Source organism: Mytilus edulis, chromosome 5 (assembly GCF_963676685.1).
Source record: "Mytilus edulis chromosome 5, xbMytEdul2.2, whole genome shotgun sequence".
Classification (NCBI taxonomy): domain Eukaryota; kingdom Metazoa; phylum Mollusca; class Bivalvia; order Mytilida; family Mytilidae; genus Mytilus; species Mytilus edulis.
In genome coordinates, this window is record NC_092348.1 from 27,254,577 (window position 1) to 27,394,562 (window position 139,986).

The 139,986-nt window shown below is 32.8% G+C and overlaps 3 protein-coding genes across 7 annotated transcripts; 1 reads left to right on the forward strand and 2 right to left on the reverse strand.

Annotated features, from left to right (window-relative positions):
- Nucleotides 1-17,421: 17,421 nt before the first annotated feature.
- On the reverse strand, nt 17,422-87,225 carry LOC139523352 (coiled-coil domain-containing protein 191-like). Of its 4 annotated transcripts, XM_071317243.1 has the most exons (17): nt 87,022-87,225; nt 84,892-84,930; nt 83,557-83,674; nt 82,131-82,316; nt 60,625-60,794; nt 59,119-59,223; nt 52,520-52,638; nt 50,378-50,552; nt 48,837-49,027; nt 48,199-48,484; nt 42,827-43,541; nt 39,578-39,660; nt 36,115-36,216; nt 32,629-32,807; nt 22,296-22,413; nt 18,761-18,915; nt 17,422-17,690 (listed from the first exon to the last, which is right to left on the reverse strand). In XM_071317243.1, the coding sequence occupies exons 1-17, from the start codon at nt 87,097-87,099 to the stop codon at nt 17,528-17,530; spliced, it is 2,982 nt and encodes a 993-aa protein (XP_071173344.1). In that variant the 5' UTR covers nt 87,100-87,225; the 3' UTR covers nt 17,422-17,527. The 4 variants fall into 4 exon arrangements, with proteins under 4 accessions (XP_071173344.1, XP_071173346.1, XP_071173345.1 ...); XM_071317245.1 differs by lacking the exons at nt 82,131-82,316; nt 83,557-83,674; nt 84,892-84,930; nt 87,022-87,225 and adding an exon at nt 65,855-65,908; XM_071317244.1 differs by lacking the exons at nt 82,131-82,316; nt 83,557-83,674; nt 84,892-84,930; nt 87,022-87,225 and adding an exon at nt 62,785-62,856.
- LOC139523351 (PR domain zinc finger protein 10-like) lies at nt 87,155-108,308 on the forward strand. Of its 2 annotated transcripts, none has more exons than XM_071317241.1 (15): nt 87,155-87,275; nt 90,898-91,125; nt 91,974-92,175; nt 92,560-92,730; nt 93,750-93,981; nt 94,873-95,073; nt 95,415-95,557; nt 95,971-96,067; nt 96,791-96,946; nt 97,484-97,602; nt 98,048-98,227; nt 98,705-98,777; nt 99,766-99,998; nt 100,701-100,762; nt 102,800-108,308. In XM_071317241.1, the coding sequence occupies exons 2-15, from the start codon at nt 90,899-90,901 to the stop codon at nt 104,814-104,816; spliced, it is 4,113 nt and encodes a 1,370-aa protein (XP_071173342.1). In that variant the 5' UTR covers nt 87,155-87,275; nt 90,898; the 3' UTR covers nt 104,817-108,308. The 2 variants fall into 2 exon arrangements, with proteins under 2 accessions (XP_071173342.1, XP_071173343.1); XM_071317242.1 differs by having other exon boundaries at nt 87,180-87,291; nt 90,856-91,125.
- Nucleotides 108,309-113,136: 4,828 nt separating this feature from the next.
- Nucleotides 113,137-116,991, reverse strand: LOC139523353 (chitin deacetylase 1-like). Its single transcript, XM_071317247.1, has 6 exons — nt 116,556-116,991; nt 115,734-115,832; nt 114,896-115,045; nt 114,254-114,371; nt 113,634-113,760; nt 113,137-113,408 (listed from the first exon to the last, which is right to left on the reverse strand). The coding sequence occupies exons 1-6, from the start codon at nt 116,935-116,937 to the stop codon at nt 113,313-113,315; spliced, it is 972 nt and encodes a 323-aa protein (XP_071173348.1). The 5' UTR covers nt 116,938-116,991; the 3' UTR covers nt 113,137-113,312.
- Nucleotides 116,992-139,986: the final 22,995 nt, after the last annotated feature.

Genomic DNA, 139,986 nt, shown 5'->3' on the forward strand with positions numbered 1-139,986 from the left:
AGTAGACATATTGTAACTATATAATAATCGGTACATGTGTTGCTAAAAGAATAGTTTGCACGCATATTTCGATGAATTGCATTTAAAACTCCGAGCCTGAAGACAGATCATAGCAACTTAAGTTTATATCATATAAGTGCAGGGCAGCTTAAAAGGTAAAATCTGTACCGAACGCCGAGGAAAATAAAAAAAAAAACCCGGAAAAATCCCTAATCAAATCAAAAGCTCAAATAATTAAACGATGGAATAGAAAAGGTCATATTCCTTACTTGGTACAGTCATTTTTTTATATTGCATTTTTCCAAAGAAGTATTTTCTAACACAGGAATGGATTATCTTAGCTTTATTTGGCAAAACCTTTCCGAATTATTGTCCCCAATGTTCTTCTCTTTAACTTCGCATCGATATTGACCCTCCTACAGATCTATATCTGTTTTGAAAACGTACTTAATTAAAGGTGATTTGAAAGTTTCAAGGACTTTTGTTCCATAAGTTTTAAATAAGGACATAATTAAAAATTTGGGCGATAAAGTTTTAGCGGGTAAATAGTTATGATGAAGTATTTCCGTATCACGGAAATTTATGTCGGAGCTGAAGGAAGCTGACAGATGACAAATCACAAGGTTACTACTGATTAATAGGTCATTATGTACTTAAGAACTTGGCAATAAAAAGGAAATTTTTAAGTTATAAATACATATTTTACTAACAAACACGTGAATTGCTATTTCTGTCAAAAACGTAACAAATATGTGAATCATACCTTTATATCATATTCTAATTTAAAGGTTTTCGAAATAGAAAATTCAGAGCAAATTTATACGATTTATGGGGAAACTTGCTTCCTGAGCTGTAGTCTTATTCTACTTAACACAATACCATGATCATGTTAGTGATAACGCTATTTGTTTTCATGAACAGGAAAATGACAGCATATGAACAAAGTTCTTAGTGTTGTTGAAGTATAAAAAAGTAAAATAATAAAAATACCAAACTCCGAGGAAAATTTAAACGAAAAGTCACAAATGGCAAAATCAAAAGCTCAAACACATCAAACAAAATTGTATGTATATAAGAATTTTTTAATAAAGAAAATGGTGGATTAAACCTGGTCTTATAGCTTGAATAATCTCTCACTTGTATGGCAGTCCCTTAAAGTTCTATTATAATGACAACAATGGGTGAACAAAACAGACATAATAGGTAACAATGTCAAATATAGGGGCACAACAGTTAACATTGTGTTATATTTTAATCGATTTAACAAAAATATATATATATCAACGTAGAACTACAAGAAGGCGTATAGACAAAGTACATAAGCAAAAACGACAAGACGAGAAAAAATTAGCACAATACCAGAATTACAGGATGTATAAGCACCGACAATGGATATTACCAAGAAATAGACTTAACATCAAAAGTGATAATTTACAATGTATACTTATTGACTGGATATTAGTGAAATGGTAAGTTTATTGTCCCCGAGGTGTAATTATTGTCCTGAGGCGTAGCCGAGGGCAGTAGTTGTATCTGAGGGGACAATAAACTTACTATTTCACGAATATCCAGTCAGTAAGTGTTTTATTTTATCGAAAGAAAAAAAAAACTGACAATAAATAGCGGTTAGGGACTTTCCGATTGAATTTTACCCGGAGTTCAGTATTTTTGTGATTTTACTTTTTATAAATCAACTATCGTAATATATAAAGCAGAAACCCAACCATAACATTTGCTTTATAGATATTCTGAACTGCTAAGACTACGTCTTGAACTGACGTCAACCCTATATATACAATAAGGTAAAAAGCGACGTCGCTACTCCCGCGGTATTTTCAAAATCTTCAAATCCCATAGACAGGTCCAATAGTTCAACGCTTGCAATTTGAAAAAATAGTAATAATATTGTGTATTCATTTTATATTGAAAATGATAACTGAGTTATAATAAAAACAAATAAAATAACACTATAACACGTTATTGAGATGATAAACAACGTCAGTTCATAAATTCTATAATTCAAAACCATCGTGTTTTATTAGTTGATAAGGAATATTTATCAAAGTATTAGTATCTTCCTTTTACAAAAAAGGACGAGACGTTTTTGTCATCACTGTGCTTCGTCAATTTTTTTGCTCCGACACTGGTGATGTTTTATTAAAGTTGGTATATTGCTACTATGGTGGTGGAAATATATAATTTCAAAATTGAAATCGTCTCTTTGGTACAAATGTATAAGCCTGGTACCTCTGATAACTAGTGTCATAGATTCTGGTACTTAGACGACTGCTTATGTCAAATTTGAGGAATAAGTCTAAAAATTAGCCAGAGGAAGCCGTGTCAGTTGTTTCTTTCATTTCTAGTTCTGGAGGATTTATCAATGGAATTCAATCAGAAAAGTTTGGACTGTTAATTTAAAGAAAATCATCAATATATTTGAATGTGAAATTAAAGGATCTGGCTTCTTTGGTCTTATTTTTGACAAGTGTTTAAAGAAACTCGGAGTCATTCTAAATAAAATGATGCTCACAGTTCATACCCATAGGAACGGCGACAATTTATTGAAAACATAAACATAAACCTACAAATTCAACAAATATGTTGTCAATAGGAAACTCCAGCATACTGATCACTTAATCCTCTGTGTATCATTATTTACTTTTTTGTTCACTATTAACAAAGTGTACCGTATGGTATCCCAAAGTAATAGATTATGCTATCATTTTTATGTTGCATTATGGATTATTTCTTTTAGACGAGTTTTCGTTGTGGTATACATGGTTGAAAAATCATAAGTTTTGATAGAACTTATTTTAGAGAAAGATCGAGATCTAAAATTATCCGGAAGTTCTTTTTAGAATTCACATGTGGTTAATACCACTTGCACGAAATCAGTTACACCAGTTTTGGTGTTGTTTGTGTTTCTTAGTTTTTAGTTTTCTATGTTGTGTCTTGTGTACTATCATTTGTCTGCATGTCTTTTTCTTTTCTTAGCCATGGCGTGGTCAGTTTATTTTGATCTAGGAATTTGACTGTCCTTCTTGTAACTTTCCCCCATTTTTCACAGTATTTCTTGGGATTATACCACAAATTGGATGCACTGTCTTAAGCTGGCAGTAGATCGCGGTTTGGCTGTGTTGTCTATGTTATTTTGATTTTTCCTCAGGAAAAGTTGAAATGTGGCTGATCTGTCTAGGTTCTTTTGATGTTCCCTAAGATAACTATTTAACATAAAGTGGCAAATCAAAAGCACATTCACGACGATAGGATGTTAGCGTTATACGAATATGAATCCTACTATGTATGAAATCGAAACGATGCTAATTCACAAGGTTATACTAGTTAGTCTGTGTGATAACATGTCGTCCCGACAGATTATTCTGACTCCGAGCGGACCAGTATTTGCGGTCCCTCCTTAATGCCGCGTTCTTTTTAAAGAAAAAAAGAGTACCAATTCTAAAGTATTTGGTTCAACCCGGCCTGAGTTCAACTCATGACCTCCCACACACGATGCAGACACACTAACACAAGACCATCGCGGCAGTTTATATTCATGAAATAGTGCAAACCAAACAGTCGTTACATAAAGCAATTTCTCAATACATATAAGCGACATTGACGCCAAAAATTGCTTTTAATTAAAAATATAAAAATGGTTGTGCTTTAAAGGTTTTGGACTCATATACAGAAATTAGCTTCAATAAAGTCGGAGTGGATTGGTTTTTCTTTCTTCCTTAGCTCGATATTAATAATTGTATAGATCAAAATGCAATATTAGAATTTTAATATCTATTTTTAATTTTGTGGTAAGACCTATATTTACAATGCACTTGAGTCTATAAGATCCACTTCAACTGAAATTTTCCATTTCTTTTTTTAACATTTCAATTATACATATTAATTAAGTATGATGTAATAACAGTGTCTTTGTATTTTGTTGTACAATTTTATATAAGAGTTAAAATTAGCTTCAGATTTAGATGATAGCGTATACATTTTTTTGAATGTGTACTAAATTTCAAAATGAATAAGTTAAGGGGGTGTGGTATGTATTGAAAATGAGTAAAATATCAGTCTGAAAAACAAAGGACTCGGATGTAAATAAATATAGGTTATCGTACAGCTTTCAACAATGAGCTTAGCAATCCTCACAGGATCATACAGTAGAGTTATCTGTAAAAGACTCCGCATGACAAATTTAAAAAAAAAAAAAAAAAAAAAAACTTGATTTATGCTAAGTACTAAAAAAACAAAAACATTTATGAAATGCAAAAAATAATGTATTCCAAAAGCTAGACACGTCACAAACTAGAATACCACATATATGATTTATTCATCACATCAACTAGATTCCAATTTGTATAATAAATACTGACACACCTTGAATAGAACAAGACAACCAGCACGTTTCGTGATTCAAAGCCCTGTGAGACAAAACTGCTCAGATATAAAATTAAAGTAATTAAAAATGTATATATTTCTTAACAGGTGTTAACTTGACTGTTTTGTCTTTTCGGATATAGTACTTTAAATTACGTCATACGAGAAAATAGGATACGAGGAAAAGCAATTAAGATTAAACAAGACCGTTTGGAGTACACCGAAATATTTCCTTACTATGTGATGCAGTTAATATAGGTTTGTTAGTACTTAACAGTTAACACCCCCCCTCTCCCACCATTCAAATTATGGAACCGAAAAGGAGGCGTTTAAAACGAACAGAAAAAAATCAAACCAGAAAATTCATCTCATTCACCTTATATTATAGAAAAAATTAAAGTAAAAAAAAAAAAACTCCGGGAAAAAATTCTAAACGGAAAGTCCCTCAGCAAATGGTAAAATCAAAAGATCAAACACATCAAATGAATGGATAACAAGAGTCATAATCCTGACTTGGTACAGGTATTTTCTTATGTAGAAAACTGTGGATTAAACCTGGTTTTATAGCTAGCTAAACTCGTCACTCGTATAACAGTCGCATAAACATCCATTACATTGACAACGATGCGTGAACAAAACAAGCAGACAAAGGTAAAAATGTCAAAAATAGGGTACAGTAGTCAATATTGTGTTATAAACTTAATCACTTTAATACAAACAAATATGTAAACAAGTAAGTATAATTCACAAGACATTATCAGTTACTATTAATAAGTGAGATCTTGTCAAGGATGTAAAGGTAATTTGGCATTATCGTTTTTACGGAAAGGGACATGAAATGTGCACAGTCATTCAGTAATTATAGAATAAGAAATAGCGTCACACCTTTATCAGACTACGTACACATTGACTTTTAATTAAGATGTATATGTAGTAGCAATTTCCCCTCTATTTGTTTCACTAACATGACCAACATAATAAAGTTGTTGAAATATATCGTAATTAGAATACAAGTCCAAAATAAACTTAAATCTGTATAATTCGAAAAAATCTGAAAGAAGATTATCGAAACCCATTCACTTTTGAAGACACATTTGATGAAATATGAAACATATTTCTATAAAATTTTACATCAAAAGACAGCGTTAACAGTAATGAATTAAATTCAATAAAAGGTATTAATTCAGTTAAGAATGTCTTTATTCCGTTTCAGGAAAAATACTTAAAATATGTCACAAATCCGTCAAAATCACAGTTTTTGATGATTCTTTCGATGGATTCACAGAAACGCGCTATTGCGTTGTTCAACACTCAAAGTTCCTACATAAAGTTTGATACTCTGAATTAAGGAATAAACTAAGACTTAATAATGACCCCGACATAAAATAAGTTCAAGGGGGATTTAGCTGTTCTTTTTTTATGTGGCTATTTATTTAAAAACGAGTTTCCTTTTAACAACGTATTATAGTTAATAGTTTTCCTGTAAAGGATGTGCGTTTTGTATTATGTTTTTTTTTTATACAGTATAGTTAAAACCTGATTTTCTCGAGTAATATGATAATGTAGCAGCTACTGAAAATGTTAGGCTGTACTATTACCAATTTATCCCTTCTAATTCTTATTGGTCATAATACCAAGTTTTTTGTGTTTATAATGTAGTTTGGTAAATTCATAAAAATTACTTGTTTAAATGAAAAACACTCTTCATGACAGCTTATGTAAATCTTTTAACTATTCTTTATCTTTATATATTCATTGTCAAGTTATATGTACTTATAAGTACCAGGATACTTCTAGATTTTATAGGATAAGCAATTATATGTACTTTGTGTAGAATTACTTACAAAGAAAACAGATTTAGAACGATTATCAAATTTCTTACAAAATACCACCCCATGAGTGAATGGGGTATAGAAATATGGTCACTTGGTCTTCTCCCGACCGACAGTAAAACGCTTGCCGAAGTGGGGCGTCCGTTTGGCTGTGCGGGATGTATCAAGTTCGCAGTCACGTCCGGTCAGAAGGGGGACGTTAAATCCGATGCCTCGTGTAAAGAGAGTGCCACGCTCTTTGCACGTTAAGAACCCTTGCAACAATTCTATGAGGGGTCCGTAGGTGGCCTGTTGCAAGGCAAAATTTCTGTCCCTATCCAATACACCCTCATTTTCCGGTGGCAGTCCGAATTTCCCCGACCATCATCCCAGATGGCCTCTATTGTATCAACCTACCTATTGTGATTATTCTGAACTTGTTCTCGTTCTGAATATGCATGAAATATTTGCCACTGGACGTTAAGCAACCAACAATCAATCAATCAATCTTACAAAATACCAAAACAATCGCTTTTATAAATTTTACTTTCAAGGTCCAAGAATATATCATTATTTTTTTCAATTGTTATATCTTGTTAGATGAACTTTCTCTACTGCTGTTTTTCCAACTGACTATATTTTCAATGTGAGAAAAATAATTTTCTTAAACCAAATTACAAACCATGTTTGGACATGTACAGTACATTCACAATCATAAACTCACAACATTGCTATATTTTAAGGTTGTGTTTAGCTAATTTTCTGTATCTATATTTGTGCATATTGCTATTACCTGAATACATTTGATTATTAAATTAACTTGAATTGTTTCTTATTTATAACCTTACGAATAGATGAATCAGCTTTATTGTCTTGTTCTAGAGAACATCCTGTTCAAGAGGTTGAAAGTATACATCTTGAGAACTTGTCCATATTGAAATCTTATAGATGCATTGTTACTTAACAAATTAGTTAATAGTATTATCTTTATAGTTATACATTCAAACCTTACAATCACAAATCATTTGGTGGAAGACTACCATGGGTTGTTAAACAACGTTGATTAACAAGGGCATCAGGCAACAGTCTGTAAATGATATAAGAGCATGCATGTATACCAGATATCAGTAAAAAGAAAAGCGATACGAAATAACATGTCAGAAATGACCATCTTATAGATGTACCTGCGACCTTGATCAAATAGAAAGGATATTTCATTAGTAATGACCGTTTTATCTTTCCGGAGGTATTTTGCATAACGTCATACGAGTAAATTAAGATACGAGGAAAAGCAATTAAACATCATCGTTTGGAGTACGTCGAAATGTTTCCTTACCATTCAACGAGCACTCACATTCTAATGTATATCTGGTGCAGTTAATTTAGATTTGTGAATACTAAACACCCACTCCCTCACCCACCAGTCAATTCATGGAAACATTCGTAAGGGTTCCGCGGAACCAAGTGTCTCGCCTATTTTTGCTGTTAATCGCAGCCTCAGCAAAAAATGAGGAAAATAATTCACAAAAATATTCCCCTCGCTACTATCTTTTCGTTCTGTCCAAGTATAGTAAAAATCCAAGAGAGTTTAAGAATCTTACAAATGTTTCAAAAACTTAAACTGCAGACTGTTTGTAAGGTTAACTGGAAGAAAAACGAAGTCCATTTATAAATAAAATACGGAAAAACATAAACAAAATGTAAACGAAATTTTTTCTAGATACTACCTTTAGATTATAAACAAGCTTCTTTTCAAGTTTGATACAAATTCGGGATAGTTTAAGTGAGTTATTAAAATTTGAAAACTTTAACCACAGAGGGAATAAAATGTTGTCTGGCAGAAAAAAAAAAAATAAGTCCACTTATAAGTAAAAACTGAAAAATAGATTTTTTTTTAATTTACCTCTAGATACTATCTTATGATCATAAACAAGCTTCTGTCCAAGTTTTGTACAAATCCAGGATAGTTTAGGGAAATTATTAAAATCTTTAAAATTTATCAACACAGTGAATGTAATGTTTGCTGGCAGAAAACACTAAGTCTCTATATAAATAAAATACGGAAAACAGGATTTTTTTTTCAATTTTTATTTCTGGATACTATCTTATGATCATTAACAAGCTTCTGTTCAAGTTTGGTACAATTCCACAATAGTTTAAGAAAGTTATTAAAATTTCAAAAACTTCAACCACAGAGTGAATATTTGTGGACGCAACCACAGCCGCCGCCGACGACGACGCCGACGACGACGCCGACGACGGAATGTAGAATCGCTATGTATCGCTTTTTCGACAAAAGTCGAAGGCTCGACAAAAAGAAAGCAATTGTTTAAAACGAACAGAAAAAAAATCAAACCATAAAATTCATTTCATTCATCTTATAGAAAAGATTAAACGTAAATAGTAAATACAACAATACTATGAATTAAATTGAGAATGGAAATGGGGAATGTGTAAAAAAGACAACAACCCGACTAAAGAGCAGAAAACAGTCCAAGGCCACCAATGGGTATTCAACAAAGCAAGAAAATCCCGCGCCCGGAGGCGGGCTTCAGCTGGCCCCTAAACAAAAATGTGTACTAATTCGGTGAGAATAGGCGTCATACTAAACTCCAAACATATAAATGAACTTAAATTGAAAATCATACATATCTAACAAAGGCCGGAGGCAAAAAAATGCGGCGGGGTTAAACATATTTTGTGAGATCTCAACCGTCACACTATACGTTAAGACAAAATAGAATAAACAAACACACAGCAATACGCACAGTTAATCTCAATAGCGCGAGTTCGATGTCAGAATAGGTAACAAAAGAAACCAAAGAAAATGACAATAATACATAAATTAATATTTTCTCGTGGGTTTGAACCCACCCCCAGTGAAAAATGGTAATTTTCCGTCTATTTTCCGATTTCAAAACGACCTTGAGAGGTGAACACTGACACGACTGTGTTTTTTTGTCATTCAAGTATTACCCATTAGTTACAGTAGTCCATTCATGCTAGCTGGGAGTATATTGGACTTTAGTGTCTTGCTTGGGAATTATTATTGTCAAGTCAGGTCTGCCTAAATGTCCGTTTTTATGGATTTTTGACAAAACGGTGACCTAGATTTTACAGACTAGATTCCAATTGGCCATATTATACCTCGTTGTGTTCCTATACCACCTATGCATGCATATATGCTAATAGTTTTTACCAACAGTCACTTCCAGTCATACTTTGGACTGAAATTTGGATTAGTGTTGCATTCTTCTAAAATTAATGTAATTTGTTAACAGGTAAAAAAACAGAGATTGGTTAATAGATAATGGTGCGACTTCAGCACGAGTATTGAGCGCAAATCAAAAGAACTTTATCGTTACTATATTTCAGATAGATCTGGAGTCGAGTTCATGATTTACGATCAATCTTAATCCTAAGATTTTTTTGTGAAACAGACTCCGTGTCTTGTCAAGGATGTTGAAGGGTAATTGTGCATTATCATTTTTACGGAAAGGGAAACAAATGCCTGCTATCATGGAATTTGCATAGTGATTCAGTGATTAATCAATAGCAATAATCTCACAGTTCTTACACACATTGACTTTCAATTAAGATGTAGGACCAATTTCCCCTGTATTTGTTGCACTTACAGGATTAAAATGACAAACCTGTTGAAATATACTTAAATTCAAATATGAGTCTAAAATGTATCTAATTATATATATTTCGAAGAACTCTAAAAGTAAATTAACGAAACCTATTCAGTCTTTTGAAGAGACATTTGAGAAAATATGAAAATTTAACATATTTCTATAAAATTTTACATCGAAGGAGATTGTTAATAATAAGGAATCAATTTGTATTAAACAGGTTGGGGATAACCCGTCAAATGGTGATTTATTCCCCGTATGAGTAACAATCCCTCATTTGAGTAATCATTTCATAGTGCTAAAATCTAAATTTTCTAAAAATAGGTCTTATAAGGTAAAATTCCAAATTTATAGAAAATGGAACAACTTCTTCTAAAGAATTATATTTTGATTATGGGTTTAAAAAAAGTTAGTAGCCTTGAAAATAGACAAATTTTCTAATTTTTCATAGGCTTGTATCTTCTCAGTAAATCAAGATTGGGATAATCGTCTTTTGGGAAAATTTCTTCATTTTTCATGATTATGTGCCATTTCAAGAGAAAAGACTCGGTATGAAAATGTTGATTTTTAGCACCATCAAATGATTACTCAAATGAGGGATTGTTCCTCATTTGGGAAACAGTTCCCCATTTGGTGGGTTGTCCCAAACTTGTTAAAGCTATAGATTATTTTAGGAATGTCCTTTTTCCAATTAAAGGGAAATACTAAAAATATGTCACAGATCCGTTAAAATCGCAGTTTTGGTCATTCTTTAGACGTTCTTAATCTAGATGGAGGCTTAGAAACACGTTATTGTGTTGTTCAAAACTCTTCTTACAATAAGCTTGTATATTGTGAATTAAAGTAGAGATTGATACATAAAATTATTCCCGATATATAATTAATTCTATGGGGATTAAGCCCTTCCTCTTCATTTTTAACCGGTTTCGTAAATTAACTAATAGAGTTCCTCAAAATATATATAATTCAGGACATTTTTGACTCGAATTCTGGTATGTTTCAAAAACTTTATTGTTTGAGTCCCCATTTTTATTCTCATTTTTTTTTGGTTAAAAATCTTAACAACGTATTATAGTTTATTTAGTTTTTATGTAGAGGAAGTTCGTTTTGTTTCATGTTTTTTTATGCAGAAGTAATATGCAGCTACAGAAAATTGTAGGTTACACCCAGACAACATTTGTAAGTTAGCACATTATTGACCCAACATTGTTTTTAAACTTTGGCCAAAAGTTTTAGTGCAAAATTGCCCAACGTTGAACGGTTGTATGCAAAACACAGGTCCAATGTTGGCTCAATGTGATGGCTTAACAACGGCCCAACGTATTGCACTCGTATCAATTGTCCTTTCTATTTCTTTTGACCATAGTACCAATTTTGCGTGTTTAACCATAGTATGGGCATGTAGATTATGGGTTTTATATATTCATAAAAATGACTTTGTTTAACTGCCAGTATTTTCACGTTAGTCATTTAAGTTTGTCGACATTTAAGTCAGGAATATGATAGTTGTATCCATTCGTTAAATGTGTTTGCATTCTAAATTTTGTCATTTGATTAGGGACTTTCACACAGGCACTTGAATCTAAAAAAGCAATTCCTATATACCTTTATGTTATTCAAGGTGTATGAGTTATTTTCAAATTATGTTATGAATTTAATACCCTGATTTAAATTGAATCTGTGAAAAATTTCTAAATCTTATTAGTTGCAGATGCTTTTAATTTGGTCAGCAACTATATTATATATTTTATCTTAATTTCTAGACCTTATCATATATACTAATGATTGGAAAAGGTTATCTATTCCAGCGGCTCATCCCAACCAAAAATTACATAGTTAGGGGTCCCTCACCCCCACCCCCACCCCCACCCCACCCCCGAACAGTGCTGAAATAATTAACAACCAAAGCAGTTGTCAATAGAGCAATTTTGAAAGAAAGAAAAAAGCCAAAGCATTCAGAGAAAATCCTTGGATGATATATCTAAACAATCATAATGTTATAAAGCTGAATGCATCCATTTATATTACAAATTAAAAAAAAGTATTTAATTGTATTGTAAGCTGTTCATAAAGATTTATTTTCGTGTTATGAATATCACTTTAATAGAATTAATACATATCATTGACTTATTGTGATGTTGCTTTTTAACAAACCAATAAAATAAAAACTGAAATGCAAACTCATAAAACGTTTTCTCCATTATCATTTCAAAAAAGTAATATGTGCAATTTCATAACAGTTATAAATTGTAAACCTCGAGAACAGACCGATGATTAATATGGGGTCGGGTGGGGTTCATTTATTCCTGAACCTAAAAAATTTTAAAGAGTAAAATAAAAATGTTAAAAGCATCATATTCTCTCTCAATATTGATTGATTGTTTATTGAATTACAGCACTTTAAGCATTCTTGGCTATATGGAGTTTGATAGTTATTATTGGTGAAGGAACACATGGTGCCTGGAGAGAACCACAAAGGAAGATTTGGAATCCTAGACTACAGGGTCATGAATGCCCCTCCTGTCACAAGTTCTACATTCACAGTATTACAAATTTATATGTATTCATTTTTGTGTGATATCCAAAGTATTTACACTCTGAATGCATTTTGAACTAAACTAAGGTTATGATAAAATATGTCCTATCAAAATTGCCAGAAAACTGTGCGTCATTGGTTGTAAACAGGTCTGAAAAAAATAATATTTCAGTGTATATGGTAGTGACATACTTTTTGATAGATCAAGGTTACCAACTCTTTTGAATCAAATAACAATGAAAACACACACTTAATAAAAGTTGATGAACATCTTTTTACTTTTCGTTATCTATCCATATTTTACAATTGTCAAGTTATATGTACTAATGAGTACCAGGATACATCTAGATAGTATAAGATAAGAAGTTGTATGTACATTGTGAACAAATGACGTAAAAAAAATAGGAACAGATTGTGCTTTGTCAGAGTCAGAGTGATTAAAATCTTACAAAATTACAAACAATTGCTTTTATGATTTTTTTATTGTTTATTGATCATCGTCTTTTTCAAGTGTTAGATCAAGATGGAGATGTCCCTCTTGTTGTTTTAATCAAAACTTTCACATGGAAAGGTTATTTGCGCTAAACCAAATTAAACAAACCCTAGTTGGAAATACTGTACAGTACATCAGTTTGACTTGTTTCTTAAACTTACATATACGATTCAGCCTTATTGTCTTGCTTACATAATGATATCTAATTGTTATTTTACAAACTAGTTCATAACTTTGTCTTTATAGTTGGTCATTCAAAACTTACAATGACAAATCCTTAAGTAAGAGACTACAATGGGGATGGGGAGGGTGTCCAACAACCTTGATTCCCCATCTGGGTATGGCACAGTCAGGTGGTGATAGAGGGCATTACATTTTACTGTTTTGTCTTTTCGGTTATATGGCAGTACTTTATATTAAATCAAACGAGTAAAATGAGGATAAGCAATTAAACAATACAGCTTAGAGTCCATCGAAATATTTCTTTATTATATCCCGAACACACACATTCGAGTTTTTATATAGTGCAGTTCATTAAATTTGGACTTGTGAGTAATTAACACCCATTCTCGTCAACTTATGGGAAAATAAAGTAGCTGTTTAAACAGAAAATAAACCCAGAAAATGCATTTCATCAGCTTATAGAAAAGATAAAACGTGAACAGTTTACAAAACAATACTATGTAGACTACTGCATAATTATTTAAGGCAAATTCACAAAGCTGATCGGTTACTGCTCTTTTAGTGAGATCTGGTCTTGTCAAGGATACAAGGATAATTTGGCAGTATCGTTTTTACGGAAAGGAACACAAATGGCTGCCGTCATGAAATTTGCACAGTCATTCAATTATTATAGAATTGCAAATAATCTCACAGCCCTTATCGTACTACACATTGACTTTTAATTAACATGTAGGACCAATTTCCCCTGTGTTTGTTCACTAACAGGATCAAAATGATAAAGTTGTTGAAATATACCGGAATTCGAATATAAATCTATAAATATATACTTACATTCTATATTTCGATAGGTAAATTATCGAAACCCATTCAGTCTTCCTGAAGACATATTTGATAAAATATGAAAAGTTTACATGTTTCTGTTTAATTTTTCATCGAAGGAAATTATTACAATAATGCATCAATTTGTTAAAAAGCTATTGATTCATTTAGGAATGCAAAAAAAAAACTTTGAATATGTAACAAAACCGTCAAAATCGAAGGTTTGATAAGATTTAAGACGTTCTTAGATTGGATGAATTCTCAGAAACACGCTATGGTAATGTTCAAAACCCAAAGTTCTCGCAATAAGCTTTTTTTTTTACTGTGAATCAATGTAGAGATTGGGATTTAAAGACGACCAAGATATGAAATAATCAGGGGGATTTAGACCTTACTTTTTTCGATGCTATTTATTATTTTAAACAAGGTCTCATTTTTACAACGTATTATAGCTAATAGTTTTCCTGTAAAGGAAGTACGTGTTGTATCATGTTTTTATGCAGTTATAAAGCTAAATCACCCTGTATTTCTCAAGTTATAAAGATATATAGCAGTTAATGGCATTTTTTATGCTATACTTATATGAAAGTGTTTAAGGTATCATATGCTGTCACAATATTAATTGATTGTTGGTGAATAACACCACTTTGAACACTCTTGGGTGTATGGAGTTGAACATTTATAATTGGTGAAAGAATCCAGAGTGCATGGAGAGAACCTCAGAAGAAAACTTGCAATTGTATACCATTCGGCCATCAAGGCCCCTCCTATCACAATAAAAAGTAATGGCCATCAAGGCCCCTACTATCACAATAAAAAGTAATGGCCATCAAGGCCCCTCCTATCACAATAAAAAATAATGCATGTACAGTATTATATTTTATATGATTTGCCAATGAGACAACTATCCACCATAGTTCAAATTAAGTTAATGCAAGCCATTACAAACGACTGTATGGCCTTCAACAATGAAAAAACAAATACAGTATGGTCGGCAAACTAAGGCCCTGACAAGAAATATAAAACAACTCAAGGAGAAGAAAAACGGTCTTATTGAAATTAAAATAGCAATACTTTAACATGTTACATAAGTTAGGCAAATATTCAAAGTCGATGAACCATGACTGATGTACATGGATAATCAATCTCCATGGAAATAAGATGTGCTAATGCTAATACATCGAAACCAAATGTCATTGAATTATTATAAGTCGTTCCTTTTAAACAAACCAAAGAACAAACATTGAACTTGTAAACTATAAAAAAGTTTCAATGTCAATGAACCAAGAAGAGGGGGTGGAGCTATATAGTCTCCATGGAAACGATTTTTACAAATGTCAATAAATTTGCATCCCAAACATCATTGACTTAACATAAGCAGTTCATCTAAACTGATCTAATCACAAATTAATACATGTAAACTAAGCAAAAGTTTCAAAATCAATAGACCAGGACTGAGGGACCAGGCCTAATATTTTGCATGGAAATGAGATGTACTAAACTTCTACAATTGATTACCATTTAACTCTAGCCTACCACTAATGGTTCCTCTTAAACTGACATAATCACAAACTGATACATGTTAACTAAGCAAAATTTTCAAAGTCAATAGACCATGACGAAGGGAGCAGAGCCAAACAATCTCCATGAAAATGAGTTGTACCAATGCTTATACAACTGCATACGAAATATGATTGACCTACAACTTGTGGTACCTCACAAACTAGACCTAATCACTAACTAATACATTGTTGTTTTGAAATACTGTACAATACTTTAATTTAACTTGTTTTTTAAACTTACAAATGTATGATTCAGCCCTTTTGTTTTGTGATAAACAACATCCTATTGAAGAGGTTGAAAGTGTGTATCTTAAGAACTTGTCCATATTTAAATCTTATATAGATATAAGAAGATGTGGTATGAGTGCCAATGAAACAGCTCTCAAACCAAGTAACAATTTGTAAAAGTAAACAATTATGTATTCTTATTTAACAAAATAGTTCATATCTGTGTCTTTATAGTTGGAGGTTCAAACCTTACAATGACAAATCCTTTTGTGTGAGACTACAATGGGGTGTTAAACAACATTGATTCACCATGAGGGTTCAGCAGTCATGGGGGAGGGGGTAGGGTGATAGAGAGCAATACACCCAACTTCAGTAAGAAGAAAAGCTATTAGGTAATAACGTATCAGAAATGACTATCTTATACATGTACATGTGACCTTGATCTGATAAAAAGGACAACTGATTTTACGTCGTAGTACTTTTGTTGTGGTGAAAAACTACCAAAACAAGAGTCATTAATACTGAAGAAAGGACTTAGAATTTGCACAGATAGAAATAAAAATTTAAACAATTGGAATGTTTCTGTAAATATTTTTAAAAATATTTTATATATTATTTTGATGAGGCGACAAGACAGGTGCCACATGTGGAGCAGGATCTGCTTACCCTTCCGGGGCACCTGAGATCACTCCTAGTTTTTGGTTGGGTTTGTGTTGCTTTTTCTTTAGTTTTCTATGTTGTGTCATGTGTACTATTGTTTGTCTTTTTCATTTTTAGCCATGGTGTTGTCAGTTTATTTTTGATTTATGAGTTTGACTGTCCCTTTGGTATCTTTCGTCCCTCTTTTGTATACCTTCTCTGTGGCAGTAAAATGCTTATCTAATTTTTTGGGTTATTTACCACGCCTCATTAGTACATGTACCATCATAACCACAAATTGAATTACTGAGTATGTTAAAATTGTGGATAGTATCATGACAGAGACCAACAGATGCTTCAGATGATTGTCAAAATCCAAAATCAATCTATGAGCATGTGCTTGAAAAAAATAATCTTAACACTTATAAAGGCAAAACATAAGGTGTTCTTACAAGGATCACTAGTCCTTCACCTTTCATTTGATACCCAAATTACCAAAACATATTCTTAATCATTTGATACTTACACATACTTACTAGTCCGAATGAAATTTTACTAGTCTGGGGCATGGGACTAGTGGCTAACCGTGCAGACTGAGTATGTTCTTTTTGACAAGTCCAAAACTGTAATCAAAGTGTTTTGGCTGTGCTTGTACTAATTTTGTATCATGGATGCATACCCCATATTTTTTGTTTCTCTATTTCAGAGTAAGACACCCTGTTATATATGCTCAAAGAATAAAAGATGAATGTGTCTATGGACATGAATCACTCTAGCAAGTTGGCTTTTCAAATGAAACTTTCAAGAGGAACACGTAATGCCCCTATTGCCTTGTGGCAGGGCCATTGAAACAAAAGAAAACTAAAGGCACTGTAAAATTTCTCACTTCCTATATATAAATAAACACTCATTTTTTCACTTTATAAAGGGCAAAATTCCAAAATGCCACAGAACAATCTGTTCTTTAAATGTAAACCCTAATACGCTATTTAAGGTTTCTACATTTCATTGTGATAGGATTATCCTAATAAACAATACAATGCAAACCCCCACCATTAAGATGAGATTTGGATAATGACACAGTTAAATGTGATGAACACAACAACCCATTAGGCATAAAGAAATACATCAACTGTAAGACAGCTAGATTTTACTAATGCATATTTAAATTAAAAAAAAACAGTTTGTATCAAGCATGTATTGAATAATATAAATAATTACTAAAATGTATCATTACTCAATTATAAAAGATCATTTGATTCCTTAAGAGATGATGCAGAAAAATCTGGTAATAGTGCTGCCACCTTTTGTCTCATTTCCGATATTCTTTTCACTCGTTCAATTTCTTTTTTCTCTTCTTCTGGGAATGTTCTTATGGCATCAAAGGACTTCTGCTTCAATTTCCTAAAGGAATACAGAAATTAAGTTTACTTCAGAAAATATCCTTACTATACACAATATAAATATGAGGTAAACAACACTCAGATGGGAAACAAATTGTAAGGAAAAATGAAAGTGGATTTATTTATCTTAAATAAATATGTATATCCAGAAATACATTAGTTGAATTTCACCAAAAACAATTATTTGCATTCTATTACAAAATGAAATATCTTATCATTTCCTACATTTCTCTAGTAGTCTTAATGACACTACCCAATTGTACGTTTACATTTAGTAACAATAGTAGTCTTAATGACACTACCCAATTGTACTTTTACATTTAGTAACAATAGCAGTCTTAATGATACTACCCAATTTTACTTTTACATTTAGTAACAATCAATAAGTTTTTATTTTGTTAACTAACATAAAAAATAAGCTAAAACTTTTTTAATTGTCTTTTCATTTGTTTTTGTTTGTTTAAGACTGATATACATAGGTTTTTTGCAAAATAAATAAGCATGTAATTTGGCGCAAATGACTCCTGTTTTAAATTCAAATTTAGTCACATGGCAACAGTTGACCCTTGATCTAACATCCCATGTGCATTTGATCACTTTTTCATATCAAGCCAAAAAGAGACTGTTTTTTTCTTAAAACAAAAGGTGCAATATAATAAACATAGACTATGTTCTAAAGATAATAGCTGCTTTTTTGCCAACAAATTAAACTTTTACCCTCACTCTCCAGTTTAAAAGTAGTATTGCCCTCTAACAAGGTCAATAACCATGTAATATAAACATCGGTAGTTAAAGGTGATGACCTCACTTAAACAAACGTATAACAATGCTTCAATTGTGTTTTGAATAGATAAAGCTACATGTTCAAGTACTTTATTTTTCAATTATATTGTAGTTAGTTCTTAATGTACATTTAAAAACATGTCCGGCTTCAATTATTTTCATGATACCACACTATTCATTTCTAAACGTTTAGGTTCTAGCATTCAAAGACTTGATTGAATTTTAAATTTAAGGCATTGTCTCTTTCTTTGTTAATGAGAGATATATACATCTTGAACAATGTCTTACCAAATGTAATATTCCCTTGCTTTCTGATCTTTATTTATAGAATCTAGAACTTCTTGACATGCCCAGTCACTCCAAACAGAAAATATTTTATTTTTCAAATTTCTCTCATGATATCGTCTAGCTCTGCCTTCCAGTATTATTGTATGATGTTTAAACTGTGGAATAAAAAGATAATCAAAATTAAACATAACAATATATACTTCGAAATATCAATGGACAAAAATACAATTTACAGTGTATCTCACTAGCCAACTGCTTTGAAACAATTTTAGAAGAAGAGGAGGAAGAAGAGGAAGAAGAGGAAAAAGAAGAAGAATAATAAAAATCATAAGAACTGACTAAAAACAATAAGTCTTCAAACCTTGTTTGGGAGACTTCATTAAGATTGTTCAGAACCTTTTAAACCAATCAAGACAGTTTGGTGTACACTTTGAAAAAATTATCCAGAATGCTATTATGCATTAATTTTGAAACGGCGAAACTGTGATAAATGAATTAAAACAAGAAAGCATAACAATTATTTCTATTGTGTTAATATACCGGGGTACAAAGAATATGAAAAACATTTTTAGGTATGATCAATTAAACAAGCAACAGTTTTTTTTTAAGGAATCACTATCTTTAAACATATAGTTATAAAAGCATTTAAGTTGTATAAACATTCAATAAACTAATGCAAAAAGTATTTGACCTTGTATATGTTGTGTACAAGATGTAAGTTTGTACAAATTATAATTTGTACAGGGTTTTTGTACAAGTTATAATTTTTTTGACACCTACCTTCTTGCAACAGGAGGTACAGGTTTAACTTATAAAATGTAGCAGTGTAATGTTTTAAATTCAAATAAATATACGTCAACCTAACATTTAGTGCTATTCTCCTTGCCTTCAAACTGGAAATGAGGATACCAAAATGGTTTAAAATATAATTTTCTTTTTTTCCTTATACCATATTCATATCTATACAAAATCTTTGTGAGGTCTTATAATGTTTTTTGTATCAATGCTCAGTATTAGACTGTATCATAAAGTTGTGAAAAAATGACAGAAATATGCGGAGCAAAAGACTGTGTGCTTGCATCCTCCATTTTTGTTCAGCAGGTCATAAAACACTGATAACTTGTACAAACATTCTGTACAAATTATAATTTGTACAACATTACAACTTGTACACAACATATATAATTTTGACCAGTATGTTTCTTGCTATACATTTATAGCTGTCAACATGTTTTTCATTTAAATTGAAGGTAGAGTAAAGGGGTTTATTTCACAAATTTAAGTCCAATTTTGTTAAACAACTTCATGTCATTGAACTATGACTGCAAATCGAAAATCTGAAATTTAATTGAATGATTTTTTTCAAACTTGGTTAACGTTTGTATAGAAAACACAAATCAAATCAAAGAAAAACTTTCTTCAATTTCTCTTAAAATGATAAAATCCATAATTTTTTTAATTAAAAAAGGATATGTTGTTGGTATATACATTTCCTTTTTAATGATGTACAAAATATACATTTCCTTTTGATGTAAAATAATAATTATGTCACTAACTTGTTTTTTACAGTATGCATCATTCAAAGTGGTGTTCAAGTACAAAAATACAACATAACTTTAAATAAGCTTAACATAAAAAAAAGAAGATTTGGTATGATTGGATTGCCATTGATAACTTTACACCAGAGAACATACAACATAGAAGTTAGAAACTTGAGCTCATAATGCAGCCTTAAACAATGAGCAAAACCCAAAATGATAGTCATCTATAAAAGGTCATGAAAGACAAATGTAAAATAATGCAAACAACGAAAAATGGCCTGATTCATGTACAAAATAAAAAACGATATAAAAACATGATATACAACAACAGACAACACTGAAATAAAGCCTAGGTTGGTAAAAACAAATACAGAATGTGGCAGGGTTAAACATGTTTGAAGTTGCAAATACCTCTTTTTCACCTGGGACAGTGATGTTACAGTATAACTTGAAGAATAAATTATAAACATCAATTGAATAAGGCTTAACTAATCAGATCTATACAAAGTACCAAAAAACTAACAAAAATACAAAAGTCACAAAGTACAGATCTGAGACTACTTCCTGTAACTGAAAGCTAGTTCAAAGCCAACTATAACTAATGATATGTATGGCTTTGCTCATTATTGAAGGCCGTACAGTATATAGGTATTAGCATTTTGTATGACCATGAATATACATGTGTTTAACAATAATATTTCACTATTGATAAATAAGAATGTTCCACTTGCACTATCATTTTCTATGATCAGTGGACCTTGAAATTGGGTTAAAAACTCTAATTTGGCATTACAATTAGAAAGATCATATTATATAGAACATGTGTACTAAGATTCAAGTTGATTGGACTTCAACTTCATTAAAAATACTGTGATCAAAAGATTTGAAGCGATCATTATTTATGCTAATAAAAACAATATTCAAATATCTATGAAGATAAGAAACTTTTAGAATAAGTTTATTTAAAGGATCAATAAGTTTAATAGGATCATAACTAAATTTCAGGGCTAGGTAAACAACATCATACTAAAAATTTGGATGTGCTATTGAAATATTGTTTTTTACAGATACAGCCAAACTTTAAAATCAAATCTTTATATTTATGAAAGAATTTATTTAAGGTTTTAAGTAATTTTTGGTAATGAAATCCTTGACTTAATAATTGACCAGTAACACATTGATATAAACATTGTTGAAATCCAAAACATCACTACAGTTGGGATATAAAAACAAGGTAAGATGGTTCAACAAAAACATCATCTTCCAAAAAAGGAAAATTAACAAAAGGAAAAGGAGTCTATCCCCCTTTGTCAAATTTTTTGTGATGAGTTGTCCATGAAAAACTGGTATATCTAAATCTACGAAAGAACGGTTATTGCTGTTTATATTTGAATTATTTGAAGCAAGTTCCTAGGATTGAATTTCTTCCGTCTATTTATAAAATTCTTAATAATAAATTAACTCATCAAATTTTGATATTTTTCACTACTGACTAGATGACAGATCGGTTAATACATCAAACATGAAGTCAGTGACCACATTATTACTTTATCATTAATTACCATTTTTTTTTAATGTTTTTCTTAGTTTCCATCTCATTAGTTAAGCCTCTTTCAAATGATTATTATAGGTTTGTTCTTATGTTGTGATGTTACACCACTTACCCAGGTTAGAGGAGGGTTGATCACTCACAAACATTTCTAACCCCACCACATTCTTTATATGCCTGTCCCAAGTCAGCAACTGGTAGGTCAGTGGTTGTCATTTGTCATATTTAAATTTCTTTGTAATAAATTAGGCACTCAGTTTTCTCAATTGATTAGTTTAATATTTTTCATGTTGGGGTCTTTTAAAGCCAACCATACAGTATGGATTTTTCTCATTGTTAAGGGCCATAGTGTTGCCTATTTTTGAACTTTAGTCGATAGTTTTCTTATTAACAATCATACCACATCTCCTTTATATTTTTTTTTCATATATTAATAAAAACTCACATTTCTCCAGTTGTTAAATGAGCGTTTGACAATTAAGTATTTATACATGTTGTCTGCCAGTTTTTCTTTCTGAGCCTTGATATACTGTACATAATCAAACCAAGCACTAAACACATGTCTGTAAATATATAATAATGAACATTTAACCATGTTTAATATATAAAATAAAATGCAGAATCAGTATTCTTTAGAGTCATTTAATGCATGGAACTAATTAATTCAAAATAAGTTTTATACAAGAAAGTCAGATGATTCAAATAAATAAATTTAATTGTGTTTCTTTCCTTTACCCAATAAATATTTTCAGCCTACATTTAAAAAGTATATGGACATTTTTGGTAAAGCACAATTCAGCTCCATACTTTTTTGGTAAAACACTAATCCCTGTAAGCATTGTTCAAGCTCAAATATTTTTGAATACACATTGTCAAGAATATTTCCCATAACTTTTGTGTGAAATATTTTTTCAAAATACCAGTACATGTAATATTATTTAAATTCCTACCCGCTTTTTTGCCAGGTAGAAGGAAACAGTCAATATAATATTTGGGGAATTAGTTTGGCGATTTACAATATCATTGGGTTCTTATTTCATAATATTTTTACAAATGGTAAACAATATTCATATATGAGGAAGAAACTAATGTCTCATGTCAGATTATCCAAGAACTCTTATTTAAGAATCTGGTCATTTAATGAATGGCTATTATTTATTTTGAATTTATTGAACCATAAAACTAATTTTTGACTCTTCACATTGAATAATCCGCAAAGTGGATTATGTAAAATGTGAAGAGTCAAAAATTAGTTTTATGGTTCAATAAAATCAAAATAAATTATTGCCATTCATTATAAATAAATTTCTATCAAAAATAAGGCTCAAAGAACTTTTTATATTATCTATATTAACAATAACAATGCACACACATATTGGCGTATGAAAACACAACGTCAGAGTGGGCGTGTCACCATTAAAATTGACAACATTGAAAATAAAACTTATAATTTTAACCAATCAGAAGACAGTAAAAACACCAAATTTATTTATTAAAACATAAAAGAGTTCTAAGGATGAATTCCTACAAAAATGACATGATAATACACTAGTACACTACTATAAATTCATTATTATTCCTTGGATGCCAATTTACTTGGATTTTGTGGGTACAGGTGAACCATGAGATTAAATGTTGAACATATTACAAATTTTATATAAGGTTTTATGAAGACTTTGAAAAACCATGAAAATCAAATAACCATGACAATGCAAATTTTCCTAAATCCAAGAAAAATTGGTTCTCCTGAAAATAAATGAATGAGGGGGGGGCGAGACCATTTTCGGGACGCCGGGATTGACCAATTTTAGCAACGGGAAATTGGGATTGCCTTTTTTAAAGATCGGGAATTCGGGATAGAAAAACATCGGGATACGGGAAACCCACGTTTTTAGCCATGGGAAATCGGGATTTTTATGTTGAAATATAACGGGATTGACAAAAAACTGTACCTTGGACAGATAAAAGTGCCATTTTCATAATACTTCAATCAGAATCGCATCTAGAAACAGAGTAGATCCAGATCTTATTGTTATTTTCTGCTCGTTTTTTTAAAGTAACCATAGCCAGTGCCATATTTAATATCCACTGTACGTGAATGAAAAGCTAACCAAAATTCATGATAAATGTCTAATCTCCTTGGTGTTAGTGTCGCTCTGATTTAGAGGATCAGTATACCCAAAGAGGGTGGTAAAGGTTTTTTTTTCGTGCAACGTGTTTTACCATTTTTAATTTCAACCTTCCGTGAAAACAGTTCGTGCTTCACTGTGAAATTGGTAAAAACGGCAACGTGCAAGCAATTTTTTATATTTTTTGTTCATCGTGAAATTTGAATTTTATTTCGCGTTTGTCCGTGAACATAATGCCTCTTTACAACCCTTCCTAAAAGTTAGACTTGATTTTGATATTTTCAATAAGAGTAAGATTATGTAAGACCTAAAAGAAAACACATGTGTTTCCGGTACCCTTAAATAAAAATGTATATCTATCCCAATTTTTTAAGTACCTATAATCTAACTCTACAACTAAAGTTTTTTGGATGTCAGTATGTGGACAAGCACTTATAAAGTCAGAATTTTTCTTCCATATGAACCAGTCAAAAACGTATGAAAAACAAATAATTTTGCTTTCCTACCTATCCTAATTTTTTAGGGGATGTTACCTGAAACACCTGTATTTTTTCTTGGCCTCACTACACATATAATTTCACAGACACAGTCTTCTCTATAATCGAATATCAGATAAAAATATTTATGACATTCTACAATTTTGAAGAAAACAAATACCCCAACTTGACGTGTTTAAAATGTACGTACTGAATATATTGTTCAAAATGCAGGGAATGAAATAACCCATATATACCAAAACATTTTCAACCAGATATTTAAGGAAGGAAAAGTTGCAACCAGCTTTAAAACAGGCATAATAACACCAGTTCCTAAAAAGGGGAAAGATTTAACTCAAGCTACAAATTATAGAGGCATAACAGTTACATCTGCTCATGGGAAAGTATACGAGTACGTGCTGATCGAAAAGGCTGGTTTAAAGAATATCAACCAATCAAACCTACAATTCGGCTTTACTGAAAGACTCTCACCTACTATGGCGGCATTGATATTATCAGAAGTATGCTCAGAAATCAATGGAAAAGATTTATTATTCATAACAACATTAGACAGTCAAAAAGCATTTGATGTACTCAATCATCAAATCTTGCTAGACAAACTCTACTATCTAGGAGTAGATATTGAATATTTGGATGTTATTGAGGATATGTACAATGGTGTCACATCAACTGTAAACTGGCAAGGAGACACAAGTCTCTCGTTTAGTATTGATCAGGGAGTAAGACAGGGTGGAATCCTATCTTCACATCTATACAAACAATACATCAATGAATTACTCTCTGAATTAGAAACTCATAACATGGGCATATCCATAGGGAATACTTATGCAGGCTGTCCTAGCTGTGCAGATGATATTGTACTTCTCTCAAACGACCAAAATGAAATGCAAGAAATGCTCAACACGGTGTATGATTACTCAAGCGACCATAGATTCTTAATCCATCCAGTAAAAAGCAATACAATAGTTAAAAGTGTCAACAAAAGAACTAGTGAAAGAATACAACAATCAACAGAAAATTTTACTTTAGGCGATAACATTATGGAATTTAAATCAGAAACAACACATCTAGGTCTTAAAAGAACAACATCTGAGGAAACTAAAATTAATATCAATGACAGGATATCAATAGCACGAAGAACTCTGTACTCTCTGATCAAGACTGGCGTTCATGGTACAAATGGACTCAACCCAAGAACTTCATGCAAGATTTACCAAGTATACGTCATTCCACGTCTTCTATATGGCTTAGAAACTTTAAATCTCCAAAACAAGGACACAGTAGCACTATGCAGTTTTCATCTTAGCACTCTGAAGCATATCCAATCACTTCCAAATAGAACAGCTACATCAGCAGTCTACTTGCTCATTGGAGCGCTGCCAATAGCTGCTGAGCTCCACAAAAGACAGTTGAGTCTGTTACACTCAATAGCAATGAGTCACACTAACTCAATACGTGAAATTGCATGGAGGCAACATACAGCAGGTCGACCAAATAGCTTCTTCAAAAGAATAAATGACATACTGGACATGTATCAACTCCCATCATTCAACGAAATAATGAATCAACATTACAACAAGCTTGACTGGAAAAACATCGTACGAACAGCTATTTCATCTCACTGGACAGTCAAACTAAAAGCAGATTGTGAAGAAAAATCAACACTCAACTTGCTATCAAAAAGAAACCTGAATATTGGACAAACTCACAACGTATGGGATACAATATTGAGCTCCGTCAAAGATGTTAGAAAAGCAGCGACAAAAGTACGCATGTTAACTGGAACATACATGCTTCAAACCTTAAAAGCAAAATTCAATCAAGCAGAGATAGATCCTACCTGCCCAATATGTAAGATTGAAGCTGAAGATCTTCAACACCTTCTAACAAGCTGCCCAGCGTATAGACACATTCGAAAATCGCACTTTCAACAGATAAAAGAATATATTGTTAGCAAAATTGGAAGTAGTGCATGCGCATGGACAATCAATTTCAATAACAAATTGCCGGGCTATCACGCAATTATGGAAAATTACTAAATACTAAACTTGTTCAAAGGGTATCCACACGTCTCAATCTTCAAAATCGGTTATCTAAAAATACTACCATCGCTAACATTTTTAACAATAAAAAACGTGGTTACCCTTCTATCGATAAGTGTCATGCCAAAAAATGACTTACATGTCCCCGTCTTTCAACCAACAATACGGTAAGGTCCACGTTTAATGGTCGCACATTTTCTTTAAATTTTGAAACTGATATAACTTGAAAAACAAACAGTATTATTTATTTACTCACATGAAACAAACCGGGGTGTGGTATTCAGTACGTAGGAGAAACTGGACGATATTTATCTAAACGCACTCAAGAACATCTGTATCGTTTTAAAAGACCCAATAAATTCAAAAGTATCATTTACCAACACCTTAAGAAGCACAACCATCCTTTTAAATATTTAGCAGTTCAACCTTTAGAAGTAGTAAATAAGCAGCCTGGTGAATCACATTCAAAGTTTGTACGATCACGGAAAATAATTGAATTAAATTGGATTAAAAAATTACAGACAGTTTACCCTCTCGGTCTAAATGATAATATCATGGGAATTGGTAATATATCTAGAACCAATTCCGTTAACATTTTGGATATAGTTTCTAAAACTGTTCGTAAAAAACGTTCTCACGGTCGTAGAACAAATCGCAATCAAAGAAGATTTCGGGCCAATCATACCAATATTTCGGACCTAATTTCTATTTCAAAAAACAACGGCAGACATTATCTGTTAACAAAACTCTGTTCGTTACCGGTTAATAAGTTAAATAAAATTTTGGAGGATTGCAACACAATTTCATATAGCAGTCCTAAGTATGAAATTGTTCAAATTATTATGGCATATTGTTATTCTAAATTATTTCCCAAAATTGATCGCCCTGAAGATCATAAAAAACATTTTGTTAAAATTAAGTATGTCAATAAAGGCTTTGATTTTGTAAATATTGCCGGTATATTTAACGACCATTCTGTTAAAGAACAAATTCCTGGATATTTTGACAATACTGACCTACTTCTTATTTGTTATATTTACAAGAAATCTACCCGGAAATTTGTGTTTAATTATAGTCAAGTGTGTAAAGATGTTAATATCAGTGAAAATACACCTACTTCATGTAATTGCAGTAATTCCGAATATATTTATGGCCCCATTTCCCATGTTATAACAGGAGATCTTAACATCGTTCAAGACCGAGAGTTAAAATCATTCCTCAGTAAAGGACCTAAATATCGTCCCCCGTCAATTATTAATTGGAATGAGTGTCGTAATATCATCCACGACTCACTCCATACTTACTGTATGAAATGGATAAAACGGGAAAAAGCTGACAAAAAATCTTTGGACTCTTTTTTTAATTCAGTAATGAAGATAGTTGATATACGTATTCAACATTTTAAAGAACATTTTACTATAAACCCTTACAACAATAAACCTATTTCTCGTATCAAACATAAACTAAAAGAACTAGCCAAGGAATTTGTTTTTGTCCCGGCAGATAAAGCTGCTAATAATATTATTATTGTTTGACGTAAATTTTACATTGAGGTTCTGAAAAAGGAAATCACCAATTCACCAACATTCCAACTGACTCCATTTTCAGAAAACGAAATCTGTAACAAACATAAACTTTTAGGCACGGCTTTACAAGCAGAGCCAAATACAATGAAAGTCCCAACTATGTATTGGCTTCCGAAGCTACACAAAACCCCTTACAAATATAGATTTATTTCGTCTTCAAGCCATTGTTCAACTACTAAATTGTCTATTCTTCTTACCAGCACACTTGGTACAATTAAAAACCTGATAATAAATTGTTCAAATAAGGCCTTCGAAAATAGTGGAATAAATTACTTTTGGAGTGTCAAGAACTCGTTGGAAGTACTTGATAAATTGCATGCTTATATTGGTGATTTTGAATCTGTTCAAAGTTTTGATTTTTCTACCCTGTATACCACATTGCCTCACATTCTCATTAAGAAAAAATTCACAAACCTAATTAAATGGGCATTCAAAAAATCAGAATGTGAATATATATGTTCAAACTCTTTTAGGTCATTTTTTAGTAGCAATAAACAAAAAAACTATGTTAATTGGACATGCTTTGATACTATATATGCCCTTGAATTTTTACTAGATAACATTTTTGTTCGCTTTGGGGATTCCGTATATCGTCAGATTTTCGGAATTCCAATGGGGACTAACTGTGCACCACTTATTGCGGACCTGTTTTTGTATTGTTATGAGTTACAATTTATGACAAAAATAAGCAAAGACCCATCAAAACAACATCTGATAAACAAATTTAATAATACTTTTAGATATTTGGATGATATTTTGGCTCTCAATAATGACGACTTCAGTATGTATATTAATGAAATTTATCCTGTTGAACTTACTTTGAATAAAGCTAATACTAACAATGACCACTGCCCTTTTCTCGATCTTGATATCTATATCACTAATGGAAAGCTGAATACTAAAATTTATGATAAAAGGGATGATTTTTCATTTCCTATCGTTAATTATCCGTTTTTAGATGGTGACGTTCCCTTGTCACCATCTTACGGTGTTTATATATCTCAACTTGTACGATTCGCTCGTGTATGTAACAATGTTTTAGATTTTAACGAGAGAAATTTATGTATTACTGAAAAATTATTACACCAGGGTTTTCGATATCAAAAACTAGTCAAAACATTTACTAAATTTTATCATCGGTATAAAGACATTATTCGTAAATATAGCTCAACATGCAGACTTTTAATACGTTCAGGTATTTCACATCCAATTTTTTATGGTAATATTCTTTATAAAGCACAAAGGTGTCAGTATTCACCTCAGAAACTTACAAAACCTTTGAATAGACTTATTAAGAAGGGATATAATTACGATACTGTTGTCAAGTCATTAAAGATTGCATATTTTGGCGTTAATATTGAGTCATTGATAAGGTCTTTGCATCGGAACTAAACACATTTATTCTAAAAACAGTTGTTGGCATGACACGGGTTATGTTCTTCTCATATATGTTATGGTGGTATGATACTAAACCCCTAACGGGAAGGATTGTGCCTGATGTTCATATGATGAAATCATAATCTTTCAGTCAGTTTAGTTGAAGTCTGGAGCTGGCATGTCAGTTAACTGCTAGTAGTCTGTTGTTATTTATGTATTATTGTCATTTTGTTTATTTTCTTTGGTTACATCTTCTGACATCAGACTCGGATTTCTCTTGAACTGAATTTTAATGTGCGTATTGTTATGCGTTTACTTTACTACATTGGTTAGAGGTATAGGGGGAGGGTTGAGATCTCACAAACATGTTTAACCCCGCTGCATTTTTGCGCCTGTCCCAAGTCAGGAGCCTCTGGCCTTTGTTAGTCTTGTATTATTTTAATTTTAGTTTCTTGTGTACAATTTGGAAATTAGTATGGCGTTCATTATCACTGGACTAGTATATATTTGTTTAGGGGCCAGCTGAAGGACGCCTCCGGGTGCGGGAATTTCTCGCTTCATTGAAGACCTGTTGGTGACCCTCTGCTGTTGTTTTTTATTTGGGCGGGTTGTTGTCTCTTTGACACATTCCCCATTTCCATTCTCAATTTTATGTCAAAACTTCGTTGAAAGGAATATTCTCCCGAATGACAAACTGATACTAAGAACAATAGAAATGAAATCAAGGGACTACTGCCACCTAATCCACATGAAAAGAATGAACATTACTAATAAAATTGAGAAAGGAAATGGTGAATATGTCAAAGCGACAACCACCCGACCATAGAGCAAACAACAGTCGAAGGCAACCAATGGGTCTTCAATGTAGCGAGAATTCCCGCACCCGTAGGTGTCCTTCAGCTGGCCCCTAAAATATGCATAATAGTACATATAATGCCTAGCTAGTGCGTGGAGTTAGGGGTATATCTCTGTGTAAGGTCAAGCCAATGTCATTTCAAAAAACTTAAAAGTAGTACGCCATACGAACATTATTAAACTAATCAAAATAAAACTACTATAACATCAAAGTCATAATTTCAGATTATATAAATTTTCATCTTATAAGAAAACTTAGATAGTTTATTCTTACACTAAAATTACATGATAATTATACTATATCTTTGCAGTTTAAATTAACGTTAAGCCTAATTAAATAATGTAACTCAACATCCAAATTAGTCATGCTTATGTTTTATATTGCATTGAAAAGCACCTGTTTAAATTTATGAGTCTGCCAACATGTAATTTATCTAGTATATCTCTTGCCAATTTAATACTACATTACTTTAAAAGTCCCTATATTAATGCTTATATATAAATTCACGACTTGTTGTAAATACACTGGTTTTTATGGTGGAGGATGCTGTTCATTCATATTTTACAGAGGATTTATTGAGTTTTAATGTACATAAACTGTTAACATTTATCGGTCTCATCCGAGTGCTCCTAAACAGGAGGGAATTACGAAAGAAGAAGAAATGCACAAATTCAGGAAAGCAAATAATTAAGAACAACATTACTCAGAGGGTTTAATTTTCAAAGTTTACCAGGACGGCCTCCTTTAAAAGATGTGTCAGATGTGTCTATTCGTTACCTAAAATAGTGGAGGACCTCTTTAATAAATAAATGGTGATTTCTTGTTTATCGGGATCGGGATTTTTAACAAAATATGTCCGGGATTGCGGGATTTTCTGATATTAAAACCGGGAAATCGGGATGAGACCCCCTCTAGCCCCCCCTCATGAATCCACAGTATATAAACTATAAGAGATAGATATTGGCCATACATCTGATACATGTATAATTCAAAAGCAATAATGAAATTGAACATATAAAAAGGTTAAAGGTCCTATAACTACTGAAAAGTAGAGTGCTAAATCATATACAAAGGGATGTAACTCTAGACAAGAGGCTGTCACAACGACAGCAAACCGGATTTATTTACATTTATTTGTGTCCTGGCAATATCACAAGAACCATTACTGATGAATGGTGAAAGTGAAAATCATCAATATCAAATTTGACCTCCATTTTGTCATCAGTATCAACATTTTGAAATAATAATATTTGAAAAGCTTAGATTGAATGGTTCATGAGTAAATGCAACAACGTGAATGGAAACGTCATTTTACGATCTTTCAAGAACCATAACTCCTGAACAGTAAAAGTCAAAATCGTCATTATGGAACTTGACCTCTATTTTGTCATCAGTAACAACATATTAAAATTTCAAAAGCTTTGGTTGAATGGTTCATGAGAAAATGCACGGACACGACGGGAAACACCATTTTTCAATCTTTCAAGAACCATAACTCCTGAACGGTAAAAGTCAAAATCGTCGTTATTGAACTTGACCTCCATTTTGTCATCAGTAACAGCATATTATAATTTCGTAAGCTTTGGTAGATCAGTTCATGGATAAATGCACAGACACGACTGGAAACTCCATTTTTCAATCTTTCAAGAACCATAACTCCTGAACGGTAAAAGTCAAAATCGTCATTATTGAACTTGACCTCCATTCTGTCATCAGTAACAACATATTAAAATTTGGGAAGCTTTGGTAGAACAGTTCATGAGTAAATGCACGGACACGACTGAAAACTCCATTTTTCAATCTTTCAAGAACCATAACTCCTGAACGGTAAAAGTCAAAATCGCCATTATTGAACTTGACCTTCATTTAGTTGTCAGTAACAACATATTAAAATTTTAAAAGCTTTGGTTGAACGATTCATGAGTTAATGCACGGACAACATTTGATTGCCGCCTTTCAAGAACCATAACTCCTGAACGGTAAACGTCAAAATCGCCATTATTGAACTTGACCTTCGTATAGTTGTCAGTAATAACATATTAAAATTTTAAAAGCTTTGGTTGAACGGTTCATGAGTTAATGCACGGACAACATTTGATTGCCGCCCGGCCGCCCGCCGTACATCCCCAAATCAATAACCGACATTTTTGTCACAAAAATCCGGTTAAAAAATGGTGATCTTTGTCAGTAAAAGTTAAATATCATATGTTAATTTGAACAAAATACATGAATAATTATATGTTTGAGATTTAAAAAAATGATATATAAAACTTAAAAACTAATCTACAAACCTTTTAATAAGTGACTTATGGTGAGCTATAGCAACAAATTTATTTTTCTTTGCCATGTCAGCTAATTTTTTAAATGGTACAAGTCCACGATATTTCATTATAGACCGGATATAATGTTCATCTGCTTTCGCATTTAATAGTTTGACTTTTTCATCTCGTTGTTGCTTTTCCATTTCTTTCTACAAATTACAATAAAAGTATGTTTATGAGTAAATTAGTTTATTAAAGTTTTTCTGTATAAAAAAGTATGCCAATGTCGTAGTCATGTTTTGACAGTTCTACCTTTTGAAAGAGCTTTATTCCTAATTGAATTATAAACCAACACTTAAACCCTCAAAAATGTATCTTAAAAGAGGAAAACAAAGACAGGCTAAATCCTGCAGGTGTTTATTTTTTTTAATCATTTTGAGGAAATTTTGTGATTTCATCTACACTTCAAAGCAAGCGTGATCATTTTAAGTTGACATCAAGATTGACTCATCATCTAGAGAAAGGGAAGTTTGATTTATAAAAGAGACTCTTAAAACCGTATATGAGCCATATCGTATAGAAATCCACATTATGGAAGTGCACCTATACATGTATATATAAAAGACTTTGATTGATTTTTCAACATTCAAGTATGAAATAAAGGTTGAATTGTGGTGTGTTTTGTAGGATTCTTATAACAACTCAGTTACAGAATTGTGGTGTGTTTTGTAGGATTCTTATAACAACTCAGTTACAGAATTGTGGTGTGTTTTGTAGGATTCTTATAACAACTCAGTTACAGAATTGTGGTGTGTTTTGTAGGATTCTTATAACAACTCAGTTACAGAATTGTGGTGTGTTTTGTAGGATTCTTATAACAACTCAGTTACAGAATTGTGGTGTGTTTTGTAGGATTCTTATAACAACTCAGTTATAGAATTGTGGTGTGTTTTGTAGGATTCTTATAACAACTCAGTTACAGAATTGTGGTGTGTTTTGTAGGATTCTTATAACAACTCAGTTACAGAATTGTGGTGTGTTTTGTAGGATTCTTATAACAACTCAGTTACAGAATTGTGGTGTGTTTTGTAGGATTCTTATAACAACTCAGTAACAGAATTGTGGTGTGTTTTGTAGGATTCTTATAACAACTCAGTTACAGAATTGTGGTGTGTTTTGTAGGATTCTTATAACAACTCAGTTACAGAATTGTGGTGTGTTTTGTAGGATTCTTATAACAACTCAGTTACAGAATTGTGGTGTGTTTTGTAGGATTCTTATAACAACTCAGTTACAGAATTGTGGTGTGTTTTGTAGGATTCTTATAACAACTCAGTTACAGAATTGTGGTGTGTTTTGTAGGATTCTTATAACAACTCAGTTACAGAATTGTGGTGTGTTTTGTAGGATTCTTATAACAACTCAGTTACAGAATTGTGGTGTGTTTTGTAGGATTCTTATAACAACTCAGTTACAGAATTGTGGTGTGTTTTGTAGGATTCTTATAACAACTCAGTTACAGAATTGTGGTGTGTTTTGTAGGATTCTTATAACAACTCAGTTACAGAATTGTGGTGTGTTTTGTAGGATTCTTATAACAACTCAGTTACAGAATTGTGGTGTGTTTTGTAGGATTCTTATAACAACTCAGTTACAGAATTGTGGTGTGTTTTGTAGGATTCTTATAACAACTCAGTTACAGAATTGTGGTGTGTTTTGTGGGATTCTTATAACAACTCAGTTACAGAATTGTGGTGTGTTTTGTAGGATTCTTGTAACAACTCAGTTACAGAATTGTGGTGTGTTTTGTGGGATTCTTATAACAACTCAGTTACAGAATTGTGGTGTGTTTTGTGGGATTCTTATAACAACTCAGTTACAGAATTGTGGTGTGTTTTGTGGGATTCTTATAACAACTCAGTTACAGAATTGTGGTGTGTTTTGTAGGATTCTTATAACAACTCAGTTACAGAATTGTGGTGTGTTTTCAGAATTGTGGTGTGTTTTGTAGGATTCTTATAAAAACTCAGTTACAGAATTGTGGTGTGTTTTGTAGGATTCTTATAACAACTCAGTTACAGAATTGTGGTGTGTTTTGTAGGATTCTTATAACAACTCAGTTACAGAATTGTGGTGTGTTTTGTAGGATTCTTATAACAACTCAGTTACAGAATTGTGGTGTGTTTTGTAGGATTCTTATAACAACTCAGTTACAGAATTGTGGTGTGTTTTGCAGGATTCTTATAACAACTCAGTTACAGAATTGTGGTGTGTTTTGTAGGATTCTTATAACAACTCAGTTACAGAATTGTGGTGTGTTTTGTAGGATTCTTATAACAACTCAGTTACAGAATTGTGGTGTGTTTTGTAGGATTCTTATAACAACTCAGTAACAGAATTGTGGTGTGTTTTGTAGGATTCTTATAACAACTCAGTAACAGAATTGTGGTGTGTTTTGTAGGATTCTTATAACAACTCAGTTACAGAATTGTGGTGTGTTTTGTAGGATTCTTATAACAACTCAGTTACAGAATTGTGGTGTGTTTTGTAGGATTCTTATAACAACTCAGTTACAGAATTGTGGTGTGTTTTGTAGGATTCTTATAACAACTCAGTTACAGAATTGTGGTGTGTTTTGTAGGATTCTTATAACAACTCAGTTACAGAATTGTGGTGTGTTTTGTAGGATTCTTATAACAACTCAGTTACAGAATTGTGGTGTGTTTTGTAGGATTCTTATAACAACTCAGTTACAGAATTGTGGTGTGTTTTGTAGGATTCTTATAACAACTCAGTTACAGAATTGTGGTGTGTTTTGTAGGATTCTTATAACAACTCAGTTACAGAATTGTGGTGTGTTTTGTAGGATTCTTATAACAACTCAGTTACAGAATTGTGGTGTGTTTTGTAGGATTCTTATAACAACTCAGTTACAGAATTGTGGTGTGTTTTGTAGGATTCTTATAACAACTCAGTTACAGAATTGTGGTGTGTTTTGTAGGATTCTTATAACAACTCAGTTACAGAATTGTGGTGTGTTTTGTAGGATTCTTATAACAACTCAGTAACAGAATTGTGGTGTGTTTTGTAGGATTCTTATAACAAATCAGTTACAGAATTGTGGTGTGTTTTGTAGGATTCTTATAACAACTCAGTTACAGAATTGTGGTGTGTTTTGTAGAATTCTTATAACAACTCAGTTACAGACTTCGCTTAAGATATTCTATCAACCCTGGTCTAAGTTAACAGATGTATTAATATTTATTTGAATTAGGTAGATTTCTATCTGATGCAGCCCATATATAGTCATGAACTTTCATTGAAAAGTATTAAATGTGTGAAATAATAAAATGGTACTAGGTGATCTGTCATCAATAAACACCTTATTTATTGTCACATAAACTGCTGAGAAGAGCCTACTAAAAAAGCTCTGAGCTTCCTTATTAGAATAAATCTATGATCCCTAAACTGGTACTAGGTTCTTTTGTCATCAATAAAAACCTTATTTCTTCTTACCTGTTTATCTAATCTTTTCTTTTCTCTATAAGCCTCAGCTCTGGCACGTTTGTCTTCCTCTAATTCCTTTCTCCTTAATTCTTCCTCTGCCTCTAATTGTTTCTGTTAAAAGAATTCATTTAAAATTTAAATGATCTGATGTAATGAAAGCAACTTTTTGCTATTTAAGCTACAAATTTATAAGAAAATATTTTTTGCATTATTTTGAGTCGCAAAAGTTAAATTCCTCAAAACATTATATATAAAATATAGTTCTTAAATTTCTATTGGTTTAAGTTTATCTAAAAATGATCAGGATAAAATTAACTATAGTACAAAAACATGGTCAAAACTTTGAACGATGAACGTTTTTAAATGTAGGCTTTGGTTGTCCCTATGAATTTCAATTTTTTAAAGAAATTTTTGAGGACTACTTAATTATTTGCTAGTTTAGTAGTTGCATTTATAGACCAGGTGCTCCGCAGGGCGCAGCTTTATACGACCGCAGAGGTCGAACCCTGAACAGTTGGGGCAAGTATGGACAAAACATTCTAGCGTGATACAGCTCTGAATTTGGATTGTGATCAAATTTTTGACATTACATGGTTTTTTTTTTACACAAAACAAATGTCAAGATTTTACAAATTTTACAATTAAAGATTTCTTCTTCAAACTTTTTAAATCTAAAATGAAATAGTTGACACAGCATAGGTTTCTGACACAGAATGAATGTGGTCCAATGAACTTAAAAGTTTGTTTTTGCCTTTTAGCAATTCACTATGCTGTTGAATATTAATCCTCTCAAAAAAATGTTTGAAGAAATTTTCTTTTTATTTATGAAATCTGAAATGAGAAAAATTTAACCCCCCCCCTTTTTTCACATCCCTGTTTCCCTTTTTCCAAAACTGATATCAATTCAAATTTCTAATGGAGTTTGCAACAATAACTACTCTTTTAAATACATCATAAAATATTAAAATGTAATATAAAGTGCTTGTTATCACTGAATGGTAAAGATTGGTTGGTAGTAAAAGTGAATATACATTGTTTATTGTATAAAACAATAAAAAAAACTTCATCAGCAACATTTTATATTATGCAAATTTCCAATGAAGTTATTTACATAAAGTTATTGGCAAATAAAAATAGAAAATGACATCATAGTCATGTCTGGCAAATGTCCAACATACATTATCTAAAAACATTTTAGATAAGATAAGGAAATAAGATGTAAAAAAACTGCTTGTTATCACTGAATGGTAAAGATTATTTTAATTTATCAGTTGGTAGTAAAAAGTGAATATACATTGTATATTGTATATAACAAAGATTTAAGTTGATTCTGGACAAAGAAAGATAACTCCAATTAAAAAAAATCTTGCTATTGCACAATATTTTGCAATTAGATATTTCTTGCTTACTATTCTGGACAAAGAAAGATAACTCTAATTAAAAAAAAATTTTGCTATTTCACAAGATTGTGCAATTAGATATTTCTTGCCATTGCGCAATACTGTGCAATTGAAAAGACTTGCTATTGCACAATACTTAATATAATAATTTTAGATCCTGATTTGGACCAACTTGAAAACTGGGCCCATAATAAAAAATCTAAGTACATTTTTGGATTCAGCATATCAAAGAACCCCAAGATTTCAATTTTTGTTAAAATCAGACTAAGTTTAATTTTGGACCCTTTGGACTTTAGTGTAGACCAATTTGAAAACAGGACCAAAAATGAAGAATCTTCATACACAGTTAGATTTGGTATATCAAAGAACCCCATTTATTCAATTTTTGATGAAATCAAACAAAGTTTAATTTTGGACCCCGATTTGGACCAACTTGAAAACTGGGCCAATAATCAAGAATCTAAGTACATTTTTAGATTCAGCATATCAAAGAACCTAACTGATTCATTTTTTGTCAAAATCAAACTAAGTTTAATTTTGGACCCTTTGGACCTTAATGTAGACCAATTTGAAAACGGGACCAAAAGTTAAGAATCTTCATACACAGTCATGACAATTAGATTCGGCATATCAAAGAACCCCAATTATTCAATTTTGATGAAATCAAACAAAGTTTAATTTTGGACCCTTCGGGCCCCTTATTCTGTTGGGACCAAAACTCCCAAAATCAATACCAACCTTCCTTTTATGGTCATAAACCTTGTGTTTAAATTTCATAGATTTCTATTTACTTATACTAACGTTATAGTGCGAAAACCAAGAAAAATGCTTATTTGGGTCCCTTTTTGGCCCCTAATTCCTAAACTGTTGGGACCTAAACTCCCAAAATCAATACCAACCTTCCTTTTGTAGTCATTAACATTGTGTTTAAATTTCATTGATTTCTATTTACTTAAACTAAAGTTATTGTGCGAAAACCAAGAATAATGCTTATTTGGGCCCTTTTTTGGCCCCTAATTCCTAAACTGTTGAAACCTAAACTCCCAAAATCAATCCCAACCGTTCTTTTGTGGTCATAAACCTTGTGTCAAAATTTCATAGATTTCTATTAACTTAAACTAAAGTTATAGTGCGAAAACCAAGAAAATGCTTATTTGGGCCCTTTTTGGCCCCTTATTCCTAAAATGTTGGGACCAAAACTCCCAAAATCAATACCAACCTTCCTTTTGTGGTCATAAACCTTGTGTTAAAATTTCATAGATTTCCATTCACTTTTACTAAAGTTAGAGTGCGAAAACTAAAAGTATTCGGACGCCGGACGACGACGACGACGACGCCGACGACGCCGACGCCAACGTGATAGCAATATACGACGAAAAATTTTTCAAATTTTGCGGTCGTATAATAACAATGATTTAACAAGCAAGAGGGTGTTTCCCAACCACATTCTCATTGACAGACAATAGCCATTCTTGTCAGAAATGAGATGTGGTCAACAAACATCCTAGGTACATTGATAATCTGTTTATCGCTATTATGCCTATAACCTAGTTTATGTTAACATCGACAACTGCACATACACCCTTAGTTTCTAGCGATAATTTTCAATATAAAAAAGGAAAACTACACAAAATAAAAATAAATTATATTATCATTATCTAATTACAAACCCCATAACTATAGCATTTGTTTCACACCTATATTTTTGTTATTTAGTTATAGGTTAAAGAACATGAAATAATTCAGTCTTTTATTGTATGAATAAGGCCTCACTTTTATTTGTTTACCATTGTATTCTGGTTTATTGATTATAGTAAAAGCAATTGCATATGTGTAAACTAATCATGCAGTTAGGTGGCAGAGCAAACTTATTTTAAAATTTTTGAATATGAGATGCCAATCTCAAAAATAACAATTCAAGGGAAAAAAATAACATTTTCTACTTTCAAATAGCAGAAAATTTGTTCTATATAGTAGGATATGCCCAGCAATACCAGAGTTGATAACCGATTCACATTGACTAAACTGAAAGGTAAGATTATTATAAATGATTTTATTTACAACTTCCTTACTAATTTTTCATCTTCTGCCTGTCTTCTTTTTTCATCCCTCTCAGCTTTTAACCTGTTTCTTTCAGCAGCACGTTCATCCATATCTATATAAAATGTCATAAATAATTGATACATATTTCACTCGAACTCAACCATTGTTTTATTGAAATATTTAATGCTAGCAATAATCACGAAGCCTCAAAGTATCTCTTTACCTCCTTTTGGAATACATCAATGTACTTTATCACTTTTCAATACTGGTTAAAGGTTAGACAAGAATGGAGTTTAAATCAAGTCAAAGAAAGATACACATAAAACTCTGATTTTGAAGATTATCATAATTTCCCATCTGAAGAATTGTATTTGTAGGTATAAATATTGATACTGTTCAAATTCATACAAATCTATATTATCAGAGGAAAAAAATAAAATTGAAAAAAACCCAACCATTTAAAATATTTAGAGCTTTTACAATTTGTCTTACATCAACAAAATACTTGTTTATAAATACTTGTATATTTGTAATGGATATGGATGAAATTTAAAAAAGATAGTTTATGACTTACTTTTTAGTGTTTGAAGGTACTTAGTATTGGATTTGGTTGTACATAACTTACTTTTTAACGTCTGCAGGTACGTAGTATTGGATTTGGTTGTACATGACTTACTTTTTAACGTCTGCAGGTACTTAGTATTGGATTTGGTTGTACATGACTTACTTTTTAACGTCTGCAGGTACTTAGTATTGGATTTGGTTGTACATGACTAACTTTTTAACATCTGCAGGTACTCAGTATTGGATTTGGTTGTACATGACTTACTTTTTAGCGTCTGCAGGTACTTAGTATTGGATTTGGTTGTACATGACTTACTTTTTAGCGTCTGCAGGTACTTAGTATTGGATTTGGTTGTACATGACTTACTTTTTAATGTCTGCAGGTACTTAGTATTGGATTTGGTTGTACATGACTTACTTTTTAAAGTTTGCAGGTACTTTGTATTGGATTTGGTTGTACATGACTTACTTTTTAATGTCTGCAGGTACTTAGTATTGGATTTGGTTGTACATGACTTACTTTTTAATGTCTGCAGGTACTTAGTATTGGATTTGGTTGTACATGACTTACTTTTTAACGTCTGCAGGTACTTAGTATTGGATTTGGTTGTACATGACTTACTTTTTAAAGTCTGCAGGTACTTAGTATTGGATTTGGTTGTACATGACTTACTTTTTAACGTCTGCAGGTACTTAGTATTGGATTTGGTTGTACATGACTTACTTTTTAAAGTTTGCAGGTACTTTGTATTGGATTTGGTTGTACATGACTTACTTTTTAATGTCTGCAGGTACTTAGTATTGGATTTGGTTGTACATGACTTACTTTTTAACGTCTGCATGTACTTAGTATTGGATTTGGTTGTACATGACTTACTTTTTAGCGTCTGCAGGTACTTAGTATTGGATTTGGTTGTACATGACTTACTTTTTAACGTCTGCAGGTACTTAGTATTGGATTTGGTTGTACATGACTTACTTTTTAGCGTCTGCAGGTACTTAGTATTGGATTTGGTTGTACATGACTTACTTTTTAGCGTCTGCAGGTACTTAGTATTGGATTTGGTTGTACATGACTTACTTTTTAACGTCTGCAGGTACTTAGTATTGGATTTGGTTGTACATGACTTACTTTTTAAAGTTTGCAGGTACTTTGTATTGGATTTGGTTGTACATGACTTACTTTTTAACGTCTGCAGGTACTTAGTATTGGATTTGGTTCTACATGACTTACTTTTTAGCGTCTGCAGGTACTTAGTATTGGATTTGGTTGTACATGACTTACTTTTTAGCGTCTGCAGGTACTTAGTATTGGATTTGGTTGTACATGACTTACTTTTTAAAGTTTGCAGGTACTTTGTATTGGATTTGGTTGTACATGACTTACTTTTTAACGTCTGCAGGTACTTAGTATTGGATTTGGTTGTACATGACTTACTTTTTAAAGTTTGCAGGTACTTTGTATTGGATTTGGTTGTACATGACTTACTTTTTAACGTCTGCAGGTACTTAGTATTGGATTTGGTTCTACATGACTTACTTTTTAGCGTCTGCAGGTACTTAGTATTGGATTTGGTTGTACATGACTTACTTTTTAGCGTCTGCAGGTACTTAGTATTGGATTTGGTTGTACATGACTTACTTTTTAACGTCTGCAGGTACTTAGTATTGGATTTGGTTCTACATGACTTACTTTTTAGCGTCTGCAGGTACTTAGTATTGGATTTGGTTGTACATGACTTACTTTTTAGCGTCTGCAGGTACTTAGTATTGGATTTGGTTGTACATGACTTACTTTTTAGCGTCTGCAGGTACTTAGTATTGGATTTGGTTGTACATGACTTACTTTTTAGCGTCTGCAGGTACTTAGTATTGGATTTGGTTCTACATGACTTACTTTTTAGCGTCTGCAGGTACTTAGTATTGGATTTGGTTGTACATGACTTACTTTTTAAAGTCTGCAGGTACTTAGTATTGGATTTGGTTGTACATGACTTACTTTTTAACGTCTGCAGGTACTTAGTATTGGATTTGGTTGTACATGACTTACTTTTTAAAGTCTGCAGGTACTTAGTATTGGATTTGGTTGTACATGACTTACTTTTTTAACGTCTGCAGGTACTTAGTATTGGATTTGGTTGTACATGACTCACATTGTAACGTCTGCAGGTACTTAATATTGGATTTGGTTGTACATGACTTACTTTTTAACGTCTGCAGGTACTTAGTATTGGATTTGGTTGTACATGACTTACTTTTTAGCGTCTGCAGGTACTTAGTATTGGATTTGGTTGTACATGACTTACTTTTTAACGTCTGCAGGTACTTAGTATTGGATTTGGTTGTACATGACTTACTTTTTAATGTCTGCAGGTACTGGGTATTGGATTTGGTTGTACATGACTTACTTTTTAATGTCTGCAGGTACTTGGTATTGGATTTGGTTGTACATGACTTACTTTTTAACGTCTGCAGGTACTTGGTATTGGATTTGGTTGTACATGACTTACTTTTTAACGTCTGTAGGTACTTAGTATTGGATTTGGTTGTACATGACTTACTTTTTAAAGTCTGCAGGTACTTAGTATTGGATTTGGTTGTACATGACTTACTTTTTAACGTCTGTAGGTACTTAGTATTGGATTTGGTTGTACATGACTTACTTTTTAACGTCTGCAGGTACTTAGTATTGGATTTGGTTGTACATGACTTACTTTTTAACGTCTGCAGGTACTTAGTATTGGATTTGGTTGTACTATCTGTCCTTGCAGTCACAGCTGTACTAGATGTTCTTGATGTATCCATAGCAACATTGGATGTTTTAGGATTTTGCTTGGTATTTGCCTGTTCATTCTTTAAACTATTAACAATCACACTATTGTTCTGATTTATATTTGATTGTTTACTAATTGGTTGTGATTTTGCAGACGACTGCTGCTTAGTAACATCAGATGCAGATGTCTGTCCTTTAGGAACAGATTCCCCTGATCTTGGTGTTATATTTTTAGCTAAATGTTCAAGTATTGCTTGCTGTTTTTCAAGTTGTTCGTGTAGTTTATTTTGATTCTGACCAAATTGCAATTCCTCTATAATTCTCTGTTGTTCTTTCAATTGTTTTTGCTGCTCTTGCAAAATCTTTTGTTGAGCCTGATGTCGGTTTTCAAAATTGTTTGTAATATATTTAGTGTTCATCCATGGTTGTGTTCCAAACCTCTTTCTGACTTTCAGATCTGACTGTTCTGTATGATCTTCTGAATCCCCCATGTTAGCCACCTCCTCATTGGTTAAATTCAAATGTTTTCTTGTTACCTGCCATGGTTCAGTAGGAATTCTCTTATCTCGTTTCTGTTTGGCTGTTTCTGATATGTTGGTTGAAGTGTCACTTTTTGAAGAATGTGGACGTTTTGCAGGTTGATCAAAAAAGGAGTCCTGAAAGAAATCATGATAAGTGAGAAAACCTTGTGATAAAATAACTACATATAAAGTTTTTTAAGGAGCCACTGAACCCTGCAAATAAGGTCAACAACAAGAGATATATGTAAAGATGTAAACTTAAAAACATATTTTAAAAGTCATCTATATATGTGATATAAAGTAATTAGGTCTTCTTCTTTATAATATATAAACCGTAGTTTTAAACAGATAAATTATGCAGTTGCCGCCAAATTACCCTCTCTTTGACTCACATACAAATACATTAGGCCATTATCACCAGATAAATACCCCTTTGTCGAAAATTGAATAAGACAATAAAATGGGAAGTACAGAGATAAATGGCTTTCTATATGCCTCACTCTTTCTAAAAGCTAGAGTATAAAAAAATCAAAGCACTGTAAGCGCTGTAGGCAGTTAACCAAAAACCAAGGCAAACATAATTATGAAAACTATGGCAATGTTGCTTCAATTTTTTTTTTAAAGATTTAAAAAAACAAACATTAAACATTCATATATTGTACATGTATTTTCATTTAATGAATTAATCATTAAGGCAAATAATTCATATTGTATCAAGGTTTTCAAAAGCAACGCATGTATCAAGTTTATTTTTTTCATGGTCATGAGTCTGCAGTGTTAAAGGTTTGCAATGATTTCAGTTCTTCTAGTTGATAGTTAACGTTTGTATTAGTTGACTGTTAGTAGTTCAAGTTCACTTCAGTACGAGCTTGTAAAAGTATGAATGGACTTGCTTCCCTGGAAAGAAAACTGAGTTTGTGTTCTACAGTACAAAAGATATGAGACACAAATCAGACAAATGTTTACTACTACAGGGATCAAAGGTGAGGTCTAACTGACCTGCCAATAGTAAATGTAAATGACCCCCACCTTCACCCCAAGTCCATGATGTCTAAGTTTGGAATAAAATGACAGGTAATTATAAAACAGTTGGTAAAACATTCTTGGGCTTTAAAGATGTTTTCTTCAAAATGAGACATATTAAAATGAAAATTTTTATAGGACCAGAAATAATTCAAAATATAATTAAGGTAAATTCTTTAAACCTACTCATTTTTTTCCATCAATAAAATTTTATAATAAACAAGAAATAATTGTAACATAATGCTATTACGAAGTCTCCCAAAACAAAGCTCCCATAATTATTCATTCCCATGGTCGCCTGACATTGGGCAAAGTCTAGTACACATTTGTTATGTCTAGCAAAGTGATATATGTGACGCCTATGAGATTGACCTTGTATGTCATTCAATCTTTATGAAATGACAAACCGGAATTAATATGGTTTAGGAATTGGTATCTCAATCTTTTACAAGTTCTCAATACACACACAAGAAGAGGTTGGGGTGACCCATGGGAATACCACTATATTTCATTTTATTTTTTATTTTTTCCCATACCTGAATATATATAGTTTAGGGGTGGGGATCTCGAATGTTATCAAGTTTTCAAACAGGAGGGGGTGGGGTGACCTCAGTGACTTCCCCTATATTTCATTTGATTTGTTATATTGTCCAATACATGAATATATATGGTTGAGGGGTGAGGATCTCATCTGCTTCCAAGTTATCAAACAGGAGGGGATAGGGTGACCCTAAGGACTCCCCCTATATTTCATTTGATTAGTTCTTTTGTCCCATACATGAATATATATGGTTACATGTAAGGGGTGAGGATCTCGACTAATTCCAAGTTCTCAAATAGGAGGGTGTACAGTGACCCTAGGGCCTCCCCCTATAATTCATCTGATTTGTTATATTGTCCCATACATGAATATATATGTTTAAGGGTGGTGATCTCAACTGTTTTCAAATTCTCAAACAGAAAGGGGTAGAGTGGCCCCACAAACTCCACCTATATTTCATTTGATTTATTATATTGTCCCATACATTAGTATATATGGTTTAGGGGTGGGGATCTTGACTGTTTCAAAGTTCCCAATCAGGAGTGGTGGGGTGACCCAAGGGACTCCCCCTGTATTTCGTTTTATTAGTTATATTGTTGCATACATGAATATGGTTTAGGGGTGGAGATCTCAACTGTTTCCAAGTTCTAAAACAGGAGGGCGTGGACTTCCCCTATATTTCATTTGATTAGTTATATAGTCCCATACATAAATGTAATACTATATGGTTGAGGGGTGGGGATCTCATCCGTTTCAAAGATATCAAACATGAGGGGTAGAGTGGCCCAAAGGACTCCACCTATATATCATATGATTTGCTTACATTCAGGTATCATATAATCTAGTTGCACTATTTGTGAAAATAAAGTAAGAAATTTTCAGCTATTTTAACTGACCAATAAAAATTGAGAAAAAAAATATGTTTAAACTTTAAAAGCATCTCACATGCATTACCAACATTTATCATTGATAAAGAAATTTTATACTGTCACCAGGAACATATATATTGTAGATACTGTTCCCAGCTGTCACATTGACATAAAAATTTGTCAAAAAGTAATTTTGAGTTTCTGTACAAAATATTTTCTGCTTTTTCTTTCTTTTACATATATCTTTTGGTTTTCAATTCTAGTGATTATATTTATTTACCATACATAGATGTATTTTGTCACCTGTCTGGAATTTTTTTTAGTTGATCTCCAAAACGTGGATTTACCCTTATCCGCTTCCGGAATTGGATCCAATATTGTTGTTTTTGTCAGATACGATTTTACTCGAATTTACACATTATTTGTCGGCGATTTTCTGTATAAAGCTAGCAGTTGAACAAAATGAACATCGCTGTCATAAATAATAATAATGAAAATAAGTTTTGAGATCGTTTATTAGGAGACTTTGGTAAAAAGGTTTGCAAAGTTATTTTTTTATTTTCTTTCAAGTGGAAGCTTTAATGTCCGTCGTGCATGTCGAGCTTAGCCAGTAACCAAGTTGAAAGTCCGACTGCAAAAGTGGAAGGTCGCAGAACTCGAACCACCGCTAATTTGAACCTATCCCTCAAAATTGAAAAGATACGAAAAGAAAATTTCGTTGTCTTATTTAAAATTGCCACCAACAGCATAAACAGTTGAACTTATTTTAATAGACTACTGACGTAGTTGACTACGTATTGATGACAAACAATATTCCTACGACTTTTGCCATTTGGGAAATCTAAACTACTTGTCTTTAGAGATTTTCGGTGATTAAATATTTCCTACATTTGTTCTTTGACATCTTAGCCAAAAGCTCATGGGATAATAAACTACATAAGGCCAATTAAAATTAATTGATAGATTTTCATCCCCGCCCGCCCCTCTGAAATAGCCCCGCCCTGATTTTTTTTATTTTTAAAATTTACGATTTCCGGATTTTGTTCATTTCCGTTTCTGGTAACCGTCAAAAATTTCATTTCATTCCAAACTTCCTGTTTTAAATTTTGGTTTTCGTATTTCTTCCGAGTATTTTAAAATGTTTCTGCAGCTCTATGACTATGGTGACTAAATCATCTACCGAGAATAGAGATTGATTTGTGAAGGGCATGAAATAATCGGGATTCAAGTAATACGCTGTGTCTAAGAACTCAAATCGCGGCATGATACACATTTCAGTGATAAGAACCGTTAATTACGGTATAAGTGCAAAATTGATAAAATGACTTTGTGTCAGGAATTTTTGACTATAAATTATATCCGAAGAGCAGAGTCGTGGCACACAGTGGTACAAAAACATAACTGGATTAAACAAATTGACACAAAAACGAACTTGTTAGATTTATGACAGTATATTGAGTTCAAAAAGTCAGCAAACATACACTTAAATTTACAAATGGCTATTGTGTTTTTGTTGACATTAAGCAAACACCTTCTGTCCCAATACCCTCAATAAAGTCATTAAACAACTCCTTCTTTTTTGTTTAGTTTATGTTTTACATATTAATCATATTTGCATCTATAAGAAGAATCATAAAAGCACCCTATTATTTTCAAAACTGAGTTTTCATTTTATTCTGTACTCATAATTCTTGTGTTGCATACCCATGCATATTTGTTCCATTTTATGGAGACAAAAAAACATAAATTTGGTGAAGGAAGTCCAACTGAAGAGAGCATTTCTCTTATGTTTATGCTGTTTACTAAAATTAGCTTTCTAAAACAGCAATTACATGTAGAACCGTGAATGTTTGCCAACACTAGGTTTTTATTTAAGATTTGAAAAAATTATGTACCATACCTTATAAATACATATATATACATGATATAAGCTTATTATTACACTTGCGTATATGAAGAACACGTCACAAGAGGGTTTCATTGGAAATACAAAATACAAAATAAAATCCTCCCACCCGCCCCATTTTTTTCAAAAATTTGGATGAAAATCTACTAATTAATTTTAGTTGGCGTAAGGATTTCTAATATGATCTACTTCCTATGAGCAACTTCAAAACTTTTGGGTGATTCGACAATCATTTAAGGTTTTTCTGGTCATATTTTTTGTAATCCAAAGTTAAAAGTATGAAAAAAATGTCCAATTAGTTATAAATAACATAATTTCCAGCTAGATAATAACAATGGCACGTATTTCAGCATTTATTGGGTAGAACACAAATCTAAGGTGCTCACATAAGGCAGCTTAACTGCCTAAAAAATTCTATGAGAAAAGCATTTTAAGTTGTTTAAAGTAGCTTACAATATCTGATGCTGATGGAGTAACTGGTTTCCTGCCAGTCCTTGCTGACTGGATTCTACTGGACTTTGAGGTTTCGACTGTAGAACTGGTTCTATCTGTCTCATTTCCAGTCCATAATTTACCAGTTGCTGCAGCTTCTAATAAAGCAGCCATCTTACTTTTGGTATTACTTTGAGCATGTTCTAATTCTTTTCTTTCAACTTCCTGTTTGACCCAAAGCTGCCAAGCAGCAAAATATTTCCTAAGTAAAGTTTGTTTGCTGTGACTGTCTGCAAGCTGTATTTTCCTGAAAGTTTAACTATGACTTCAGCTCTATGTGCTAATTATGAAAGAAAAGAGGGTGGGGTAAACATCAGCTTATTGAAAAAAAAATTGAAACAAATTATTTAATAGTAATAAGAATTTTTATATTTTGCTAAATATTTCTATTTATTTCATTATGATATATAACTCCAAAAAGTTGAAGAAGGGAATTTAATTGGCTGTTGTAATAATAACCAGAACAGAAAGTAGAATGTAGTGTAAAGCAAAAACACAGCATTTATATTTCAATAAGATTGCTTTATTAAATTAGGTATTTTAAAAACCTGTTGTCTAACTTACATCCATCCCATAATTAATTGTTTCTTTCAAATTACCTCTGTGTTTTAACGACATCCACCTCATGTTGTTTTGTCTCTATGTCAATCTTCTTGGACCTGACAAATGATTTCCATGCATTCCATGCTCTGAATAACAACTTCCAGTCACCCATAGCTCTGGCCTTACCCATGAGTAGTCTCTTCTCTAAAACTAGGTTGTACCAGGCAGAGAAATGCCTCTGTAGTGTCTACAATCAATATCAGCATTTGTTACATATATGATGTAGCAGGAATGGGAATGCAGGGATGAAAGCATATAAATTGATTTTATTCTTTTTGATGTAAAATTTTAAAGAAAAATTTAATAACTTTACACAACAAAAATGCTTCATGCTGAGTCCTATGTTATATATTTTTTGCCACATTAGCACTGTGTGATTATTTTAATTTTTATTTAAAATTGCATATCAATAATAAAGGGAGATAAAAATCTAACAACTATTTATGATAGCTTTCACTGGCCTTCACACTCTTTCAATTCAACTTTGTTAAAAAACTTATGTTTATTTTAGATTTTTCTGTCAGTATACAACGATAATGAATAAAGATTATAATTCAAAATAATTAACATTAAAACTCCTTTCATAATTTTCATCTAAAAAGAACATTGTAATTTTCGTGTGAAACATTATTTATGAACATTAAAGTCATAAGAAACCTCAAATTAAAAAAAAAATATGCATATATTTTTTATAACTAAATGGATAGTTTTCATTATACAACTTATGTACATATACTTTTTATGAGGAAAATTCTTTAATTTGTCCACATTTAGAAGAAGTTTACTTTCGTCGACATATTTTCCGTATGCATAGTGACCCGAGCGTAACCCTCCTCCTAAAAATCCGGTGATCGCAATACGCATGGATCTGTCATTGAAATAAACAAATATCTGATTATACATGTTAAACACGTGCTAAATACACATGCTTTTTGTGATTTGTTTACTATAAGGTGACAATCGGTAAAACTCGGCTTCAAAACACGCATTTAATGAGCAGCAATATTTGTTAAATCATAACAAACAGAGAGAGAGAAAATTGACGATTATACGATATATTTGCGAAAATAATGATAAAATCGTGCACAGAGGACTAAGTTTATGATATATACATGCATTGGTTCAAGAATTGGATAAACATTATTTTTCACCACTCACTCGTTTCTTATGACTTTAAACCTTTGGTTGAAATATACATGGTTAAAATATAGTGGTTTTCTTTTATAAATTGTGACTTGGATGGAGAGTTGTCTCACTGGCACTCATGCCACATCTTCTTGCATCTTTATATGATATATTCAGCTATAAATATATGCTGGCCATTGGAGAAAAATACGGACTTTGTACTCATATAACCTTGACTTCTAGCAATCACATGATCAATTATGATTCAGATTTTGTAATCAAGTTTTAAAAAAAGATTAATGTCCTTGATGGTAAAATATGCTTAGAAAAAATGTAATTTTACTGGAATAAAAAATCAATGGTTTTTAAAAACTTTTTTTTTAACTTTTAATCCATGTGCATTGTACCATACCCTAAGATCATTTGCTTCTTGTCTTTTCTTTAGCTCATTCAATCTCTCAAGTAAAATTCTCTGTTTTACTTCAGTTTTCTTTTCCTGTTCTACATATTTCCTTCTTCTGTCTTCTTCTTCTTGATCAACCACCTTAACAGCATAAGAACTCAGCTCTTCCTGTTTCTTGTCTTCCCTAGGAAAATTATGAAAATGTCATTTACAAATAAGTAATGTTTCTGTAGGACATTGAAGCCATACTAAACAAAATATTGTTCATTAGCCTTGTATAACAAAAGTACTGTAAATTCATAAAATTTTTGCCATGTTTGTATGTTGCAAAATTATTGGTTAGGTTTTGCAAAATTAAAAAGTTGCATTTCAATAGTTATCAAAGGTACCAGGATTATAATTTAATAGGATAATAATTCAAATTTTGAATACATTATATTATAAGTTATATGGTTAGTTATTGACCCCCTAAAGATCCATAGAAGGTAAGTGAAATTCATAGGGTGTGAGGCCGTAGGCCAAATAATTATGGATTTTATTCACCCTCTATGGTCAGTAGGGGTCAACAATGAACTGTATAACTTATTTATCGCACACTGGACTTTTTCTACTGCATTTTGTAGGAATACAACATTGATAGATGACGTCACCATCAACAACAGACATAACTTCATGAACCCCAATGAATTTTACAAACCCCCTACGGATCCATAGGGGGTCACCATTTGATAATTTACCCATGGTGCGATAATAGTATGTAGCATTTTCTGAAATCATTATAATCTATTTCACATTTTTGTCCATTGTTCAACAATGACTAATGCATACACAAATGTCTAAATTTACTGTTTTATGTAGTGATAAAAAAACAAAAGGCATGGTTTGTTGTTTGTTGGTGTCATTTTTTTTTTTGGTGGTTCATAAGTGTTTCTAGTTTGTTGTTTTTTATATAGATAAGACTGTTGGTTTTCCTGTTTGACTTGTTTTACACTAAATATATAAAGCTTGTTGTTGGGTGTGAGCCAAGGGTCTGAATGTCTACTGTACTTCCGACCTATAATTGTTTTCTTTTTATAAATTGAGACTTGGATGGAGAGTTGTCTCATTAGCATTCATCATACTACATCTTCCTACTTTTATAGTAAAACTTTCTCTTTTGTTAATGATATAGTAATATGTATGTTACATTCAATGAAATTGTTTTACTTGGGTGTCTGATCCATGGGTATTTCTAGAACGATAAATCTATTTGTTTATTTTGTATTGTGGTATATTGCATTTCATTTTTTTTTATCTTGACCAAAACTGTTTTTCTGTACAGTCAAGTTATCAGCTTACTATTGCTTAACTTTTATTATTGTAAAATATATAGTAAGTGTTGAAAAGAAATAAGTTCATGAGAGATTTCAGCTCTAAACATCAATGGATATATAGATTCCTACACTGCAACAAGTGTATTACGATATTTCCCCACTCGAGACAGTTAAATTTTATTATTTGAAGCGCGAGGCTTGCCGAGCTTTTTAAATAATTAAAATTTAACTGTTGAGAGTAATACACGAGTTATAGTGTCAGAATCAGTTTCTCTGATGATTTTTATCCTTCTTTTTCAAAGATTTTCAGAAGGTTGTGTTCTTTATATGCGACGTCATCAGGCATGGTTGCCTTTTTTCATGATGTCACAATAGGAAAATTCAGAAGAAAACAAAACATTTTGAAGTCATAATCAAATTTCAACTAATCATTTTCCGAGAACATATTTTTCACTAGTGAGGAGAAATATTTTTCTCACACCGGTCAGGAAATGTGAAAATAGCACAAAAATTAGAGATTTTTTTTTCTCACATACTCGTAAAGTTTAAAATACATGGTCTCCAAGCTGAATGCTTACATTTTAAAATTTAAAAAGTTCAAATGCACAGATATGCATGATCTAACAGACAGATAAAATAAAAACAATTAAAATTCTTCCTTTTTCTTAAGAGCTGATAAAATCTGGAGAAGATTGAACTAAGATACCCAAAGATAAACTTGTTGTTCTTAATTGTAGACATGACCTTCACCTTGAAATAAAAAGTCCTTCTTCCTTCCTATCGGATATAAAAAAAAAATGTTTACATGCACTTGAAGAGTATTAAAATATTAAATTACCTCTTTCTTAAATCGTCCACATTTCTTCTTTCTTCCTGCATTTGTTTCCTAATCCTCGCCATTTCTTTCCTAATTAGCATTTCCTCTTTTTTCTGCTTAGTCAGCTTATCTTGATCCTCCTACAAGTGCGGAGGAAAAGATATTAAATTTTGGAGTCAACAAAGAGATTGGGTACACAAGGGTCAATAAGCCCTAAAAGACCTTGGGATACGGACTCAAGATTATGAAACAAAATAAAAACATTATGATTGGGCAAACATAGGTCAATACCCATAAAAGACCTTGGGATGAGGATTATGAAACAAAATAAAACAAGAATATGTCCATAGTACACAAATGCCAACACTATCATTTGCTATGACCACTAAATTTGGGTCAAAACCTTAATTTGGCATTAAAATTAGAAAGATCATATCATAGGGAACCTGTGTACTAAGTTTCAAGTCGATTAGTCTAACTTCAGCAAAAAACTACCTTGACCAAAAACTCTAACCTGAAGCAGGATAATAACAGAAAAACTTCCTTAAAATTATCAATTAGTTGCAATAACTTGAAAATCAAATACCTGATTTGGCAAATCAGGGCAGGTAGACCTTGACCTATTGACTACTTTAACTTCTTGTCTGTTTTGTTTTAAATGCTTTAGTTTTTGAGATATAAGTCAAAAACTGCATTTTACCCTATGTTCTATTTCTAGCCATGGCCGACATGTTTTCTGAGGAAACAGAAAATAAAACACAAAGTTTTTTCTAGATAACCTAAAACTCATTCAACTTATGTGTAGTTTAATTTGGTTCAGTAGTTTCACAGGAGAAGATTTTAAAATAACATGATAAATAAATTGTGTAAAATGGTCAATTTTGTTCATGTGAACGTATTTGTAGATCTTACTTCACTATACATTTTTGCTGTTAACAGTTTATCTTTATTTTTAATAATATTCAAGATAATTTAATACCAAAAGCTGCTTTCTTTAAATTCTTTAATTTCTTAAAATAACCGATTAAGTGCCAACAACCCAACATTAGGTTTGTTAGATTCATTTGAAAATTTCAGGGCTGGTTTGCTCTATATCTAGTGATAGTAATAAGATAACATAAGATAAAGATATTTTATTTCCTAATCATAGGGCTCATAACAAGCATGTAATCACATAAAGTAAAAATAAAAACCTTTTCTCTCCCACTCGCATACACTCACACATACAACTATCGTTCTGATTAAGGATGATTGATTTAACAGTACAACATGTAAATGAAAAATAAAATACAAATAACAAGAATGTGTCCAAAGTACAGGGATGCCCGACTCGCATAATCATTTTCCATGTTCAATGCAGGGCTTCCAAAACGGTCATATATTCCGGTCATTTGTATAATGTTCGGTAAAAGTCCGGCTGGTCAAAGCATGAAACAGTCATATACTTTTTATTTTTCAAGGCTTTTTCGGTCATTTTTACATAATTCACGATCTTTTTGACCCAATCTTTTGCCTTTAACATCAACACATTTCCGGTCATAAATGTGACATGATGATTAATTACTATCAAAACAACACCTACTTCAATACTTTCTAATTTTAATCAAGGCTAATTAGTAGTTGAACAGCTGAAATCTACCTGTTCAGGTGACAGGTGAACTATGTTCAGTACCGAACATCGTATAAATTGATTGGTTTAATCACAATTATTTTCTTACATTTCAGCGGTTTGTATCTAATTGATTTCGTTCAAAAGATTAAATTTATTAGAAATTACTTTATCAACATGGTTTGATGAAAATTTTAAGGTTTTAATTAAAAAATCGTCAGAACTATGTCGTATGAACTAGAACACGTGTGCGCATGTGCACAGGTGGGAAATTTAATAATGCATCCTACATTTCTTCAAAAATGCTAAAATTATCAATGATACCTGTATCTAACGTTCAATTCAAGTATTTTGTTGAAGAAATAACGTGGAAAGAGCTTCTTCTCTCAGTCGTGCTTTGTAAAAATACACGGATTTTACGTATCCGTTTATGGTCCATGTTTTACCATTGTCAAGTCAACATCCGGTTGAAAACGAAAGTAAAGTTTTTGACAATGTCATTTTGCACAAATAAAAAGTCTATGGCAGATATGAGCACGCTGATGTGCACACTTTGAATGATGCACTGCCAATTTAACAGTTACATCCTAACATCAAATTCATATCATATCAAAGTAAAGTTTGAAATCGTTTTTTTTTTTAAATGTAATGTCAATCATTGGAATGGCCATCTGATTACCATAATTGCCTTTTGTGACTAAGTCTTAAGGGATTAAAATCGGGATCAGATATGAAATGTCCGGCTGGCTCAAATATTTTTTGGAAGCCCTGGTTCAATGGACTGTGAAATTGGGTAAAAAATCTAATTTGGCCTTAAAAGTAAATTGATAAACCAAAAGGGAACATGTGTACTAAGTTTCAAGTTGATTGGACTTTAACTTCATTGTAAACTACCTTGACCAAAAACTTTAACCTGAAACTCACACTTTTAATTTCTATGTTCAGTGGATCATGAAAATGGGGTCAAAAGATTAATTTTGTTTTAAAATAAGAAAGATCATATCATAAGGAACATGTGTACTAAGTTTCAAGTTGATTGGACTTTAGCTTCTTCAAAAACTACCTTAACCAAAAACTTTAACCTGAAATGGGACGGACGGACGAACAGACGCACAGACGGAAGGACGTACAAACGGAAGGACGCACAGACCAGAAAACATAATGCCCCTCTACTATCGTAGGTGGGGCATAAAAATACAGTCACAAATGTATTTTTATTTTTTTATGAGGAGAGTCAGTTGCCTACATTGTAAATGTGGAACGAAGGATAACTCTTACTGCCCACTTATTAATATATTCTGAAATATGTCTACATACTTCTTGCTTAAGAATATATATGTTTAGGTATTTTGAGTTATGGGAAAAGATAAAGAGGGTCTCAGTAGCAGTGTTTGTAGGGTGCTTTGGTAATCTTTTTCTGTTTTCTTTATTTTTAATACAAATTTTAACTGTTGCTTTATCCTAACATGGTGCACTTATTGAGCACAGCTGTTTTGTGCTGTATTGTCATTTAGCACAGCAAAGTTAGAAAGGTAAACTGGTAAAGTGTGTAAAACCATATCATAGAAACAGAATGAAACAGGACACCTTTCAAAACATGCTGCAATTAAAGCTCAACTGTGCCAAGCAATGATTTAAAAACTTGTGTGACAAGCTGCTTGACAAGTTTTTCAGCCTAAAAGTAAAAAGATAGATTTCTTTATGGGCCAATGATGTAGTTCTTGTATAACCAGTGATTTTAACGAATAAACACAATGTTTGATTAATATCTTTATTAAAACATGCCCTTTTCATTTAATCATATCACGCGTTAAATGCCCTTTTACGGGATTGAAATTTGAAATTCTAGCTGGAACACTGTGGAGGTTATTTGGCCCATCATCTTCAATAATGATTCCATGACTTTCAATGTTATGCATATTTAAACATGTTTAATTTTGACTTTTTAATTTCAACATTTGCACTTTACTACATGTATCAATAAACAGCTGCGCCATGAGCGCATGATACGCCCGACTTCTTGTGTGGAAGTTTTATGCAATAATCATAAATAGTTTCTGAGAAAGTTTTAAGCAATAACCATATATTGTTTTTGAGACACGGCGGGGAAATGTGAAATCCCCAACCCTGTTTTTTTTTACAAAAAACTAAATTTCACTAAAATAAAATTTTGAATCAAAACCAAAAAGTATACAGATCTTTAGATTGATATAACAAAGAAGTGTGTAAAGTTTTAAGCAATAATCATAAATGGTTTTTGAGATAAGGCACAACATGTAAAAAAAACCTCCCCCTTTTTTACAAAATACTCAATAACTCAAAAATGAAATTTTGAATCATCACCAAAAAGTATACAGATCTTCAGATTAATATAACAAAGACATGTGTAAAGTTTTAAGCAATAATCATAAATCGTTTTTGAGATATGGTGCGACATGTAAAAAACCCCTCCCCCTTTTTTACAAAATACTCAATAACCAGGGGTTAAAAAATCCACTAGCCCGACGCCCGGGACTACAGCATTTGGACCTCGGGCAACCAAAACTTGTAACCAAATATGCCCGACGGACTAGTAACACAAAATTCTTGGCGTTTTCAAAATAGAAAGTGGAAAATCCCCTCATCACCATTCTATCTTAGCCAATCAGATTCGACTACGTCATCCGGAATTCCCAGAGTTTGAACTGACTTTGTAAAAGTTTTAAAATAGAATAAATCACTTGGTGTGGATCCCGTACTTTCAATATCGATTTGTCATTACAGGGGGTATTGTACACTGCTTATGCAACCGGGGAAATATTATGTAACCTGATTAATAATTTATTGCAATTTTATGTGAATCCCTTTTAACAGTAATTTTAAAACCTGACTTTCGTCAGATATAAATTTGAAACATGTGCACATGTTATGGACGCCATTTTGTTTTTATTTGCAAACTGAAGAAGCCTCCAGAACCATAACCTAAACATTTAAAGTCTTCAGAAAACCTAAACTTGATGCAATAATATTTCATCAATCATGATTATCTTCATTGATATTCAAATGGATTCGATTTTAAAGAAATAAAATTTATAACAAAAACAATTTCAGTTTAGAGACTGCTCAGTTTGTAGTCAATTTATAGCCCACAATTAGCTTACCTGTGATAAATGTTAATACATGTATATATTGATATTACCGTACTTCCTTTATAAAACAATTATAAAAGACACAAACTATGAATGGTGATATTTAATCACATAAATATTTGAGGTCATTTGATTTATTTTAATTAAGAGAATTTTAAAACTGAAAACAAATATGAGCATTTCACATAACCAGCTGATAATTCTTTTACACAAACGTGATGGTGTATTTGATAAAAATCACTCCAATCCTTTTATATACCCATATACTATAGAAGTGGTCAAGAGTTGTACCATGTCGGGATTTGGTCAACTCTTTATTACAGAATAGTCAAGGATTATTCAATTATCATGATCAACGAATTGCATATATCTGCTAAAGGGATATTTTTTTGCTGACATAAGTTTTTGGTATCCAATTTGCTAAAATCTACTGTACAACGGATAAAAGTTGTAAAGTTTATAGAATTCATTGTATTTTGCAACAAACTCTGAGTTTGTAAGGCATACTCGGGCTAGCAGGTCAGTTTTGTTGGGCTAGTAGTTCTTCCAACAGGGCTAGTAAAATCCTGCTACTAATTAGCCCTGGCCTAGTGAGCTATAACAAAATTTCTTAACCCCTGATAACTCAAAAATAAAATTTTGAATCATCACCAAAAAGTATACAGATATTAAGATTAATATAACTAAGAAGTGTTTAAAGTTTTAAGCCATAATTAAGAATCGTTTTTGAGATACGGTGCGACATGTGAAAAAACACACACCCCTGTTTTAGTTACAAAGTGCCGTAACTCAAAAAGTTTTAATCTTATTTTCACCAAAAAGTATACAGATCATTTGGCCATCATAAGAAACATCTCTTTTAAGTTTCATGAAATTTGGATAAGTCGTTCTCAAGTTACGGTGCGACATGTTTACGCCGGACAGACAGACGGACAGACAGACGGACAGACAAAGGACATTTGTATACCATAATACGTCCCGTCAATTTTTGACGGGCGTATAAAAAGCGAGATATATCTCTGTCAACTCCTTTTTTTTTCAATTTTACAATGAGAAAAACCTTTTCAATGGAATTTTACTTGACAACTGCAAACTTCCTATGCAAATAAGACCTAACCATGGTTATGTCTGACACAAAAATATATTATATGAAATGATGTGATACACATATATATTTTTGTGTCAGATATAACCATGGTTAGGTCTTATTTGCATAGGAAGTTTGCAGTTGTCAATTAATAGTCCATTTGCCAATTATCAATTTGATTCTGTTATTACACACTTTTTAAACAAATTACTTCCCTTTGTCAATTGTAGACTGGTTCTATACCGGACAAAATTGGCTTTAGCCAATGCAAAGCATGACGAATTGAAAGTGACATATCGGCGGTTTATTTAATTTTCATGAAAAATAATTTCTGATGTCAAAAGTATTTAGTTAAACAACAAATCAAATGTAATCAAAAGATTTGAAAACCTTATAAATATCTCACATTAAGCACAGGTAAATTTGCTCTTTCTGCTGGCTCTCCATTGTAAATAAAAATTAATGTTCCTCATAAGGGAGACAACTTTTTTAGGGATCTCTAATTACAGGGTCATAACGGGAATTGGCAAATAGCCTATTAAAAGTATAAAGAAATCTGTTTCAGAAATTATGAAAATCTAGATATGATTCACACCAAAATACCAGTAGGTGAATATTGGATCAATTTCTACATGAAATTATGTCCATGAGAAAAGTGTGACAACTTTATTTATCTGACAGACAAGCTGTAAAGCAATTTAGCCCTAACTCCTTTAAAGGGACATAAAAATTATAGGGATCCATGAATTATTTCTGACATAATTTCTCTGCCCAAAATATAATAATGTCACTCTACCTTTAATATCATTTGTTTGGCTTTTAGTTGTGCTTCTTTTTTAGCCTGTTGATCTCGTCGTTTTCTGTTTAATTGTTCTTCATGTTTTTCTCTCTTTTCTTTTACCTGAAAGGCAGATCAAATCGCAGTTTAATTGAAAAAATAAATTATAAACGATAGTTCCCAAAAAAATTTGTAGCATGCTTGATTCAAAAGATAATTTTCTGATTTTTCTAATTAAGATATAAATATTTCTTTCATGCCATTCCAGATGTTCATTTTAACTAGTAGATATGAAAAGCTTACAGAGTGTTCCAGATGTTTGAAATTTCAAATTTGCATACGAGGAAATATATATACTGGTAGCACAAGATTCTGTGGTAGAAATTAAATCAATCTTTAGACAAAGTGTAACCTGTGTTATGAAATGAAAATGTGTTTGTTAAAGCAGGATATTGGAATACCCAGGTGTCAGATTAGATAGGTTACACTGTATATATGTAAATGGTCAACTTCAGACATAAAAAGTCAAACTTTTGACATATTCAATAAAATTGTAGACATAATATATCATCAACTTTAGACTTAAAAAGTCCAACTTTTGACATATTAACCAAACTGAGATATTCATTTGTATTATTCTGTAAAAGTGTATTGTATGATCTGTGTGACATATAAGTTAGGTAATCTAATTATCCAAAATATCAGACAATCACCAGAAGTTATAACAATATAACAAAATTTTCCAAATTTAGATCTACATGTATAGTACAAGCTCTTAATGAAGAACTATAATACAAGCTATTCACACATTCAGTCCTCAAGTGAATCAAATTGTTAAGAATAAAATAAGAGAATTAAATGTAATGCTGTTAATTATTTTTATCCTGATTAAGAGTAATTGCTCACAATTTGCTGATACTGTCCTAATAAGTTTCAGTGCAATTGTTTAATAAGTCAATTGGAATTATCTCCCTTATAACATTGACCTAATAAAAAAAAGAAGATTTTTTTTAGTTGCTTTATAGTCCTAATTTTTTTATTTTTCACAGTTTTAGATTTGTACCTAAATATATTTGGTTGATATTGTCATAATAATTGAATTTGAATATAATAAGTGGTTTAATCGCTATTTTGTGCATTTTTCCTTTGATCTTTTTTTGTGATAATTTTTCATATCATGCTACGCGCTTGAGATGGCAAATTATCACTAAAAACTAAGCAGGCATGCGGCGTTGCTAAAGAAATTGACATGAAATTGACAACATCGTCATAGGTAAAATAGCGACTCCCGGCTCAAGCGAGAAAATCAATCTCGTTGAGATGATCAACGATAATCTATAAATATAACAAAATCAGGATCACTAAAATTCATATCGGGTTGGACTTCACCAGATATGAATTTTACTAACCCGATTCTTGCTTTAGGACAATTGCACATTGAGTAACTAATGGTATACATTTTGCAGTGGAGTCATAAATACCTGTTTATGCCTTAGCTCCATTTTGCAGTGGAGTCATAAATACCTGTTTATGCCTTAGCTCCATTTTAAGTCTTGGATCTTTGTATTTGCTACTATCATCAAATCCCAAATCATTGACAACTCTGTCAGCTACGACTTTTTTCTTTAACATCTGATCAAGAACTGTGTCAACTGCTCGACCTTCATCCATGTCCGCCAAAAAGGCATATGGATCTGCAATTTATAAAAGTTACAATTTTAAAACCTATAAAGAACAATAACAATTGACATGATTGATGACAAATGTAATGTTTTAGAGTTAGCATATAAGGTATTAATACATAAGTACATTTCAGTATGTCTTGCTGGTGTAACTTTATAAAATAACAAGATGTGGTATGAATGCCAATGAGACAACTATCCATCAAATTACGTAGATATTAGCAACTTCAAGTCATCGAAAGGTCAAAACTAATACTGCTTAGCAAGCTTTAAAAGGCACATTACAAAATGTAAAACAATGTTTTATAATTATTCTCTATGCTGGGGCAGGAAGCAGCACCAATAGGTCCCGCTTCTGCAGCTTCTGTTGCAGCAACATGAAAAATGCAAAATGATACAGAGAAAAATTAAGTCCTAATTGAATAAGCTCTTTTTTGGGGAAAATATTGTATTTCTGTCCTCATGGTATAGGATTGCTGTAATCAAACATACTGTGGATTCATTTATTTTAGTGGTTATCAATTTTTGTGGATTGTGCAAAACTTGCACTTTCATGGGTAATTCATTTCGTGGTTTTGCCAATTTCTGCATACAAAGCCAAAGGAAATGTGTAATTTGTTGAACATTTGAATTTGTGGTTCACCTGTACCGGCGAACACCTAAAAAAATGGTATCCAACAAATAATAATGAATCACAGTAAATAAACTGCATTCAAATATTGAAGTTGGTGTGCTATTTTAAACCCTTACTTGGTCAAGATGTCTCATTTTAATCTTGGTTTTCTTGTGATTCTGTTAAACATCTGATGTCTCGTTTAATACATTTTTTTTATCTATCTATAATTATGAAATCCCATAGATCATTTCCAATAAATAGTGTTGAAGGCCTCACTGTGACTTTGAGATGAAGAACAACAAAATAAGTGCTGTTCCTTTGCTTTTTGTGAATTTTGCTGCACATGGACTGATTTTGTGTCATGAATGGATTTCCCATATCCTTTCTTATCTATAAAACAAGGGAGACAATCTTACCTTCTTCATCCTGTCCTGTAGTAATTCATTCCATACTCCCCATTATTATAGTTCATAAGGTGGTCCCATTAAACAAGGGAGACAATCTTACCTTCCTCATCCTTGTATTGTTTCCTGTAGTAATTCATTCCATACTCCTCATTATTATACGGGGACGGAGTCCCCAATAACAGTAGAAAATTCAATAAAAAAAAATACGGGAAAATTTCCCGAATTTTTCATTGTACTAATGAACTCAAAATCGTTCAATTTTTGTTTGTCGTGTTTTGAAATCCCGGACCTGCGCAGAAATGTACAATGTACTTCCTTTTTCCGGTCTCGTTTGTATGAAACTTTGAGTAAAATATATATTTATCAGTCTAGTATAAAATAGGAAGGAACGTGCAATACCAATTTCATTTTTAATAATTCCTTGATATGAAAAAACGTTACCTGATGATAGCGTTTCTTTGTTTACATTGCATATGACGTCATAATTTAAATAACGTCACAACTAAATCCCTATCAACAGAACCAAAATCGGAAACGTTACGGTATTTCCGTTTCTTTTTTTTTAAACAAATATTTAAGTTACAAAAAAATAATTCATACAGACTTCGTCCCCATTTACAGGTAATGCCTGCCTCATATTAGTCTACAAGGTGGTCCCATTAAACAAGGGAGACAATCTTACCTTCCTCATCCTTGTATTGTTTCCTGTAGTAATTCATTCCATACTCCTCATTATTATAGTTCATAAGGTGGTCTCATTAAACAAGGGAGACAATCTTACCTTCCTCATCCTTGTATTGTTTCCTGTAGTAATTCATTCCATACTCCTCATTATTATAGTTCATAAGGTGGTCTCATTAAACAAGGGAGACAATCTTACCTTCCTCATCCTTGTATTGTTTCCTGTAGTAATTCATTCCATACTCCTCATTATTATAGTTCATAAGGTGGTCCCATTAAACAAGGGAGACAATCTTACCTTCTTCATCCTTGTATTGTTTCCTGTAGTAATTCATTCCATACTCCTCATTATTATAGTTCATAAGGTGGTCCCATTAAACAAGGGAGACAATCTTACCTTCCTCATCCTTGTATTGTTTCCTGTAGTAATTCATTCCATACTCCTCATTATTATAGTCTACAAGGTGGTCTCATTAAACAAGGGAGACAATCTTACCTTCCTCATCCTTGTATTGTTTCCTGTAGTAATTCATTCCATACTCCTCATTATTATAGTTCATAAGGTGGTCCCATTAAACAAGGGAGACAATCTTACCTTCCTCATCCTTGTATTGTTTCCTGTAGTAATTCATTCCATACTTCTCATTATTATAGTTCATAAGGTGGTCTCATTAAACAAGGGAGACAATCTTACCTTCCTCATCCTTGTATTGTTTCCTGTAGTAATTCATTCCATACTCCTCATTATTATAGTTCATAAGGTGGTCCCATTAAACAAGGGAGACAATCTTACCTTCCTCATCCTTGTATTGTTTCCTGTAGTAATTCATTCCATACTCCTCATTATTATAGTTCATAAGGTGGTCCCATTAAACAAGGGAGACAATCTTACCTTCCTCATCCTTGTATTGTTTCCTGTAGTAATTCATTCCATACTCCTCATTATTATAGTTCATAAGGTGGTCCCATTAAACAAGGGAGACAATCTTACCTTCCTCATCCTTGTATTGTTTCCTGTAGTAATTCATTCCATACTCCTCATTATTATAGTTCATAAGGTGGTCCCATTAAACAAGGGAGACAATCTTACCTTCCTCATCCTTGTATTGTTTCCTGTAGTAATTCATTCCATACTCCTCATTATTATAGTTCATAAGGTGGTCCCATTAAACAAGGGAGACAATCTTACCTTCCTCATCCTTGTATTGTTTCCTGTAGTAATTCATTCCATACTCCTCATTATTATAGTTCATAAGGTGGTCCCATTAAACAAGGGAGACAATCTTACCTTCCTCATCCTTGTATTGTTTCCTGTAGTAATTCATTCCATACTCTTCATTATTATAGTTCATAAGGTGGTCCCATTAAACAAGGGAGACAATCTTACCTTCCTCATCCTTGTATTGTTTCCTGTAGTAATTCATTCCATACTCCTCATTATTATAGTCTACAAGGTGGTCCCATTAAACAAGGGAGACAATCTTACCTTCCTCATCCTTGTATTGTTTCCTGTAGTAATTCATTCCATACTCCTCATTATTATAGTTCATAAGGTGGTCTCATTAAACAAGGGAGACAATCTTACCTTCCTCATCCTTGTATTGTTTCCTGTAGTAATTCATTCCATACTCTTCATTATTATAGTTCATAAGGTGGTCCCATTAAACAAGGGAGACAATCTTACCTTCCTCATCCTTGTATTGTTTCCTGTAGTAATTCATTCCATACTCCTCATTATTATAGTCTACAAGGTGGTCCCATTAAACAAGGGAGACAATCTTACCTTCCTCATCCTTGTATTGTTTCCTGTAGTAATTCATTCCATACTCCTCATTATTATAGTTCATAAGGTGGTCCCATTAAACAAGGGAGACAATCTTACCTTCCTCATCCTTGTATTGTTTCCTGTAGTAATTCATTCCATACTCCTCATTATTATAGTCTACAAGGTGGTCCCATTAAACAAGGGAGACAATCTTACCTTCCTCATCCTTGTATTGTTTCCTGTAGTAATTCATTCCATACTCCTCATTATTATAGTTCATAAGGTGGTCTCATTAAACAAGGGAGACAATCTTACCTTCCTCATCCTTGTATTGTTTCCTGTAGTAATTCATTCCATACTCCTCATTATTATAGTTCATAAGGTGGTCCCATTAAACAAGGGAGACAATCTTACCTTCCTCATCCTTGTATTGTTTCCTGTAGTAATTCATTCCATACTCCTCATTATTATAGTCTACAAGGTGGTCCCATTAAACAAGGGAGACAATCTTACCTTCCTCATCCTTGTATTGTTTTCTGTAGTAATTCATTCCATACTCCTCATTATTATAGTCTACAAGGTGGTCCCATTAAACAAGGGAGACAATCTTACCTTCCTCATCCTTGTATTGTTTCCTGTAGTAATTCATTCCATACTCCTCATTATTATAGTCTACAAGGTGGTCCCATTAAACAAGGGAGACAATCTTACCTTCCTCATCCTTGTATTGTTTCCTGTAGTAATTCATTCCATACTCCTCATTATTATAGTTCATAAGGTGGTCCCATTAAACAAGGGAGACAATCTTACTTTCCTCATCCTTGTATTGTTTCCTGTAGTAATTCATTCCATACTCTTCATTATTATAGTTCATAAGGTGGTCACATTAAACAAGGGAGACAATCTTACCTTCCTCATCCTTGTATTGTTTCCTGTAGTAATTCATTCCATACTCTTCATTATTATAGTTCATAAGGTGGTCCCATTAAACAAGGGAGACAATCTTACCTTCCTCATCCTTGTATTGTTTCCTGTAGTAATTCATTCCATACTCCTCATTATTATAGTTCATAAGGTGGTCCCATTAAACAAGGGAGACAATCTTACCTTCCTCATCCTTGTATTGTTTCCTGTAGTAATTCATTCCATTCTCCTCATTATTATAGTTCATAAGGTGGTCCCATTAAACAAGGGAGACAATCTTACCTTCCTCATCCTTGTATTGTTTCCTGTAGTAATTCATTCCATACTCCTCATTATTATAGTTCATAAGGTGGTCTCATTAAACAAGGGAGACAATCTTACCTTCCTCATCCTTGTATTGTTTCCTGTAGTAATTCATTCCATTCTCCTCATTATTATAGTTCATAAGGTGGTCCCATTAAAACAAGGGAGACAATCTTACCTTCCTCATCCTTGTATTGTTTCCTGTAGTAATTCATTCCATACTCCTCATTATTATAGTTCATAAGGTGGTCCCATTAAACAAGGGAGACAATCTTACCTTCCTCATCCTTGTATTGTTTCCTGTAGTAATTCATTCCATACTCCTCATTATTATAGTTCATAAGGTGGTCCCATTAAACAAGAGAGACAATCTTACCTTCCTCATCCTTGTATTGTGTCCTGTAGTAATTCATTCCATACTCCTCATTATTATAGTTCATAAGGTGGTCCCATTAAACAAGGGAGACAATCTTACCTTCCTCATCCTTGTATTGTTTCCTGTAGTAATTCATTCCATACTCCTCATTATTATAGTTCATAAGGTGGTCTCATTAAACAAGGGAGACAATCTTACCTTCCTCATCCTTGTATTGTTTCCTGTAGTAATTCATTCCATTTTCCTCATTATTATAGTTCATAAGGTGGTCTCATTAAACAAGGGAGACAATCTTACCTTCCTCATCCTTGTATTGTGTCCTGTAGTAATTCATTCCATACTCCTCATTATTATAGTTCATAAGGTGGTCCCATTAAACAAGAGAGACAATCATACCTTCCTCATCCTTGTATTGTGTCCTGTAGTAATTCATTCCATTCTCCTCATTATTATAGTTCATAAGGTGGTCCCATTAAACAAGGGAGACAATCTTACCTTCCTCATCCTTGTATTGTTTCCTGTAGTAATTCATTCCATACTCCTCATTATTATAGTCTACAAGGTGGTCCCATTAAACAAGGGAGACAATCTTACCTTCCTCATCCTTGTATTGTTTCCTGTAGTAATTCATTCCATACTCCTCATTATTATAGTCTACGAGGCTGTTACATTAAACAAGGGAGACAATCTTACCTTCCTCATCCTTGTATTGTTTCCTGTAGTAATTCATTCCATACTCCTCATTATTATAGTTCATAAGGTGGTCCCATTAAACAAGGGAGACAATCTTACCTTCCTCATCCTTGTATTGTTTCCTGTAGTAATTCATTCCATACTCCTCATTATTATAGTTCACAAGGTGGTCCCATTAAACAAGGGAGACAATCTTACCTTCCTCATCCTTGTATTGTTTCCTGTAGTAATTCATTCCATACTCCTCATTATTATAGTTCATAAGGTGGTCCCATTAAACAAGGGAGACAATCTTACCTTCCTCATCCTTGTATTGTTTCCTGTAATAATTCATTCCATACTCCTCATTTTTATAGTCTACAAGGTGGTCCCATTAAACAAGGGAGACAATCTTACCTTCCTCATCCTTGTATTGTTTCCTGTAGTAATTCATTCCATACTCCTCGTTATTATAGTTCATAAGGTGGTCCCATTAAACAAGGGAGACAATCTTACCTTCCTCATCCTTGTATTGTTTCCTGTAGTAATTCATTCCATACTCCTCATTATTATAGTCTACAAGGTGGTCCCATTAAACAAGGGAGACAATCTTACCTTCCTCATCCTTGTATTGTTTCCTGTAGTAATTCATTCCATACTCTTCATTATTATAGTTCATAAGGTGGTCCCATTAAACAAGGGAGACAATCTTACTTTCCTCATCCTTGTATTTTTTCCTGTAGTAATTCATTCCATACTCCTCATTATTATAGTTCATAAGGTGGTCCCATTAAACAAGGGAGACAATCTTAACTTCCTCATCCTTGTATTGTTTCCTGTAGTAATTCATTCCATACTCCTCATTATTATAGTCTACAAGGTGGTCCCATTAAACAAGGGAGACAATCTTACCTTCCTCATCCTTGTATTGTTTCCTGTATTAATTCATTCCATACTCCTCATTATTATAGTCTACAAGGTGGTCCCATTAAACAAGGGAGACAATCTTACCTTCCTCATCCTTGTATTGTTTCCTGTAGTAATTCATTCCATACTCCTCATTATTATAGTCTACAAGGTGGTCCCATTAAACAAGGGAGACAATCTTACCTTCCTCATCCTTGTATTGTTTCCTGTAGTAATTCATTCCATTCTCCTCATTATTATAGTTCATAAGGTGGTCCCATTAAACAAGGGAGACAATCTTACCTTCCTCATCCTTGTATTGTTTCCTGTAGTAATTCATTCCATACTCCTCATTATTATAGTTCATAAGGTGGTCCCATTAAACAAGGGAGACAATCTTACTTTCCTCATCCTTGTATTGTTTCCTGTAGCAATTCATTCCATACTCCTCATTATTATAGTTCATAAGGTGGTCTCATTAAACAAGGGAGACAATCTTACCTTCCTCATCCTTGTATTGTTTCTTGTAGTAATTCATTCCATACTCCTCATTATTATAGTTCATAAGGTGGTCTCATTAAACAAGGGAGACAATCTTACCTTCCTCATCCTTGTATTGTTTCCTGTAGTAATTCATTCCATACTCCTCATTATTATAGTTCATAAGGTGGTCTCATTAAACAAGGGAGACAATCTTAACTTCCTCATCCTTATATTGTTTCCTGTAGTAATTCATTCCATACTCCTCATTATTATAGTTCACAAGGTGGTCCCATTAAACAAGGGAGACAATCTTACCTTCCTCATCCTTGTATTGTTTCCTGTAGTAATTCATTCCATACTCCTCATTATTATAGTTCATAAGGTGGTCCCATTAAACAAGGGAGACAATCTTACCTTCCTCATCCTTGTATTGTTTCCTGTAGTAATTCATTCCATACTCCTCATTTTTATAGTCTACAAGGTGGTCCCATTAAACAAGGGAGACAATCTTACCTTCCTCATCCTTGTATTGTTTCCTGTAGTAATTCATTCCATACTCCTCGTTATTATAGTTCATAAGGTGGTCCCATTAAACAAGGGAGACAATCTTACCTTCCTCATCCTTGTATTGTTTCCTGTAGTAATTCATTCCATACTCCTCATTATTATAGTCTACAAGGTGGTCCCATTAAACAAGGGAGACAATCTTACCTTCCTCATCCTTGTATTGTTTCCTGTAGTAATTCATTCCATACTCTTCATTATTATAGTTCATAAGGTGGTCCCATTAAACAAGGGAGACAATCTTACTTTCCTCATCCTTGTATTTTTTCCTGTAGTAATTCATTCCATACTCCTCATTATTATAGTTCATAAGGTGGTCCCATTAAACAAGGGAGACAATCATACCTTCCTCATCCTTGTATTGTTTCCTGTAGTAATTCATTCCATACTCCTCATTATTATAGTTCATAAGGTGGTCCCATTAAACAAGGGAGACAATCTTACCTTCCTCATCCTTGTATTGTTTCCTGTAGTAATTCATTCCATACTCCTCATTATTATAGTCTACAAGGTGGTCCCATTAAACAAGGGAGACAATCTTACCTTCCTCATCCTTGTATTGTTTTCTGTAGTAATTCATTCCATACTCCTCATTATTATAGTCTACAAGGTGGTCCCATTAAACAAGGGAGACAATCTTACCTTCCTCATCCTTGTATTGTTTCCTGTAGTAATTCATTCCATACTCCTCATTATTATAGTCTACAAGGTGGTCCCATTAAACAAGGGAGACAATCTTACCTTCCTCATCCTTGTATTGTTTCCTGTAGTAATTCATTCCATACTCCTCATTATTATAGTCTACAAGGTGGTCCCATTAAACAAGGGAGACAATCTTACCTTCCTCATCCTTGTATTGTTTCCTGTAGTAATTCATTCCATTCTCCTCATTATTATAGTTCATAAGGTGGTCCCATTAAACAAGGGAGACAATCTTACCTTCCTCATCCTTGTATTGTTTCCTGTAGTAATTCATTCCATACTCCTCATTATTATAGTTCATAAGGTGGTCCCATTAAACAAGGGAGACAATCTTACCTTCCTCATCCTTGTATTGTTTCCTGTAGTAATTCATTCCATACTCTTCATTATTATAGTTCATAAGGTGGTCACATTAAACAAGGGAGACAATCTTACCTTCCTCATCCTTGTATTGTTTCCTGTAGTAATTCATTCCATACTCTTCATTATTATAGTTCATAAGGTGGTCCCATTAAACAAGGGAGACAATCTTACCTTCCTCATCCTTGTATTGTTTCTTGTAGTAATTCATTCCATACTCCTCATTATTATAGTTCATAAGGTGGTCCCATTAAACAAGGGAGACAATCTTACCTTCCTCATCCTTGTATTGTTTCCTGTAGTAATTCATTCCATTCTCCTCATTATTATAGTTCATAAGGTGGTCCCATTAAACAAGGGAGACAATCTTACCTTCCTCATCCTTGTATTGTTTCCTGTAGTAATTCATTCCATACTCCTCATTATTATAGTTCATAAGGTGGTCTCATTAAACAAGGGAGACAATCTTACCTTCCTCATCCTTGTATTGTTTCCTGTAGTAATTCATTCCATTCTCCTCATTATTATAGTTCATAAGGTGGTCCCATTAAAACAAGGGAGACAATCTTACCTTCCTCATCCTTGTATTGTTTCCTGTAGTAATTCATTCCATACTCCTCATTATTATAGTTCATAAGGTGGTCCCATTAAACAAGGGAGACAATCTTACCTTCCTCATCCTTGTATTGTTTCCTGTAGTAATTCATTCCATACTCCTCATTATTATAGTTCATAAGGTGGTCCCATTAAACAAGAGAGACAATCTTACCTTCCTCATCCTTGTATTGTGTCCTGTAGTAATTCATTCCATACTCCTCATTATTATAGTTCATAAGGTGGTCCCATTAAACAAGGGAGACAATCTTACCTTCCTCATCCTTGTATTGTTTCCTGTAGTAATTCATTCCATACTCCTCATTATTATAGTTCATAAGGTGGTCTCATTAAACAAGGGAGACAATCTTACCTTCCTCATCCTTGTATTGTTTCCTGTAGTAATTCATTCCATTTTCCTCATTATTATAGTTCATAAGGTGGTCTCATTAAACAAGGGAGACAATCTTACCTTCCTCATCCTTGTATTGTGTCCTGTAGTAATTCATTCCATACTCCTCATTATTATAGTTCATAAGGTGGTCCCATTAAACAAGAGAGACAATCATACCTTCCTCATCCTTGTATTGTGTCCTGTAGTAATTCATTCCATTCTCCTCATTATTATAGTTCATAAGGTGGTCCCATTAAACAAGGGAGACAATCTTACCTTCCTCATCCTTGTATTGTTTCCTGTAGTAATTCATTCCATACTCCTCATTATTATAGTCTACAAGGTGGTCCCATTAAACAAGGGAGACAATCTTACCTTCCTCATCCTTGTATTGTTTCCTGTAGTAATTCATTCCATACTCCTCATTATTATAGTCTACGAGGCTGTTACATTAAACAAGGGAGACAATCTTACCTTCCTCATCCTTGTATTGTTTCCTGTAGTAATTCATTCCATACTCCTCATTATTATAGTTCATAAGGTGGTCCCATTAAACAAGGGAGACAATCTTACCTTCCTCATCCTTGTATTGTTTCCTGTAGTAATTCATTCCATACTCCTCATTATTATAGTTCATAAGGTGGTCCCATTAAACAAGGGAGACAATCTTACCTTCCTCATCCTTGTATTGTTTCCTGTAGTAATTCATTCCATACTCCTCATTATTATAGTCTACAAGGTGGTCCCATTAAACAAGGGAGACAATCTTACCTTCCTCATCCTTGTATTGTTTCCTGTAGTAATTCATTCCATACTCCTCATTATTATAGTCTACAAGGCTGTTACATTAAACAAGGGAGACAATCTTACCTTCCTCATCCTTGTATTGTTTCCTGTAGTAATTCATTCCATACTCCTCATTATTATAGTTCATAAGGTGGTCCCATTAAACAAGGGAGACAATCTTACCTTCCTCATCCTTGTATTGTTTCCTGTAGTAATTCATTCCATACTCCTCATTATTATAGTTCACAAGGTGGTCCCATTAAACAAGGGAGACAATCTTACCTTCCTCATCCTTGTATTGTTTCCTGTAGTAATTCATTCCATACTCCTCATTATTATAGTTCATAAGGTGGTCCCATTAAACAAGGGAGACAATCTTACCTTCCTCATCCTTGTATTGTTTCCTGTAGTAATTCATTCCATACTCCTCATTTTTATAGTCTACAAGGTGGTCCCATTAAACAAGGGAGACAATCTTACCTTCCTCATCCTTGTATTGTTTCCTGTAGTAATTCATTCCATACTCCTCGTTATTATAGTTCATAAGGTGGTCCCATTAAACAAGGGAGACAATCTTACCTTCCTCATCCTTGTATTGTTTCCTGTAGTAATTCATTCCATACTCCTCATTATTATAGTCTACAAGGTGGTCCCATTAAACAAGGGAGACAATCTTACCTTCCTCATCCTTGTATTGTTTCCTGTAGTAATTCATTCCATACTCTTCATTATTATAGTTCATAAGGTGGTCCCATTAAACAAGGGAGACAATCTTACTTTCCTCATCCTTGTATTTTTTCCTGTAGTAATTCATTCCATACTCCTCATTATTATAGTTCATAAGGTGGTCCCATTAAACAAGGGAGACAATCTTAACTTCCTCATCCTTGTATTGTTTCCTGTAGTAATTCATTCCATACTCCTCATTATTATAGTCTACAAGGTGGTCCCATTAAACAAGGGAGACAATCTTACCTTCCTCATCCTTGTATTGTTTCCTGTATTAATTCATTCCATACTCCTCATTATTATAGTCTACAAGGTGGTCCCATTAAACAAGGGAGACAATCTTACCTTCCTCATCCTTGTATTGTTTCCTGTAGTAATTCATTCCATACTCCTCATTATTATAGTCTACAAGGTGGTCCCATTAAACAAGGGAGACAATCTTACCTTCCTCATCCTTGTATTGTTTCCTGTAGTAATTCATTCCATTCTCCTCATTATTATAGTTCATAAGGTGGTCCCATTAAACAAGGGAGACAATCTTACCTTCCTCATCCTTGTATTGTTTCCTGTAGTAATTCATTCCATACTCCTCATTATTATAGTTCATAAGGTGGTCCCATTAAACAAGGGAGACAATCTTACTTTCCTCATCCTTGTATTGTTTCCTGTAGCAATTCATTCCATACTCCTCATTATTATAGTTCATAAGGTGGTCTCATTAAACAAGGGAGACAATCTTACCTTCCTCATCCTTGTATTGTTTCTTGTAGTAATTCATTCCATACTCCTCATTATTATAGTTCATAAGGTGGTCTCATTAAACAAGGGAGACAATCTTACCTTCCTCATCCTTGTATTGTTTCCTGTAGTAATTCATTCCATACTCCTCATTATTATAGTTCATAAGGTGGTCTCATTAAACAAGGGAGACAATCTTAACTTCCTCATCCTTATATTGTTTCCTGTAGTAATTCATTCCATACTCCTCATTATTATAGTTCACAAGGTGGTCCCATTAAACAAGGGAGACAATCTTACCTTCCTCATCCTTGTATTGTTTCCTGTAGTAATTCATTCCATACTCCTCATTATTATAGTTCATAAGGTGGTCCCATTAAACAAGGGAGACAATCTTACCTTCCTCATCCTTGTATTGTTTCCTGTAGTAATTCATTCCATACTCCTCATTTTTATAGTCTACAAGGTGGTCCCATTAAACAAGGGAGACAATCTTACCTTCCTCATCCTTGTATTGTTTCCTGTAGTAATTCATTCCATACTCCTCGTTATTATAGTTCATAAGGTGGTCCCATTAAACAAGGGAGACAATCTTACCTTCCTCATCCTTGTATTGTTTCCTGTAGTAATTCATTCCATACTCCTCATTATTATAGTCTACAAGGTGGTCCCATTAAACAAGGGAGACAATCTTACCTTCCTCATCCTTGTATTGTTTCCTGTAGTAATTCATTCCATACTCTTCATTATTATAGTTCATAAGGTGGTCCCATTAAACAAGGGAGACAATCTTACTTTCCTCATCCTTGTATTTTTTCCTGTAGTAATTCATTCCATACTCCTCATTATTATAGTTCATAAGGTGGTCCCATTAAACAAGGGAGACAATCTTAACTTCCTCATCCTTGTATTGTTTCCTGTAGTAATTCATTCCATACTCCTCATTATTATAGTCTACAAGGTGGTCCCATTAAACAAGGGAGACAATCTTACCTTCCTCATCCTTGTATTGTTTCCTGTATTAATTCATTCCATACTCCTCATTATTATAGTCTACAAGGTGGTCCCATTAAACAAGGGAGACAATCTTACCTTCCTCATCCTTGTATTGTTTCCTGTAGTAATTCATTCCATACTCCTCATTATTATAGTCTACAAGGTGGTCCCATTAAACAAGGGAGACAATCTTACCTTCCTCATCCTTGTATTGTTTCCTGTAGTAATTCATTCCATTCTCCTCATTATTATAGTTCATAAGGTGGTCCCATTAAACAAGGGAGACAATCTTACCTTCCTCATCCTTGTATTGTTTCCTGTAGTAATTCATTCCATACTCCTCATTATTATAGTTCATAAGGTGGTCCCATTAAACAAGGGAGACAATCTTACTTTCCTCATCCTTGTATTGTTTCCTGTAGCAATTCATTCCATACTCCTCATTATTATAGTTCATAAGGTGGTCTCATTAAACAAGGGAGACAATCTTACCTTCCTCATCCTTGTATTGTTTCCTGTAGTAATTCATTCCATACTCCTCATTATTATAGTTCATAAGGTGGTCCCATTAAACAAGGGAGACAATCTTACCTTCCTCATCCTTGTATTGTTTCCTGTAGTAATTCATTCCATACTCCTCATTATTATAGTTCATAAGGTGGTCTCATTAAACAAGGGAGACAATCTTAACTTCCTCATCCTTATATTGTTTCCTGTAGTAATTCATTCCATACTCCTCATTATTATAGTTCATAAGGTGGTCCCATTAAACAAGGGAGACAATCTTACCTTCCTCATCCTTGTATTGTTTCCTGTAGTAATTCATTCCATACTCCTCATTATTATAGTTCATAAGGTGGTCCCATTAAACAAGGGAGACAATCTTACCTTCCTCATCCTTATATTGTTTCCTGTAGTAATTCATTCCATACTCCTCATTATTATAGTTCATAAGGTGGTCCCATTAAACAAGGGAGACAATCTTACCTTCCTCATCCTTGTATTGTTTCCTGTAGTAATTCATTCCATACTCCTCATTATTATAGTCTACAAGGTGGTCCCATTAAACAAGGGAGACAATCTTACCTTCCTCATCCTTATATTGTTTCCTGTAGTAATTCATTCCATACTCCTCATTATTATAGTTCATAAGGTGGTCCCATTAAACAAGGGAGACAATCTTACCTTCCTCATCCTTGTATTGTTTCCTGTAGTAATTCATTCCATACTCCTCATTTTTATAGTCTACAAGGTGGTCCCATTAAACAAGGGAGACAATCTTACCTTCCTCATCCTTGTATTGTTTCCTGTAGTAATTCATTCTATACTCCTCATTATTATAGTCTACAAGGTGGTCCCATTAAACAAGGGAGACAATCTTACCTTCCTCATCCTTGTATTGTTTCCTGTAGTAATTCATTCCATACTCCTCATTATTATAGTCTACAAGGTGGTCCCATTAAACAAGGGAGACAATCTTACCTTCTTCATCCTTGTATTGTTTCCTGTAGTAATTCATTCCATACTCTTCATTATTATAGTTCACAAGGTGGTCCCATTAAACAAGGGAGACAATCTTACCTTCCTCATCCTTGTATTGTTTCCTGTAGTAATTCATTCCATACTCTTCATTATTATAGTTCACAAGGTGGTCCCATTAAACAAGGGAGACAATCTTACCTTCCTCATCCTTGTATTGTTTCCTGTAGTAATTCATTCTATACTCCTCATTATTATAGTCTACAAGGTGGTCCCATTAAACAAGGGAGACAATCTTACCTTCCTCATCCTTGTATTGTTTCCTGTAGTAATTCATTCCATACTCCTCATTATTATAGTTCATAAGGTGGTCCCATTAAACAAGGGAGACAATCTTACCTTCCTCATCCTTGTATTGTTTCCTGTAGTAATTCATTCCATACTCCTCATTATTATAGTTCATAAGGTGGTCCCATTAAACAAGGGAGACAATCTTACCTTCCTCATCCTTGTATTGTTTCCTGTAGTAATTCATTCCATACTCCTCATTATTATAGTTCATAAGGTGGTCCCATTAAACAAGGGAGACAATCTTACCTTCCTCATCCTTGTATTGTTTCCTGTAGTAATTCATTCTATACTCCTCATTATTATAGTCTACAAGGTGGTCCCATTAAACAAGGGAGACAATCTTACCTTCCTCATCCTTGTATTGTTTCCTGTAGTAATTCATTCCATACTCCTCATTATTATAGTCTACAAGGTGGTCCCATTAAACAAGGGAGACAATCTTACCTTCTTCATCCTTGTATTGTTTCCTGTAGTAATTCATTCCATACTCTTCATTATTATAGTTCACAAGGTGGTCCCATTAAACAAGGGAGACAATCTTACCTTCCTCATCCTTGTATTGTTTCCTGTAGTAATTCATTCCATACTCTTCATTATTATAGTTCACAAGGTGGTCCCATTAAACAAGGGAGACAATCTTACCTTCCTCATCCTTGTATTGTTTCCTGTAGTAATTCATTCTATACTCCTCATTATTATAGTCTACAAGGTGGTCCCATTAAACAAGGGAGACAATCTTACCTTCCTCATCCTTGTATTGTTTCCTGTAGTAATTCATTCCATACTCCTCATTATTATAGTTCATAAGGTGGTCCCATTAAACAAGGGAGACAATCTTACCTTCCTCATCCTTGTATTGTTTCCTGTAGTAATTCATTCCATACTCCTCATTATTATAGTTCATAAGGTGGTCTCATTAAACAAGGGAGACAATCTTACCTTCCTCATCCTTGTATTGTTTCCTGTAGTAATTCATTCCATACTCCTCATTATTATAGTTCATAAGGTGGTCTCATTAAACAAGGGAGACAATCTTACCTTCTTCATCCTTGTATTGTTTCCTGTAGTAATTCATTCCATACTCCTCATTATTATAGTCTACACAGTGTTCTCCCCAGGCCGTTTTAGCGTCGCGGTACCGCGACGCTATATTTTTTCACCGTGATGCTATAATAATTTCCGCGACGCTATAATTATTATGAAGATGCTATTTTCCTTGTCCTCAATTTTGAACTTTCATCTATTATCGATTATGATCATAAAAATTATATCACCTTTAATTGTAATCCCTTTAAGTCGGACACTAAAGGCAATTAAGAGATTAAATAGCTAGGTGTTAATTGCCCTCAGGGTGATAACTGTTTGGATGCGAATATCCCAAGCTGACACTTGTGACATGACTAATACCACGTGTCTGCAATCACCAATATCGACATGGAAAAATGCAATCACAAAACAATTCGAAATCTACGTTTTGTATTACGAAATTTCAAAGATTGAAACGATTTTTATTTTTTTTAAAAGGTCGTTTATTTGTGCAACTCTCCAAAAATTACTTTCTTTCTCTTCCGGTAATACGAGAGCGAGAATTTTGGTTTAGAGCTAAAATAAGTTTAATACTTCTTTAAAAAGTTATCATAATTGACTTCAGTTTATGTTTAATCCATTTAATGCATTAAAAGCGTCTTATTCATTCACAATCTCTTGTCAAACAATGTTTATTCTCGGACTCATTTTCGTAAATTTTACTACGGCCGCCATTGCACATTTATGTGTAAACTACGGATCGGATCCGGACCAGATATGACAAAAATCCGCATTTTCACGATAATGACAACAGATGAACAGTAGACAGAAAAATTAAACCAAGAGAAAAAACTACGCATTACCAGACTATTTGTTAGATAACTTTGTTAAAAATACATATGATTTTGATGTAAAGATAAGAAACAACTGGGACTAATTCATTGAGTGGCATGAAACAATGAATTTCATAAACATGATAAAAAAAGTTTTTAAATTGATTTTTTTTGCTTCTTTTGCTACTTTATCTTTAATTGATATAATATAAAAAGCAGTTAATTTTGTGTACTAGATAATTTAGTTTTGTATATATACAGGTTGCACTATAATGAACCATTCATTCATTTGACTTATTGTTGGGTAACTGAAACCACATATTTATTTTTATTTGGCACAAGAGGAAAAAAACAATTCTGTAACTATAAATGAATAAAGAAGACATAAACTGAAACAACTGTTTTTGTGGTTATAGTTTAATTGTATTCTCAGTTATGAATTGAACAATATAAACTAAAAAGTATAAAGGAAAAAGAGCATCAACGCGACGCGACAAACAACATTAAAAAAAATACAGTTATTTTTTTTTACGCAAAATGTGATGCTATCCAAAATTTCTGGGGAGAACACTGCTACAAGGTGGTCCCATTAAACAAGGGAGACAATCTTACTTTCCTCATCCTTGTATTGTTTCCTGTAGTAATTCATTCCATACTCCTCATTATTATAGTCTACAAGGTGGTCCCATTAAACAAGGGAGACAATCTTACCTTCCTCATCCTTGTATTGTTTCCTGTAGTAATTCATTCCATACTCCTCATTATTATAGTTCATAAGGTGGTCTCATTAAACAAGGGAGACAATCTTACCTTCCTCATCCTTGTATTGTTTCCTGTAGTAATTCATTCCATACTCCTCATTATTATAGTCTACAAGGTGGTCCCATTAAACAAGGGAGACAATCTTACCTTCCTCATCCTTGTATTGTTTCCTGTAGTAATTCATTCCATACTCCTCATTATTATAGTCTACAAGGTGGACTCATTAAACAAGGGAGACAATCTTACCTTCCTCATCCTTGTATTGTTTCCTGTAGTAATTCATTCCATACTCCTCATTATTATAGTTCATAAGGTGGTCCCATTAAACAAGGGAGACAATCTTACCTTCCTCATCCTTGTATTGTTTCCTGTAGTAATTCATTCCATACTCCTCATTATTATAGTTCATAAGGTGGTCCCATTAAACAAGGGAGACAATCTTACCTTCCTCATCCTTGTATTGTTTCCTGTAGTAATTCATTCCATACTCCTCATTATTATAGTCTACAAGGTGGTCCCATTAAACAAGGGAGACAATCTTACCTTCCTCATCCTTGTATTGTTTCCTGTAGTAATTCATTCCATACTCTTCATTATTATAGTTCATAAGGTGGTCCCATTAAACAAGGGAGACAATCTTACCTTCCTCATCCTTGTATTGTTTCCTGTAGTAATTCATTCCATACTCCTCATTATTATAGTTCACAAGGTGGTCCCATTAAACAAGGGAGACAATCTTACCTTCCTCATCCTTGTATTGTTTCCTGTAGTAATTCATTCCATACTCCTCATTATTATAGTCTACAAGGTGGTCCCATTAAACAAGGGAGACAATCTTACCTTCCTCATCCTTGTATTGTTTCCTGTAGTAATTCATTCCATACTCCTCATTATTATAGTTCATAAGGTGGTCCCATTAAACAAGGGAGACAATCTTACCTTCCTCATCCTTGTATTGTTTCCTGTAGTAATTCATTCCATACTCTTCATTATTATAGTCTACAAGGTGGTCTCATTAAACAAGGGAGACAATCTTAACTTCCTCATCCTTGTATTGTTTCCTGTAGTAATTCATTCCATACTCCTCATTATTATAGTTCATAAGGTGGTCCCATTAAACAAGGGAGACAATCTTACCTTCCTCATCCTTGTATTGTTTCTTGTAGTAATTCATTCCATACTCCTCATTATTATAGTTCATAAGGTGGTCCCATTAAACAAGGGAGACAATCTTACCTTCCTCATCCTTGTATTGTTTCCTGTAGTAATTCATTCCATACTCCTCATTATTATAGTCTACAAGGTGGTCCCATTAAACAAGGGAGACAATCTTACCTTCCTCATCCTTGTATTGTTTCCTGTAGTAATTCATTCCATTCTCCTCATTATTATAGTTCATAAGGTGGTCCCATTAAACAAGGGAGACAATCTTACCTTCCTCATCCTTGTATTGTTTCCTGTAGTAATTCATTCCATACTCCTCATTATTATAGTTCATAAGGTGGTCCCATTAAACAAGGGAGACAATCTTACCTTCCTCATCCTTGTATTGTTTCCTGTAGTAATTCATTCCATACTCCTCATTATTATAGTCTACAAGGTGGTCCCATTAAACAAGGGAGACAATCTTACCTTCCTCATCCTTGTATTGTTTCCTGTAGTAATTCATTCCATACTCCTCATTATTATAGTTCATAAGGTGGTCCCATTAAACAAGGGAGACAATCTTACCTTCCTCATCCTTGTATTGTTTCCTGTAGTAATTCATTCCATACTCCTCATTATTATAGTTCATAAGGTGGTCCCATTAAACAAGGGAGACAATCTTACCTTCCTCATCCTTGTATTGTTTCCTGTAGTAATTCATTCCATACTCTTCATTATTATAGTTCATAAGGTGGTCCCATTAAACAAGGGAGACAATCTTACCTTCTTCATCCTTGTATTGTTTCCTGTAGTAATTCATTCCATACTCCTCATTATTATAGTCTACAAGGTGGTCCCATTAAACAAGGGAGACAATCATACCTTCCTCATCCTTGTATTGTTTCCTGTAGTAATTCATTCCATACTCCTCATTATTATAGTTCATAAGGTGGTCCCATTAAACAAGGGAGACAATCTTACCTTCCTCATCCTTGTATTGTTTCCTGTAGTAATTCATTCCATACTCCTCATTATTATAGTCTACAAGGTGGTCCCATTAAACAAGGGAGACAATCTTACCTTCTTCATCCTTGTATTGTTTCCTGTAGTAATTCATTCCATACTCTTCATTATTATAGTCTACAAGGTGGTCCCATTAAACAAGGGAGACAATCTTACCTTCTTCATCCTGTCCTGTAGTAATTCATTCCATACTCCTCATTATTATAGTCTACAAGGTGGTCCCATTAAACAAGGGAGACAATCTTACCTTCCTCATCCTTGTATTGTTTCCTGTAGTAATTCATTCCATACTCTTCATTATTATAGTCTTCAAGGTGGTCCCATTAAACAAGGGAGACAATCTTACCTTCCTCATCCTTGTATTGTGTCCTGTAGTAATTCATTCCATACTCCTCATTATTATAGTTCATAAGGTGGTCTCATTAAACAAGGGAGACAATCTTACCTTCCTCATCCTTGTATTGTTTCCTGTAGTAATTCATTCCATACTCCTCATTATTATAGTTCATAAGGTGGTCCCATTAAACAAGGGAGACAATCTTACCTTCCTCATCCTTGTATTGTTTCCTGTAGTAATTCGTTCCATACTCCTCATTATTATAGTTCATAAGGTGGTCTCATTAAACAAGGGAGACAATCTTACCTTCCTCATCCTTGTATTGTTTCCTGTAGTAATTCATTCCATACTCCTCATTATTATAGTCTACAAGGTGGTCCCATTAAACAAGGGAGACAATCTTACCTTCCTCATCCTTGTATTGTTTCCTGTAGTAATTCATTCCATACTCTTCATTATTATAGTTCATAAGGTGGTCCCATTAAACAAGGGAGACAATCTTACCTTCCTCATCCTTGTATTGTTTCCTGTAGTAATTCATTCCATACTCCTCATTATTATAGTTCATAAGGTGGTCCCATTAAACAAGGGAGACAATCTTACCTTCCTCATCCTTGTATTGTTTCCTGTAGTAATTCATTCCATACTCCTCATTATTATAGTTCATAAGGTGGTCTCATTAAACAAGGGAGACAATCTTACCTTCCTCATCCTTGTATTGTTTCCTGTAGTAATTCATTCCATACTCCTCATTATTATAGTTCATAAGGTGGTCTCATTAAACAAGGGAGACAATCTTACCTTCCTCATCCTTGTATTGTTTCCTGTAGTAATTCATTCCATACTCCTCATTATTATAGTTCATAAGGTGGTCCCATTAAACAAGGGAGACAATCTTACCTTCCTCATCCTTGTATTGTTTCCTGTAGTAATTCATTCCATACTCCTCATTATTATAGTCTACAAGGTGGTCTCATTAAACAAGGGAGACAATCTTACCTTCCACATCCTTGTATTGTTTCCTGTAGTAATTCATTCCATACTCCTCATTATTATAGTTCATAAGGTGGTCTCATTAAACAAGGGAGACAATCTTACCTTCCTCATCCTTGTATTGTTTCCTGTAGTAATTCATTCCATACTCCTCATTATTATAGTTCATAAGGTGGTCCCATTAAACAAGGGAGACAATCTTACCTTCCTCATCCTTGTATTGTTTCCTGTAGTAATTCATTCCATACTCCTCATTATTATAGTCTACAAGGTGGTCCCATTAAACAAGGGAGACAATCTTACCTTCCTCATCCTTGTATTGTTTCCTGTAGTAATTCATTCCATACTCTTCATTATTATAGTTCATAAGGTGGTCCCATTAAACAAGGGAGACAATCTTACCTTCCTCATCCTTGTATTGTTTCCTGTAGTAATTCATTCCATACTCCTCATTATTATAGTCTACAAGGTGGTCCCATTCCTTTTTTACTTCTAATGACCTTTTATTCCAAGGTTCATCATCAAAGTCATCCATATCATTGTCCAATCGGATCTTATCATTCACCCATTGTGAAAGTAGTTCCTGAGCTGAAATATTTAGAATTGTTAAAAAAAATTTAATTCCATGACGATTTATGTATTTTGTTTCTTTTAAAGTTTAAACATTCTAATCTTAAACATTGTTAAACCAGGAATTTCTTCCTATTTTGTGATAAACTGATTTCATTTCACTTACAATGTAGCAGACTGTGAATCCTTTTGAGTGTGTTGTCCCTATATATGCTATATATCACAATCTTTATAATAAATAGAAGTTTTCATTGATTGCCTGTGGCCTTGAGAAGAAAGATTGATTCAGATTTATTCCTCAGTCTTCATGCTAATCCACAGGCCCAGTAGCCCAAGCTTGTAAAATTGCTCTAGGGCCTGTAAAAATTATCTCTGCAGGCCAACAAAATCTAACAAAAAAATCCAAAATTTGAGATCAGGGCCTGAAAATTTTAAAGTTCATCGTAAAGACTGATTCCCTAAAAAAAAAGTTGTAAGGTAGAAGATACTTTATGAACCTGATCACCAGTTATTATTTCTGTGGTTGTCATCCCAAGTGTAGAACGACGGATATTCTATTGTATATCATAAAATGTCTGTTCTTCAGTGGTTTGTTTTTGGTGTTATCCATATAAACATGATAAAGCCTACACTCTGTGGTGTATTTAATCTTTATGGTTAAATATTGTGGATTGACCTTGTGTATCATATGAAACATTTTACCCCTTATCATGGGATACTGTTACATTTATACCCATGAATGATTTGATGTATCAAAATTATAGTAATTATGCAATGTAAGTAAACTTTTTGATCTAAGTATACTTAAATCTGTATTCAACTATTTTCAGCATAGTTCACATTAACAGTCCCTTTTTAAATCAGCTTTGTTTCATTAGGGAACAGTTTATTTCTTCAAAAAGGACAATAAAACAATTTATCGGTAATTCATATATTTTCCCTTTGATTTTACTGCCTAACATTTTCGAGTCTCAACGTACTGGCTGTATCACTGAAAATATTAGGCAATACATTGTGTGACGTCATAATTACTGATAAACAGAATAATAGGTAGGTTCGTTTTTGATACTGACTATATCATGTGGAATATCTCAACTCGCCCTAACAGGCTCGTCTAGATATTCCACATGTCAGATATAGTCAGTATCAAAAACGAAAATACCTATTATTCTATATATATATGATAACAAAAAAACAAAATGTACAGGTAGTGCATAAAATGTTTAAGTACAGACTACACATATTGATAGAAATTTACCCTCAGAATGGGAATCATCATGTTCTCTAAGTTGATCAACATTTCTCAAAGCTGTTGCTTTTTTCTTTTTGTCCCCAAAGACAGCATCTGCTGCCTGATTAGAAGCATCCTCAACTTTCTAAAAAAAAATAATCAAATCAATCTATATCATAAGTATAACAATGGGTCATTTTATTTTTTCAAAAGCCAGTCTTTCATAACTTTACAAGTTCAAAGTTTAACAAGTAAAACCTTTAAAAAAGGTACAGAGTGCTTTGAAATATAATAACTTAGTTATGTCAACATGAAAAAATTACTGATGATCAGGTCTGCAATACCCATACTGTAATTAAATATCTTCTCCTGTCAGTGTCCTGGATATGTTCCAAATACTATACCTTTTCTAACCAATCTAATTTTAGCTAACAAATCAAAACTGATATTTGGTAAGTAATTATTTGTGTGTGAAATCAAATAAAACTAAAACACATTGATAAAAGTCAAAAATGATTCATGAACTATTTTTCATTGGCATGAGAAATAAGGGGTTGAGCAGGATCTGATTACCACTTGAGTTTATCAATTTAAAAAAAAAAAAAAAATTTGGGGGGGGGGGGTTAAGTTGCTAATTCTTTAGTTTTCTGAGGAGTTTTTGCATAATATTGTTTGTCTTTTCATGCTTTTCAGCATTTTTCTAATTGCTGTGATATTGTTTATCTTCAACTCATATTTCTGTTATTGCCTTGGTATGGTCTCATTTCCTTGCTAAAATATATAGAAGCCAAAATATATGTGTAGAACATGTAAGATAAAACTCCCTTAAAATTTGATTTGTTGAACAAGAGTTGAAGATCCTTTTTTATCATTACCATAAATGTACAATGTATGTATGCAACTCAACATAGAGTTAATGTCAAGCGGGTAATTAAAATCATTTTAATCAAATAAAACTGATAAAAACTTGTATAAAGTAAATGGTTGTAGTTCTTAACGAAGACATCATTGATATTTTTTAGAACAAATATTAAGATTCCAGCACCTTGCACAAGTTGTGTTATTTCCTTGACAAGTATAAGTTCATTTTGTAACTTGAATATCAAGGCATATATTTCATAGAGACAATTTCTGAAAATGTTGATGGACAGAATGTATAGAATGTAATGATCAATGCACAATAGTTTGTGCATCTCCAAGGTACAATTTAGTGATATATATTTAGATGTGAAGTCAGTACAATAGGGTTTTGATTGCTCTTTTATGCAATCTTTCGTTAAAAAAACCCAAAGCAGTCTATAAAAAGGTATGACAACAAAACTTTTTCTGCCTGTAGTGTTCTAAATCATGATAACAGCTTACCTTAATCCAGTCCTGTATGTCATTATTAGTGGTCACTTTCTGAAAAAGAAATTAAGGAAATTAACATTTTTAAAGCTTTCTGGCAATAAATCATTCACACAAAATTCATAAAAATTTAAATATTCAAAAGAATCAATGTTCAATGGTGTATGAAACAAACAAATGTAAAGGATACTGTGAAACAATGTGTTTGTCTGTGATTTCTGCAATCAGTGTAAATATGTGCTGTTGACTGTAAGCAGTCACTTAATTCATCATTAAAACATAAGATTAAAATGGAGGAAATCATTTTTTTTTAATATACTATTTCTTTATCTTGAAGATTTTTGTTTGTTTGTTGAAGTCACATTTACATATAAATGTTTTTACATCATGTTCATGAGAATCATTTCACCTGTCTGATTAGGAAAATATTAAGGATTCAAAGATGTTTAAAACAAACATTGTAATGACTTGTTTTCTTGACAAGTATAAGTTCATTTTGTAAATTAAATATTAAGGCATATATATATTTCATGGAAAAAGTTCTGGAAATGTTAAAGGACAGTATGTTCGGAATGTTATGACCAATATATACCACTGTGTTTTATGGCCCTGGGATGAATATCATGTCTTTGCATATTGTATTAGGTGTCAATGTCAGATATAAATATCATAGTATGGGGATGAAGTCCTCTATTACAGTAGAAAAATCAATAAAAAATTAAAAATTAAAAAAAATCGTGAAAATTTTCATTGTACTAATGAACTCAAAATTGTTTCAAACTTCTTTTTTTTTTTGCTTTTTTTAATTCCTGCATTTGCACAGAACGCAGAAATGTACTTCCTTCTTCCGGTCTCGTTGTCGTGAGACTCTGAGTAGTATGGGGACGAAGTCCCCAATTACGGTAGAAAAATCAATAAAAAAAAAAAAAAAAAAAAAAATCGGGAAAATTTCCCGAATTTTTCATTCTACTAATGAACTCAAAATCGTTAACTTTTTTATTCAGATCTACTTCCTGTTCCGGTTTTCTCCGCTTTTGCGCAGATATCCGTCTTGTTTGCATGAGACTTTGAAAAAAAAACATATTTATCAGTCTAGTAAAATATAAGATTGGATCTCAATACAAATTCAATTTTAATAATTGTTTGATATGAAAAAACGTTACCTGATGAAAGCGTTTCTTTTGTTTACATCGAATATGACGTCATAACTTAAAGAACGTCACAGCTAAAATTCCCTAACAACAGAATCAAAATCGGGAACGCTACGTACGGTATTTCGGTTTCTTTTATCAACGTGATTGAATTAAAAAAATAATACATACAGACTTCGTCCCCATTCACAGGTTATGCCTGCCTCATATTATAGTAAAATATAGGAATACCAATTTTTCATTTTTTTTTAATAATTCTTTGTCTTTGATATGAATTAACTTTACCTGATGCATTGCGTTTCTTTGTTTACATTTTATATAATGTCCTAACATAAATATCGTCACAACTAAAATCCATAACAACAGAACCAAAATCGGAAACATTACAGTTAATTTACTGTATTTCCGTGTCTTTTTTAAACCATTTTGAAGTTAAAATATGTTTGAATTAAATAAAAAAATCATAGACTTCATCCCCTTTCACAGGTAATGCCTGCCTCATATCATTAGGTGTCAATGTCAGATGAATAATCAAATGCCAAAATAACTTTAAATTGTAAATAGGTGTCGATTTGACCATGTTGACTAGATCACAAATGCCTATATGACCTTTATATCGGTTCCAATCTGACTTGTACCCATTAAGAACTCTTAACGTATATTTTTTCCTCCTAACAGAAGTTCCAATGGAAACTTTGTTTTTAACATTGTCATAATAGACTATTCCTTTTGGACCACATATTCTACAACATGTATTCTGTAAGGAACATATACTGTAATATTTATTCCTGCGGAAATAATATTCCAGAATAGTTTTTCCTTTTGGAACTTATATTATGAAGGAAATTCTATTCCTTGACGGAACTACACAGCCAAATTCGGAAAGGTTTGAAATCTAAAGCAGAATGAGATAAGACTACAAAAATTCTGATTGATGTGATGGGGAAAAATATACAAACTGAATAGCCCTTCCTTTCATAATTAATGTATAAACCTGAGATCTTGAGTAAACTTTTGGGTCAGTTTGTCTCTTCCATTTATACAGGCCAGGTTTATGAAGACTATCGCTCATTTTTAGATATTTTTGAGCGTTTTTATGCAAATATTTTTGTGTCAATGGGCGCCGCCATCTTTAAACAAATCGACGTTACCGTAGAAGATCACGTGATAAAAATCGTGAACTTGCGATACTAAAAAGGACAAGATGAAGATATAATTTCAGGAGGAATAGTGTTCTCTTAAATTCAGGTAATAATTTAGAACTGTTGTTAATGTTTATTGACATCCTAATGTCGTGTTTATTGAGTTTAATAAGACGTTTGTTAGATTATCAAATCCCGCGGTTGACACAATGTCCCCTGCGTTTACAGTTGTGTTGGTACATTCCAGGTCATTCCAAAATTTGAAGAAAAATCCTTGATAATGGGACACTCCATACCGAGTCTACTATTTTCTGCTTATAGGGACCCAAGGACTTTACAGATTGACCGTTGAAAGTATTGAATGGGCTTAATTTTTACTAAATAAATAGAAAATTATACTACGTGTTGTGTTAGTCATTTTCGGGCGCCATTAACATAATTTATTTTTAGAAACATTGTCTAGACAAGATGGTGGCTTTGAAATAAAATAGATACACCCCTATAATAAAAATCGAAGTACAACACCCCTACTGGACATTCACCCCTCTATGAGATAAAAAATTGACCGACCCAAATCGATTTTTATTTTTTTTATTTTAACCAGATTATAATTTACTGTTGTAAAAACTGTACTGTATTATCTTTTTGTCAGTAGTTTAATAATTTTTAATATTTTCTCATAATCTGAAAATAATCCACTTATAAAGGATGTACACCTCTGAGGAGCCAAAAATTTCTAGAATTAAACTTTTTCTCTTAACCTGATTTTTGGGTTTATACATGTAAGACTGTAACAGAATAATAGGGGAAGAAAAAATCATATGGTGGTGCACTTCTTTTTTTGCTACGTCCCTTTGAAAATGCCCAATTTTGATGATTTTCCCATTTTTCATCAATTTTTACCTATTTTTGGGCTATTATCGTGAAATAAATCACAGTTCCACAATTAAACTTCTTTTCATGCTTTCTATAAAGATGAAATGGATCAATCTGAATACATTTATCTTAAAAAAATTATAGTTAGGTGTTAATATAAGAAAGTTTTATCATATTTTGACGCTTTTTTGTGTAAAATTTACCGTGCTGTCAATTTTGTATTTTTGCGATTTTTCTTAGTTTTAAGAACAAAAGGCATATTATTTCAACTTTTTTGTCATAAATGATTGAAAAAATACATATCTAAGAAATTTGAAAAGACAATTTTAAATGATATTGGATGTACATGATTTTTGTAAAATCATTTTTTGTATCCCTCACCCATTTTCTCAAAATTTTGGCTAAAAATACTGACTTGATCGGTCGTAAAATTTGAAAACTGGATTACTCAAAAACCATTCATTGTAAATATACAATTTTTTCACAGAGTTATGTTCGATTATAATATTTTAAAAATTCATTGATATTTTCCACTTGTATCACATGTTTTGGAAATAATTCAAGAACGAGATTTCAACGAGACTGAACGAGACTGAAAAGTCAGAAGAATACATCCTTAATTGTATTTTACTATGAATTAAAATTATGTCCTTTTCAGCAGTGGCAGTTGAAAGCCATATTTTCCCAAATTATGGATTTTGTCTGTTGCCAGACATAGGAACTAGTACAATTCTGGGGCAATGATATATCATTGCATTGTGTTAGAATGTTGAAGCGCTAGATGTATGATAAGTTGCATGCAGAAGCCTTTTTTTTTTTTAAAGTTGGCAGTTGCTACCATGTGTCCCTCTATATGTCCATTGTTCTTGACCTCGTTTTTTTGGTTCAACGACGTTTTCATGAAAATTGGTACACATAATCTTCTTACGTAATCAAACCAAATGTCATTTTAAAAAAGATGGGTCCATGAATTCGTTTTCAAGTTTAATCAGTTTGAATGATAAAAATCAGCCGAAAACTGCATCTTAATTTCCCCTATAAGTCATATATAGTTTAATTTGACGTCTCGAAAATAACAATTTATGTTAGCAACGTCATTTCCTCCGGTGTAACTGTATCGTATGCCCTGAAATACCAAAAAGACCAATGTGCTTGCATTTAACAATTCGGGAAACATAAAATAATTTTCAATATCATAAGGAAACAAGATTTTTGAATGTGTACAGAACATGCAGAACTACACATACTGGGGAATAAATTTTTTAGCATTTGGGAGGGAGCTTCCAAATAGCAAAGAAAAAACTTTTTAACCAAGAAATGAAAGCTTATTTCAAATTATTAATAATTATATATATTTCGGGAAATGTTAAATACAAGAACATTGGTCTTTTGATGTTTAAACTTATTAATAATAAGGAACTCAGGGTTGTCAGTCTTCCTATCTAAGGTCAGTGGTTTTCTCTAGGCACCAATTATTTATTGAATAAAAACTGGCTCCAAATTGGCGTTAATACACAATGAATCCATCAATGTATGGAAGATCTATTGAGTGGAAAACCCAAAACCTAGTACTTTATTACATATTTATAATCATACAATCAGACCATCTTGTTGTATATGGATCTGAAATTTGGGGTTATATACCACATAAGAAACAAAAACATTTGGATAACTTTATATTTAAAGAAACTGATTGTCTTGCTCTAGGAAAAATTCATAATATTAGTAAGCTTTGTAAATTTTCACTTGGAGTTAATATACAAACATCAAATATGGCATGTAGAGGGGAACTAGCTTCACTCCCTGTACGTATATATACATACATTTTATTATGTAAAAATGTAATTAGCAATACAGTAGAAAATTGGATTCATCTTATGAAAGATTTTGAATCTTCAAATATTATCCCATTGGAGGCCATAAATCTATCCCATTCTATAAACAAACCTAAAATTCTTCTCTACAAGCCAAAGAAATCCAACTAAAATTTACAAAACATTGATCTACTGGCTTATGGATTTAAAAGTTAAGCATGAAGGCTAAGCTATGTTAAATAAACGCAGTTGAAGACAGACTACATTTTCTTTTAAAATGTCTTGTTCTAAAAGATACTAGATGTTCTAAAAGATACTAGATCTCAACACCTGTATAAATTAAATTCTGAATACATAAATTTTTCAAAGTAATCTGATGGTATGAAAACTGTTTGGATTCTTTCATCTGAAGTTTGTTTGTTACTTCAAACATATATATCTAAATTATTGCACTCCCTTTTTGAAGAACGAAAGAAACTCTTAGAAAATATCAATAGTTACATTGTATAAAGAAAAATATAAAATAAAATCGATCAGGAGTTGTCTCCCATAGACCTAGGACTATAAAATTGATAAATTTATCGTCACAGTGACTTCCAATTTCCAAAATTGTGTACAAAATTATCAACAAAAGCATATGTTTCACAGCAACAAACAACAAGTTGACATCCACTTAATTACAGGCTCCTGACTTAGGACAGGCACATAATGTTTTTTTGTGTAAGTCATAAAATTTGTTTCTAAAGTAATTTTTTTGAAAGTACAAAACGTATCAAGAAAGATGCTACATGTAGACTATTTTTTTCTAAGGTAAAAGAAAAATTTGCTAGTTGATAAAACTTTTACAAATAACATTGTAGTAAAAATTTAAGAAAATGCCAACTTGGGACAATTAAAAAACAAATGGGGATTGATCCGGAATAACTTGCAAAATACATCTGTGTATTATGATCAATGTACAATAAATGAAACTATTTACAATGTTGAAAATCACAGCTCTGAAATAAATTAAAGTTTGGTTTATTTTCTAATTTCCAGAATGGATGATAACAGCCAGGATGATAATGAGGTTTGGACACCACCAGAATCTACACAGGAACCTTATAATCCTATGTCATATGAACAACCTCGTGCATCATCTTCTTACCAGTCTAATGTGGTATATTCCACTTCCACATTGACATTCCCAGCATCCTCCACACAGAATGTACAGTCGTACGGGTCACAGTTTATACCACAGGAATATCACCATCCTGACAGTGCAAGGTAAATTACTAGTATAATTACACCTTATGTAAGAATCCTGGGTTTTGATTGGTTGGTAGCCAGTGTATTTTTCACCAATTTACTGTTATCAAATGAATATTGTTCATTTTTTAAACGCCGCCGGGATATATGCAAAAAGGATATGACTTTTTTACCCTCTCTGCCGTGGTATTTGCCAAAAAATACTCTATCTGACTGGACGCTTGTAACATCACAATGTGTTTTTGAACGTTAACATTCGGTGTAATTAAACAGATATATCATATGTTAAGAAGGGATATTTCTGAAAAATACCAGTCTTGAGAATGAATTTTCCTCGCCTTACGGCTCGTGAAATTTAACATTCTCTCGACTGGTATTTTTCGCAAATACCCCTCCTTAACATAATATATCTGTTTACTATACTCAGTGTATACAACATGTACTTTGATAAGTGTTCATGGTGTTAGAGTGTTTCAGGTTTTTTCCCTACCCTCAGATCAGCCATTATTTGAATCCCTGATAATTGCAATCGGTACTAATGAAAAAAAAGAACTCACAATGCATTCAAATTTACAAAGTCTCACGTTTTAATTTTCTCTGTCTAATGAATATATAACATTTTATACATAAAGGTTGGATACCAATTCTCGTGGATCATGTGGGTACAAGAGAACCACAAAGTTAAGTGTTCAACGATTGACTTATTCTAAATAAACTTGTACCCAGAATTTAACTTTGAAAAAAAAATTATCCAAGTACTTGCAAGTTTTCTTAATCCACGAAAATATGTTCCCGAAAAAATAATCCACAGAATATTACAAATCATGAATGATAATCTTTATTATAAATAAAAATGTTTATTTCAGAGGTTTACCCTACACTGATGGTTCCTACCACATCTCAGCCTCCCAGTCTCAGATCTACCAAGCTGCACAGTCCTCATTTGATCGTATGTCTCCTGTAGAGGACTACAGACCTAGTGGTAGTGATAATATATCCTACTCTGGTCTCGGACCGGACAGTGGTCAGCTGATTACAGGGGTGGTTGATAGTAGTACACTTCACCAGGTTTGTTCTGTCATTGTCAGTTTACAAGAGAAATTGGAACTCTCATTCAAAGATTTGTACATTAGATGTCCTTCTAGGCTTAATACTAAGTAATACTCTGAGCAAAATTTGCATTTATATTAACAAGTTCAATAGAAAAATAAATCAAATGTTTGTTCATTAAAATGTAATGTATCATTAACAAAAACATATGTTGTATCAAAATTTTATTTTTTATTCATTATTGTTCTGTTGTCATTGAAGTCAAAATGAATGTAGTTAATTATATCAGTTAAGTATTTTTCGTCATTCAAATTATTGGATTAGATGCTCTTAATTGAATGCATTAAAAGTCCATTCTATTGTATAGTCTCATAATGATAAAAGGAATACCTTATAATGCAGAGTTATCCAGTACACCAAGTGGTATTCCAAGGGGGTGATCATCGTATTATGACTGTTCAGAGAGTTAACTCCCCTGTTGACACTACAGTTAGTCAGTCAGCACTTGGGTTACAGCATCAGGATAGTGTAGAGGATCAACAACCTACACATGCAATGTTGACTCCAGTGCCAGTAAGTACAAATGTATGTAGGGTTAATATTCCTGTCCAGAAAATAACTAACGGTACAATATTTTTTTTGGGGACATCTAATTTACATTATTCTGATAACTATTGTCAAAGCATTTGTTAAAAGTTATAGATTAAAATTTCTATGCATTTTTTTGCCTGTCCACAGTGGGTCCCAATTCCCTAGTTTTTGTTAGTCTTGCATGTTTTTAAATTTTAATATATTCTGATATATTCGTCACCTCAAACGTATATAAAGTATTTTTAAAATAAAAACAAACCCTTGTTTCATAGGAATAACTCGCCAGCATGTGCAGCTTACTGTTATAATTTATTAAATCAAAATGTTGAGTCCCGATGTCATGATATTGGCAACTCCGCTGCGTAGTACACGACAGCCTACAAAATAGGGGGTCTTTACCTAAACTAAGCTGCCTTACTGAACGGTAAACGAGCTTTGAATGACAATATATCTTAAATTTCTTAAACAAGACAACTATTCGCGCTTTAAAAATCCCGTGCTATTTACATAACAAATATCATACTCAATGTATTTACACAATGCGACAAATATTGACCAATCAGAAATATCATATATTTAAAAGACAACCTGTTCATTTAATATAAACACCAATCGATGACCACTATGCCAACACACACTCACATGTGATTGTTTACATAATAGAAAACACGTGTATGCTTAACTTTAATAAATACATGTACATTTGTATGAGTCAGAGTTTTGTGTGGTGTCCATTTCGCAGAACAAGTATACATTATTGTTTAGGGGCCTGATTTTCTCACTGCGTTGACAACCCATTGGTGGCATTGGGCTTATTTCTGCTCTTTTGGTCAGATTTGTTCTACAAATTTACATACTAACATTATAAATCTTTGTGTGTCAGATCCTCCTATCAAATGTACCCAGCTCTGAGGTTACAACAACAGTATGAACTTCAATGATGTCACACTGACAAACGAATTAACATACCAACATCATATATTTCCTCCAAACTGTTTTAGGTTTCCTGTGTCAGATCCTCCTATCCAATGTACCCATCTCATGGTGAGGTTACCACAACAGGAGGAACATCAATGATGTCACACAGACAAGAAGCAGATTCTGATCCTAGAGTTAGCTCCATTAGTGAATCATTACATAGCAGGATGATGCAGAATGTACCTAAAGTAGAGGAAACAGTTAGTGGGGAACCAGATACAACTCAAGAAGATAATGATGACTATGCTCCACATGGTGGGTACCAGCTATTGAAAGAAGACAAAAAAACAATACAAACTGTTTTCATTGGATAAATAAGTTTTATTTCATAAATACTTTGAATTCTAGATAACATTATGCCAGATGAGCCCTTAAAACACAGCAATTTTTTTTTACTAAGATTAATGACAGAGATAACAAATTTGTATTAAATGATAAAGTGTAAGGCAGGTTTTGCTGAAAGACTAGATACCTGAAGTTACCAAAATCGGAAGTTAATTACAGTCTTTACCCCATATATGCATTTATACATAATAATTATTTCTTTGTGAAACAGCATAAAGCTATTTAGAGAAAACAATGAAATATACTACAAGTACTGTGAATCCATTTTGATTGGTTTAAGGATGTTTTTGAATTTTTGCAATATTTTCCAAAATTCTCTACTTTTATCATCCAAGTATTGCCATTAAAACATTTTGCACACTGACCCCTTTTTTTTTCATAATTTTATTACATATAGTTTTAAAAACCATATTTGAAAATCTTACAAAATCCTTGTTATATTTTGACAAAACAAAAACAAAACAGCAACCAATGTTAAAATTATGAAAAAAATCTAAAAATTTTGAATGGCTTATATCTAGAAAACAAGCACACCGAATCTTCATTTTTCTGTCTTTTTCAGTTCCTTTATTTATATACTTTCATTTTAGAGCAGTCTTTTAAAAAGCTTGTTATTTTAAAAACAGAGTAGCAAACATCCTTAAAGTTACTCTTTAAAGATTTTTTGATTGGCAGATATTAATTTCAAAGTAAATTACTAAACTATTCACCAACTGAAATACTTGAAACTGAAAATGAAAAACTACTCCACAGAAATGAGTCCACTATTGGAACAACTTATTTTCTTCTTTTTTTCTTCAGTTCGGAGTTACATGATAGAAGAAAATAGTAGCATAGACACAGAACCAGTCTTACATTCAACTATGATGGGTACACCAAGGGGTAGTGTAGTAATGGACTCTACCACTGGCAGTTCTCAGCTGTCATCAAGCAGGATTTCTCACTACAGCAGAGAAGTGGAATCTTCTGCAGACAGTTCACTAGGGGAAATGGTATCAAATGGTATGGTATCAGCTTGTTCAGAACTATCTATGATTTGCAATAAATGTTTTTGTTGAAGTACAAATTATCACATTTAATGTACATTTCATCTTAATGGATCAGCTTATCCAATCAAAAAATGGATTTTCTAGCCCATTCACAGGTAATGCCTGCCTCATATTAACAATGGACAAAATTAGTACGATACAAATTGTATGATTATATGATGCTGCAAACAACAGATGTTATTCAAAGTAAAAATGTGATTTTATCATACAAAAAAAAAAACATACTAAAATTCTGAATAAACAGTATTCTTCTCAATAAAATTATTCTTCAACATACATTTTATAAACCAACAGGTCCATCCCAGTCCTCTGTGTCAGTAAATATGAGTGGACTTGTAACAGTGGAGGGTCTACACAGTACTCTGGATGATCAGTCTTTAGAGGATAAGGATGAGTTAACATCTAACATGGGGATACCAACCATACTCAATGTCAGTGTAAGTACCAATAAACTATAAAGAGACAAAGTTGTAATTGTAATAAGGGAGATAATCCTCTTTTTTTTTTTTTTTCATTTTCAAGAATTGTAAAATGTAAATGTTTCAAAATTCTTTACATTTTTACAGACGGGTTCATGTTGTTTATTGTTTAGAATTATTAAAATAACAAAATATCAGCTAATAAATGTAAAACAATATAACTTTTAAAAGATAATTTTCATTGAAGACATATTTTGGGGAATTAATGGGAGATAACTCTGCATTTTATCTTTCTTTCTGATTTAAATAAAAGTAATATATTTTAAGTTATTGAAACAGAATTTGACTGTCAAAAAGTGTTTGTCTTTTCTCTGTATTTTCATATACTGTCTGATCTATTTGGTTTTAATTCAAAGATTTGATTATTTCAGGTTAGAAAATCTAACAGAATTGCTGAAATGGAAAACGATCTTCCTTCATACCAAAAGCCAAAGTATATACCCAAACAATACAATGTTAATGAAATTTGTAAGTAATCTATTATAATGACTATAAAGTTAGATAATATCAAGCTTTTAACCCCCATGTTAAAAATCACAGTAACGGTTCCTTGTCTTAGGACTTTATAATGTAATTTTAGACAGGACCACTTCTAAATTGAAAAAAGTCTTTTGATTGGGGAATGAATGATCAAATATGTATACATTTTATGCTTTAAAAAATCCATAAGGGTATTACTTGTTGTAGGATTTTCTAAAACAAATTGGATTTTGATTTAAGAAGGCATAATCACACTACGAAAAGGACATTTGTGCCAATTGGCCTCAGTGAATATAAGTTTTTCAAATGCTAATATAACCACATATATACCTCATTAAAAGACGGAAATTGTGTTGTATGCATGATATGTTAATATGAATAAGTAGCTTCACCTAGTATTGAGTAGATTTTATCAAAATTTCAGATTTTTTAGCCGAAAGCAATGTGAAGCCTTTCGACTAGTTTGTTGTGCTAACTTGTCAAAAAGGTTTCATATTTTGACTCACAACTGATATTTTGGTCTAACAATTTGTTCAATACCTAATGATCCATACATTTATAGTTTATATCAGTATGTGTTTTAACTATTTGTATACAAAGTTTTGAAAACCAGCTGAATGTCATACTTGATGCACTATATATAACTCTGCATGTGGAATTGTGATGTTTTTCCATTGTCACCCTTTTTTATTGGTATATATGTAATTTTAGGGTGTGAAGAATGTATGACAAGTTATGAAATAGAGTGTCCCACCCACAGATTGACCTTGTTTCCTGACAAGGTCGTGTTATCCAGAGCCTGGGCCAGTCTTCCTCAGATGTTACAGATATTTAGATTGGAAGATGCCTCTTCACAGTATGGTGGGGGTAAGTTTGAGTTTATATCTAAATTTGTATTCATTTTTCGATATTCAGAAACTAATATTTACTCTGTATATTTATACATGGTTAGTAGCTCTGGCTCATTTTAAGAAATGTAAACAATGGAATGCATAAAAATTGGTATTTTAAGAAAAGTGATGAAACTGTATATGTATGATTAAAAAAATTCCAGATAACCACTTGATGTGAAGGACAGCTAAATCTACTAAACATAAGGGATCCTTTTAATACTGTAAATTCAGCTATTAATGCAATGTTTTCTTTACTGCCAAAAATATGAATGCATGAGTATCGCAATAATAAGAAATTGATTATGATATATTAAGACACATATAACTGTATTTCGGGAATACAAAATTTTGAATGAATGTACCAAATGTCATTGAAACAATGACTTTAATTTGAGTTTCCTTAACATACTAAGAATAAGAACACAAAACTGATATCTTTTTGCTTGAACAGCCAAAACTTAAATTTAATTGCCAATATTATTGTATCAACTTCAATAATTATTTATTTCAGAAGCTCATGTAGGAGTTTTTGCCAAAAGGACCATCCCACGTTGTACTCAGTTTGGACCATTTATAGGAGAACTAGTCCAATCCAAAGAAGATATACAATCCACTAAGTTTCTACTTATGGTAAGAAATAACAATGTCATTTTCAAAATATACATCTTTGAAAAGAGGACAGTATTGCTATTTTTAGGTTTGTCGGACATTGTATTATCATACCAAATATACTGTCAGATGAAAAAATTTGTAGAAATAAGTAATTACATGTATAATGTTTTCTCTAAATTTATATAAATATTTCATAAGAGTTGTAAAGTGTCACATTTCAGTCATATTGTAAACTACATCTTAGACGGTTTAAAAATATACTGAAAACAAATAAGTTTCTAATTCATTAACCTAAATATTATTATTTGCCATTCCAATACCTTTCATTATAAATCAAATATGTTTGTTGGGCCTTTTATTTACTGGAGTGACTTATGTTTGTACAGGGGAGACATAAGTTTTAGTGCAATAATAATAGTTCCACCTACATTAGTTATATTTTATGTAATTGTTTATCTTATAGCTTGAACGACAGGAGGGTGATGTCCTATATTTTGACACGTCTGATGAAAACAAATGTAATTGGATGATGTTTGTCAGACCAGCAGAAAACTTTGCAGAACAGAATATGGTGGCATACCAACATGGCTTTGATATTTACTTCTCTGTAACAAAGAACATAGAAATAAGGACCGAATTAAAGGTATAACACATTGTTAAAAATTCTTGAGTTGTCTCCCTGTAACTGTAATAATATATTTCTTAAGCCTAACAGAAGTTAAAGGTATATCACATTGTGAAAAAATCTTGAGTTGTCTCCCTGTAACTGTAATAATATATTTCTTAAGCCTAACAGAAGTTACCCTGGATTTTGGTTTAAAAAATGATATCTGTTTATAAATTTTTTATTTAACATGTTTAATCCAACAATTCGTTATCCAGTGCTCATATGTAGTTTGATATTCTGCCAAAGAAATCTGCTAAAACTTCTACTAGTGGTAGTCTTGAACTTTGAGTGAGGTGTTGAAGGCCTTACTGTGATTTTTAGATGAAGAACAGCAATGTTCCTTTGCTTCATGTACACAAGATTGTGTTATGTAATAAATTTGTTACACAATATCTTTATTTTATCATGATTTATAGATAACAAGTAATATATTATAAATGTTATATTTTGTAGGTTTGGTATTCTACACATTATGCTAGACGACATGCCCTTCACACTTTAGAAATTACACAGCAGGATATTGATGGTAGATATCTATTTATTGTACACCTAGTGAATTTTAAAAGGGGGAAAACAAACCAGATATATATGGTTGCATTTCAAACACTAAAGTTTGCTTCATACCATCAAATTGAATAAATTTTATTTTGTTATTTAATGACATAACTAGCTATCAATGTATGATGTCACTGTTTCCATCTGATTTCAAAAGGCTATGCCTACCATATGCAATTAGCTAGATTTTGAAAGACTTTATTTTCATTGTCAGTAAAGTAAGAGCAAAAAAAGGGTATATATATATTATAAACTTTTAATAAACTCTTCGATAGGGTCAAAATGCATTGTAGGTAGTTGTGAGTTGTGATATTATTAATGGAAGGATTTCGAACAAATATATTTTTTTTTCAAATCTCATGAAAAACTGCAATCTTCACCAAGATTTTAATCGCGATGTTAATTTTAGTCATGTTACATTTATATGAAGCTCATTTTACATTGCAATGCAAAGGTGAAGAGTAAATTCAATACAAATTATTTCCAAAATTCTATAATTACCCAGAAATTAAAATTTTATGTGGTTATCGAATGTTTAAGGATGTACTTAGGTGAGGTTTTGGAATTTGTGTCAAATGTTCGGAATCCTTGGTGTTTTTCCATACAATACAATGTAAAATATTTTGCCCCATAACACCCATTTATTTTTTCATATAAGACTTAATAGCTCATGAAAGGTCATTTACCAAAATTTTAGAAAATTCTTGATTTTCTTTCTTTTGTTTTGAGACCCAATAATATCAATGCAAATATAAGATAAAAGTCCGAGTCATCCTTTTCCCGCATATTTTAAATCTCAAATATCTCGAAAAGGAGCTCCATGACCTATCAATATTTTTAGATTATTTTTATCCTTAATTGATGCTCTACCAGCTAATAGTATCAATTTTAACTTCTTAATTTATTAATTTTCACCTAACCTCACCTAAGTACATCCTTTAAAACTATTTTGATTACAGTGTTAGATGAACAAGAATGTAAATATCAATGTTATGAATGTGCCAAGAGGTTCAAGACATCCATAGCTTTACAGAGACATCTAATTACCCATGAACCTGGTGCTCCACAACCATCCACAAGTACTGAATCACATGCTACACCATCTACAAGTACATCGGAGGAAAATGACATGTCTTCATATAGTGCTATCAAAAAGAAGTATAAACAACCAATACCAAAGAAAGGTGCAAAGGTAATTAGTACTATATGATTTACTTTATGCTAAAAATTGTAGTATGATTGCCTATGAGACAATTTTTCACCAGTAATCAAAAGACATAAAACTAAAAACTAAGCAACTATAGATTGACATACTAGTTGCTGTAAACGGTTTGCTGTCTTTAGTGCACTATGCCCTTGATGAATTTTTGCCATACCAAGGACTTACAAAAATAGGTTTGCTGCTGTCTTCTTAACACACAAAACATATCACATTTATGAATAATAGCAAAGAGTCACAATAATGTGTCCAGGTAGATTGACAAGTCTTAAATAATTTTACCATTTGAGCCAGTACGTGAAACTATGTTGAAATACAAGTCTAGTAAATTGCAGAATTTATGACATACACAGTTAATAGTTAGCGGTATAAAGATCTTGAGATTAAATGTTAATCATCTTTTACTCAGTAAATTACTCGTAATCTATAATTGCAACATGTCAAAGTTGTTAAGACTTTTTCTATTAAGATGACAGAGTGATGAAAGATATAGAACTGAATTCGAGATATGGAGAGGTTTTGAATTTTCATGTACATGAACCTTCAAGTGATAAAAAGGTGTGTTAGATTTTTAGTCAGCAAATATATGCTAGTTTATCAAGTGAACAAAAAATTGGCCACATTACATTGTCCATACTTGGGGTTGACTATTTAAATGTGACTTTATTATTTCAGGATTTCTCTGATACATCTGGTTACATGTGGAAGAAAAAGTCCACCAGTATTTATTTAAACAAGTAAGTAAAAGGTCCTCTTATAGAGACCAATTCATCATTATACGACCACAAAAAAAATTGATGTTGTCGTCTGCGTATTAGGTTTGGTTCACATTTGGTTTCTGGACAATAACTTTGTCAACATATATTTGTTTCACCTTGGAAACCTTGTTATAAACATTGTCATAACATCTATTCTTATATTTGTTTCACCTAACAGAAGTTCCAATGGAAACCTTGTTATAAACATTGTCATAACATCTATTCCTGTTGGAACAAACATTCTATGCCATTTATTCCATTAGGAAAAAATACTGTAATATTTATTCTTGTGGAAATAATATTCCAGAATATTTTTTCCTTTTGGAACTTATATTATGAAGGAACTTCTATTCCGTGACAACTTCAGTATATGCGAATGGATCTCTTTGAAATTTTATAAGAAGGTTCAATACCACAAAAGGAAGGTGGGACTGATTTTGGGGATGATCGTGACAACTGTTTAGGATTAGGAATTGAGGGCCAAAAAGGGGCAAGAAAAAAGTATTTTTGTAGTTTCTGGACAATAACTTGTGTGTAAGTGTATGGATCTCCCTGACATTGTACCACAAAGTTCCATATCACAAAAGGAAGGCTGGTAGTGAGTTTGGGGGTTATTGTCCCATTCATGCAGAAATGAGGGGCCAAAAAAGGACAGAAAACCAGTATTATTGTAGTTTCCAGAAAATAACTGGTGTTTAAATGTATGGATCTTTCTGAAATTGAACTACAATGTTCCATACTTCAAAGGAAATGCTGAATTGAGTGTGTGTGTGGGGGGGGGGGGATAATTGCTCCAAGGGGAGATTCAAAAAATAAAAAATCTTAATTTCAAATTTTATGAAAGTTTCAAGAAGAAATCTTTATTTGCATAGTATTGAACAATAGATTTTGACATTTGTTTTATGTCAGAAACCTATATAATGTCAAAAATTTGATCACAATCCAAATTCAGACAGTATCAAGCTTGAATATTGTGTCCAAATTTGCCCAAACTGTTTAAGGTTCAACCTCTGTGGTCGTATCAGGCTGAGCTCAGCGAAGCATTTTATAACTTCTTGCTTAAGAAAGATCTCTGTATCTATGTTGGGAGAATTCTTAATGATGGTCTCGATCATATCAATTAAAGAAATACTGCATAATGAATGCACTTTTTTAAGGTAGATCATGTACCCTTGTAAAATGAATTAAGAAATAATTGATTCAAGCTATACTTTACTGTAGTTATAACATGGGTAGGCATTATATTCGTGATTGTTTTTGCCCGAGCCATAGTGAGGGCTAAAATAACACAAATAGAATGCCAACCCATGTTAAAACTACAGTAGAGTATAACTTGCATCAATTATTTCGATTCTGATTAGGACAAGTAAGGTAATTTCGATGTCCGATGTGTATAAGTGAAGAGGGTTTGTATAGGCTCTTCCATGAACCTCCCTTTATTGTTTGTTAACAAACAAACGACTGGCAATGTGATTTTGCAGAGGTAGGAAATTGAACAGGAAGCATGGACGGTTGTCATATCTAGGTCAAATATGTCGATTTTGAATTGCAACACATGACAGACATAATAAATGAATAAGAAACAACATGTGTATCATTTAAGAGTTTGAAAGTGTTTAAAATTAATGAAAATTATTAAATGCATGCCAATTTGATAGAAATCATTATTCTCGGTAGTATATATACGCAGGTGCAAACAAATTTTAATGGATTTAGAGCATAGGTTTGTTCACAAAGCGAAAAAAGATTGTCATATTAGAATCTACAATTATACCCAAAAACTTTGATATTTTTTCCTAAAAATACACTTAGCATACACGTTAAGGAATGTATAGGAATTTATCATGGATATGTTATACAAAATACACAATGATACAGGGAATCAGGAGCGTCTTTGATGCTACACTGTAAAAAGTAAAACTTTTCACAATGAAATTCTGTTTTTGAATAATCTACTTGAAACACGAATGAAAAATATAGGTAAAAAACAAGATCATTTTTCCTTTTTCTTTGTAGGACATTGAAAAAATACCAAAAGAGACATGATTCAGAAGCAATACGTAGAACTATACAGTCAATGTATAGGAGGAAGGGAAAGGAGTGTGGTGGAAATGAGTGGCTCTGTGTCCACTGTGACCTGACCTTTGATAACTCTAACTTATTGAACCTTCATACATTGACACATGCAGCAGACGAAGTAGGATTTGATGAAGTTTATAAATTTGCTTACAAAGTAAATGAAAATGGAGAATTTCAGCAACCTGGTACAAGTACTCAAAATACAGATATGTATGCACTGGAACCCAGTATGCTGGCATGTCCAGTCTGCCATGCTCAATTCCAGGACCAAAGAGCATTAATTGAGCATGCTGCTGAACATGGGAAATCGAAGTCATTCCTCTCACGGAACAGGACCCATAAATGTTCTCAATGTTGGAAAGCTTTTCATTCTAGAGAAAAACTTAATCGTCACATGTTGTGTCATGGCTCTGAAGAAAATAAACCCTTGCAGTGTACTGTTTGTTACAAACGATTTATGAATAATTCGGCATTGTCTTGTCACATGAAGACTCACAGTGATAAGAAATATTACGAATGTCCAATTTGTAAAGAAGGATTTAATCATTCAGCTGTCATGAGAGAACATGTTGTGATTCATGCACAAAATGGTATATATACATGTCCACAATGCAATAGAGAGTTTGATGACTTTTATAACTTAAGGAAGCACATCAGAGGATTCCATACGAACAAGGAGTTTCCATGTCCACACTGTGATAAAGTGTTTCCTCGGCCAGACAAGCTAAAGTTACATATGTTAAAACATTCTAACCATAGAGAGTTCATGTGTGAAACTTGTGGACGTCAGTTTAAGCGTAAAGACAAGCTTAAAGAACACATCAGAAGAATGCATTCATTGGAACGAGAAATCAAGAATATGGCTAAAGGAGAAAAGCCTTCACCAAAGAAGTTTATACCAAAAGTCTCTCCAACTGATTATCACAGATTTATCTACAAATGTCATACATGTATGCTGGGATTTAAGCGTCGTGGAATGCTCGTGAATCATCTTGCAAAACGTCACCCAGATGTCAAATTTGAGACTGTCCCAGAACTGAACTTACCAATTTTGAAAACACAAAAAGACTATTATTGTCAATATTGTGATAAAGTGTACAAGTCTAGTTCCAAGCGTAAAACGCACATCTTAAAGAATCATCCTGGGGCTGAACTGCCAATGAGTGCTCGTAAGAAGACTGTTCTGACAGAGTTACCTGGTATACCTAATCCTACATTCTCACAAACTGTTGGAAGTATTACAACAATGCCACACTTATGTGAATATTGTCACAAGCAATACGCAAGCAAAGCCAAACTTACACAACATCAACGAAAGAAGCATCCAGATGCAGTTCCTCCGCTACCACCAAAACCCAAACGTGAATCATTGGAAGGTCTGTCTGATGCCCAATCCAGCCAAGAAACACTTCAACAGATAGTTCGCTATGAACCTGCTGACTCTATTGTTACTGTCCAATCTGGCCCAGGAGATGGACAGCAAGCAGCTGATCTGTTAACACAAGCCATGTCAGAGTTAACTCAGTCTGTTCATACAGACTACCGTCAACAGAACTCAGATTACCAGTCTAGATTAGCACCCACAATGCTGCAGTTAGCACATCCTGGATCAACTATTGACCTTTCACACTTAAACCAGGCCCTTCAACAAGGACAACTAGGTCAGGCCCTGGCACATGCATTTGTACAGCCTTCTGGGATAGGTGGACCGATTCAGATAGCCGTTTCTGGACCACTAAGTGGACAACTAAGTGCTCTCAATCAACTTCAGCATAATGATGGAATTCACCAACCAAGGGAAGTAACCCAGGAAGAACCTTCAACAACTGGACAACAAATTTTAAACTCACAAACTATTGTCGTCAGTGGAACTCACCACCCCCAGGTTGTACCAATATCTTTAACACCCGCTGTAGCTGGGTCTAAATGGACCAGTTATAATAATTATAGATAATATTTATGCCATTAATTTCAAATTATGGTATAGAGGACTTGTTTAATTTTTTCATTCATTAAACTTGAACAGTTAATGCATAACGTCTGACAACAGATGTAAAATAGCACTCAGTCAAATTAAAATACTAGCAATTTGCATAAAAGAAAAAAGAAAAGATTTTCATGGTAAAGTGCATTTTAAAATTGCTAAAAACAATTGATCAATCTCATATTTCATTTTTGTATTTGGTGCATGAAATGACTGTAATGTGTACATGTTTGTCTGGAAGGGTTCATTTGACCTTTACCTCATTTTCAAGTGCGTTGAATAACATTCAGTTTTTTGTTGTTAGGTCAGTATTCAGTAAGCAACAATCAACTTACAAGTACTGTCTCAAAATCATAAAAAAAATTTTGGATGATAAGTGGGATATGACAGACTTAAATACATTTTTGTAGTTTCTTTTTCTGTCAGCATGCTATTTTGGGAGTTGTTCTGACTGCACGTGTCAACATCCAAATTTTTTTGAATATTTAACTCCCTTAACAAACCAGAATCCTTTTAAATTTCTCTTGTATTTCCTTAACATACCTTTGATAATAAGGCAATAGAATACAAACACTTCAATTTCAAATAAATCATAATAAATACCGGGACTCAGTTTTGTCTAATTGTTTCAAATTTAAAAACACTTAACAAAGTGAAACTAAAACAATTATTTCCACATTGAAAGTGTAATAGTAGATAATAAGATGTTGTTAGCTTTTTAGTGTCCATTGTTATGGTATGTAATTATATATGTTCAGTAGTTATAGGACAAGGTGTGTAACTAGCAAATCTCAAAACAAAGCTCTAATAAAATACTCTGAAAATCATGTTTTTGTAAAGTTTAAAATAGTGCTTATTTTATATTTGAATATATTTTAAATTAGACAATACTGTATACAGCTTTTATTTATTCTACCTTGCACTAGTAATTGTCATTCATGATATCATTTTATTATGGCATGTCTGGGCTGATTCATGTAACTTTCAGTGCTGATGTTGTCTTACCATAATGATTACAATATAATTACATTACATGTATGTTTCATTATAATAAGGTTTTTTGATTGGCTAACAGTGATCTCACATCATTATGAAAATAACCTTCATTTCAAAATGAAATGTAACATTCATGATGACATGAGCTTCCCGAATAAAGTGCACAGGTAAACAAATAAAAGAAATCAAATGATAGAAATTGTGTTTTAATGACCATAGCAAATAAATGTAATTTAATAAATTGAATGCTTCTTTTAGTGATTTTATTTGGTTGTAAAAGCATTGAGAGTGCAAACAAGCATTCAGTTTTTAAACAAATAACCTATTTAGTCATTTGAGGACACATATATACATGTATAAACATTTAAATATAAATATGATTTTTGTATGGGAATTGAAATATCCCACTCTAAAGAGATTTAGAATGCTGATTGTTTTCAGGAATTGACCATCAGAAAATCATGAAAATGTTGTGATATAGAGTATAGATGCTTTGTATAAGAAACCCATAGTAATAATTTACTAGAATATATAATGGGTCATAAATTTTTATTTTAAACTTGAAAAACCTTTGGTCCGGTTTTAAATGACCATAATTTGTAATCCTAAGTGTGTTATTTTGTATGCCAGTTTGTCAATATAAGTAGGTTATAAATTATATATGTAAATTATAAATGTTTCATTTGTTTTACATTTATTGTTAATTTAAACTCCTTTAAAAATACATTTTTTCAGAATTTCAAACTTTCAAAGTAAAAATTCCAATGTTTTGAATGTTTTATTTTGTCCATGTTGTCTTTATCCAAAACACCAAAATTTAAATCCAATCTTTCACAATGCTTTCTGGTACCTCAATGGTTGTATCTTATGACAAACTTGTTCAAATAAAGGAAACAAAGATCACTCAATTTCCGGAAGAACAATTTTACTTAAATGTTTTGATAGCTTTGTTTTTATCCTTTATGTATACCTAAATATATATTTCATCATTTTTTAGGTCAATGAGGGCTTTACTGCATCACATATATATTATCTATCAATATTTTTTTTATCTTATTTGTTTACAAGCATGACTAGACACACCCTGTTCAATATTTATTTATCATAGAGTCACTATAACTATGATTTAATATTTGAATTTTTTGCTTAAAAAATGAACCTTTGGTTCTCATTTTTCTATTTTCATCTTTTTTTATTAGCTTATTACATATATATTGCAAATTAAAATAAAAGAGGGATTCATGAGGGTGTTCAGAAGGTGAGAGAATGTATTCTACATGTATCATGTGCCTTTGTCTTGTGACTTAGATTTAAAAGTAGGTGTCAAGTGTAAGATCATATTGTTTTTACATGGTTACATTTAGGCCAAATAAAAAAGTATGTGTGGTTCCAGTTACATCTGAAAAAAAGTTAGGGTAGGTAGGTAGGGATTTTTTTTTATTTTATGGGTTTTTTTTACATTGAGTCTATGGGAGTAACTTAAACAGTGCTTAATGAAAATTGACAATAAAATTTTTAGGGTAAGCTATTTTCAAGCCGAAAAGGAAGGAACAAGTAGGGTTACTGGAACCAAACATATATTTTTATTTGGCCTTATTAATGTTTTGTTATTTAGGGAAAAAGTCTAAATTCAGTTTGTTTCACAATAAATCAGCATTTGACATGAGTGAGCCTACAAAAAAAGGTAATTTAGTTTATAACAAACATCATTATACATAACAAAGAAAAATTGCAAGTTTCAAGCAAGGATGAAAACATGCATTGTAAATTCAGAAATCAATTCAAGTCTTAATTATTGTGAATCTTTGACCCCTGGCAAAAATGTGATATTCAATAAATTAAATTGAAACATTTTATGAAGGAAAATCACATCTGAAATCATGAATGTAAGTGTTTATTATTTCCAATTTGGTATTCTAGCAATTTTCCCATTCACAAAAACATCACAATAATTTCTGAATTTACATTAGTGTTGTTAGGGATCAGAGGCAAAGTAGTTCTTCCACTTCTATCAACCGCCAGTTAACATTGAGGTTGTGACTTTGAACTGTGCTCATGACAAGGTGTTTGTTTTAATGCTAATTTAATAGGATTGCTGTTTATCTTACTGTAGGTTGGTGGTTCCCATCAAGTTGGTGTTTTCCTTCAATAAAAATTGGATCAATATGATTTAACTAAGAGTGTTGAAAATAGAATTAAATACCAACAATCAATGATGTAATGTTAAAGGGTTTATTTTCAAATTTAAATATGAATATTCCTGTTTAAGTTTTGTAAACTTGACATCTAATGGGTATTTTTCATCCAAGAATGCATGTTTGTGTTATTGTATGTTATCATTTCAAATTAATTTATTTCCCATACATGTGTGTTGTAGTAGACTTTTGATTGTTGGTGTGTTGTTTATTGTTAGTGCCATTCTGTATAAATCTCCTACTCAGTAGTGAAATAAAGTTATTGAGAATATATGATTTCTTTATTGAGCCATGGTATTTTGTAGTGAGGTTATAACCACTGCATAAATATTGTAATTAGTAAACCTTTTTTCTTGCTAAAAAACAATGTCTATATCAATTTTATAAACAGCTGTTTTAATGTTTTAAGTAGAATAGCCAAGAAACTGGGACAAGGATTAAAAATGACTAACAGTTATAACATTGCTTGCTTAAGATGGAACCTTATGCTTTTCTTGTATTAGTACCAGACTAAGCAAGGCATTGTGTGATGTCTTGTTTTTCAAGGGCATGTCCCAATTGCAGCTGCTTCTCAATCAGTTAATTAACTCCTCTCAATTGTTCAGTACACTTTTGCAATGTGTACCTCCTATTTCATTAATTAAAAGGCAGCATTTCCCCATTCATATACTATTTAGGTATGTTCTCTGTTTGCTGATAATGTGTTAGCATCCAATTTGATAACTTCTTAACCAGTATCACCCTCTCTGTTCATGAAAGAACCATACCAACAACTGTCTGGATTGTCAGTTTTTGGTTGCTTTTTCTGCACCTGTTTGACAAACCTTCATTTCCAGTGGCCATCTACACCATTCATTCCAGTTTTACTAGCCTTACAGAGTGGTAGTGATTTGGTTGTCAGTTTTAATTTGTTCACGTCCTGAATATGCATGAAATATTTGCCACTGGTCAGTAAAGATGCAACATTCAAACAACCAATCTAAACAATAATGGTATACTTCCATATTGAACTCATGTGTCCATTCTTGTTAAGTATAGAAATGAAAAAGATGTGATATGATTGCCAATGAGATAACTCTCCACAAGAGTAGTGTACCATACGACCTTTAACAATGAGTAAAATCTATAACGCCTAGTCAGCACATGTTTATACTATTATGGCTTTCAAAATCAGACAATTTAATTGTAATGTAACATCTTTTTGTCTCTCACCTGCTACGAAAGTCGCAAAATAAGAAACAAGGGACTTGTAATCCATAGATATCCCCAAATATTGATAAATGTATTAAAACCCTAATCATAATTGATACTAGAAACCCCTTATTAAAAGTTCAGTGCCAATGACATGATCTGGCTTATATATGAATAGACTTTATCGTACTGATAACTTCCGTAATGATTGCATTTTTATCTGACAAAATATTTGTGACAAATCTACTGATAATGCAATCTATTGTTCTGGTTTGACATTAAAAAAACGTATGGAGGTACAGTTTTTATACGCCCGTCTGTCCGTCCGTCGTCCACACTTCGGACAATAACTCAAAAACACTTTCACCAATTTCCATGAAACTCAAGTGAATTGTTTATATGTATTGAAGAAAGCTACCTTTCGTTTTTTTTTAATTTCAGATTTTAAGTTTTGGATTTATGGGGCTTTATTCATAAAAAAGGGGGGATTTTTCAACACTTCGGACAATAACTCAAAAAGGCTTTTACCAATGTCCATGAAACTTTGGTGAATTGTTTATATCTATTGATGTAAGCTCCCTTTCAATTTTTTATAAATTTCAGATTTTACATTTCCGTGTTATGAATTTTTATGCTTAAAAAAGGGGGGATTTTCCAATTTTGGGACAATAACAACACTTTCACAAAATTTTATGCAACTTTGATAAATTGTTTATATCTATTGACATAAGCTCCCTTTCCATTTTTATAAATTTTAGATTTTACGTTTTCTTAAGTAATGAATTTTTATACTTAAAAAAGGGGGATTTTATGAAACTTTGGTTAATATATTAATGTAACATCCCTTTTGATTTGTATATATTTTTCTAGTTGATCATATAAATTCATTTAAAGAATAAAAGACAAGTTAAAAGAGCAGCCCTTTATTAAACCTTTTAAGATTTTTTATTAATCGGGGTCAATTAATCATACAATGCTATATGACGAGTATAATTAGTGAAGCAGGATATGTCTACCCTTCTGAAGCACCCTGGATCAAACCTTGTTCCAGAAGGGTTTGTTTTGCTCAGGATATAGTCAACTTTGTTATGTAGTGTTTTGTGAACTTGCAAATCTTTAATTTCATCGTGTTATTAGTTTTTATACGACCGCAAAAATTTTAATTTTTTGGTCGTATATTGCTATCACGTTGGCGTCGTCGTCTGCGTCGTCTGAATACTTTTAGTTTTCGCACTCTAACTTTAGTAAAAGTGAATAGAAATCTATGAAATTTTGACACAAGGTTTATGACCACAAAAGGACGGTTGGGATTGATTTTGGGAGTTTTGGTTCCAACAGTTTAGGAATTAAGGGCCAAAAAAGGGCCCAAATAAGCATTATTCTTGGTTTTCGCACAATAACTTTAGTATAAGTAAATAGAAATCAATGAAATTTAAAGACAAGGTTTATGACCACAAAAGGAAGGTTGGGATTGATTTTTGGAGTTGAGGTCACAACAGTTTATGAATTAGGGGCCAAAAAAGGCCCAAATAAGCATTTTCTTGGTTTTCGCACTATAACTTTAGTTTAAGTGAATAGAAATCTATGAAATTTTGACACAAGGTTTATGACCACAAAAGGACGGTTGGGATTGATTTTGGGAGTTTTGGTTCCAACAGTTTAGGAATTAAGGGCCAAAAAAAGGCCCAAATAAGCATTATTCTTGGTTTTTGCACCATAACTTTAGTATAAGTAAATATCAATCTATGAAATTTAAACACAAGGTTTATGACCATAAAAGGAAGGTTGGGTTTGATTTTGGGAGTTTTGGTCCCAACAGTTTAGGAAAAAGGGGCCCAAAGGGTCCAAAATTGAACTTTGTGTGATTTCATTAAAAATTGAATAATTGGGGTTCTTTGATATGCCGAATCTAACTATGTATGCATATTCTTAATTTTTGGTCCCGTTTTCAAAATGGTCTACATTAAGGTCCAAAGGGTCCAAAATTAAACTTAGTTTGATTTTAACAAAAATTGAATCTTTGGGGTTCTTTGATATGCTGAATTTAAAAATGTACTTAGATTTTTAATTATTGGCCTAGTTTTCAAGTTGGTCCAAATGGGGGTCCAAAATTAAACTTTATTTGATTTCATCAAAAATTGAATAAATGGGTTCTTTGATATGCCAAATCTAACTGTGTATGTAGATTCTTAATTTTTGGTCCAGTTTTCAAATTGGTCTACATTAAGGTCCAAAGGGTCCAAAATTAAACTAAGTTTGATTTTAACAAAAATTAAATTCTTGGGCTTATTTGATATGCTTTATCTAAACATGTACTTTGATTTTTGATTATGGGCCCAGTTTTCAAGTTGGTCCAAATCAGGATTCCATATCAAGTATTGTGCAATAGCAAGAAATTTTCAATTGCACAGTATTGCACAATAGCAAGAAATATCTAATTGCACAATATTGTGCAATAGCAATTAATTTTCAATTGGAGTTATCTTTCTTTGTATAGAATAGTAGTTGATAATATATGTTGGAAATTTGCCAGACATGACTTTGATGTCATTTTCTATTTTTATTTGCCAATAACTTTATGTAAATAACTTCATTGGAAATATGCCAATATAAAATGTTGCTGATGAAGCTTTTTTTCCTTATCTTATCTAAAATGTTTTTAGATAATGTATGTTGGACATTTGCCAGACATGACTATGATGTCATTTTCTATTTTTATTTGCCAATAACTTTATGTAAATAACTTCATTGGAAATTTGCCAATATTAAATGTTGCTGATGAAGTTTTTTTTTATTGTTTTATACAATAAACAATGTATATTCACTTTTACTACCAACCAATCTTTACCATTCAGTGATAACAAGCACTTTATTTTACATTTTAATATTTTATGATGTATTTAAAAGAGTAGTTATTGTTGCAAACTCCATTAGAAATTTGAATTGATATCAGTTTTGGAAAAAGGGAAACGGGGATGTGAAAAAAAAATGGGGGGGGGGGGGTTAAATTTTTCTCATTTCAGATTTCATAAATAAAAAGAAAATTTCTTCAAACATTTTTTTTAGAGGATTAATATTCAACAGCATAGTGAATTGCTCAAAGGCAAAAAAAAAATTTTAAGTTCATTAGACCACATTCATTCTGTGTCAGAAACCTATGCTGTGTTAACTATTTAATTTTAGATTTAAATAAGTTTGAAGAAGAAATCTTTAATTGATTTGTAAAATCTTGACATTTGTTTTGTGTAAAAAAAAAACATGTAATGTCAAAAATTTGATCACAATCCAAATTCAGAGCTGTATCACGCTTGAATGTTTTGTCCATACTTGCCTCAACTGTTCAGGGTTCGACCTCTGCGGTCGTATAAAGCTGCGCCCTGCGGAGCACCTGGTTTTGCCATGGCGTTATCAGTTTCTCTTGACTCGTGAGTGTTGAAGGTTTACCTCTTTTATCATTCAACCTCTTTTATCATTCAGATTCACCAATCACGAAGCACGTACCATATTACTTTTTTTTTTCTCGTACAAATTATTTTGAAGAAAAAGCTTCCAAAAATCCGGACTCAAAACATTTCATGCCATTGCGATCTCGATGGCGATTGATCGACACTTTCCTAATCCGCTGCCATAAGGCATTATGTTAAAAAGTGCTCCTCTTTAAATCTTGGACCTCCACTGATATATGATCATTTCTCGTATTCGCGTGGTTTTTTTTTAAGTATTCGCGTTGTGTAATATTGCTTTGTGTCTTGTTGGTTTGTATTCTATTATCTTATAATGTGCGGACTGATGCCATATGACCTGAAAACACTGACCTGCACTTTGATAGGTCAGCTATAATATCACAGCTGTTTTTATATTTGTTCCAGAAATAGACTTAAAAAGATTTGAAAATGAAAATGTTAACATTATTCTTAAAAACATTTATTATAGCATTACGATGATAATCTCTGACAAGGTACATGTAAATATAAATTAAGTCAACAAATCTGGCATAACTGACCAGAATTTTACTTTAATTTTTTTTTAATCGTAGGATGGTAATAAATTGTCAATTAAAATTATATTGTTCGGATTTTGTCTCTCAACATGACCATGGTGCGAATGATGTTATGTTGGCAGTTGGGGTTGGATTTTGTACCCACTGGAGTGACTGCCAAGCTGTAATAACCCAAGTGTCCTGAAATAAAAAAAAATGTAAATATGTTTTATCTAGTATTAATTGCTTTTTTTTCAAGATGTGTTGAGTATTTTTTTTTTAATTTTACTTGTCAAATTAACGATCAAATGTTGACCTATAACATATGTAATAATAATAATACCAATGAATTTGTCTCCCGAGTATGCCAATAGTACTATTACCCCCTTTACAACCCTTATTTCATTTCTGCTGATTTCTACTTACAGGGAAACCTGCTCTGACGTAATCCATAAATTCAACTGTTCCTTCTCTTTTGAAGTCGGTCTTCATCCAAGCAGCATCAATAATGACCACATATGGTGTTCGGCTACCCTCGTAGTGAGCAATAAAGCTTAAAATATATAATATTAAAGTAATATAATGAAGTGGTAAAGTGGTAAGCAGATCGGCTTACTCTTCCACTACCCTTCCCCTTACTCCCAGACGAAAATCGGTCAAAACACGTTACTGAGCATGACCCTTTTTTATATCCCTCTTCCACCTGTAACCCCTGATTCCAACCTCCCGTCATCTCATTCTCATGGTCTCCTTTATCCATGTCCACCCCTAAAATGGAGGAAACCCCAACAACCACATTTAATTCAATATAAAAAAGAAGATGTGGTATGATTGCCAATGAGACAACTCTCCACAAGAAACCAAAATGGCAACTATACGTCATCGTACGGCCTTCAACAATGAGCAAAGTCCATACCGCATAGTCAGATATAAATTGCCAAGAAATGACAATGTAAAACAATTCAAACGAGAAAACTAACGGCCTTTATGCCTACCGAACACCGACGAAGCAACCAGAGCAGTCGAAAATCGTTATTTATACTTACTTATCATATAATATATTGAAAGCATCTGTCTTTGTTTCAACATTAGTGCACCCTTGTGGAACTTCACATTTTGTGTCATTCGTGAAAGTGAAATCTGGGATGATAAGCTCCCATTTACCTATTAAAAAATAAATATTTTTATTTATATACCGTATATATAAAATATTCCAAATAGAAAAAGTCTTTCTAAATAACCTCAATTTAGGACCTACAAGTCATTAACAAGGGCTGATATTAATAAAAACGCGGTAGGATGAAAGTTAAAGAAAAGGATCCCAAATACTGGCCCATACTGTTTCTTGAAAGGGTTAATTAATGACCTTAGATTTTGGCATGTATCACGACCAAAAAGTATACAAAATAAAAATACACACTCAGAGCTATATATTCCAGCCTATGAGTATAATAAAATCAAATATTAAAAAAGTTACTAATTTGTTTTATCTCGTATATCAGAATGCTTAAAAATTTGATAGACACCTTTCATATTTCTTTTAATTTATTTGTCCAATTTCAAATTTCCACATGTGATCACATGTTAACAACTGTACGTATATATATAAAAAAAAAGAAACTATCTGTATATTTACCACAGCCATTTGTCTCAGGAATTTTTCTGAAACAAGGAGCTACGATACTTACCCTTGAATTCTTTATCAACTGGCATACTCTGGCCATTACATGTTGCGCCCTCTGGGAAGTCATATGTGAATGGCCATTTGAAGGTGCTTGCCGTGTCGTACTCTGACGTCACACACCCAGCATCGTAGACCAAGCCATTGTCGCCGATTCCTTGAATTCAAGCAAGAAAAAATGTCAATGCTAGAATAAAATTGACTTGCCACGATTAACTTGAACATCTGTGTTTGTTCATGTATCCCTCAAAATGTGTTTAACCGCATGATGTATAGACATTAGACATTATCATTCACATTTATTTTCTTATTTATTTTATTTGTTTTGATATAATATCTTGTTCATTAAAGCATAAATACAAATGAAACATTAATTTAAAATAGAAATAATTACATTACATGTATGTTTCACTATGATACAACATTTTGATTGGCTAACAGCAATCTCGAGTCATTCTGAAATTAACCTTCATTTAAAAATTAAATGTAAATTAAATCCTTGTTGACACGAGCTACCACAATAAAGTGCACAGTAGGTAGAAAAACTTGATAGAAATCGTTTTGAAGCCAAAAAATTATGTAATTTTAAGTATTGAATGCTTCTTTAAATAATTGTATAGGGTTGTTAAAATTTTGACTGTGCGCACATTTAAAGAATGAAAGGCTTCTGCGTTTCATACAAAATGTACTTCGGTCAACAATTTTACACCACAATAAATTTTCAACAAGAAACATTCGATTCTTAAATGAAACTAAGAAAGCACTATAGTTTTTTGCTTTTTGTCTATATTGTGCAGTAGTATTGGGAATTGAGAAGACTCAAGTATTCAAAATATGAAATTTACCAATAAATTCTTCAGTTCCTCCAAAGTTTAACTGTGGTGGTCTGTATCCCCGCACATCATCACCATTGATGCCAGCACCAGTTATTTTAGTCTTTACGGCTATAGATTGTAAAAAAATGGACACTACATTAATGACTATTGAAATAGTACTCTACATGTTTGTTAGAAATGAAAACAGTTTCTGAAATGCTGAAAATCAACTTTTACTTTTTGTGCTTATTTATGGTGTAATTTTTCGCTATATTGTTGATGAAACCATTCTTTAAACTTGTCATTGTCAGCATTTCTACAAGGACGCTACTCGGTTCAAGGTGTACTAGAAGTAGGTGTTGCTAAACAGAAGACCACATTTACATCCGGAAGAACATTGTTCGACCTCATTTTTAGTGGGATTTGTTATTTTATTACTAACGGCAGCCTTTTTACGTGGAATATTTGTCTGACTTTATTCCTTTGACTTCAAATGATATAAACTCTGGCATCAGTGTATTTTTTTAATTACTGCGTATTAGATATTTTGTAAATTCAATTTTGTTATTCTGTCTAGCGTTCCAGAAGTTGCAATACAGGGCTCTCGTGTTTTAATGCCAATGTCGTATTTACTATCCATGCTAAGTTGCTAACTATTTATCCAATATATAGTATGCGTCAAAATATCAGTAGGGGTGCTTTATGTCAATGGTGAAATACATATATGGCTTAATATTGGACCAAGGACAGTGTCAAGCCGTGCACGTATGATTTCTGTTTGTTCGATTGTAATTCTGATAGAAAACCATGTTCTTCTGTTTCAAGACAGTCCTTAAAAATAATAGTACTTACTTCTGATCAGATCAACCCATCCCACTTCGTCTTTAGGAATGGTTCCATCGACAGAACTGACACCTATTTCAAATCCCCTGTCGTAATAAGCCTTCACAACATCATAGTCTGTATTTATATCCTGGAGATAGAAGGTACCCAAAGTCGGACAGTCATTTGGATTAGTGGTGGTGAACAATTGGTCGTATAACTCGGCGAATTCAGAATTAAGGGAATAATCCATTGTGATGACCACCATTTGAGGGATTTCATCCGGCTGAAATCCCCCTGGAGTAGTGTTGTCTTTGAAACATCGACAGTCTGGTGGACTACAGTTTCCTGCTGGATCGCATTGTCCATAAACTAATCCAACCAAAACTGCAAGGTATACAAAGACTTTCATGTTGTTCCAGGGTCTACGTTTACTGCTGGTTACCGACGTTCTGCAGCTCAAATTTATCACAAGTATTTTGTCACATGATCCGTGGACATGAAGTTGTAGGGGGTATGTTTAAAGTACAAGACTTCAATTTTTTTTCGCATATTGAATTTGTAAATTAATATAAAAATGGATGAAACCTACATATATGCGGTGTTTTAAATTTTTTTCTGTGCAGTTTTCACCAAAATCTTAATTTCTTGGATTCCTACCCCAAAAGGACCCTTTTAAATTGTAATTCGTATGTACTTGTAAAATACCATATTGATAAACTTTGATAACAAAATTTTATTATCTACACACAAATTCTGATTAGATGTGTCTGATGTAAGCAGAGATGACACTAACTCAAACTAATGTATTACACCCAGTGGCGGATCTAGGGGGAGGATTCCGGTGGTTGGAACCCCCCCCCCCTTTTTTTGGACAATCAATGCATTTGAATGGGGACATGTAGTTGGACCCCCCCCCCTTTTTTTTTTGGACAAGCAATGCATTTGAATGGGGACATGTAGTTGGACCCCCCCCCCTTTTTTTTTGGACAAGCAATGCATTTGAATGGGGACATGTAGTTGGACCCCCCTCTTTGTCCTGGGTTAGGAGCCCCCTTTTAAAATGGCTGAATCCGCCCCGACACCTCAGTCGGACTCTATATCGTCATATAAACTATACGAAAAAAGTCACAAGAGAAAAGTCCCAAATTCGGTAGCAGAAAAGGGCACAGAGTAAAAAAAATTACGTGCACAGGGAATTTTTATTAATACGAATTTTATGTTAATCTAAATACATGTGAATCTCACGTGAAACTCATATGATTTTCATCTCGAACGAGCTTATACGTGAACCTCAAGTGAAATCAGTTCCCTGACATGTGATTTTCAAGTGAATCTCACGTGAAACTCACGTGAAAATGACACAATTTCTTTTCACGTAAAATTCAAGTTGATTTTTAAAATAAATTTATTCAAATAGTATCTAAATTTTCAAATTTAATTAAAATCATGAGAGATACCATTTTGTTGGTGAAGTTCACGCGAGATTCGTGTAAGTGAATCGCAATTCACTTTTTAAAAAAATGAGTTGCATGTATAAGCTCGTTTGAGGTGAATCTGACGTGAACTTTTTTAAGTGACTTTCAAGTGAGCAAAATTTGCCTGTGTATTTGATGAATTGACATTCGTCCTATCATGTAATGAATTATTTTGACTTGTGTAGGTTCTAAGTGTTCCATTTTTGGTATTTGTTGTTTGCGTCCTTTGCAAAATAAATACTGAAATCGATACCATTACATTCACCTTCTATAGTGTTTTGTCCACAGTAATTTGAGGCATGGAACCCCCCCCCCCCCCCCTTTTTTTAGGTGTTTTAAAATTTGTTTAGTGAATATTCTATAATATTTCAATTCGATTTTTCTTATTTAAGATGCCTTTGTGCGAGTAAGAACGCACTAAATAAGTAAAAAATAGTTGGAATATTCGATATAATTGAGACTGAAAACAGGGAATGTGTCAAAGAGACAACAACCCGACAAAAGAACAGAAAACAACCAAGGCCACCATTTGGTCTTCAACGCAACAGATTATCAAAGACTTCGGACAACCGAAAAATGTGATGGGGTTAAACATGTTTTATGAGGTGTCAATTCTCTTTTATACCTCTACGGAATACGCATGAAATAGGCGTGTTCAGTTATTAAAAGATGTCAACACGAAAAGTGAAACAAGGGTAAAACCATATTAATGAAACGCTGATACATATTACCGATCAAATGCATTGCAATTTGTTTATAGCAACCTCAATAAAAGGAGAAAAAGGGAGATTCCCAAAGCACCCGTGGGTTTTGCCCATAATTGCTTGGGCAGCGATTTTTTTTTAATCCTACTCCTTTTTTTTCTAAAATCCGTTTTTTTACACAAATATACTGTCAAGTATAATGGCATGTATTTATTATTTACTGGCAATTCCTGGATTAATATCGACGGACTAAATGTCACTGATGATATTTAAAAGGGCATTGCTACGAGAAATTTAAAAAAATGATTTTGATTTTGTTCAATCACTAATGAAAGTGAAATATAGTGAAATAATAATTCGATTTTGGCTGCCAGTTTGGTTCGATTTTGTCAAAATAAGCCAAGAAATGATGAATTAATCACTTCTAAGTGAATAATTCGACCTCATTGAATACGTATTTCAGTGAACTTCAAGTTGACCCCTTCGCTAGAGATGTGTTACGCATGAATAAGTAAGTAATAAGTCGAATTTGAGAATTTGATTCAAATTGGTGAACATGAATTTGAAAGCTAATGCCCCTTTAAGTTAACAAGTGATGTTGAAAAAGATTATACATTTTATACAAATCTGAAAATTAAAATTGCCGTATTGACTTATTTGATTGACCTCTCCGAGTTACACCCATTTGATGATCAATGCAAGTCAGAAAGAAAGTTTGGTGACTATAAAGGTGTTCCCATAATGAAATTTTTATTTGTCAAATTTACATATCAACAATAAAATTAGCCTCGATTTAGCAACATACATTTATTGATTGCATGGTTTTTAAAGCCACTTCCAGCACTATTATACTATTTCGTGGTGGTCAAGTTTTTATTGGTGGAGGAATTAGCCGGAGTGCCTAGAGAGAACCATCGACTTTCGGAAAACTGACAATCTTATTTCAGTAAGGTTGGAGTCGAGCGCACCTGCCACGTGCCGGACTAGCAACATGTATGTGCATTGTAGAAAACGGATATATACCTATTTGGAATTATTTAAAATGACATGTACAATTTTGCCTTGATACATGCATAAGACAATGCTAGCGAAAAAGTGATTTTTTTCTCTCCAATATTTTAGCAAACAACTTGAGGGTAATTTTGTTTAAGGTTTATGTACCCTTCTGTAGCTATTTTTGTACGAATTTTTCAAACCTTAATTGTATCAAAACTAAAGATATAATAAATAATAGAGATAGGCCATTTAGTATATGTTCCAAGGGGAAACTTGATGCAAAACATTATTTTTTACTGTTTCATTGCATTTGATAGAAAAAGAGGACTTTGTAGCAAATAAATCAAGATTTTTATAGAAAATCCACAGCCTTTAATACAGAGATTTTTGTTATAAAATTTGAAACATAAATTACTCACTTGATTTTCTATGATGTGCTAGTGTTTATTTTTTACAAAAAGTTCTAAGTAACCTGTAAATTCCAAAACACCTCGTGCTGAGTCACTAAAGTCGGGCGCACCCTAAAAGGTGTACTTGATTTTGGCCATATTTATACTTGTCTTAACCAATAACTACATTTATAAACTTGTTTTAAGGAAATCAATGCTAGCACTGCATGCAATAATCCTATATCTATCAGTCATCAAATTGCCAAATATGAGAGTACAAGGATAAAGGCTGTGGATTTTCTATAAAAATCTTGATTTATTTGCCACAAAGTCCTCTTTTTCTATTAAATGCAATGGCACAGTAAAAAATAATGCTTTGCATCAAGTTTCCCCTTGGAACATGTACAAAATGGACTATCTCTATTATTCATTATATCTGTAGTTTTGATACAATTGAAGTTTGAAAAGTTCGTACAAAAATAGCTACAGAAGGGTACATAAACCTTAATACACCGGTATAAAAAAAACGTAAACCTGCCGTCATTTACATTTCATAAATTACAGAAACTTGTTGTCTGTTAACAAATAATGAAAATCAAGCATAAATAAAAACCAAGTCATAAAACGACTGTCAGAAAATCCAAACGAGGAAAATTACAATCAAATGAATAGGGGAGGCAGACCATGATATTGTATATATAGAATGTTTACTATCATTAAAAAGGTGCCAAACCAAGCCACGTAAAGTATATAAATGTAGAAACGCAAACTGGCAAAAAATAAGAGGATATAGATAAAATGTGTTAGGGTGAATGTTTTTTTGTTTGTTTGTTTTTTTTAGGGGGGATTTCGAAATACGTATTTTAAACAAATGCCACTATTTATAGAGGAATTCGGAAGTATAGGTATAAAATCATCGGAGATAACATCAGATAAAAGTTTGATTATCTATATGATGATATTTTGTACCAAAGTGACACAAGCTTAGATATACGTATGTACACAATGACATAAGCTTATATATTTACGTACACAATGATATATCAGGTTAAACTTCCTCTTGTTTCATTATCTAATACAATTATAAAATGTCACACATGCAGAGCATATTTTTTTTTAATCATCTGAATATTTTGGGTTGCTGTTTCATCATTGATGTCTCACATGCAGGACTATGTACAATCTACTGGCTTGGGTTACGACATAACTATACATGTAGTTACTGATTGTTGCCTCAAACCCAACTAAAAACCCAAACCACCTGCATGATTTAAAAGCAACCAACTACAACCCCTGAAATACACGCTACCTCTGATTTGGGACTGGCACAAAGAGAATGTGGCGGAGTTAAACGTGTTTGTGAGTGCCAAATCATCCATTAAACTGGGATATTGGTGTAACAACAAACCAAGGCAAACCGTAAAGATTTGCCCGAAAAGTCTCACTCATCAGATCGTCACTGAGCACATAAAACAACTAATAACCGACTAAACTAAAGACACAAAGGTGATCATGTGGAGCAAGATCTGCTAACCCTTCCGGAGCAACTGTGATCACCCCCAGTTTTTGGTGGGGTTCGTGTTGCTTAGTCTTTAGCTTCTATGTTGTGTTTTGTGTACTGTTATTTGTCTGTTGGTCTTTTTCTTTTTTGGCAATGACGTTGTCAGTTTATTTTTGATTTTTGAGTTTAACTGTCCCAGAGGCGGGTTTAGGGGGGGCAGGGGGGCCGACCCCCTTATGAGAAAAAAATTTGGTTGATTATATAGGGAATCACCGAAGCGTGACGGGAGCGGGCCCCCTCTTAGGCAGCCAGTGGTCCCCCACATATGAAAATTTCTAGATCCGCCACTGTGTCCCTTTGGTATCTTTCGTCGTTTTTTTTTTTTTTTATTAAAAGTACCTGCAATTACTGAAAGCTTGTTCAAAGTCAATTACAACTTAATTTCGTAGTGTTAATCTTATAGTGTTATATGTCTACTTTTGATAAAATCGGAGATGGCTATATATTTGGGTTCCAGGTGCAATGGTCTATATCCCTATGTATAACTATATTTTTGTTTTGATAATTGGATCTAGCATATTGTTTATCCCTCTTGGTCATATAAATATCATATTTCTGGTTACTGTAATGTTTTAATCATATACGCCTTGTAAATATTATTAATGATTTCTAGAGAAATACACTTCAAAACAATATATAGATAGATATTTTAAATCTATTGATAACGATTTTGACATTTTTCAACAGAATCATAGGAAGAACTACATTTTTATATTGAAAAAATCTTTTTATTTTTCTTTGTTATGTTTTGTATTCATATTGTACATTATAAAAAAGGAAACACACAAACACCTTTTAATGTACCACGAGCGGAATACCTAATTTTTACAGCGGATGACCGTGAGTGCATTCCGGTGTATTGCTATCGCCTAGTTTTCCATTACGTATTATTTGTTTTGGGTTTTTAATCGATCTTTAAATAGACATCATCAATTGCAAACTAACATTCCTTATCGCTTGTTATAAATTCATTTCTTCAATGAAGACTCATCAAATACTTTCCAAAGAAGATAAATTAATAACATTAAAATGTTTTGTTATATGTATAAACATATAAGAAAAGATCATTAATATATATACGGAAGAATATCTCAATAACGTTTGCAATCTCAAAGAACGATAACTCTGAATGGATGATAAACCATTTTTGCGGGAAAATACGAATGTCTACTCAAATCCATTCTATTAGAAAAATCGATTTATTACAGAAGAGTGACGTGTCTACCAGGCACTTGCACTAATTTAGTGGAATAGAATGATATACAAATGCATGAAAATTATATATACATGTAACTGTAATATACAAGTATTAATATAATATTTAACAAGAGTAAATTATTACTGATTTGTATCACTACAATATAATAATAGTCATTACGGTGAGGATGAATTCCCTGTCATAACACTAATTTTTCATCCACGCACGAACTTGTCCCAGAAAAAAATTATATCTTTAAATTAACACTTTCAGGTATAGAGATGTGATTTTTTTTTCGACAAGTGCTTGTCCGACCATTCACAAGAACTTGCGGTCATCCGATGTTCAGTACCTCAGTACTTTGATTAATAACGATATATATACTGGGTTTTTTTAACGAATTTTGAAAATGCAGTTTTATTGCGGATTATCTCTCTTTAAAGTCATATGAAACGAGTGAGTGGTGAAAAATAATGTTTTTCCAATTCTTGTACCAATGCATGTATATATCACAAACTAAGTCCTCTGTGCACGATTTTATCATTATTTACGCAAATATATCGTATAATCGTCAATTTTTTTTCTCTCTGTCTGTTATGATTTAACAAATATGGCTGCTCATTAAATGCCGTGTTTTGAAGCCGAAGTTTACCGATTGTCACCTTATATTAAATAAATAACAAAAAGCATGGGTATTGAGAACGTGCTTAACATGTACACAGTGTACAAGCGGACAGTGACACAAAACGGAAGTTGCTGATCTGTCCGACGGCGATCGGCTCGTTGTTTTTCAAAAAAATATAGAATATCAACACAAAGTGTCCCATAATGGATTGTTCAGCAGCTCAAGGTAAGTGAATAACTACAATGATGTATTTTTGACCATTTAAAGCTTATTTTATGCTTTTAGCATCAACCGTCTTTTTAAAATAACTCCTGATCATGAAGAGGGGTCAAAATTTTGCGATTTTTCGAGTCATAAATCTTAACAAAACTCCGAAAATTCAAACATTTTCAAGATTTTTAATCGATACATAGTTGAATAATCATATTCCGCATACACACACAAAAGTTTGGTTCATTTTTTTTTTTATTATATTGTCACAATTGAATCTTTTCTATTCAAAGTGTACTGTCCGCCTCGTTGCCACCGTATGTTTTCATACTGTCCGATTCGTTGGTCATATTCATGATCGATATCTTAAGCAAAAGTAAGATTGAAACATGCAATTTATCCACATTTAAACTTTATTCAACACAGATACTGTCTATGATTATATATGGAAAATATTTATAGATTATATATTCAGCTTGGATCTCGTGTCAATTAAAGGGGGACATTGGTCACTCTTCCAGAACCTTTACTCATGTCTGCTGCTCGTATTCATCGTTTGCGGACCTTGTTGTTAGATTCTCTACCGATATAATATTCTAATAAATGCATGGTGAATTCAGTACACATGTTCCCTATGACATGAATTCTAATTTAATGCAAAATTAGAGTTTTGATCCAATTTTACGGCCTAATGAACATTAATGAAAGATTAAAAAAAAAGTAACTAGGGTTCCCAACCCCGGACCCCCGACCGCCTGGATCCGCAACTGCCTAAGCGATTACAAATACATGTATTAAGTAACGTGAATGTATTCATATTAATTTATTTAATCGATGATTTGTACATATAAGAATTGAATAATAACTCATACAGAATAAATGCAAGTTATGATAAAAAATTTAACAAGAAAGGCTTCACCGCATACTTCATGTTAAATGTGTGTATATAAGTATTCTTACCTCTACTAAGGCAATAGGAAAACAAACTCATGGACCATTCAAGTACACCGTAACTTTTCAATTGATTCTTTTTGACTTGAATTCCAAGCCATGAGATTTGTTTGATTATTGGTGAAATAAGACGCAAACTGGGTGTAAAAAACTATTGTTTTGATTTTCTGTGTCAAACGTTTATAAATATAAAAAAGAAGATTTGGTGTAATTGCCAATGAGACAACTCTAAACAAGAGAACAAATTAAATGACACAGAAATGAACAACTATAGGTCACCGTACGGCCTTCAACAATGAGCAAAGCCCATACCGCATAGTCAGCTATAAAAGGCCTAGAAATAACTTTTGTTGCATGGTTGTATTTTTCATGAAAAGTTATTACCCCTATTTATGTTTTTAAGTGATAAAAATAACAATGTTCCACATGAATGTATGAATAAATATACCATAAAAATCACCTACGTGCCCCATTTTCCTAAAACAAACTAGAGAAACGTATATTAAATTTTCATGTGCATGCATTAACAATGCTTTTTATATGTAATAATCAGTAACATTTTATAAATGTTGATATTTCCTAGGAAATCGGTCATGAATGTGGATAAATTGCATGTTTCAATCTTACTTTTGCTTAAGATATCGATCATGAATATGACCAACGAATCGGACAGTATGAAAACATACGGTGGCAACGAGGCGGACAGTACACTTTGAATAGAAAAGATTCAATTGTGACAATATAATAAAAAAAAATGAACCAAACTTTTGTGTGTGTATGCGGAATATGATTATTCAACTATGTATCGATTAAAAATCTTGAAAATGTTTGAATTTTCGGAGTTTTGTTAAGATTTATGACTCGAAAAATCGCAAAATTTTGACCCCTCTTCATGATCAGGAGTTATTTTAAAAAGACGGTTGATGCTAAAAGCATAAAATAAGCTTTAAATGGTCAAAAATACATCATTGTAGTTATTCACTTACCTTGAGCTGCTGAACAATCCATTATGGGACACTTTGTGTTGATATTCTATATTTTTTTGAAAAACAACGAGCCGATCGCCGTCGGACAGATCAGCAACTTCCGTTTTGTGTCACTGTCCGCTTGTACACTGTGATGTACAATCAGATAATTGTTTATTTTAATGACAGATTCATGCGTATTGCGATCACCGGATTTTTACGAGGAGGGTTACGCTCAGGTCACTATGCATACGGAAAATATGTCGGCGAATTGCTTCATGGAAGCAAGCAATTAAAAATAAGTATACTTCTTCTAAATGTGGACAAATTAAAGAATTTTCCTCAGAAAAAAGTATATGTACAAAAGTTTTATAATGAAAACTATCCATTTAGTTATAAAAAACAGATGCATATTTTTTTTAATTTGAGGTTTCATATGACTTTAAGGATGTACTTAGGTGAGGTTTTGGAATTTGTGTCAAATGTTCGGACTCCTTGGTGTTTTTCCATACAATACAATGTAAAATATTTTGCCCCATAATACCCATTAATTTTTCATATAAGACTTAATAGCTCATGAAAGGTCATTGACCAAAATTTTTTAAAATTCTTGATTTTCTTTCTTTTGTTTTGAGACCCAAATAATATCAATGCAATCATAAGGTAGAAGTCCGAGGCAGCCTTTTCCCGCAATATTTTAAATTTCAAATATCTCGAAAAGGAGGTCCATGACCTATCTATATCTTTAGCTTATCTTTATCCTTAATTGATGCTCTACCAGCTTAAAGTATCAATTTTAATTTCTTAATTTCCTAATTTTACCTAACCTCACCTAAGTACATCCTTAAATCATAGAAAACCTTGATAAAACTTATATTTAGTTTTTTTTTTAAAGTAATACTTTTATTTTCAAAACGATCTACAATTTGATATTTTTATATCTTCAATTGACCAAGGGCTGGATAGTCTATAAAATATACTTTTCATACATTCATAGAAATAGTAAATTTATGCATTTTTTTATTAGTATTTTAGACAGTAGTACTCATAAAAACAAGAGACCACACGCTTAATTAAATAACTTGTTAAATTATTAACGCGTTAAAAAAAATGGAAGGAAATGTTTATATTTTTTTATAAATGGATCAAAGGCTGGATGGTTTTGAAAATATGTACTTTTTATAATTTTGTGTTACTGGATTGTCTTCCTTGGAATACATTCTTTCTATTTTAACATCAAACTTACTGTCAATAAAAGTTAAAATAGTAAGATTTATACTTTGTTGCTTTTTTTTTTCATCTCAATATTGTCACAAAATCGAAGAAATTCATTTTTCTGAGCCAAAAAACTGGTTCCCTGTATAAAATACTGCATTACTCGTTCCAGTGATAAGGTCCAGGGGAAATATTTTGTGTGAAGTCTTGTACTACTATGGTGTTTTTATTCACCAAGTTTCTAGGAGATTTGAAGACCCCCCATGTGTCACTCAATACATGGTTTTATGGTGGATTGGGTGTTAAAATGTGTAACTAAAATTTCCACACATGTTTATTTAATACATAACCAACCGTTACCTCATTGTTTTCATTCATAACTTTTAGGGTGCACAAATTAGCCATGTTCATGGTAAAATACTACTTCCAACTAGCGGAAACTGGCTTACGGTACATTATGGAATCTCTTTACTTGCGGAGATGGATATAGAGGAAGTTACTAAAGCGGGTAATTTTGTCAAACTGATGATCAAGATACAAAGATTCACATGAACACATAGAAACAATTTCTTAAAAAGGTTTTTTAAAAGATCATTCGTATACTAATACGGACTAATACACAAAAAGACGAAAAGTAAAATAACAAAAATACCGAGTTTTTAGTCCATTTTTTTCTCAGTATGAATGAATGGTGACATCTGGCTGATTAAAAGATGCATTGATACTGATTGAGACCTTTTAATACACTACTTCATGTCAGTTTTGAAAATCTGTTCGTATATACTGGAGAGCTGGATGTTTTTCGAACACTTTTGTAATACTTGGACAGAGTTTGATTTAGAGGCCCTCCTTTTGTGGTCAAAAATTGGTTATTTATATAGGGAATTAGCGAAGCATGACTGGAACAGGTCACCTCTTAGGCAGTCATTGGGCCCTCTTATGAAAAATTCTGGATCCTCCACTGTTGGTACTAACGAAATGCAATATATTAACCATCTGACTAAATGACAGATAGTGCAATGCAACCATCTGACTAATTGACAAACACATCTTCGCTAGCCAAGGTTTACGATCCACTCTCCTCCACTCCAGATTGTAACCCTGGGCTAGCGAAGATGTGACAGACAGTGCAATGCAACCACCTGACTAAATGACAGACAGTGCAATGCAACCACCTGACTAAATGACAGATAGTGCAATATAACCACCTGACTAAATGACAGACAGTGCAATATAACCACCTGACTAAATGACAGACAGTGCAATATAACCACCTGACTAAATGACAGACAGTGCAATATAACCACCTGACTAAATGACAGACAGAGCAACGCAACCACACGACTCAATTGACAATGTAAACATGTACTATCAAATACCAGACAAGGAACAATAACTATGTTCATTTCTGTTCTATCGTGCAGAACAATTACTATCTGAAAGGGGTCTCAGGTAGATAAAAAAAAAAGCATCGAATGGGTGAAGTTTAGAGAAAGTTTGTTACAACACTATAAACATAGATGAATCCAATCATTACGATGAACTGCTATTTTGCTCGAATAACCGTGAACAAATTAATGGGACAAGACTACATAATTAAAAACATGTTAAAAAAAACAAAATCGCTTTAAGAAAAATGTTTATCAATAATGTCATCAATGGCGTCTACACTGGCGCATGCAGTTTTACAATGTAGATCTAACGCTTGATTAAGGTCGAATCCTGAAGCAACGAACATGTCTACAGAGTATATAATGAGTTGCACTTAATTGAGATGTCTATCATGTATAAGATCTGTCCGTCTTATTTAATGTTTAAACAACCAAGTGTCATAACCGTTTCAATCACTGGTACACCTCAAGGCAAAGGTGGATTTTACATGTAGAATCCAATTTTAGTATAAAAACATACATGTATATCTGGTTACATTGATAAAAGGGACAAATGAATATAAATGAGCACTATCGTTGTTAATGATGGTTGAAAGTCGGAAAACATCAAACCTACTTCTACTTTGGAAAGAGCCTGCCAACTTACAAACGTACTGTTAAAACAAATAAGTTCGATAAATAAATGACCGAATGGCAGCTCTTTCACATGTGCTCCTGAATAAAAATCTTATTTTTATATACTACAAGTGTGGACACAGATGAGTGTGGATAGTATGTATGGATGTTTGACAGTGTCTTATGACAAAATGAGTTCTATGTTTTTTCTATATGGTGTTATTAACTATGTTGCACGATGACAACCAAATCTGAGCATTATGAGTGTTATTTATTAAATTTTTTATGCCCCCACCTACAATAGTAGATAGGCATTATGTTTTCTGGTCTGTGGGTCCGTTCGTTCGTTTGTCCCGCTTTAGGTTAAAGTTTTTGGTCAAGGTAGTTTTTGATGAAGCTGAAGTCCAATCAACTCGAAACTTAGTACACATGTTCATTATGATATGATCTTTCTAATTTTAAAGCCAAATTAGACTTTTGACCCCAATTTCACGGTCCATTGAACATAGAAAATGGAAGTGGGAGTTTCAGGTTAAAGTTTTTGGTCAAAGTAGTTTTTGATGAAGCTGAATTCCAATCAACTTGAAACTTACTACACTTGTTGCATATGATATGATCTTTCTAATTTCAAAACTCATAACTGCTCCAAAAGTAATCTGATAGAATTTCAAGCATTTTAAGCCAATATTATCAACATCTACTAATGAGTCTTAATATGTCTACATATCTAAAAAGTCATAGTATTCAAAAGGTAATGCAAAATTATTCCTTTTCATTTTTTTTGTTATATGGATACACATTTGAGTGATACATGTACCAATACAATATTTGTTGTGGTATGAAAGTGCAGTAATTAGCATTTACTGTAACTATGTTAATTCACACAAATTGAAAAATAAACAAATGAATGGACCAGATGCTCCGCAGAGCCCAGCTTTATACGACTGCAGAGGTCGAAGCCTGAACAGTTGGGGCTAGTATTGACACAACATTCAAGCTGGAAACAGCTCTGAGTTTGAATTGTGATTAAATAGATGACACAACTTAGGTTTCTGACACAGAATGAATGTGGTCTAATGAACTTAATTATTTGTTTTGCTTTTGTGTTAGGAGCAATTCACTATGCTGCTGAATATTAATCCTTTCAAACAAAAATATCTAAAGAAATTTTCTTTTTAATTTCTGAAATGAGAAACATTTAGAGGAGACAAACTTCAGTTAAGAGATCAGAAACTAAAAAAATGTATAATTTTTCCATTTGTAAAAGGGCATACCCTAGAAAGTGCTTGCAATCACTGAATGGTTATTAATGACTGCTTTAATTTATCAGTTGGTAATAAAGTGAATATTGCATTGTATATTGTATAATTGATTTAAGTTGACTGAACAAAGAAAGATAACTCCAATTTTCAAAGAAGATTTCGTAAAGCATTGGTATTAGGTAATTCAAGAACCATTCTGGACAAACTCCAATTAAGGGTCTTGAATTTACAAAAATGTTTGTTTTTGGTCCGTAATTATTAGACTGTTTGTCCCATAACCCACACAATATATCCGAACCTTCTACTTATGGTATTAAACATTGTGGTACAATTTCAGAACAATTGAAATACTTATACACAACTTTTTAAACCGACACTAGATTAAAGCTTGTTTTGGGCACCTTTGTACCCCTTATTCCTAAACCTTAGGGACCATAACCCCCAAAATCAATCCCAAGCTTCCTTTTGTGGTTATAAACGTTGTGTTATAATTTTGTTGATTTCTGTTGACTTATAATAAAGTTATTATCCAGAAACCATCTTTCGGACAGGATACCAATTTACGACCCCAAATTTTTTGTGGTTGTATAAAAATGTTGAACATGTGCAATGAAGTATAGTTTTAGAAATCGATTAGGGAGCTACCATTTGATTTTTATGGGGGGGGGGGGGGCTAGGATGAAAAATTTTGTCCTGACTTTTTTTTTAGTTGTAATCTCTGTCTTGCCTTTTTATTTTTCAGTCTATTCGGTCCTGCCTCTTTTTTTCTTAGCTTATCCTGACTTTTTTACAACAATTGTCATCCTGCCTTTTTTTTTTGCCAAGTTACTCATCCTGCCTTTTTTTTTTACTCAAAATCCTGTCCTGCCTTTTTTTTCAAATTTCATCCTAGCTCCCCCCATAAAAATCAAATGGTAGCTCCCTTAGACTGGATAGGCCTTATAATTTTTTTCCCTCCTAATTGAAGGACCGTTTACACTCAGGGCTGAGTCATCAGCAGGCAATACAGATGTATTAAAACAACCTAGCATCATATTGCTAGTAGTGGGAGTAGCATTGTCCGGTAAATTTGTTCCCACTTTTTTTTATAAAATGTATGGTTCAAATCAAAATAGAATGCTTTTATCTCCTGAATACTTACATTGTACATAGAGATGATACTACTTTGACAAATCCTTGTCCATTAGAGTTGTCTGTCAAATCTTAATTTCACAAAGAATGAATTGCATAACAATGAACTGAGCTCAAAGCAAAGTACTTTAATAATACACTTAGACAAAGAGCTAAATCTAGTGATATACTTTGTACTACAGGTCCTTCATGACCATCCATCCACCCAAACCATATCTCAATAACATTCCATACTACATGATTGGATTCAGAAGTCCTGAAAAAGACATGACTTTTTTTATCTTGTTTTAAGTATATATGCACAGGTTAAACCTTTATTGTGGATATAATCATTCAGTATCTAGCAACTATCAATTTGCTTCATGCACATATTGATATAGGTTGATTGCTCCTCTGTTGGAAATTAGAACACACCTCCATCTAATTTTAGTCAACTGACGAAGAAAAATTCAAAACTATATAAAATGTTATCTAAGACTTGTCAGTGTCTATTTCCTTTGCCACTGAATAAGATTCCATATTTACAACCAATGAAAATCAAATATCCCTCTATTAGACTTAGCATTGAAATCATTTTCTAAAATGGTAGTTATGTGGAACCTAGAACTAAAAAATTGAAACAATATATCTTAAATATTTCAAATGCATGTACATTTTATAATTCTCCAAAATTCACTTTATTTTTCCCTTTTTGGTTTTCTGTTGGAGACTGTATATTGACCTCTATGTAGCCTTTTCAACTTATAAAAGGGGGGATACATTTCCATAGAATTAATCTTTTCTGAAAGAATTGATTCCATTTATTTTCAATAAACAATAAATATTGAAGTCTATAACAGGCATCTAGGAACAGGCTCAACATTATTTCTAAACATGTATTAATATATACCAAAATGTGGACAAACCTACATTAAATATTCTACTTCAACGACTTTAATTAGTGGAGTAGATCAAATTAAAAAGTCACAATGGTTAAAAACTCCAATGGCAGTCTTTCCTGCTAAAATCTTGATGTGTAGAATGTGATATACCATTTTTGGGTCTACATACTGTCATTTAAATTTAGGTCATTTTGACACGGCAAAATATGAAAAAAAATGTAAACTATGGTCTGGAAAGCACACAGTTTGTGATATTTTAAGGTATCTTTACTAAGAAAACCTGCAAATCTCAGTGGCAGATCCAGAAATTTTCAAAAAGGTGTGGGGGCTCTGATGGACCAGAGGGTTGCCCACTCCCATCAAGCTTCAATGATTTCTTACATATATGTCATAAGCTAAATTTCCCCCACCCCCTTGGTCTGTCTATGCATCTGTTTATCGTTCTGCGAAATAGTACTAATACTAATTTTTCCCCTCCCTTACCTGGCCCTAGACAGTTGCTTACCTTTGTAAACATTTTATAATTATAGTCAGGTATATATTGATTGAGAGTAACTTACATAGTAGTTAATGGGACTCTTTTTCACACGGTTCTGTGAAATATAATACGGCAAATATATACCCGTACATACTATCCGCATAACACAGAAATCTGATAGATTTTCACTCCTCTGGGAAAAATCAACCTGTGAAATGAAATACCATGCCTGGAAAAAAATTACCGGGACAAATTATCCTCAGGATAAAATATCACAGAGGACGAAATAAACCGTTACATTACGTGAGAAGCCGGTTTGGTTACAAATAATTATGTCACGTGAAGGCGCACTGACGTCACAATTTGCATTAATTTTGCAATACACTACAGTTCACTCATACAGAACCCATTATCATGCAAACATGCAACGTGAATGTGATTGGTTATCAAATAATACAGAATTTATGCACGTACAGTTAATATAGAAGAAATTAGTTCATCAAATGTGAGTTCGTGATCTTGTGGTTAAGACCGATGGCTACAGTGCTGAAAGTCCTGAGTTAGATTCTCACTTGGGGTGCTAAAAATATCAGTACATCAGAAGGGTAATTTTCACCCTCTCACACACATCTTTGTTAATGTTCCGGGATTGTTGAAAACTTGCATATTCATCAATATTTGATTTTGTGGTTTTAACAATCCAGACAGACAAATAGCAATAAGGTGTTTAGGAAAACATGACCTAAAACCTCCTTCATATATGACAAAAATACATGGGAACTCATATTGAATGGTCAAATGTGTTCAATATGAAAATTGAAATTAAGATGGTAAAATCAAATATTAGCCGTTACTGTAAATGGACTTAAAGTATGACTTTTCAGCAAATTTAAAGGGAAATGACACGGAAGGGGCCAAATAGTGTTCAAGGGGAGCAAATGCTATTTAAATTAGTATGCAGGTTTTAAATATAGAGGGAAGTTGAGTCATCTTTTTGGGTGAAGTTAAATACTGACTAGTGTGTGGTTCTCATTGGGTCTAAGCGTGACCAATATTGACAATTTTTCGCAAGCGTGAAACGTGAAAGTCAAATTATTGTGTCATGAAAACGGGAAATGAGGTCTGTCCTGAAAACGGGAAATGGGGTTCTGCAGGACCCCGGAAATGACAAAAAAATGAAAATTGCTCATGTACATAGTGTAAGCGGGATATGGGAATCTGACAAAACAGTAAGTGGGAACTGGGATCAGAACACCCCCCCCCCCCCCCAATGAGACCCCCTTATGTAGATTTACCTTCTAATTCTATATAAAAAAAAACACAACTAAGAACTACGTTTAATTCACTTTGACTACTGATATGCAAACCTAGAAATATTTCATAAAATAGTGATTGAAAGATTCATAACACTTTGAAAGGATAATTCAGACACGTGTTACGCGGGGAGCATGTTTTAAATTTGTTTACAAATAATAATGTCACGTGATCGCGCACTGACCTCAAGTTGCATCGCCCTTACAATTCACTAATACATGACCATTTTCATGCAAACATGCAACGTGAATGTGATTGGTTATCATATAATACAGAAATAATGCATGCACAGTTTAAGAAGAAATTAGTTCAATAAATCGATGCGATTTTCACTTTTGACACGAATAGGTATGTACTGGTAAATGCCTCCGATATCCGAAGAACCCCTCGAAAGCTGCGAGGGTACAGTGGCATCCATGTACACTCCCTAACGGGATTAATGGAGATGTGTCACTAACGTATATTTATACGACAATTATTTTTACAAGGACAACCAATCCCCACCCAATTCAACACAAAGGGAGTGCTAGGACACCGGGAAGTCTGTTATTGTGGTGGAGGAAGCCGAAGTACTCGGAGAGAACCACCGGGCCACTCGGTGGAAACAGACAAACCAGAGAGATATCAGAAGATTGATCTCCAGGTCAAAGTAGGGACACTTTGACCAACCGAGGCCCCCAACGTACCCATTCTAGTTTAAACTCCGGTCTGGGTACCAGAGATGTGTGTGAGAGGGTGAAAATTACCCTTCTAATGTACTGAGATTTTTAGCACCCCGAGTGAGAATCGAACTCGGGATCTTCAGCACTGTAGCCATCGGTCTTAACCACTAGACCACGAACTCACACATAGGTCGGGTTGACATTACTGTCATCGGAGATAATATTGAGATAAATGGGATAAAACGGACCGTCAAAAAGGTCTAGAGGAGCACATCAGTAGAACCTTAACATTAATAAGTAATACTTACCAAAATTTCTTTTAATTAAAGAACTATGTAACTGAAATTTCACAAAGATAACGGTAAACATTTTGTTGATGGTGATGATGCTATTATCGATCCGTTGAATTCAGGGTCAACGGAATTTTTTGCGTTGCGTTTAAATCATTGAGGCCATCTATTTTTATTGCGGGTTCCACATATATAAATCGGAATTAAAGAAAAAATGGAATGTTGTTAGCAGAATCAAAACAGAAATGATGAACATTGCAACATTTTCAGCAAAATATAAATAGGATGGAGGATCTGTGTATTCACATTATTTGTAAAACTCTCCTTATTCATGTGAAGCGTGTGCTTTACATCGAGGCTTGCTATGCTTATCATTGACGCCACAGTACTTCAACCAATCAGACAATGTTTATTTTGGGCATTTGACTTTTTTTAACTCAGATTTTGGAATATTTTAATCGAAATTATAGAAAAATGGAATGTTGTTAGTACATATAAAATAGAAAATGATGAATACTTTTAGCTAAAGATAATTTGGATGGGGGTTCTGTGTATTCACATTATTTGCACAACTCTCCTTACTGATGCCATATTTTGGAATTTCCGTGACCTAAATGGTTCACGAAAATTAATATTTTTATATATAGTATAGTAAATATTCATACATGTAATTGAAATAGCTGGTGCTTATATTTAATGTAAACAAGGGGCGCCATATATTATCTTAAATATCTTTAAGTTGCAAGTGCTTTTTGTAGTTGACTTTCTTGATTGCTTATGATATACAAATGCATTGCTTTAGATGTCAGATATTCTATTTTATAGATATATGCATGCATGTAACCTACTAGTACGTTATTGTAGTCTTGTCAGTGAATCGGTCAAGATCAGCACTATGGAGTTTATATTATTTCATGATTTTGTAAAATAGTTGACTTCAAGCAATGTCTATGACTGGTTAAACTCGCAAACCCATACGCATTTTTTTATATACATATTACTTGGATATACTACTTGCTTTTGACCAGTAATGTGGGTTCATCATGACTGTACACATATTAGATTATTTATAGATAAATAAAAAGTATTTTCCGGGACAACTTGACATTTCAGAATATTCGCCCAAAGAAGTGGTGTGATGGCGTTAAAGTGGTTAATAATTTAGAATGACTGCACGCGATGGATTTAAGAAAATAACATGGGCGGAAAACACGGTAGCATGAATACCCGTGTGCTTACGGGGTATAGGATAACTGTACCATTTCAACAGAACACAAATTTTAATCTTAAAAGCACAATTAAAAGAATTGTGTGTCAAACCCCCTTTTCATCAAGACATTGTTACCCTGTCAGAAATCTATAATGCTTGACAATTCATTTAGATAAATGAAGGATTAATTTACTGTAAATTTGACAATAAATTGGGAGATGATTATTATGGTTTCCTCCGGCAGTTTATTCATGTGAATGGAGTTTAAACGCAAACGGAGATTCCTTTGACCATGGAAGTATTATATTGACAATATAATACTTCCATGCTTTGACCAACACATTCATTACGATGTTTAATTAAAAATTTCCCTTATTGTCAGTATCGACGGGGGTACCAGCTTAAATACGTGCAATCTGTACTTAAAATCTTTAAAACGGTTTTTGGGGTAACAAGACTAAACTTTCCACATTTCCTACAGTGTAGCTTTGGTGTTCTACATTTATGATCATTTATGGTATTTGTATGTATATACAAGTACCTGATCTATTGAAGCTTGGTGGAGTGGTATTTCATTATTTCTTATAGATACTAAATATGTTTCTTGTCCCCTTTTTTTTGACAGATTTGATTTGATTTGATTTTTGGTGTTTTAACGCCACTTTTAAGCACCGCATTTAGTATTTCGTAGCGGCCTTTTTTTATTGGTGGAAGAAGCCGGGATGCCCGGATGAAACCACAGACCTTCGATAGGAAAACTGACAATCCTATTCAATTAAGACTGGAGTCGAATGAACCCGCACGAGTGTGGTTCGTACTCACAACTTCAGTGTTGACTGGCTAGTGGTTACAGTAGTAACTACTTAGACCACGCGACCACCTAGGTCCCTTTTTTTGACAGAAAACGTCACTGAAAATAAAATGTGAAAATAAAGTGAACACGGACGCACTTGTCTCAGACTTTTTTTACCTATATTAATAAAGGTAATTAAGGTATATAGGAAATTTTTTTCTGAGTCAAGTGCCTGTGAACAAGGACTAATTTGTAGATTATCAAAATATAGGAAAGGTTTTATTTTGTTCGTCAATATCCGGAAGTTTGACTCCACCACTTTTAGTCTACTACTCTGCCACTGCAACACTTTTGTCCATGTGTGTCAGTCTTCTTTTGTTTACCACACCATATATTCTGCCAACATAAGTTATGTGGACACATTTCAATATTTGCTTTTAAGTTAATAACTTGAATATTCATTTTCAGGAATATCTTTACGCATACTAGTATAGCCAAAGTTTACAGGACATTAATCAAATGAAGGATTATACTTCTCCCAACTTGAAAAAGCTATAGGTTACAAATTCCAACAAACATCTCCGGTCTTTTGAACATATTAATTGCTAAGTTCTGTCTATACTTATTTATATAGAAGTGTGCAGAGTGTTAAACTTCTTTTATCGAACATCTAAATTATAAATGGCTGTTTAAATATAGTACAGCTACCACAGGCACTTGTCTCAGAAAAAAATTTCCTATATAAAGGTATATAAGGGGGAAAAAATATGAGACAATGCCTGTGACAGCTACGATAAAAACTTTGTGTTGCAGAAAAAGTTTTGTTTAACTCGGTGAAGTGAGTGAGGTGAGATTTTTTTGTGCTCCGTGTTGAAGGTTTCACTATGAATTCGAGATGAAGAACAGCAATAAAAGTGCTTTTTGTGTGTTTTTGCTCTATTTTTGTGTCATGGATCGATACCCAATATCCTTGTTTGCTGATAAAACACTTCGTCATTGTACCTGCATTCCGTCAATTATTAAGCAAAGCGTTTATAATTTGCATAATACAATGAAAAGAACAAACTTAAGCAACTGCAAATGTTTGCGTGGGAGAATGTTTGTCCACGGTCAAAATACGTGTTGAGCGACTTACAAGTATTTAATTCCACCTTCACGTTAGTGTAAATAAGTCTTTTCGTTCTTTAATTTTTACAGAAGGGAATTCAATTATATATCTTAAACACCTTTATATAAATACCTATCAGAACGTGTACTTTTATGTGTAATTTTAAGTGGGAATAATATCAACATTCACTTGATGAAAAATAAATACGTGACCTAACGTACACTCAGACTCCAGGTGCGGATTAACTTTATAGGAAACGGACATCAGCAACAGTATATCAAGAAAAGAACATACGAGTTGACAGGAGGCTTTCTGAAATGAATATTCTGACTTATAAAAACTGGTTAAAATAATTATTGCTTGCCAAAAAAAATAAAAAAATGTCAATCAATATTTTCCAACAAAATGTAGGATGTACATTTGAACAAAATTTACCGTGCAACATCACTTTTCAATCTGCTGTTTTCAATCTACCTTTGAAAATATAGTTCAATATTTGTCTTTTTTTAAATAAAACAAATTATTTAGAAAGTTATACACAAGTAATTTTGCTGTTATGTAAAAGGGGGGGGGGGGGGGGAGTTTCTAGCTATATGCTCCCATTCAAATGCATTGATCGTCCAAAAAAAAGGGGAGTTCCAACCCCCGGAACCCCCCCCCCCCCCTTTGATCCGCCAATGTCTTCATGGGCCCTTTAATTCATTTTTTTGGAATAAACATATCTTATCTTATCTTATACACAATAATAATATTAAGATATCAACGACAAAGAGCGAAACAATTGAAACGACAATACCAATATGATGACAGCAAGATATATGACAACTTCTGAACTACAGGCACTTAAAGAACGATTCGGTGTTATGCATGTATTCAAATGCGCTAAATCCTCTACATAACCTCTGACAGTGTTATAACGACACAACATAAGAACGATCTGTAAAAATCAGTTGGGACTGGGTTCACTCAGCAGATCGACAAGGAGCAGATAAAAGAACAACAAATGAAAGAAGACAAAATGCTTAAATTTCCTGAACAAGATGTGCCGATTGAAATAATCCTTTCCCAAATTTTACGGACGCCATCACGAATTGTTTGACCGTTATGGAATATCCGTTTCATAGACGATCGCAGATATGTTCCTAGTGTCGAAGGTACAACCCCGCCCCCTTTTTCACGAATGTGACCTACCGACTTATTTAATGGTTTATAATACTTACATGAGCAACACGATGGGTGAAACAGGTAGAATAGGATCTGATTACCCTTCTGGAGCACCTGAGGTCACCCCAGGTTTTGATGGGGTTAGTTAGTTACTGATTTCCCTTCTGGAGCACCTGAGGTCACCCCAGGTTTTGATGGGGTTAGTTAGTTACTGATTTCCCTTCTGGAGCACCTGCGGTCACCCCAGGTTTTGATGGGGTTAGTTAGTTACTGATTTCCCTTCTGGAGCACCTGCGGTCACCCCAGGTTTTGATGGGGTTAGTTAGTTACTCAGTCTTTAGTTTTCCATTGTGAACTATGTTTGTCTGTTTGAGTTTTTTTCTTTTTTAGCCACAGCGTTGTCAGTTTATTTTCGACCAATGACTGAATGAGTTTTAATGTTCCTCTAACACATCATTCTTAATAAGGTCATATTATTGATCACATGCATACGGATCCAAACGAGGTCCAATTAAATTCTTACCCCAATGTTCAAACAATGTTGACTGCTATTATATAATACGGAACTATTTTACAATATTCGGTATATTTTATTTTTTTGGCCGCATTTCTTTCTAACCCAAATTTTGTAAATGTTGTGTAGCGGTTGTTGTTGTTTTCTAAACGCTACAAAAGTAGAAACAGACTTTTACAAACGTAGAAACAAATACTTCGTTTAATCAGGTTGAAAATAAGAAACAAATGTAGCATTTGTACTAACAAACGATCAACGACAAACTGCAGACGCATTTTTATCGTTTGCATAATTTGTCAAAGTTTGCAAACTTTGCAAACGTATGTTTGAAAGAAATGATCAAAACGTGTGCGCGC

Bases quoted from the DNA above. Each gene is read 5' to 3' on its own strand.
- LOC139523352 (XM_071317243.1), bottom strand. From the start codon at position 87,099: ATGAGCGATAGTCTTCATAAACCTGGCCTGTATAAATGGAAGAGACAA. The intron at 84,931-87,021 runs GTTTATACATTA...TTTCTTTTTCAG, and splicing joins AAGTTTACTCAAGATCTCAG to AAAGTGACCACTAATAATGA. The intron at 18,916-22,295 runs GTGAGTTTTTAT...TTTATTCCACAG, and splicing joins CATTTAACAACTGGAGAAAT to TTTAAACATCATACAATAAT.
- LOC139523351 (XM_071317241.1), top strand. From the start codon at position 90,899: ATGGATGATAACAGCCAGGATGATAATGAGGTTTGGACACCACCAGAA. The intron at 92,731-93,749 runs GTAAGTACAAAT...AAACTGTTTTAG, and splicing joins CAATGTTGACTCCAGTGCCA to GTTTCCTGTGTCAGATCCTC. The intron at 95,074-95,414 runs GTATGGTATCAG...ATAAACCAACAG, and splicing joins AGGGGAAATGGTATCAAATG to GTCCATCCCAGTCCTCTGTG.
- LOC139523353 (XM_071317247.1), bottom strand. From the start codon at position 116,937: ATGAAAGTCTTTGTATACCTTGCAGTTTTGGTTGGATTAGTTTATGGA. The intron at 115,833-116,555 runs GTAAGTACTATT...TACAATCTATAG, and splicing joins ATGGGTTGATCTGATCAGAA to CCGTAAAGACTAAAATAACT. The intron at 115,046-115,733 runs GTAAATTTCATA...CTTGAATTCAAG, and splicing joins AGGAACTGAAGAATTTATTG to GAATCGGCGACAATGGCTTG.